Source organism: Melospiza georgiana, chromosome 18 (assembly GCF_028018845.1).
Source record: "Melospiza georgiana isolate bMelGeo1 chromosome 18, bMelGeo1.pri, whole genome shotgun sequence".
Taxonomy (NCBI): Eukaryota; Metazoa; Chordata; class Aves; order Passeriformes; family Passerellidae; genus Melospiza; species Melospiza georgiana.
In genome coordinates, this window is record NC_080447.1 from 3642158 (window position 1) to 3747094 (window position 104937).

Below are 104937 nucleotides of genomic sequence, written 5' to 3' on the forward strand. Positions count from 1 at the left end.
TAGCTTCTTCTAGGTATGTTTTTCAATTCATCACCCAAAGAAAATCCGAAACCAACAAAAACAAATCCTAAGAGTGGAAAAAAGGGGAACAGCAGCAATGGGTTATAGCTTGAATTTCTTACCAGGTCTGTGTGGGACATATTCTGGAGGGGAAATGCTCTTTCATAAGAAATATATAATATATTTAACTGTACACAATTTATAGGGGAGAGAAACTCTCCCTCAAGCAAGCCCCCAGTCAGTGAGTACGGAGTCATTTTTGTACACTGTTTCCTCCTAGAGAAACTACAGCTTGGGAAGAGACAGCCTCTGCTTTTAGAAACCACTGAGGAGCCCCAAAGTCCTGTTTGCCAAGGCTGTCATGTCCCACTGAGAACATCACAATTCCCTGTGCTGGAAGTGACAGAGCCATGGTTCCACCCTGTCCCAGCCCCTGCCTCAGATGACACCAATCCCCTCCAGTTTCAGTTCTGCTTTCAAGGGATGCAGGAAACCTTTTTTTAAACCCAGCTTCTGCTTTCAGGCACACAGGAGGATTTTAAATGCTTGGTTCTCTTAATCCTAAACCTCACTCACACTGTCACCATTGCTTATTGATTTGACTGAGTTCAACCTGGTGTAGCAGCAGTGGAAGGAAACTCCAGCCTGGATCAGCCCTGGGACTGTCCCCTGTGTCACCTTTGCTGTGTTTGTGCAAAGCCCTTGGGAATCAGAGGACAGGGACAGCAGCAGGGCCACTGTGGCCCTGACTGGGAAGGGCAGGGCCTGGTTTGGCTCAGGGCTGCTCTGAACTGCCCCAGCCCAGCTCTGGGGGGTTTCACTCACCCTGACAGCATCACCTCCAGTCACCAGCCTTGCTTTAATTCAAGGAGCACACCCTCCTTTCAAAAATGATATTTCTATACAACATGACAGTTCTGTTTCTTTTTTTTCTTTTCTTTTTTTTTTTTTTTTCAGTAAAAGTATTACTATAAAACAAACTTAACACATTTTGGTATTCCTCCAGCCCAGAGCACTTACCAGACACTGTGATTCAACCATCAGGACATCCTTTACAATTTGACAACCTGCAGACATTCTTCTTCTTTCCCTTTCAGGATGGGGCAAAGCCAAACTAAATCCAGCAAGAGCAGCTATGGGACTTTTTTTTTGTTTTTTAATACAGGGGATTTATTAAAAAAATACTCTCATCAACATTCTAGCATTACTAACAAAACAGAGGAGATGACAAAGGCAGTCAAGCTCTCTTCAAACTTTAAATCTAGACTTGGATACCTGTGGCTCTAAACCAGGAGATGAGGAATTTGTTGGGTCTGACCTGTCCCTTGTATTGCAGGTACATGAACTTTTTTTTTTGCCTATCAATTTTAGGCTGCATTGCTCTTTGAACATGAAAAAAACCCAGCAGAAATGCAGATTCTGTGGGAGCAGATGATATGGTCACACTTTCTAACAGAAAGCTCCATGGGCCAGTGCTTGGATAATCAAAGTTCAACTGCAACAAGCAAGCAGACAGGTACAAAAAGGAGCTCAGCCTCAGACCACAGCGGAAGCAAAAGTTACCTCTGCCAACTTAAAACCAAAGCCAATAGGATTCCATTTCTATTAAAATATTGAAGTCTTAAAGTTTCAGTAATCTAAATACACTTTTTAAAAGTCATGACGTTGCTGTTTGACATTAAACTGACATGATACCAGCGCAGTGTCACACTTCACTGCAGCCATTATTTACAAGGTCTCTCTTTTTGTGTTTGTTTTTTTTTTTTTTTTTTTTTGCTGAAACACCCATTCCCATCTCTCTCTCTCTCTGCAGTTTGCTCCTCATCACATCTGCAGTTTTCCCGAGCTGTGCACAGACACCTCCTCCCTGGAGGATCCTGCCCCAGCTCTGGATGATTCCCAGCCCACCACAGAGGCCTCACCTCTCCCTGATGGAGCAACACTTGGAATTCTGGCAGCAGGACCAGGTGGTTTGCAGACAAAACAGGCAGCTCCAAGCCAGATCAGTTCATCAGAGGTGGCTCAACGTGGACATCTACAATTCCTGCATTTCTAAGGCAAGGACCATACAAAAGTTATGAACACTGTATGGTGATGAAAATATCCTTGGAGATAGATGCTTTACACTGGATTGCTATTGCTGCTTCTAAAGACCATCTCCAGTTGGTTCTAGAGATCAAAAGGGAAGAAAGTGACTTTTCTCCTGTTGCAATATGCTTATGAACATGTATAAAAAGTGGTCAAACCCCAGGAAGGGTCCCTGCTTCTTTTATGTACAATAATTTAAATCAGCTCAATACATCTGTAATACCTAAAAAAATTCTTTCATGATTTTAAGTCCTTCATGCATTATGAGGAAGTTCTGGATTTAAGTGATGGTAGAGTGGATGTTGCTTCTGTCTGGGACTCTGGTGTCACTCCCCTGTGGAGTCTGTCAGGGATGCACTGCTCAAATCTTTAGTTTTTTAATGGTATCAAGTCTCTTTTTCAGCAGCTCTCCAATTTCCTGAACTGAGTGATGGTAACTGCTCTGGACCTTCCCTTGCACAGTCTTTGTAAACTTTTTTTCTTCCTGCAAAGTGCAAAAGAGAAATCACTCACTCCACAGCAACTGTTTCAATCCCCCTTTAAAACTTTCTCCAACATCTCAAAGAGCAGAAGGAAATTCCTGAGGACCAGTGTTTGCACAGGGAATCTCTTACCTGTAAAAGCAGAGTGTCCTTGAGGGACAGCTCTTCAAGTTTTAGTGCAGTCAGAATGATTTCAAGCCCTTTGATATGATCTATTACATTGGAAGTTAATGTCTGGAGTTCAGTTACATAATCCAGGAAATGGGTAAATACAGGTGGCTACAAAAACAAATACAGGTCTTGAATTTATAAACACACAATAATGTCCACTTTATATAACTCACTTTGTAATATGTAATTCCTTCTTCCCACCAGTGCTAAGCTATAATTTAGCTCCCCAGATAAACACTCCCAGCTGACAAGTTTACTGTGGTACATTCCAGGCAGGAAGGTCAATGACACTCTAAAGTGTATTTCTCATTAAAAACTGTCACATGATGTCACAGACATGACATGGCACTGATTTTAAACAGCAAGAATTAGCCCCAAGTAACCATTACCCACATCAACCTCCACAAGTTTATGAACACCAGTTCATGTCATCTACCCTGATTTTTCTTTCAGAATAAATAAACTGTGATTAGGGGTGGGGGGAGAGAGAAAGAAACATTGTTTGTACCATTGCTACACTGCTCTCTTTTTTTTTCTTCTTCTTTTTTTGCAGGTTGGATTTAAAAGGTCGGAGGACACTGTCACAGTAACTTGATACCCACAGGGCAATGGAGATCGTCTGGAAGAAAGGTAAAAATGTGTTCTAAGTTGCTTTTAGAGGAGGATTTCAACTCATTTTAGTGTTCCTGGTAAAAGCCAGCATGATTAAATATGCAACAAAATCCCTCATGAGTTCTCTTGATTGTCTGAGATCAAACCTGCACTGTGTTTCAGTCCCAACATTTCTACCCTGCAGCACTCCCAAATTTCTAGTTTCCAAAGGGGGAAAAAAAATTACCTCAACAAAGAAGACTAAGTTTTCTAACAGGTTTGGATGAGTTTTCAAGGTGCCATCTCTGACTTCAATCAAATCACCTTTACATTTATTGAACAAGTCTGAAAAGAAAAAAGACAAAAGGCTTAGTGAAAGATGGAGGAGATAATTTTAAATGTGCATTATCTGAGTGTCCAGAGCTGTCAGAGCACTGACCACTGAGTCCTCTCCATCTCCTCTGAGTCCTGGCTCATCACCAACATTTCCTCAGCCCTGCTGAGCCCCCCTGACCCAAGCACCAGGAGAAGCAGCTGCCCAGGCTGGGAGATCAATGCACTGAAGGGCACAGCACGATCTGAGCATGCAGCAGCCTCAGCACACAAGCCAAGGGCAATCCCAGCCCTGTTCTCAAGCTTCCACAGGGTCTGCAGATGCATCACCACAGCCCAGCCCTGCAGACACTCCAGAGCCATCCTCAGACAGCCAGGCAGCTCTGCCTCAGGGTCTGCTCTTGAGTTACCATTTACCTGTCAGGCGTTCTACTAAAGACTTGAAACTATTCCCTATTCTTTCCTGGATTTCTGCTGAATCTTCTGAAAAAAAAAAAAAAAAAGAAATTAAAAATGATAAGCTACAACTTCTCTTATTTTCTGCTTCTAGACGTTCAAGAGGCATTTAATGCAATTTAGTGTCAGTACTCAAAAGTAAATGTAAGTGCATTCAAAGAGGAGCCAGTATTACAGCACCATATACTGTAGAAAAATGAAGACTTTACATAGGCCAGTGCCTTCTTTTACATAAAACATGAAAAGAAGGCACTGGCTCTCAGATAATTGAGTTTCAGACAGAAAATTAACACACAAGTAACAGTTTTGAGTCCATATCCTCCAACGCCCAGCAGTTTTCAGACTCAACAGAGCCATGTGGCTCCCTCCCACCACACACCACAGCAATGTGGTCAAACCCCTGCCCCAAACACTTACCTAAGCCATTGGTATCTAGTTCATAAATATCACTAACAAGATAAAACAAGCTAGTCTGGCACTGACAGCTGCCATTGCTGAAGAAGCCAGCCATTCGGGTAGGAGGAGGGCCAAGGACAGGATACTAGGCAAGAAGCAAAGAAAAAGATAAAGGTGTTGCAGCTTCTCCTCATCCCACCAGGGCCTGGCACATCTCCCAGTCAGTCACACACACAAACCCAGGGGCAGTTCAATGCACTCTGCAGCCTGCACGATGCATTCACGGCCAACCTTTGGGGAGAGCTTTCGCCTCGCTGGTACCTGGATTTTTTGTTCTAGAAACTTCTTCCCTGAATCCACCGCCGCTTCCAGCTGCTGCAGCAGGGCTCGGATGGTGTCGATCTTGGATGAGACACCGTTCTCTGCAGTCTTTTCAGAGTTCTTTGGTTGGATGGTGTGACCAAGGGTTGGGAGCCCGCTCACCAGCCTCAACGTTAACGAGCGGATTCGCAACCACAGCGTCTCCTCCTCCAGGGAGAGCTTCCGGTGCTCCTCAGAAATGTCCCTAGGGAAAGGCACCAAAGCTTTCAGGCAAATGCTCCAGGCACAAAAGCCTACCCAAAAAGCTCCCCAGATCTGTATGATGAAGAACAAATGGTCAGAAATGCAGAAAAATTAATATCTAACAGAGCAGCACTGTCAGATGTGGTGGATGGTGCTTAAGTCAGCCAGCCCAAGGAACACTGAAATATTGGAATTGCCCTGGAAAGAATTTCTTTGCTATGTGTGAGATGAGGATATTTCTACTCACCTGTCTTTTGGATCCCAGCTAAACAAGACTGTCAGGTCTCTGTTGTCACGCAGATCTTTCCATGGAATGTCATCCTCCTCTGGGCTCAGACTCATGGACTTTATACTTTCTTCTAAACTGGTTGATCTGTAGGTAAGAACAAGCAGCACTAAAATTATTTCTCATAAATAAATCAAACATCTGATCACTGCAAAGGAAAGGAGCTCACTAACAGCTCATGTTCTGTGCACTGCTCAGCTCTTCCCTCTGTCAGGAATGTGACACACAGGGCACTGACAAGGATGTGAAGGGACAGCAAATCAGAATCACAGAATCCCCAAAGTTTGAAAAGTCCTTTAAGATCACTAAGTCCAATCACCAATCTGGTCCCTACTAAGTCACAGCCTCAGTGCCTTCCCACATGTTTTCTGAACACTGCCAGGCATGTCTCCACTGCTTTCCTGGGCAGCCCATCCCAATACCTGCCAACCCTTCCCACAAAGGAATTTTTTTAAACCTCCTTGGTCCAACCCAAGGCAATTAAAATCCGAATGAAGCTTTAGGAGCAGAGCTGCAGCTCTGAGATTTCTGCAGGTACAACTCCCCAAGGCCCTCCTGGCCCTTTCCCAGTTTTGCCATGGCAGGAGCTGTACTCACATGTTTGCTTCAAGTAAGAGGTCCAGCAGCATCCGCTCGGTGCGAACCTGCGCGAAGTGAAGGGAGGAGTTCAGGCGGTTCCTGAAGGCGATGAACTCCGGGATCTTCTCGAACGCCCCGTACTTGTAGGCTTGGATGATGTACTCTGAGGTCTGCAACACAGCACACACCAGCTCTCCTCAGTCACTTCCCAAATCAGCAACAACCAACGAGGTCACTGCCAAGGAACTGCAGTTCTGTGGGTTTATCAGCTCAGAGGTGCAGGACCTGGAAAATCCTCAATCCCTGGGAGGAGTTTGAGCTTCTGCTTCTCCAAGTCACCGAGGGAGTTTTGTTACTTTAAATTGGGAATGCTCAGATGCTCCATGGCTAGTGAGGTTTAACAACCAAACCAACACAAGACATCACATTGTTGTCACCACAATGAGAAATACTTCACAGGGAAGAGGTGCTTTTTTCCCTTCCTTTTCCTTTCAGATGCATGATTCAAATAATTAAATCATCATTTCATTGTGAGAAATAATTCCAGGCAAAAGAAATACAGCCCAGATTTTCTGAAACTGAGCATCACATATCACCACAACATAGATAAAAAAAAAAAAATTACTCACACATCTTTTGTTTCTCTTTTTTATTAGAGTTTTAAATACAGTATCATACAGTATGTACATGGCACAACACAAACACCAAAGGAAACTCTCAGGGTCCATGGGATATTTTGCTTTCCTCTCTGATGAAATGCAGCAATACAAGGCAGGCAACTAACATTTAACTTCAGTCCAAGCAATCTCCAAAAAAAGAGATTTTTATGATGAAGGAACTCCAGACAAGCAGTGTTTTAATGAAAATGTAAACTGTAGACAGAGAGTGAACTGTTTCTGCTCCCAGCCATGAGTGATAGCTGAGTTTTTACATCAGAATTACTCCATAACTGAGAAATCCTGGCAAATAACTATTTTCTTCTGAACAAGCTCATGAACTGCACTGAAGATGAAAGGCACCAAAAAAGGCTTCTGCTTAACTGAATTCTATATGGTCCCAACAGGCTCAACTCGACTGGAAGGCTCTGGGAGATCAGAAGGCAACACTCACAGATCTAAAACTCCTTTTTTTTTCCCCTCTAAACCAAGAAATTCAACAACATACTCTCTGATCAACAGCCTTGCAGAGGTGACTGTCAGGGACTATGGGCTCTAATTCAACTGCATCCACGTGGGTTTTAAATCCCCCAGGACAGGTTGGTGAGGTTTGCCTGCAGTATCTGGAGAGATTAAAGATGGATGGACACAAGAAAATTAGAGAGATTACTGGTGATTCTGCATAGCTGAAGGAGGACTGTCTTGAGGAGGATAAAGTTGCCTTTTTAGTTTTGGCCAAATATAGCAATGTTGCCTTCTCTCTCTCTCTTTCTCCTCCCTGTGCTTGGCATCCTCTCCCAGAGCAGGAATAGTGGCAGGATTGCACACAGCCTACAGGGCTGTTACTCATGGGATCACTCTGACACAGGATTCACGTCAGGCTGGGAAGTTCAGCAAGTCAGGAGAATGGATTTATCCAAAGCAAGGAGTCTGATTCAGGAGCTCTATTTTTATGCCAGACTTCATTTACATCCCACACTTCCTGCTCCAGGCAGAGTCCCACACACAGCTCTGTGCTGTGACATCCCAGCTAATCTCAGCATCAACCTAGGCAGGAGCAGGCAGCAGCAGAAATCTGTAAAAAGTGAACTTTTAAAGGACAGACACCTTTTAACACTGCAGATGTGATGGTGGGGCTTGAGTGGGAGCTGCTCCAAGCACCCTGAGCACAAAGGGGCAGCCCCAGCAGAAGCACAGCAGAACACGAAATGGGAGCAGATCCTGACCTTGTGACATGATTTATGGCAAGGAATTCTTCTTCATCCTCACTCTTGTCACACCATCATCCTCATGGAACAGCAGTCTGAACTGAGCCTTCACCTCCTGCAATTCCTGGTTCCTTGAACAGCTTTTGAGGCATTTCCCATCTAAAGGATCTTTAGGAGACAAGTGTCCAGAGCAGGAGAGATTTGGAGACCTGGAGCAACATCCTCTCATTGTCCTTTGGCTGCAACACCATCTCCAGGGTATGATGTGAGTGGTTCCAGAGTCCCATGCTCATCTTGCCACAGGAGGCATTCTGTCCTCCTGCTGCACCACTGCTGGCCTCTTGAAATCCCAACATTTGAAATCCCAGCATTTGAAGGTGCAGCAGCAAGGCAACACCTTTTTGGGATTTCTGGAACATGAGTTGTGTTTTCCTGCCAACAGCCACTGGAGACATCCAACTCTTCTCTGCCACATCCACTCCATCACTCAGTTCCAGAGAATAACCTGCTCCCAAGGGAACCACACCTCAATTACTTCATTGTCTTCCATGGAAAGATGATTTCTTGATGCATTACAACACTGTTCCCAAGCAGAGGAATCACATCCAGAAGTTTTTTCAGTTCACTTTTCCACCTGGCGCCCAGCAGTCGTGGCTTTCATTCAGACAGTTGGTTCCAGGGATGTTTTTCATTAACATCCACCAAATGACTTTTAAACAAGACTGAAACTTACACCTCAGTAAAAAAACGATGTCTGGATCCAGGGCTTCACTCCCAGGAATCCAAAACTTATTAGCAAGTAGGAAAAAAACGAGCAAGTGAGGGATGCAGAGCAGAGTGAACAATCCATGTGCATCCCTCAGGAAAATCTCTGTGTCAGACACAGCTCACAGGAACTGAGCACAGGGAAATGGGAATCCTGTACACAGGAACCACTGGGCTGCCAACAGAGCAACCTGCTGCTTCTGAGTGATTTCTGTGTGAGATCCTTTACTGCTCAGTACAGACAATTCTGTATTTTTATCTATTGCTGGGATAGTGGGAAAGCAAAGTGTGTGACTGCAGAGCCTCTGGAGCCAACTTAGCCAGATTTAAAACTGGATTGCACCTTTGTTTCTTAGGAAGTAAAAATAATTTTCACCTACCTCTCAACAGTGCCCACCCAGAGTGTGAAATACAAACACACAGGATTTCTTCCCACTCCTCAGAATGGGAAGGTCCCCTTAAAATGAAGAGCACCCCTCCCCATCCACTGAAAACACACAGCTCCAGTGATTGGAACATAAAGGATTCATCATGTGCCATCCCCATCCTGACCCATCATCACTGGCTGCTGTCTCACTTTCCAAAATGCCAAATTTATGACACCAGCACTTATTTCCACTTCACTTATTGCATAAAATGACAAGCATTAATTTAAAAGCAATCATACCTGCTTTATGAGCATTAAAACTGGCTTTAACAGAAAGGAAGCTGAAGCAAAACCTCACGTAGCAGCAACTCACAAATCCTTGTAGTAGGAAATGCAGGTTGGGACAACCTTTACCACAAAGCTGCACCTACTACTGCTCTTTGTTGTGCTTTAAACCACTGCAATTGCACAAGCCTTGCACAGGGCTTCTCTAAAGCCCTAAAGCTTCTCAAAGACACTTTGCTGTGTGACAAGGTCATGGAGGAGATTTCTTTCAACTTACATCTTTCTGGTTGGAGTGGAAAAACCTGAGTGCAAAGTTGCAGGATTGGGAAGCAGCAGCGTAGTGGCCCAGGGAGCCGGAGTAGCGTGTCAGGAGATAACTGCAACAAACAGCACGAGGCAAACGTCAGCCACTGCCCTGGCAAGCAGCTGCACAGGAGACAGCTGGACATTTAATAGCATTAACAGCACTCATGGGCAAGTTCAGGCTTTTAGTGGAATGAATTCTCAATTTTTTAAAAGCAGTATGTGAGGGCTTGGAGTTCTTTTTTCACGTTAAGGGTGTAAGAGTTGCTCTCAGTGAGAGACCCTCAATGACACCAGGGTGTGTTTGCTTTCCAAGCTGGAACACCAAGCTCTGACTGGCAGCCCGCCAACCATTTCACCAATTTCCTTCTAAAAAAATCCAACACAGCTCAAAATCACATGGGGGAAGACACCCTAGAGAAAGGGGGAGTATGCAGTGGACGTGCCTCACAAAAACCCCAAAACAGCACCCAAAACTGTGACAATGCACCCAGAATGTGACAATGTGCTGAAATCTGGGTGGCAGAGGGTGCTGCAGCTGCCAGGATGGGTTGATCAGGAGGGAGTGATTATTCTCAGTATGTACCACCCACCCGATGGTGTCGTGCTGGATGTGCTTGGCGTCCAGGCTGGAGTAGAGCTCCGAGACGGGCTCGAAGGCGCCGAGCCTGCAGTAGATCCGGATGAGCAGCAGCTTAAACTGAGCATTGGAGGGACTGTGAGACAGCCCCTCCTCCAGGAGAGTCAGGCACTGCCACACAGCTGCCTCTTCACCTGGTGACAGACACAGCACGGGCAGGTGTGAGCAGGGACAGTTGGCACAACTCCCTCTGCCCGCGTTACGCCAGGCTCAGGGCGCTGCCAGGGATTGCAGTGTGCCCAAAGAACACCTGCTCCAGCATCCAGCTGCTCCCTGAGGGAATGCTGGGGGAATAATCCCTCCCAGGGAATATCCAGCTCACATCTGCACAGAGCACACACTGCAGGCAAAGTGACCTTTCCTGATGAATCCTGGGCTGTTTGGGAATTCCAGCTTGCACATTGGAAAAGAGCCAGGAATTAAAGAGCCAACGTCCACATTTCTGCCAGAAACCTGACCATGGATTTAGTCAGGTTAAAGATTAAATCTTCCTTGGGAAAGACAAGGGTGTAACAGATAGAAGGGCAGGAATATACACGTGGACACCCAGCACTGGACACTGTGGGATTAAGAGACTAACAGAAGGAGCAAGGGTGGAGTACAGGCAAATTTAATTCAGGGAACAGGTCCCAGCAAGTCTAGAAACAAGGGATCCAAAAGACAAAGTACGTCAGGAAGAGAAAAATGCTCTCAAAACACTTCTGGTATCAGAAAGGAGTTGTCAGCACAACTCGTGCCAAGGGAGAGAAAAAAGGAATTAATCAGAAAAATTAAATCTGTATATAGACATCAGTGAGATTCAGGGCAAACACCAGCTGATCAGAGGGACTACTGAAATACCTCATATTGCAAAAAAAAAAAACCCAACCCAGAAAGCTCCAGGCCTAACAATCCTTGCCAGGCACCCACTGGCCACAGGGACTCCCTGTGCCAGGCTCCCACAGAGATACTGGAGCAAGGCACAATTTTGGATTTTGGGAACAGGAGCAAGGCACAATTTTGGGAACATACCTTCCAGCCACAGATCAAGCAGCAGGTGAACTGCAAGCAGGCAGTAATAATCTGAAAACTGCAATTCAGTTTTCAAACAAGATTTCCCTAAAAAGAGAAAAAAACCCAGTTACTCTTGAATTACTAAAACTAATTACTAATTGCAGCCAGCTGATCTCACAGTCAGGGTTACTGAGTGGCACCAGGACCAGAGAGCACATTTTAATTTATAAAATCAGAATTGTCTTAAAATCCAAACAACTTCACACATCACTGAGTGGCCTTTGGGGCACCTCAAACATTGACATCTGCTGGAAGCAGAACTGACTCCCACAGCTGCAAGATTTATAAATTAATAACTCCTGCCCACAAATGTGTCCTATGCGCTTCAGTGAGAAAACCTGGCTTTGCTTAAAAGCACAGGCAATCCTGCAAAGTACACACAGACCATCTGAACTACCCAGAAAAGCTTCATTTATCTTTAAGATATGTGGTGGAAAAGAAAAAGAATGAAAGGAACCAAAATTCAGGGAAGGTGAATGGTAGAATCAGAAAGGAGAACGCCAAGTTTTATCAGCGTTACAGATTCTCCTCACCAAACTCCAACCCGTGGCGGTATCTCAGCATCAGCTCCCGCACCACTGCCAGCTTCTGCTTCTTCTCCATGGCGTGGTAGATGCCCAGCAGCCTGGAGAGCTGCACCACACACAGGTGCTGCTGCAGGGCCTTGATGTCCCCTGGCAGAGCCACCTCGTTCTCGGCCGCCGCCGCCAGCGGGATCACGTCCAGCAGCTGCCGGATGAACTGCAAGAGAAACCCCCGTGGGTCAACAATCCTTTCATCAGGATCTTTTCAGGAACAACATTATCATTATTTGCTGCTGTAAAATGCAACAGGTGCATCTGTGATTGGTCTCATGTGGTTGTTTTTAATTAATGGCCAATGACAGTCCAGCTGTCTCAGACTCTGGTCAGTCACAAGACTTTATTATCATCCCATTCCTTTCTATTCCTTGCTAGCCTTCTGATGAAATCCTTTCTTCTATTCTTTTAGTATAGTTTTAATATATAATTTTCTTTTAATATAATATATATCATAAAATAATAAATCAGCCTTCTAAAACACAGAATCAACATTCTCATCTCTTCCCTTGTCCTGGGACCCCTGCAAACACCACCACAGAGGTGGCAAAGGCTGCAGGGCTGCACCACAAGGTGGGGAAGCAACATTTCCTCCCTCCAATCAAACCAAAAAAAGTCAAGTTGGGAACATCCATGTTGATGCCACACTGAATCTGTGGTTCAAGAAAAGCCTTCAAGATTTTCTTTTGAGTTGCTTGAGGTTTTATTAAGTTTCATCAAACAGATGGAGGGAAGAAAAATCAGAGGAAGGTTTCCAATTCATTGATACACCAGGGAGTTCAAGCACCTGTTAACACTCGTGGTAACAAGAGATGCAATTAAAATAATTAGTTACTGACAGGCTTCACAGCACACTTCCAGGCAAGGATGGTTTTGCACTGTTACATTTTCCCTCAGTTCTGAAGTAATGTGCAACTCTCAGTGAGGTGATCAACTCTGATTAACGACTCCTTTTTGCAATTAAGCTGTAAGAAAAGCAGCTTCTCATAGTTTGGTTTTAATGGGAGACAAAAGACTCCTCACAATACACAGGGCTGGGCAGCAGCTTCTTGCTCTAAAACCCAATATTGTCTGCAGACTGAAACCTGAGTTAAAGCCAATGAATTGCTTTGACTACACTTGGTACTGACACAGAAGAACTGCATCAAATGCAAGCCTGAGGCAAAAAGCTCAGGAGCAGCAGCAAGCACAGCACACACCAATTCCAGTTTTCCCAAAGAATTTGATGAATGCTGTGTTGACAGATCTTTTCAGTCTGAAACTCTGCCAAGCTGAGCAAGGTCAACCCCACCATTGCCTCTACTGTCCAATTTACACCTCTAGCAAGTCAAGGCTGGTGTCCTGACCATTATTTCTGGACTATCTCACATGTCAGTGGCCCAGCAAGATCGTGATCTCAGCTACTGAAGTGGAACTTTCCTGTCAAACCTCAGCTCCTCATGTCCTTGACCAAGCTAAAGTGCTGCAGATGCTGCTTCAGGGACAACCAGAACACCACCCAATACATCAGTTTGACACAATATATATTCCAGAATATATTGAGTAAAATCAGCAGCAGTTTTAAGGCTAGACAGAGAATTTTGAAGTCAGAGTCATGGTATTACAAGCACTGTGACAAAACTGAAATCTGAACTGTTATTAAATATAATTTTTCCACTTCTGGTTTTGAATTTGCTCCCTGGAAAGTTGGGATGAAACCTGTTCAGTACTTCAGGGTTCCCTTTCAATGGAATCACCATTTCCAGGACTAGGAGTTCAATATCCCGCTGGCCACATCTCTTGCCCAGTGGGCTAAAAACACAACTTTAAACATAAAACAGCAACATCCACCCCTGGCAGAGCCACTGCTCCCATTAGGGAAGTCTAAAATTAGGAGTCAAAAAATACCTCAATAAACCAAGAGAACTTTGTCACCTCCACTTTGTTTACCAACATTTCACCCCCAGGCTCTGGCTGATCCCGGATTCTCTGCCCTCCCCAGTGCTGATCCCTGGACACAAAGGCTCAGACAAACACTGGGGTGAGTGACAGAATTCCCAGCTGCTGAAGTCACTCCAGGCTGCTCATGACTCTGCACAAATGGGCTTTTCAGAGGAACTCTTTTCCAGAGAGCTGTTTCAGAAAGAGAGTCTGGAAAAAACTGCCAGAGATGCCTCCATGACCCTGGACTGGGGTCATTGTGTCCCTTTGGCACTGCCAGAGCCAAGCAAAGCATCTGTGACATCCCTGCATGGGATCAGGGGGCAGCTTCTTCCCATTAAACAGAAACCTGGAGCTCAAAGCACCCTGACACCTTGAAAAATGGGAATAAAAAAGCCAAAGGAATACCAGATCTGAGACTCTGCAGGATCAAACTTAGCTTTAAACCTCCAGTAAAAATCCTCTGAATGAAACTTCTCAAGTGTTCAGATGTTCATGATATTTTCTACAGCACAAAGAGTTCTCTGAATTTCAAGCAGAGAGTAAAAATTTGATGTTTCCAATCTTTTAATATGATCCACAGGTATTTTAAGATAAAGGGATCAGAGTGCAAACAACCACTGCAGTTCCTGCCACCACTTCTTGGTTATTTCCTTACCTTTGTGTACTGGCTGGCTGGGAGGAGATCCACAAACACTTTGAGATCAGTAAAACAGCAGGGCTTGTCCCCAAATTTTTTGAAGTACTGGAACATTAGTTCTTCTGGATCACCTAGGGAAAAAGGCCAGGTCACCTTTTCAACAGCCTCCAGTAGAAGTGAAATCTGTAAAATCACTATGAGAAATCTTTGTTCATTCTTTCTTCTTTTCCCTCCCTTCAAGATTACAGTGATTTAGAAAGCAGAGAGCTGCTCTAGTGCAGATTCTAACAGAGCCTCAATGTCTCTGGTAACCAAGGAACACATTAAAAAAAGCCCAAGAGCTTCATTCAAGCTCCTTTAGCAGATAAGAGCTCAGCATCCCAGGCAGGCACACGCAGCCTCCACTCATCTCACCGTGGCTTCTTTTGGGATGGAAAAACAAAAGGAATCAGGAAATAGCACAGATGTTGCTCTAATCACACTGCCTTTCATTGATTCCCTAAATGCCATTTTGTGATGCAGGTTTTTAAAAAGCAAAACCTGGCTTTGTTGCCATAAAAACTTAAATCAAAACCCACCCAGAGATTCCAGCACTACCAGCAAGACTTTCCACTAGGAATACAGTGTGAGTGACTGGATGCTCCTAAATCCCTGAGGTCTTTTTGAAAACCTCCCTGCTGGCTTTTCCAAGTCATCTGAAAATCCATTCCACTCTTCAAAGTTCACCTTCCAATGCTTTTCAAATTCTTTACATACGCAACAACAGGTTATCTTTTCCTGATGAAACCTGCATTTAACTCAGTGATTTAGGAGCAAGTTTGTGCCCTGTGCAGAGATGAATTCCAGCCCCAGGAGGGCTCTTACCCAGCTTGTACTCATCATTGCAGCCGCGGTGCCGCAGGCGCCTGATCAGCTCCAGCTTGGCCAAGTACGGTCCCCGCAGCGGCCGCGAGCTCTTGGACTCCTCTGAGATCCTCTCCTCGATGAAATTCACAGCCTGCTCGATGGAGCAGTGCACCTCCCCCTCCAGAGAGCTGCAAACACACAGACAAAAGGGTTCTTGGAGAGGTCCCACTGATAACACACGCTCAGCACGCTCCCTGACGGGGAAATGATGGATTCTGCAACTCGGTCACTGTCACTGACATCTTTTATGGAAAATCCTTTCCTTAGGATTTTTTCTCCTGAGAAGCTGGGAGGCCTCAGGAACAAAATGTAAATAATCATTATCTGCTGCTGTGGAATGCAACAGGTGCATCTGTGATTGGTCTCATGTGGTTGCTTCTAATTAATGGCCAATCACAGTCAGCTGGCTCAGACTCTGTCTGAGCCACAAACCTTTGTTATTCATTCTTTCTTTTTCTATTCTTAGCCAGCCTTCTGATAAATCCTTTCTTCTATTCTTTTAATATAGTTTTAATATAATATATATCATAAAATAATATATCAAGCCTTCTGAAACATGGAGTCAGATCCTCATCTCCTCCCTCTTCCTGGGAACCCTGTGAACATGGTCACAGAAAACATGAGCTGGAAGAGCTCTGTAATGTACAAACTAATTCCATGAACCATTCTTAGCCTCCAGATAAAAGCAGGGAGAACACATCATTTGGGCTCTGACATCAAGAAGTCACTCCAATATTGAATAAATGAACCCAAGCAATTTGCTGTAGCACAAAGGGAGGTCCCACTGATAACACACACTCAGCATGCTCCCAGATGGGGAAATGATGGATTCTGCAACTCAGTCATACAGAAAACAGGAGCTTGGAAGAGTTCTGTGATGCACAAACTACTCCCATAAACCATTCCCAGCCTCCAGATAAAAGCAGGGAAAAGACACAATACAAAGCAGGAAAAATCCACCATTTGGGCTCTGACATCAAGAAGTCACTCTAATATTGAATAAATGAACCCAAGCAATTTGCTGTAGCAAAAAGGGAAAACAAATCCACAGCAAAATTCTCAACTTACTGCTCTTCCTCTGCTGGAGGCGTCCAGGATTCATCAATGAGTTGAAACACTGAATCAAAGTAAGTTATATAAAACTGCCAATCATCTGAGCTGAAACAAAAATCAGGCACAGGACAAAATTTAGGGAATTGCCTAAAGAATTAACAGCTAAAGCTACATTTCTTGCCAAAGCTGGGTTAAGGAATAACACATAATCATAATAGAGAAAAAACCCAATTGTAATCATAAAATTGTTTCCCCTAGAAAAGGTCTCACATCTTAGGAACACCATCATCCTGAATTTCTGGAAAAATATTAAGCAAAACCATTTCAATTCAGAAGTGAGGCAAGCTATGAACTCTCCTCTTAAAATTCACATTCCAGTCAGAGCTCAGCAACATCCCCACAAAACGTGAAGGCAGAAGTTTCTGTTCTGCATTTAACTTATATCTAAGATGAGAGCACAGCTAAATTCAAAAGCAAACCCCACATCTCTCCTGACAGTTCTGAGACAGATTTGATCACACTGGAATGTTCTGTCTGCTGATGCATCTGCTCCAAGCATTAAACACATTTCCCACGATGAAGTCTGGCCAAATGGGAGAAATTCACACCAAGAAAATTTAATGTAAATCATGGACAGGATGAGAACTGCAAAGTCAGAGCTAGGCAATCAAGAATTTAGACATAAGGAGGTAAGTCACCTTTTATTGCATTAATGTGCTGCTACATTCTGCTTATAAAAAGCAGCAACTCCAGTCCTGACTCTGACTCTCCCTGACTTCAGAGTGCAATCTTTGGAAAAGCTTCCCAATATTCTCCTATTTTACCCACAAAAGCCACGAAAACAAGGCCATTCCCAAACAAGTGAGGCTTTTTGTTCCACGTGTTTTGCAGGACTGCAGGAATCCTCTCTCACTTTTTGAGCAGCAGCCTCCTGGCCAGCGCGTTGCACTCGGGCCACCGCTGCAGCTTCTTGTACATGGCCATGCACTTGTTCTCCCGGCTCTGCAGCTCACTCGTCAGCTTCTCTGCACCAAAAAACAGGGAAAACTCAGCTCAGCCCTGCCCAAACCCCCTCATTCCAGCCCAGCACCAAACCTCCAGGTCTAACACAGCAGCAGCCCTCAGAAAGATTTCCCATGGAAACCTCCACAATTGCATTTTAATTTTCAGGTAAACTCCTCTAAAATGCAGATATTGAAGACTTTTCAGTTTTGAAGATGGCAGCTACAACCAAGAACACAATCCAAATTTACCACTGCAAAGCTCAGCCTGTGCAGTGTTTAAAACCATAAACAAATTTGGCAAAACCAGGTTGCACCAACACCTCCAGAGTTTACACTGAGGATAAAACTGGTGCTAAGTCAGGCTTCCTAAAATTATTTTGTTTTTGCAAGTCTGAAGCAAAGGGGAACTGCTGTATTCTCCACACAACTCTGATTTATTAAAGAATAAATTACCTCCAAGTTTTCCCCTCACAACATCTAAAGCTTCCTTGTACTTCTCCAAACGTTCCAGGATCATGTAGTACAGTTCCACCTTAAAAGAAAGATTAAACTGCAATGACATTTGCCAGGAAGAACATACCCAGGTGTGCCAAAAGAGAAAATAGGGGATACCAGGCCTGCAAAGCTATCTTTAGTATCCCAAAGGGTGCAAGACTCAGATTTAGGTCTTTTTTTCCATTCTTAGTCCTCAGGTTTTTCCTGGGGCCTCCCAGAGAGCAAAGCATTTCATCAGTCAAATCAAACACCAAAAATTGCCTCAGCCACAAGGTTCTGAGGCCCTCCTAACGCCCAGCTTTTGGTTTTCCTTCTATCCCCTACATTCATATTTAATTCCAAAACACTGCTGATTATTTTAATTTTTTTAAGGTAATCAAGTTCCCTTAAACAATGCATTCCTTGTCTCAACAAAGCTCAAACCAAGCCTTACTTCAGCCTCAGCTTCAATCTTGTCCTCTTTCACCATTTTTTCCACCATTCTCTCAGCAAGTGGCAGAAACATTGTCTTGGAGAGGTTTTCATCCTGTGCTGAGATAGACTGAGGAAGAGAGGGATTATCGTAACAGCTCAGCAGCTTTCTGTGATGTCCCACCCACTGCTCTTTTCACTTTAAAAGAGGAAAAAAACCCAACCCAGGTGTTCCAATCCTCCCCAGCCACCTGTTTGGAGCTGCCATCTGTGACCTGAGAGTGCCACTGCTCTGGGAAAAGGCAGCAATAAAACTGCTGCAAAGAAAAAGCTCATTTTTGATCAGATCCACCAGAGCCCTGCACGTCTGAGCACACAAACCTCGTGGTAAAAACATGGAGCCAGAACATTTTTGTGTTTTACACAGCACAGGATTTTAGAGGATGTGATTAAAACCCTCCAAGCTTTTTTTTTGTTTGATTTTATGTCTGAATTTTAGTGCCCAAATGTGCTGCCTCAACCAGCAGCAGCACAGCTGATCTGTGCCTGTTCCTGCAGAGCTGCTGCTAATTCCAGAGCTCTCATTTATTCCCTCCAAGAGCTTTTATAACCTCATAAAGAGGAACAATTCTGACTGAGAAACTGCAGATAGCTGAGGATTTATTCATTATCTCTGCCAAAAGGACAGGTGGGTATCAGAAAGGACAGGTGGATATCAGTACAGATGAGAGAATAATTCAATTGTATAAAGGTGGTAAGGCAAGAGTTAAATTGGACTATAAAAACACCTCAGAGTTTATTTTGGAGCACAACAATAATGCTACCTAAGGAGGGCTCAGTCTTTCTCTCAGCATCACAAAGAAACAGCTCAAACACACATTTTACCCAAAATCATCATGTTTTCCCTCAGAACGTTTCTGCACCAGCACTGCAGTCATGAAAAAAAAAACCCCAAAACCCAGCCAAACCCAATACTGCACACACCTGCATGATCAGGCTCATCACAGACCAAAAATAATATGGATTTTTGGGAACAATCTTATAAAGTGCCATTCCAGCCTGAAAAACAGAAAGCATAAATTCCATCATCCCTGAAATGGATTCATTGCTCAGATCTCGTGACGGGCAGCAGTGAGGGGAGGGGATTTGCACATGGAGGATTTTTCCCCACTCCTGAGGAAAAACAGAGGGTGGAAATGTTTCCAAGGACTCTGTGGAGGTCTGACAGGAACAGCAGCCAGCACTGACTGCCCACACAGCTGCCAGCTTGAACTGGGAACTCCAGGAGGAAGCAGATTTGTTCTTTGGGAATGAGGGGATTTCTGCAGTGCTGCAGGACACAGCAAACCCAGGAACTGCCCTTCAACTCTCACTTCTCACCACTGACACTCCCAAATTTGGAGTCACTTCCACGTGCAAAGCAGGGGGAGCAAAACTTGAGCAGATAATTTGGTTGAATCAAAGCAGAGCCAAAGAATTAATGATTTTCCCTAACAGCTATTCCCACATTTCCCTCACAACCTGTATGTAACAAAGGACAAGACTTTTACCCCTAGAAAATCTGTAATTTCAAGAAACTACACACAATATTCTCTCTCTACAATTGCCTGACTGCAGTTGGCATTTTCCAGGGTTTTCAGCTAGAATACCTCAGAGCACAGGACACTGGGGTTGATTTTCATTCCAAATCAGTCACCATCCACACACTCTTCATTCACATCCCTAAATCCAAAAGCACAGGCCAACATCCCACTCTGACAATGTGACACTGATAATGATGATTTGATTCAATTGACACTGAAAGTAATTTAATGAGCTCCACATTTTTATGTCACTCCAGACATACAAAAGGTCACATAAATGTTAATTATTGTTATCTGTGGCATTTTCTCCACTCATGATTGTGATCTATCACATCTAAAGTTTGGTTTGTGTCATGAGGTTTCTCATTTCAGGTACACCATAACTCCTTTTTAGCTATTTAGGCCAAACCTGCCACAGCAGGAACAAGAGGGAATTTAGCACTTATTTCTTGGCTCTCTGTGCTTTTTTTTTACACAGAAGAGTGAGCACACAGGCCTTGAAAATCATCTTCCATTTACAGACATTCTGTAAATTTGGAAGGGATGAAAACAAAACCAGCAGTGTGACTCTGTGCTGCCAACTGACAGGGGATATTTCAGGTACTTTTTAGTTTTTCTTCACTGAATGCCATCAATACAAGTTGTGTTTTAGATACTCAGAAAGAGCATGGGGAGGATTTATCTTCCTAAAGTTAACAGAGAACTGAGGCCAGAGTTAAATGTGAAAACAAGGATCAGAAGCTCATCATAGATGTGCCTATTCCAGAATTCCTTTATTTTGTACTGCAACTACAAAACCACAGATCAGTAAAAGACACAGCTTTAAGTTCACAAATCTTTTGTCTCAGACAATCCACCTCCAAAAACTGACGTTCAAGCCTCTCTGTAAAAGCCAACCAAGAGTTTAACTTCTGCATTAACCCAGCTCAGCTTTTGTGGAAGATTACTCATAACACATAAATGAGAGTAAAAGACAGAGAAAAACACACTTTAAACCAGCCAGAACACAAATTTTTGGTCATACCTGTTGCATTTTCTTGTACTCTCCAACCCTGGCATAGGCCATGAAGAGGTGGGAGTGATACTCTTCACTGTTGGGCACCTTCTTCACAGCTGCCTCATAAAGTTTTGTCACCAGCTCAGCTAAACCAAAAGCAGATCTGGAGTTAAGACCAACTTAGGAATATTTTAAAGCACAGCTCCCTAAAGAGCACCAGGGATGCCCTAAACAGCAATTAATTACATTTAACAGCCCCAAAATGTTGCTCTGTCCCCCAGGCATTGCAAACATCAGGAAAGTGCTTATAAAACTCTAAATAAGCCTCAAAATAGACTCAAATCAAAATAGAGTTCAACAGCAGCAACTGAACTGCTCATGAGAATTTTAGATCTACTTTTAAAGTAGGTTGTTCTTTATTTTTGAGCATCAATCTGAATGAAAGTTTCTCCTGCTGGCAGAACAACTGCTCTATGTGAATCATGTATCAAAACAAACTCTTCCAGAGCCTAAAAGCAAATTAATTATTCTTATCACAGGTTTACTCATATTAATCATATCCTGCTGTTTCCCAATTGCCTATATCAGAACTCTAAACAATTGTTTCACACTAAACTTTCTAATAACAGGTGTATCATGATAAAACACTTCTGATAGCACAACATGCAAAACTTTCTTACACTTTCATCCTTCCATATTCTTTTTTCTTACACAAACAATTGTAGCTCAGAGTAGGAACAGAAAAACAAATGTCATTTGTCTTTCACACAGTTTATACATCCCTGACACAAATATAGAAAACATCTAATCACAATTTTCTTGCAGGACCAAAAGTGGAAGTGCCTCACACCCACCAGTTCCTGAGCTACAGAGAGCTGAAAGTTACAAAGCTCAGTTTAATGGAAATTGTTAATAATCACAGAGAGGCTCTTGTCATTCACAGGGGTTTATACTGAAGTCAAAAATACACAAAAATGTTGGTATTGCTCAACAAATGATGCTTTAACTCCACAAACACACACAAAGAAATCAACTGGGGGAGCATAACCAACTCTCTTCTGCAGACTGATGCAAACACCTTTTCCTGAAGCTGTTTCACCCCTGGATCATTTCTCCAGCAGCTCAACAATAAATTTGGTGGTACCACCCACCAAACTCCACAATAAACACTGGTACCACCACAGCACACTCCCCAAGAAGCTGCCAGAAACAACAGCAAACTCTTCAAGCTGCAGAAAGGCAGGACAGGGGGGCTGGCATCTTCCAGAAAAGTACAGGAAACTTTCTTCCATCCCTCCAACACTGATGATTCAGGATTTTGAAAGTACAAATCACTGCGAGGAACCTGGCAAAGCTGATGTGGCCAAACTGGGAGGTCAGGATTTTAGGATTTCCCTCCTGTTTTTCACCACTTTCCTGAGGCCTTTCATCACAGCCTGTGGGATTTGCAATCTCTGTCACTCTACTGGTAAGAAATTCCAGTAGTTTTACTGACAAAAGTGAACTCCCAGGCTGCTGGATCATTATCAACATGGTTCATTTAGGACCTGCCACACAATTGTGTTCATAATAAGTTCAAATGAAGATTTTTTTGCTTTATGAACATCACTCCAGCCTTACAGGCATTACAACAGGCATCACTTCACTTCTGAGCCTCTTAACAGTCTCTCACATACACAAATCCTGGATTTTACACATTTCCCACCAAACTGGGGCACAAACCCTCAGGAAGATGAACACAAAGAGATTTCTGGGAGAGGAGCAAACTCACGTCTGTGCATTTCCCGGTACAGAATGGTCAGTGCTTGCAAGGAATTGTCATCTGTGGGTTCAAGTGCTGCCACCTCTTGTGCCAGGGCATAGGCTTCATCCTGCTTGCCAGTCCTCTGCAAGCCAATGGCCTTCAGCACCTGTGGGCACAACACAGGCAGCTCTCACAGACACAGCTTGCATTTGGAAACCCTCTCAGTCCTGCTGGGAACAGCCCAACCACCTCATTCCCTCTGCAGAACACCAGGATTGATTCAGTTTTTAATCCATGTGGCTGCAGAGGAAAACCCTCAAATGCAACAGCATCAAAGAGGGGATCTGACTTCTTAATAAATGTTGAGGTTGCCCTGAGGCATCACCACATGGTTTTCTCTACCTGGAGGCTGCAAAGTGGCAATTTTCCTTAGTCTTCTTTCTAAACTGGCCAGAGAGAAGTGACATAAATGAGATTCAGGTCAATGCCACTCTCTGCAGCTTGGGAAGCTTTCAAAATGTAGAAGTGGAGTGAAGTGCAGAGGGGAACCCCCAGGGAAATGAGAGAAGCAGAAAGAGAGTCACACGTTCAGGAAAGGGAGGAACAGAGGCCTTTCCCTCAGTAGGGAATGTGGTGAACAAGCAAAGGAGCAAATGGTGCAAAACCCTGGAATCCTGGAGTGCTTTGGGTTGGAAGGGACCTTAAAATCACCCAGCTCCACACCCTGCCATGGGCAGGGACATTTCTATGGACCAAGATGCTCCAAACTGGCCTGGAACAACTCCAGAAGCATCCACAGCTCCTCTGGGACACCTGCTCACCTTGGAACGTTCTCGTCAGCCATTTCCTCCCAAGGAGATGTTCTGATCCCAACCCCAGGGCTCCAAGAGGCATTTTTAAAGCCCAGGTCACCTGGAGTGGTGCTGACAACCAGCCCAGGTGGAACCAACACTCCAGTCCCTACCAGGCCATTTTCAGGCAAACAAGACACAGGTGGGCTGGAACAGAGACATTCCAGAGGGCTCGGGAATCACTGTGGGAAAAGGGACAGTGGAACACCCTGAGACTCAGGCAGAATGAGCTCAGTGCCCCCCAGCCCCACTCACCTTGGCACAGTGAAGGTCCTTGTGCTTTTTGAGCAGTTTATCTGCTTGCTGGATTGCCATTTTATTATTGCCATTATCGAGATAATCTGCAGAGGAAGAGCACACACAGAATCACACCACAACACCAAGGCCACTCAGGAAAGCCACCTCCAATTTCACCATGGAGCATCTGCTGAGAACAAACCACATTTTCCCTGTGCAGCTCCTCCTAAGCCAAACATTCAGGAAAGTGTCATTTCAGGGATGAAGGATTCATCTCGTTGTACTGGTTTTAGTCACTCAAACAAACAAGCTTTTGTAATTACTCCACACAGATCATTACAGCAACAAAAGAGAGCCACAATAGAGAGGATTCTGCAGAAACAGCTCTTTGCTGGCACTGCAGCTCCAGTGCTTTAGCAGGGAAAGTAGAAATTAATTTGGTGTGTTTTTGGGAGACTTTCAATGACTTTTAACAGGCAGGAGGTTGGAAACCAAACACATACACTTCAGCAAAGTGGGAAATACTTGTCCACAGCATCCATACCTCAGGCTGAGCAAACCTGTCCCCCTGGAGTGCCACCAACCTTCCCCCAGACTGGTTTTGAAGGCACAACTGTGGAGCATCAATATTTCCTAGGGGGATATCCCACTATCCCCATACCATTTTCTCCTTTTTTAGCTCAGAATTACAATTTTCAGATTATTACACAATGACAAACAAGCAGTTTTAGATCAGGACACGACCCCTACGTGCTCCCCTTCCCTCAAAAATCCCTCCTCCCTCAGCAAACCCAGCTGTGCTGCCCCTCATGTGCCAGGGGCTGCTCACACTGCTCTGGCATCTCTCCTGCAGGTAACTGAAATCACACCACACACCTTTTCCTCATCAAACCTCTCACTCTCATTATAAATGAACTCTCTTACTGAGGGGTGATCCTTGGCAATCCTCAGCACAAACTGTGCATCTATTGTGATTTACAGATTTCTGTCAAACAGCTCCCACATTTGCTCCCCTGGCCAGGTAAATGCTGTGTATTTAAAGCAGAGTTAATTGGGCTCCTGAGCCCAGCCACAGCAAACCTCTCACGAGGCAGCCCTTCCACACTCACCAAAATAAACACTGTGGCATGAAATCCAGTTTGGAGCCATAAATTTCAACTTAGGAAAACCTCTGTGCCACCTCTTCACATGAAAACTTTGGGGATTTCTCAGTGAAGAGGTTTCAACAGCACATCAGAGGCTTCTTGCTTTAAGGCTCTGTCACCCAGTTTAGTGACACACAAATTATCCCCCAGGCTGAGCTGCCTGACTGGGATTAACAGCTGTGCCAAGAACATCTCAGCTCTGGGTGTTCCAAAGTAAACCAAATAACCCTCAAACCTCCCTAAAACACAGCAGAATGAAGAGACTGCATTTTCCTAACCAGCCAGGTTGTTGGAAGTCAAAGCAGCTTCCAAAGGAAATGAAGCAAAATGAAAATAAACTTCAGCCTGTGCTAGCTCATAGGTGGGGACGTTCAAAGGCTGGAAATGAAACACCTGAACCTTCAGGTGAAGGGAGAACAGGTCAAGATCAAAGATAACCACAGCTGTCGAGGAATCACAGCACAAACCCAGGCACACCTTGGAACCCAGAGCAGACCTTGGACCTCACCCCAGCTGCTGAGGTGGGGAAGTTGTGTGTGCTCACCACACGCTTTATTTATTTCGGGCCCTGCAGCACCACAGCCTGAGATCAAACCTTGCACTGCAGAGAATCCTTTCCAAACGAGCAGAAAGGAATTCCAAAGGTCTCTCCAAAATGAACAAAGCGAGATGCTCAGCATCGTGTGCTTCCACATCGGCTGAATTTACCCAGATTTTTTCTGTTAGCACCGTTTCTCACACAGGTTGTGACAAAAATAACTGCACATCAATGAAACTGCCAATCACAGCACGGATAGAAAACTAAGGAAAAAACCCTTAAAATCGTTACATAAAGACAAACTGCACAGAACTTGAACACTTCTGATCGAATAAAACCATCTCCCTCCCTTTTCCTGGAACCCACCACGGGCTCAGCCTGTACTGCACCATCCTCTGCCCAGCAAAGCACATCCCAAGCACGCCCAGCCCAAACCAGGGCAGCTCTCCGCGTCTCCAGGGAGAGGTTTTCATCCCTGCTAAAAAAGTTAACAACGTTTTCCCAATCTCCATCAAATCTTCAGTTTTACGGACGAAACGCCACCGTAGCCCGGGGAAGTGTTTTCCTTTTATTTCTCCATATTTGCATAGAGCCGAGCTTTGCCTACAACCTCCGAAGCAACCCCAAGAGCGCAGAACACCCTCTGAAATACCCGGGGACACAACAACACCGGACAACTCCCAACGACACCGTCCCCTTCCACCGCTCTCTGCCTCCCAATCAATCCCCCAGCAGCGTCACCGCTCCGTGCCACAACATCCAACACAACTCCGGGGCATCCGCGCCTGCTCCTCCGGGGATTGATCCACTCCCGGCTCCTCCGCGGCAGCGCAGAAAGCTCCGGCCGGGGTCAGCTCGGCGGCGGCTCCGCTCCCCCCGGGCCGAGGGGCAGCCCCGGGGCGCCGCGGGACCCCGGCCCGGCCGGGCGGGCGCCGCAGCCGCGCAGCCCCCGCGGGGCCGGGAGCGCGGGAGGGCCGGGGGGGGGGGGCCCGGCGGGGCGGCGGCGGCGGCGGGGCCGCGGCGGGGGCGCGGCGGGTCCGTACCGTAGATGGGCCGCAGGCGGCGGTCGTTGGGGTCCTGCACATGGCCCCGCGCCGCCATGATGAGAGCGCAGAACGCAGCGCGCAGCCGCGGCCGGGGGCGGGCAACGGCGGACGGGCCGGCGGGGCGGGGCCGCCGCGGGCAGCGGGACTCGGCGGGCACCGGCACCCGCCGGGCACCGGTACCGGCGCTGCACACCGGCACCGCCACGGGCGGGGGCGTCAGAGATCGGCACCGACCTCACCTGACCTGACCTGACCCGACTCAGGGCGGGCCACCGGTGATCGGCGCCGGAGATTGGCACCCGACACCGGCACCCTCAACCGACCCTCAGCAGGCCGGCGGACCTGGGACCGGCAGCCCTGAGCGATCCCCGCAGGGCCGCGCTTTCGCTTTCGCCGGTCCCTCGCAGCAGAGGCGGCAGCGGCCGGGCCCGGTGCCCGGGGCTGTGAGGGGAGCGGGCACCGCACGGAGCCATGGCCATCGCCGCCGTGCCCGCGGCCGAGTCCCGGCTCTGCGGCAACTGGTAAGGCCGGGCCGGGGGTCCGTGAGGGCCAGCCCCGGTGAGGGCCAGCCCCGGGGCCGGGGGTCGATGAGGGCCGGGGGTCCGTGAGTGCCAGCCGGGGGTCCGTGAGTGCCAGCCCCAGTGAGGGCCGGAGTCCGTGAGGGCCAGCCCGGGGCCGGGGTCCGTGTGGGCCGGCCCTCACCGAGCCCGCCGGTACGCCGGGGTACAGCTCCTCACCGAGCCCGCCGGTACATCGGGGTTCAGCTCCCCGGAACGCGGTGAAATAGCGGGGACGGCCGTACGGCCTTTCCTGAGCGTTTGGGCGTCGCATTTCCCTTCTGATTTAGCAGGGAACGAAATAGAAACCGAAACGTTGGGGTGGAAATCCAGGCTGGCTTTTCAGCGAGACCCGCACAAAAGACACGATTCCGAATTCTTCTTCAGCAGTTCCCTGGCTCAGGAGCAGAAATACGAGGATAGATCAGTGGGCAGGGTTGTTGTGGAAGTTTTTCTTTGATTACACCTCTCTGCAGAGCCCAGTGGCTGATAAGGAGTCACCTCACAAATCGTGTCTCGAATTCAAGCAGCTAAAGAAATTAACTTTTTTTGTAGTTGTTTTTCCCCAAGAGACATCAGAATCCAGACAATTTCTTGCAACATCAGCCTGGCTTGTTTGTTCTGTGCAGTTCAGTTGCTGCTGTTGGACTTTGTTGCTTTGCCAGGCTTTTGGCTGCCTGGGATCTGGTAGGGCAGAGAACAGCTGTGGGTTTAGCAAACAAAAGGTTATAAAATTAATGTAGGTGTTTTCAAGGTGGATTTCTTGGAAAGGGGACGATCCATGTAGAAATGATGCTGCAGGAGGAAGGACTGAGCTCCAGGTGCCTCAGATCCTTTTGGTCCTTTTCTTTTTGGTTTCAAGACAGAAAACGAGCATCTTAGAAATGAGGTGAATTGGGAAATTTTGGGGTAAAATGAGGTGAATTGGGGAATTTTGAGCAGAGTTGTTACTGCTGGGGCTCTGAGCAGCCTGCTCTGTGGAGGGTGTCCCTTCCAACCCAAACCATTCCATGGATCCATTATCCTGGAACAGAATCTGTCAGGTATAAAAAAAGTTTGACTGCTTTCCAAAGCACTGTTTGACTTCTCAGAGCCAAGTTATTTTCAGGAAGAAACTTTTATCTTCTCAGACTAATTTATTAACTTGATCCCTGGCGATAACTTGTTTGTGTTATGCCAGATTTGCCTTTCACATAAGGAAATAAATCCACCTGGATTTTATCTGAATGCAGTGTCACTTTTACATGTTAAATACACTAATATCCAGGCCTGGCTGGGCCTTTGTATGCTCACTTCAAACCATGAATTCACTGAAATCTTTCTTAGCATTGTCTTTTTGTTGTGAACAACTGCTTGGATTTGTTGTCGGTGAGTTTCTGCTCAGTAACCTCAGCGACTTTCTCGCAGCAAAAAGGACATTCCTGCAGTCAATTTCATCATCCACGAAATCCACTGTAGAAGAAACATTGAAATGTGCCCCTTCTGCAGCGACTCCATCCCGAAGTCTGAGATGAAGAACCACATTGAGTCTGAGCATGTGCAGGTGAGAGACATCTCTGCTCTGGAGCTGCTCATTCCTCTGGGAATCCTCCTCATGGGCTCTCTCTGCTCTAGGTCACCTGCAAGTGCAGGATGAAGATGGAGAGCAGCCTCCTGAAGGATCATGAGGTTGGTGGAGTTTATGTTATTGAACCCTTGGGGGATGCTCTGGTGCTTCACTGATTGTTCCAGAGCTTTTCTGTCAGCCTGGGGCTTGTGCATCCTTTATGGAGTGATGCTCCTAAACTCACACCCTCTGGGAGAAGGGATTGGAAACTGCCCTGAAGTCCTGGAGCCACTCAGGGCTTCATATCAAATGGGTATCTGTGATAATTGGTGATTTTTTGTCCTTGCCAGTTGAAAAATAGCTATTTAAAGTATGATTGACTTGACTTTTTTCATTCCTTTCCTGTTTCATGTTTCTGCTGGAGTCATTATGTGACTTTTAATAACTCAATCTGTCCAAACAGACTTTAAAAATAGCCTGTAAAATAAACTAAAATAGGCCAGAGTGGGATTTTCTGAGTTCTGAATCCAGTTGGCTGCTGTCACAGACAATCTTGTTATAAATGTCATCTCTTCCTTTCCTGTGGGCTCCTTTAGAGGCAGCTCTGGAGCTGCCACCTCAGCCTGCTGATTGCTGAGGGAAAAAGGATTTTCTGTGGAAATCTGTCCAGTTCTAAACCCTGGGAGTAGCTAATCCTGCCTCTCTGTGTGTGTGGTGCTTTTGGATTATAAAGCAAATGATGATAATTTATTAGTGCAGCATCTGCAAATATCACATATTTTATCTATTTTTAACCCCTTCTGAAGGGGGTTCACTGTGGGTAAAAAACATGTCCAAGCAGTTCTTGTTGAGCAGTAAATGCAGTGTAAGTCTGTTCCCTAAAAACCAATGTGGATTTTAGCTGTGCTGTGGAATACAACTGGATTTTGGGTTGTATCTAAAGCTCCAAAGAGCCTGGACAATCTGCCCACCTTGGAGGAACAGAGCTGTCCAACACCTTCTGTGACTCTCCAGGCTCCTTTAGCACATCAAACCACAGCAAAACAGGAATAAAATTTGAGGGGAGGGGAAAAGGAAAATCCAGAAAGCTCCACGTGACCCTGGCAGATTTAGAATCATGTCCTGAGCATCTGGAGAGCTCCAGCTGCTGAGTTTGTGCCTCCAACCCGTTCCCACGTTGTAGCTCACTCCAGGTTGTTCCTGATGTGGCTGAGGACACAGCAGAGCTCCAGAGCTGAGGGAACTCCGTGTCCCCGTGGGAAGAGTAACCCCCTGTGTTTTCCAGGCGTCCTCGTGTCCCCTGCGGCCCGTGCTGTGCCAGTTCTGTGACATCCAGCTGGCCTTCAACAAGCTCCAGGAGCACGAGCTCTACTGCGGGGCCAGGACCGAGCCCTGCGGCCGCTGCGGCCGCCACGTCCTGCTCAGGGAGCTGCCGGAGCACCCGCGGCTCTGCGGGGCTCGGGGCACGCCGGAGAGGGCGGCGCGGGGCTCCCGGGGCTGCGGGACACCGGACACACCGGACACACCGGACACACCGGACACACCGGACACGGACGGCGCCACCGCGCCCCGGAGTGAGGGTGGAGCCACGGGGAAGCGGCGGGGAGCAGGTACCGGAGACCAGGGATGGGCTGGGGAGGAGCCAGAGCTGGGAAGAGAGATCTAGAGGGGCTGTGGGACAGAACCCCTGAAAGGATACAACTGCAGGGACAGAACCCCTAAAGACAGGATCTTAAGGGGCAGAACCCCCAAAAACAGAATCTTAAGGGACCAGAACCCCTAAAGATAAAATCTTAAGGGGCAGAACCCCTAAGGACAGAATCTTAAGGGATAGAACCCCTAAAGACAGAATCTTAACCCCTAAAGACAGAATCTTAAAAGACACAGAAGCTTAGGGACAGAACCCCTAAAGACCAAATCTTAAGGCACCAGAACCCCTAAAGACAGAATCTTAAGACACAGAACCCCTAAAAATAGAATCTTAAGGGGCAGAACCCCTAAAGAAAAACCCCTAAAGACAGAATCTTAGGACACAGAACCCCTAAAGACAGAACCCCTGAAGACAGAATCTTAAAAGACACAGAACCTTAGGGACAGAACCCTTAAACACAGAATCTTAAGGGACAGAATCCTGAGGGGCAGAACCCCTAAGGACAGAATCTTAAGGGACCAGAACCCCTAAAGAGAAAATCTTAAGGTGCAGAACCCCTAAGGACAAGAATCTTAAGGGCATTTGTGGGAGCAGCCCAAAGAAATCAAAAGTAAGGAAAAAGTGGACAAAGGAAGAAGAACTGGCTGTCATTTGGTAGCTGGTCCAGGTGTGAGGTTCTGTGATTCCTTTCTGTGGAATTACAGGATAGTGAATGCTCCAGAGGCACCAGGGGGAATGTTTACCCATGGAATGAGGTGTAAGCCAGGAGTGCTGAGGTGCCTGGGATAAAAGCCCAGTTTCTTCTTTTGTTTTTGTCTCAAAGTACCTGGCTTAAAAATGAAACTGGAGTTGTTTGCTCCCTGTAATTTGGGCTATGATTTTTCTCCATCCTCCTGGATTTGTTAGAGGTGTCCTTGGCTTGGAGATGCTGAACTCCTGGAGGATCCCTGGGGCTGGGTCTGATGTCCAGAGGGAGCTGCTGGTGGCAGGTTTGATGTTCTCCCCAGTTTACAATGTTTCTCTTTTGAAGGGGATGAGCTGGAGAGACCTGAACTCCTCCATCCCCAGCTTGCTGAAGACTGGAATGCTGACCTGGACTATGTGCTGGCCCTCAGCCTGCAGAGTGAGAATAATGCTCAGCATAACACTGCAGCTGACATGGCCAGGGATTTCTGGGAGTGTGACTACACCAAAGAGCCTGGACAATCTGCCCTCCTTGGGGCAACAGACCTGTCCAGCATCTTCTCCTGTGACTCTCCAGGCTCCTTTAGCACATCAAACCACAGCAAAATAGGTATAAACACTGTTGTGGTGGGGTTTATCCTTAAATCTGAGGGGAGGGGAAAAGGAAAATTTGGATTGGGAATGTTAAAGATTATCTAAGTATTTTAAAAGGTGAAAATCAGTCACTTTGAGACTCCTAAAGCAAAGCAGTAAGGGAAGAAATAAAAGCTGATTAAATGAGTGGGTCTCTGACCTTGGTGTGTGGTGGGAGCCCAGGTGGGAAACAAGGTTCTTGTGGAAGTAAAAATGGTGGGAAGGAGGATCTGGGGGAACCTGGAGTGCAGCTTGTTCTGAGGGAGAAATGGCATCACAGGTTTCAGGATGCAGCAGGAGGTTTTTACCAGGCTCACAGAGGATGAAATCCTTTCTTCTCTTACAGACAAGGACATGACCATGTTGCCCTGTGAGTTCTGTGAGGAGCTGTGTCCTGCTGAAGATCTGATCCTTCACCAGGTTTGAGATTTCCTTGTGTCCTGGGGTTTGCAGTGATGACTTTTCTGTGGCTGTCACTGAGAGGGTGTGGAAGGGTGTGGCTGACACTGGGAGAACTCTGGGTCTTTGCCAAGGAAAGTGGTTTTCAGTGCCCACCTGGCTCATCAGGAGAGGTGATTTTTCCATGTTGTTTGTGTAACAGACAGGGTGTAACCCAGCAAGTGCCTTTGCCTCGTTCAGCAAGAGAAGTTCTTCTCCAAGTCCATGGGAATACAGGGGGGACTCCAACAGCCACAGGACTGTCCCTTCAGCCCAGCCCCAAGCTGTGCAGGCAGAAGGAGACATCATGATTCCATGTGAATTCTGTGGCATCCAGCTGGAAGAGGAGATTCTCTTTCATCACCAGGTACTGCACAGGACAGGCTCTGCTGGGCACATCCCATTGTTTGAGGATGGGCCCAGTCCCAGGGGCTCTTGTGGCACATTCCAGGAATTCAGGGAGCTGCCCCTGGCTCAGAACTCCCCACACAAAGCTCTGGGATCTATGTGAAGGGTTGTGCTGCACTGAGGCTCCTCCTGAAAAGTACTGGATTAATTTGAAAGCTCTTGAAATGAAACTAAACAAAAGAGCCTGAAGTTGCACAATCAGAATGTTTGAATCACACAGAAAATGAAGTTGAAGCCTGGATGAGTCAGCTGAGGGGAGAGAGGAGCACAGGGGTGAAACTGGGTGGGAGGGGAAGGAGGGAACAGACTCTGGGAGTGGCTTGTCCAAGGAAGAGTCCTCTGGAATCTGCTGCTGCTCCAGACAAGATGGGAGAATGCTGAGCTCACCCATTCTCTGTGCCATGGTTCATAGTCCCAACAAGCTGCTGAAGCTGGGCTTGGGTTGGTTGTTCTGGGCCTCTCCTCTCCTGGGGGACAGCAGAATCTGGGAATGAGATCTGCTCAAACTTCAGAGCTTATCACAGAATCCCAGAATGGTTTGGGTTGGAAGGGATGTTGAAGCCCATCCCATCCCAGCCACGGGCAGGGACCTCCAGTAACCCAGGGTGCTCCAAGCCCAGTCCAGCCTGACAGGGGGATGGAACTGGATGAGCTTTAAGATCTCTAAACCATTCTGGGATTCCACAACTCCCTACTCACCTTAACATCCCCAAGTGCTGCTGCTCTGCAGTTTTCCCAGGGATTTTCATCTGAGCAGCCCTGTGTGTTGTGTGCAGCACCACTGTGACCTGCGCCCTGCCAGCCCCACGGGTGACACTGCAGCCCAGGAGGTGCCAGCCCAGCCCCACGGGGACAGACGGGACTCACCAGAGCCGGCTCGGCGACGCGTCCGGCACCAAGGTGTGGGCAGAGCACAGCCTGAGCTGCCCTGAGCTCCCTGGGGAGGGAGATTCTCTTACCCTGTTCTCTCTCAGAAATCTTCATCCTCTGCTCTTGGGCTGGGCTCAGGGAGGGAGGGTTAAATCACTGGAATTGTGTCCTTGGGGTGGACACTGGGGTTGTTCCTGGTGCTGAAGTCGCTGTTCCTGTCCATGCAGGAGATGTTTCTCCTTGGCACGCAGAGGGCTCTGGGCAGCTGGGGCTGTGCCCTGCTGCAGGCACCAGGCTGAGGACGGAGGTGGCCAAGGCTGGGAAGGTGGCACTGTCCCCTCCTGGGAGAGCCGGTGACGCTGCGGCCGCGCGGGGCAGGCCCGGCAAGGGCAGTGGCACTGAGGGGACACAGAAGGACAGAGGTGACTCTGCAGCTGGGACAGCACCCCGGGCAAGAGCTGCTCAGCCCTTCCAGGCAGGAACCTTCACTGCCAGCTCCTCCAGAGCCTCTCCAGCCCAGCCAAGGTAATGCCATTCCCTCTGCTCCATTCCCCTTCTTGTGCTGCAAATGTAGAGCCCCTTGGCTTGCCTGTGCCTGAAAGGGTTTTCCAAAGCTTTCAGATTCACTCAGTTGAATTTGGCTGGTGCTTATCCGAGTTTCAAACAACAAATCAACAAATTTAGGTTTTTATCTCAAAATAGAACAGACCCAGTGGTCACTGGGATAAAATGTAGGTTAAAGCCTTGTTACCTGTGAGTGCTCTGTTCTCACCTGGGCTCTGAACAGGAGCTGGTTCTGCTCTGAAACATCTGGGCCAGGGTCAGAGGAGACTCAAGGGCCTCTCCCTCTCCCAGCTGTGCTGTGTTTATCCAGCACGGGTGGCTTTGCCTCCTCTGAGCCTGTCCCTGTCCCCCAGCTCTGGTGCCACAGGAGCAGCAGGAAGGAGCCTGGGGCTGTGGGACGGGCGCAGCGGCCTCCGGCGCAGGAGCTCCAAGGTGAGGCTGCAGGGCAGCTCCTGGTGGCTTTGCCAGCACAAGGAGCTGCTTTTCACAGCCCTCCCCTTACAAAGTCATATTTGAAAACAACATTTTTCTTCTCCCCCTCCCATAAGGCAAAAGGCCAGAGCCCAGCAGCCGGGCACCCGGAGGAGTGAGCCAGAGCCTGTGGAGAACATGGAGCACCCAGCCCTGCCCCTGGGCTCTGCCAGACTCCTGCAGGCAAATTCTGACACTCAGCTTCAATTTTTAGGCAGTGACCATTTTCTAAATCTCTATTTTTAATCTGTGAGAGCAAACTTAAGGTTTTTATGTCTCTGATCGCCTCGAGCACCACCCCCAAGGCATCAAATTGAGTCTTACCTTGGGCCCCACCTGAGTCCTGTGTCCGTGTGGGCTCCTTGTGCCACCCTGAGCTCTGTGTGAGTCCTGCCATGGAATCCTCAGGGACAGCTGGTGACACCAACAGGGAGCAGTCTGTGCTCCAGACCTGTCCCACGCAGAGCAGGTTTGAGGGTTGGGGCTCCAAGGCTTCTCAGTGCTGCATTTTCAAGTTTAAAGCTTTTTAAGTTTCTTGGAATAAAATTTCTCTGATGCTGTCCCCAACTGTTGTGCAGTGCCATCTGTCCCCTAGGGTGACACAGGAGCACAGCCCCTGCTGAGGATCCATTCCTGCCATTATTCCCTGGGTTCTGGTACTGTTGGAATCCCTGGGACTTTGGGAAGTGGAGCAGATCCTGTATAACACCTGTGAGCATCAGCCTAATTAAGGAGGTACAGCAGATGGCACTGGAAGGGCTAATTGGCCACCCCTGGCTAATTAGGGTCCTTACCCAGGCCTTGCCTCAGGTGCCAGCTCCATCCAACGAAGGCTGAAGGGAACTTCCTCCTAAAATAAAGACATTTTACAGATGCTCCCACCAAATGTGCTTATTTACACAAGAAAAGAATAAAGTATTTAAAAACGGGGACACCAAACCTCTCCTCTTCCCATTCCTGGGGAGAAGGGCCGTGGGAAGATCAGGGAATGGGAGCTGGTCCCTGAGGTTTGGGATGGATAATAGGGTGCTGTGGGTCAGGAATCATTAAATATGGCAAATAATTAATGACTGAGGTGGCAGAGCCTGTGCTGTGCCTCAGGCACAAGGAATATCCCAAAGGAATAACCCCAGCAGTGGCCCTGCTTCCATTTGGTACAAAATCCTGACATTCCTCCTGTTCCAAGCACACCCAGAGAGGTGGGATTCCAACAGAGAACAGCAGCTCCCTTTCTGCCCTTCCTGCTCTGCCTCAGGCAGCTCCAGCATGGATCCCATTCCCTGCACCCCAAAGAAGGACACAAACACCTCCAGGGATGTTAAGAATCTCCTTTATGCAGGTGTACACTCGATGGCCAAGAGCACTTACAGGTTAATGCCGTGTATGGAACCGAGATGGACACACACCAAGCTAGAACTAATACCCAGCTCCAGAGTTTTTCCATTGTTTAGTATAATTTTACATTCTGAATGAATATATATTAAAAAAAATAATAATAATCATCACAAACCAATCTTTGCTTCGACAAACAAGCCTAGTACAGACAATGTCAAGTTCATTTAAAGCACGAGGAATTAAGGATGATTAGAAAAGCTTTAATTAAAAGGCCATTTGAGCCACAGCTGAGGTGCTGCAGCACTTCCTTCCCAGGAGCATGGAATTAAAAAAAAAAAAAAAAAAAAAGCCAAAAAACTCCCACAATTCCTCTTGTGGGGCTCATCCTGTTCTCCAGAACAAACCAAAGTCGATGGAAGTTGGTTATTGGTGCGACATTTGTCCTGTAGAAGAAGCTTCATTTACACCCCCAGGTGCAAACGGCAGCGACGAGAAGTTCGTTATTTGTAATCATAAATAATTAACTGTAATAAATACGGATCAAGTAACGTTCCAGCACACGCCCGGGGCCGGGTGCAGTGTGCTCCACTCGGATGTGCTTCCCCAAGGAGCACACACACAGCAGCAGCAGCTTCTCACTCACAGCTGGAACTGGAGCCTTGGGAACCGCTGGCACACGGAGCCCTCCGGGACGGCCCCTCAGCATTTCGGGCTTGGACCCCAGGAAAGCCCAGGGAGAGCCCAGCCTGGGCCACAGCTGTGCCATGGAATCCAGCCAGTGCTCCCCACCTTTCCTGTCTGGGAACAAACCGGCTCCGAGCCGCCCCTTCAGCTTCCTTTCCCCTTGGTCTTTGTAAACTCCAGGTGTTCCCGCTTGCTCCGAGTGGTTTCTGAGCTACATCAACGCTTCTACCAGGAAATGGACGAGATTCAAGAGTAAATATTCTTCCTACATGGATCTGTTCCTTGGACAGGGCAATATGCATTGGGAGGGTAACAGCTTCCTAACCACGGGCTTGGGAGACTCCGGATGCCGACGACTACCTACGAGTGCTGCACACACATTCCCATTCCCACTCGCTCACGGAAGAACAAGGACACCCATCCCCAACTCACAGCGCCTCTCCCACACCCCACGCACTCAGCATTCCCACTATTCACAATAATGTACAATAAATACATTTGGGATTCCCAGGAGCTGTTCTGGAGCCAGGGGACACCGAGCTGGAGGTTCGGTCACCTCAGCCGGAGCCTCCCGGGCGGCTCCGCGCCGGCACTCGGCTCACGGACAGCACCGACGGATTCCGGGATCGTCTCTTCCTCAGAACTCAGGATCCGAGGGATCAGCAGAGCTGGAGTGTCCCAGAAATCCTGCTGAGGGATGAGACACCTGTGGAGGGGCTGCTCTGAACCATCCAGAACATTCCACAGAACACCAGTGAAACGTGGAGTTGTTCCTGCTCCGCAGCTGCCTCCCAGCTTTCCACACAGAACAGGAGCTTCGTCCTCCTGCCGGGTGTCAGAGGTTTTTAGGGTAATTTGCTCTTGGATCAAAGATATTTGAGTACAAAAACGAGTTCCAGGTGTTTGAGCACCTCCTGGTTGTTCTGAGAGCTCGTTGGGAAATGGGATAAAGTCCCGGATTTTGGGATGGACTGTGGTATCTTACACCCTTTGGAGAGAAGCTGTTTTGTTCTGCTCGTATTTTAATTACAATAAATTATTTTGTTGCTAAGCAAAGCAGACATTCAAGAACATCTAGGGCAGGAACCCAACGGAATCACAACCCTTTCACTGTTCTATTAGAAATTTTCCCAAAAGTGTTGAGCTGAACCCCCCAGTTCCCTGTGGCAGCCCCCATGTGCTTGGTCAGAGTTTAGAAAAATTTCAAGGAAAGTGGTGGAAAGGTGGAAAAGCAGTTTGGCAGCAAAGTTCTGCTTCGAACCTCAAGCAAGTGCCACAAATCCTGCCTGTGCTCTGCTCCTGCCCATGCAGTGATTCCCTCCCCACACCCAAACCTGGCATTTTTGTACTCAAAAACCTCTCAGGGAGAGCGATCCATGAGCCTTCCCCTCTGAGGGCTCCCGGCCTCAGAATGCCCTCCCTGCCAGTGGTGTTTGCACGGGGCAGACCATTGTGGATTACAAAATTAGAAATGTACAGGTGGAAAGGTTTTTTCCCCCAAAATTAAATTATACACAAACCGGTCTTTACTAAACTATCCTACAAATATTCCACAAACAAGGCAGCAAAAGAACCAGTCCACCACAAAGTCTACGAATACAAAATGGAAGTCTTCCGGGAATTACTGTAATGGGAACGAAGGTTCAGGAAATAAATTAACCCCCAGCTCATGCCAGGGGAGGCGCTGGATGGGAACTGAAGGGGTTCCTTCCACTGGGCAGAGTCACGGAGTCACCTCCAGGCGTTCCCGGCTCGCGCTCAGCCGCTGAGCGGATCCTCGCGGTAGTGGATGGCGTAGCGCAGCTTCTCCAGCATGATGTCCAGCGAGGAGTACTGGGGCAGCTTGATCATGAACATGCACGTCTCCACGCGGATGTACCGCGAATCCGGGGAGCCTGCGCGACAGCACCGCCACGGTTACACCCAAACCAACACTGGCACAGACAGCTTGTATGGAAAATCCTTCCCTTAGGAGTTTTCCTCCTGAAAAGCTGAGAGGCCTCAGGAACAAAATGTAAACATTGATTATCTGGAATGCAACAGGTGCATCTGTCATTGGGCCATGTTGTTGTTTCTAATTAATTTCTCTCTGTCCGAGCCACAAGCCTTTGTTATCATTCCTCTTTGTTTTTCTATTCTTAGCCAGCCTTCTGATAAAATCCTTTCTTCTATTCTTTTAGTACAATTTTAATATAATATATATCATAAAATAATCAATCAAGCCTTCTAAAACATGGAGTCAGATCCTCATCTCTTCCCTCATCCTAAGACCTCTGTGAACAAAATCCTATCCCTGCCTCTTGTGGGGCTTTTGAATTGTAAATGTTTCTGTGATTCTCCCATCAGGCCTCATGCCAGTATTTTCCCAATAGTTTAATTTCAGACAAATAGCAAAGTGTCTCTACATCTCTACAGGTAGAATCCCAGAACAGTCTGGGTTGGAAGGGATCTTAAAGCTCTAGTTCCACTCTCCCACCATGGGCAGGGAACTCCCCACGGGATGTAGTTCAAGTTTTAGGTGAAATTTTAGCTTTACATCATTTAAACCCCAATTCTCTCCTGATTTACCCCCATAACCACCTGCCCCTCCTTTGTCACTGTTCATTGAAGGGGGCACAGAGCTGGGAGCAGCAGCAGCTCCCTTCCCTTCCCTCCCCTCCCTCGGTTCCGTACCTGCAGCGCCGTCAGGGGGGGCGATTTTCATGGGGTAGGGGGGGACGTGGGCGGTGTCGGGGCCGCCGTCCTTGCAGGGGCAGGTGAAGGGGATCCTCTCCTGGTTACAGGCAAACTTGATGAACTTGCACAGCTCCTCCTGCGTGAACATCTCCAGGGCGCTCCAGAAGAACTCGATGTGCTGGTCGGTCTCCATCAGTCCCACCTGGTACATGGTGTGTGCCTGAGGGGACAGGGACACATGTCCACTGCTGCTCACCCCTCTCCCTGCAGGAATTTTCCCCAGTTCAGACTCTTCTCTCTGCACAAACCCCACCCTATTATTTCCTGAATCAAGTGAAATCTAATAAACTTCCCTGAGGGCAAAGCAGCTCCCCAAGGATGTCCTGGCTGAGGAACCAGAACCAGAAGATTCTCCCCTCCCACCTTCCCATAGGAGGATCCCCCTCTCTGTGTCCCACAGGAGTGTGGCCAAAGCACCTTGAGGAATTCCAAGTTGATGTAGGGAAGGCCACAGGTCCTCAGCTCCATCTCCAGGGGGGTGAGCGTGGTCAGGAGCTGCAGGGGGATGATGGAGCCCAGCCCTGCCCTCACTGCTGTCATGCACTCCGGGCTCTGCAGCTCCCGCATGCGCAGGCTCCGGATGGCGGCCGCGTACACGTCCTTGTTCTCCCACCTGCAGGGGCAGAGACCTGGCTGAGGGAGAACTCCTGGGAGAGCCCTTGAGCCCCACCTGTGTTACACAGGGAAGGGTTTTATGGAGAGATCCTGATCTGGAACAATCCAGAATTGGCAATACACACTTGCCATTCTGATGCTTCCCAGTTAATTCTGCTGTCCTCCACTTCCTCGTCCCCTCTCACCTGCCCAGCCCTCACAGCTGGGACCAGCCCAGTCCTCTCTCCCTTACAGAGCCAAACAGCACCACTGATCCCAAGTTCTGCCACCTTCTCACAAAGCAAAGCTTTCCCAGATCATTGCAACTTGTTACAAAAGCACCTCTGGAGAGGCTGCGCTTGGAGAACGATTCCAGAGATGTTCTGTGCCACATCCTGCCTGGAAGGCTGCTCCTTACCCCACAGGGATGTGCCTGCCCCTGGGGCACAGCTCCACCTCCTCCCCAGTGAGGCTCAGGTAGGTGAATTTGCAGCAGGGTTTGTTGGGGCAGTCGGGGCTCTCCATGGCCAGGTGCTGGGAGGCGATTTCGGCACACAGCGCTTCCAGCTCTGTCTCGTCACTGATCTGTCACACAGCAAGGACAAGGACCTGGTCACCAGCATGGCACTGCCTCCTCACAGGTGTCCCCACAATGGGGACTCCAACAGCAAAATCCTGCTTTAGGGGTTCTAGCCTGGTTTAGCAATTCCAGTAAATATTTCAGAAGCTGGAATTCCACCAGCTGGGAGTGTGGGGAACTTCTCCAAGGCAACAGGATGTAAAATCCTGCATCCAAGAGGAATCCACTCATCTCCCAACCCTGCTGCCACAAAAACCACCTGGCAGCCACCAGCGAGGGCAGGCACATTTGTGCCATGGGGGAATCCTGAGGAAAAGCAGGGAAGACGAAGAAGGAACCTACATTTTCAAACTTTTTGACGTAGTTGTAGGTGAGGATATCAGCTTCCTGCAGATCCACATCAGGATCCAGGGGCTCTCCCACCAGGGTCTTCCAGAAGGAGGGCAGGAGGTCCAGGGGCAGAGGAACATCGGCGCGGATGGCGATGCCCAGGAGCTGCCCGAAGAAATGGAACAGCTGCTCCTCGGCGTAGGTGATGGGGCTGGGGGTCAGGATGTACTTCCCCTGTGGAGGAAACAGCACTGAGCAGCTGCCCACAGCCTGAGGGGCTGGCTGTGCCAGGGCATCCTTCCTGCTCCAGGCAGGAAATGTGCAGTTGGGTACCAAAGGATCTGCTCCAGCACAGCAGGAGTCCCTGTGTTTTACACACTGCTATCACCTTATCTTACCACTTCCCGACCCAATCAACCCCATTTTGGTTGGTTCCCATTTTGCCAAGCTGTTGATCAACACTTACAGCATTTTCTGGACTTGTTACATCAGTTTGATATCCAAGCCTTTCAGCTGTGGGATGTTTCTGAGCTTGGATTTGCAGAGCCAGGTTTGCTACACAGTTGGTCTTAAGCTGAGGGAATCAAACTGTTTCCTACCCTAAGAACATTCCCAGGAAGGAATTACTGAGAATTCTTTGGACTATCAGCTTTATCTTGTTTCTAGCAAATAAGACACTAAATAGCATGGATGGAGCATCCTATTCTCCTGGCAACCTGACAGACTTTTCTGGTGACATTCCTGGAGTAAGGCCACAGAATAAAAATTCTGTTCCATTTTGCTGCACACAAGAGGTGCACCATGGGATCACCAACTCCCAGCTCTCCCAGGATATGGGATCTGCTTGGTTTCATGGATCTGAGGCCTCTCTCTGCACCTCTGACCCAATGTCCCACTCCTGTTCTAACCCAGCATTCAAAAAGAGAAAATCCCCTCATTTTTGGCACTGGGATCTCACACCTTGTTCTTATTGACAGCAGAGCTGGGGCACAGCAGGAGCAGGGAGAGGGAGGAGCTCTGGAGCTCTTTGCACACTTGCCAAAGGAAGTGACGGAAAGATCCACCTGGAAAAGAGAAAGGGAAAACAGTGAAAACATTCCTTTGTTCCTGCTGAATCCCTAAATGCTGCTTTGCTTTCCAGCACTCTAAGAACAGCAGGAATATTTGTTCTACCAGCTGGCCTGCAAATGGGATTTGGTGCTGGATTAGGAGATGGATGAGGCTGTCCTACAACAATGGAGGGGATGCTCCAGGGATCAGCACAGCTGCTGAGCCACAGCCACAACATTTATCTCCTGATAAACACTGTCAGTACCACCACAGCCCTTCAGCAGACAAGAATTCCCCTTGGGAGAAGATTCCATGGAGCCTTGGCTCAGCTGATGGCTGTACACTCCCTTCCTTCACACCTCAGACAGGTGACAGAGCTGGGGATGTCAGAAATGTGTTCTGGGCTCTCTGGCTCCACATTCCCCCATGGATCTCCACCAAGGACCAGCAGAGCCTACGTGGATTTGGAGAGCAGGGATCCCTTTGTTCTTTGGGATCTGCCTCAATAAACACCCCAAGGAACAGCTCTGCAAAGCTGAAATCCCTCATCCCATGGTTAAACCCAGTCTCCTCCTGGTGCAAACACTCCAGGGGGATCCCATTCTTTTCCACCCACAAGGGAATGCTGCTCCTTAAAGTCCACATGAGGCAGGTTGTGCTGAAGAGCTGGGCTGTCCCTGGGGGATGCCACTTGGGCTGTCCCTGTCCCCACTCCCTGGTGCCATGACCCCCTTGCTCCCTGTCCCTGGTGCCAGAATCACAGAATCACACGGTTGGAAGAGAGCTTTAAGATCACTGAGTCAAACCTGTTCCCTGACACCTCGTGCCACATCCAGGCTTTTGTTAAACACATCCAGGGATGGTGACTCCATCACCTCCCTGGGCAGACCAGGGAGTACCATGGAGTTCTGTCCCAACTCACTTGGTACCTTGTCCCTTTGTCCCTACTCCCTGATGCCATGGCACCCCTGTCCCCACTCCTTGGTGTCATGGATCCCCACGTCCCCCCCTTCCCTGGTGCCCTATCCCCATGTGCCCACGCCCTGGTGCCATGGAGCTGTGCCCTCACTCCTTGGTGTCATGTACCCCCTATTCCCTCTCCCTGGTGCCATGGACTCCCTGTCCCTACTCCCTCATGCCATGGCACCCCCGTTCCCACTTCTTGGTGCCATGGAGCCCCTGTCCCCACTCCCTGGTGCCATGGCACCCCTGTCCCCATTCCCTGATGTGCCATGACTCCCCTATTCCCTCTCCCTGGTGCCCTGTCCCCTTGTCCCCACTCCCTGGTGCCCTGTACTCCCAGGTGCCCCATCCCCTGTCCCTGCACTCCCTGCTGCCGTGCACCTCCTTGCCAGTGAAGCGGATCCCCTGACCTTGTCCCCTGCACTCCCTGTCCCCTATCCCTGCACTCCCTGGTGCCCTGTCCCTGTCCCCTCTGTCCCCGTGCCTGCACTCACTGGTGCCGTGCACCTCCTCGCCGGTGAAGCGGATGTTGAAGGCGTAGGTGGGGTCTCCCCCGCTGGCCAGTTTGACGCAGAGCTGGGACGAGGGGACGCAGCCCAGCTGCCGCGCGGCCTGGCAGAAGTAGGAGTTCTCTGAGGAACGGATCTCCCCTGTGCAACACAAAGGGAAAGTGAACCCCCAGCCTCACAGAGCAGCTGAGCTGGGGGAAAGCAGCTCTGAGCTGCTGGGAAGGATCGGTGCTTGCTGTACCTCCAACGATCTCCAGGGGGTCCAGGGTGATTTCTGGGGCTGCGTGGTCAGCGGTTCTTTGGACGGTGGCGTTGAGCACTCTGTTCATGACAGTGACTTTTGTGTCATAAAAGATTAAACCTGAAGAAACAAACACATTTCAGCAGAGTTAATCTACCCCTGAAATTCTCCAGTGGAAAATGACAGAATAAAAATTTCTCCTTCTGAGACATGGCTAATCTAAAATATTTTAAAACAATATTTCACAGTATCATTTCCATGATTCCACTCATCCAGTTCCACCAGGGACACCTTCCACAGTCCAGGTTTCTCCAAGTCCCATCTATTTGCTCCTCATATTTTTTGGAATAAGTGCACTGGGATGAAATACTGATGAACACAATTCCAATGTTCTATAATTAGATCTCTGCAACTCCACCACAATCTCTGTAAATAGGAACATTTTGCCAAATAGTTTTCAGCAGTCTGAGATGTTTTGACAGTAAAGCTACAGGCAAGAAATGATAAAAAATAGGGCTGTGACACTGCCCCAAAAATATATTTAATACCTCATATCTCTGTGAAGAGAAATCTCTGAACATTCCTTACTCCCCCACACTGGTTCAAAAGTGTTTTTTTTCCAGCTGGGCCAATACAAGAAACTCCTTTCACACACTGACACCCCTGGTTGATTCTTCATAAAACAAATCTGGGCAATGTAATGTCCCAGATCTGGGGGTTTTTTGATGTCTAATGAAAGCTGTAAAAATACTCTGATACACTTGTAGCATTAGCAAGATCAAGAAAATGCTCAAACAGGGAAGTCCTGAGACTTTCACCTGACCTGCTTGTTAACTAACAAAGCTTTGATTTCTGGATACTCCCAAGGGGATAAAGACCCACAGACACAGAAGATGGAACAACTTCCTCTGCGGTTGTGGTGTCATGAGGATAATCTCCCTGTGCTTTAAAAGCAAACCAAGAGAGAAGTGCCTTGCAGCAGTGCCCTGTGGTCAGTGCCCATGGTCAGTGCCCTGTCCTGTGGTCAGTGCCCAGCTGACCTTTTGCCTCCTGCAGCAGGGCAGCGATGCTGTTCCCGTACATCTCGCTCTGGCGCAGCTCCACCAGGGGCAGGAAGAAAGTCTCCAGGGTGGTGTTGAGGGACTGCAGCAGGGCAAAGCGCAGCCTCAGGCTCTCCACGGGGACATCTGCACAGGGAAACTCCCAGTCAGGACAGGAACAGATCCCTGTTCCACCTCCTGCAAACCCCAGCAGGTTTGGGCCATGAGCCACACAAAGCAGCCCCTCTGATTCCTGTGCTGAGGATGCAGGAAGAGCATCCCTGATGCTCCTTCTGGGATCTCCAGTCTCTGGGTGTGAGTCCAGAATCTGCCATTATCACTGAATTTTCTTCCTAAAGTACTTAGAACAGGATTTAAAATCTGGAAATCCAGCCTTCTTTCCCCTGCAAGCTGGACCCACCAGGTACTTCCTGCTCCAGCCTGAGCTGGAAATTCTGCTTGGAGAGCAGGGAGCAGCTGCAGTGCACCCCTGACACCCAAGGAGAGAGAAGATCCAGACCCAGCACTCCCCTCATCCCACCAAGCCCCCACCACTGGCACAGACATCTTTTATGAAAAATCCTTTCCTTAGGATTTTTCCTCCTGAGAAGCTGAGAGGCCTCAGGAGCAAAATGTAAACAATGATTATCTGCTGCTGTGGAATGCAACAGGTGCATCTTTGATTGGCCTCATGTGGTTGTTTCTAATTAATGGCCAATCACAGTCAGCTGTGGACTTTCTGTCCGAGCCACAAGCTTTTGTTATCATTCTTTCTTTTTCTATTCTTAGCTAACCCTTCTGATGAAGTACTTTCTTCTATTCTTTTAGTACAGTTTTAATATAATATATATCATAAAATAATAAATCAAGCCTTCTGAAACATGGAGTCAGATCCTTGTCTCTTCCCTCACCCTCAGACCCCTGTGAACACGCTCACACCCAACCTCCAAAGGAACACCAGGAGCGCTCCCAACCCTTTTCCTGAAGAAACCCTCTGTGCCAACCACCCACATACTCAGGAGACAGGAGATCCTGGGGTCTGCAGCATCAGCTGGGTCCAGGTACACCTCGTGGGGGTGCAGGCGGGCGGGGGTGATGGCCAGGTGGCGGCACAGGCGGTTGATGTACTGCACCAGCGCCACGTCCATCTCCAGGCTCCACTTGCGCGACGCCTTCTGCGCGTGCCGCGCGTCGATGCAGGCACACCTGCGGGGGACAGGGCACGGCTGCTCGCTCACGGGGTGCTGGACAGACACACCTGGAGTAAAACTGCACCTGTGCCATCCCTCTGGCTGTCCTGAGCAGCCAAGAGCCCTGCCAGGGGTCTCAGAGACCCTGGCACAGAGCACAAGATGCTCCTGTGGTTTTGATTATGACCTGTGGAGCAAGTTACCAAGCTTAGATGAAGATCTGCAAGCCCTGACAAATTAAGTAGAATGACAGTGAATTTATCACAGGGTGAAAAAGTAGATTTTGGGGTTTGTAGAATGGGGATTCAGAGGGCAAGATGGAGGGATCTGGGCATGTCCAGCCTTTCTCCTTCTTCTTGGCCTCCATCTTCTGCTGTGATGTTGGCACTTACAGATTGGTTTAGAGTAGAAGCTCACTGTCTAACATAGGTGATAGGTATTGGAAAGCAATTGTAAATATTGTATAAGTAGCTTTTAGTATAAAGATATAACAGCATTCTGGGGGCAGGCAGAGTGCCTGGGCTGTTGTGCTGAGCGAACCTCGGCTGGACAGGAGAAATTTTTTTATAGATAAGTTATCATAAACAACCTTGAGAATGAGAAATGAAGAGCCCTGACTCCTCCTTCAAGCATCAGGCTGGGAAAAGAGACTTTCCAACTTTTCTTGGGGTCACTCTGACAAGCTAGAGACCTCAACACACCTGGAGTAGAAGCTGGTGCCCTGCTCTTCACTCCCCTTTCCCTGAGCAGAGCTGTTCCATGCCAAGAATCCCAGTGTGAGGCCAAAAGCTGATTCATCAGCCACTTCTCATCACTGGTATTAAATAATTAGGCACAAAGGCATTGCCTATTAAGCTCTCTTAGTGCACTATCTCCTCTGGAGATGATAAGGGGCAATTAGCCTATGGCCTGACAGGCAGATAAGGAGAATTCATTTAAGGGACTTTCTTCCTCTACAATATTAAGAAGAAATTTAACAGTTCCCTCTTCTAAAGCATTTCTGACCCAGTAACAACCCTGCCAGTTAAAGAATGACCCAGTGCACTGGCTGGGGAAGGAAACCAGGGACAGACATGGAGCTACAGCTCCCTTCAGGTAATTTATTATACAGCTTGGAAGCTCTAAAGGACACTGTGGCATCTGATTTTGTCAGCCATGCTGTGCACAAGAAATTAGGACCTGCATTTGGACAGTAAGTGACCTTTAAAATGCATTTTGAGGAAATAACTGATTTCCTTACAGGCCTTGCAGCCATGGGTGGGAGTGTTAAAGCTTTTTGGATTAGGAAGACTTGATCCCAAGTGTTTTAAAGAGTACAGTGAGTATCACCTCCTCAGAGAGGTTTGCAGGCTGTACCTCTCAAAGTGCAGGTCGTAGCCACAGGACAGGATGGCTCTCCACACGCTCCGGATGTCCTGCTTGGAGCGGTCCACCACGAACCGGTGAAATCCATCCAGGGTCAGGTACTTCTCCTCAGGAACTGCCACCAAACGTGGACCAGCAAAGAGTTCATGACTTGCCATGAAGTTCTCACCCCACCAGGAGCAGGAGGTGGCTGCTGCCAGCTTCCTCCTGCTGTCCCATCCCGCCATGGACCCTTTCTGGGGAGTTCCATCTATCACACAATGGTCAGGCCCACCTCAGTCACTCCCTTCTCACTGCCCTAAAGGGCTCAAATTCCCCTCTGCTCCTCTGGAACACCTCCCTCTAACCCTGCTTGGCTGGATGCTGAAATTCCCCTTTTCTCAGCTAACCTGGTACTTCCTGCCAGGAGGAAGGGAGTCCAAACTCCTGTCTTCCCACTCTTCCACCAGACTAAAGTTCTGAGCACAACCCCTGTCCCCCCTGGCTGTGCTGTCTCCTCCAGAAGCTCTGAGCTATCTCAATCATCTTTTTTACCCAATTTCCCCACTTGTAACTGAAGAATTTCCCAATATAAATTGTGAAGCACAATTAAAACCCACCTAGCTCAAATCCATAACATCCCAAACCCTCACTATACCAAAGCCTTGGAACTACATCCCACAGGAATTTTTCTGCCTGGTTTACTGACATGTCCTACACTCTGCTGCAAGAACTGTTTGCTCTCACACTGATGGGCCCAGAGTCACAGAGGTACAAATAAAAGCAGCATTTTAAATCACTATTTAAAAAAATGTAGTTAGATATGTTAGAAATAAAGATAAACCAAATCAATCATGAAGTCATAAAAACATGTCAATAAAAATATTTTTATAGGATAAAACTATAAAAATTCTCTGCAGCTCCCACCTTCCTGTTTCTTAGTGGGAGACTTCTCAGGGTCCTTCTCCTCAGGTTTGCTCTTCTCAGGAGATTTGGGCTTTACAGTGGGTTTCTTCTCACTTAAGGCTGTTCGGCTGAGGGACAAAGTCAGTGTTAGGATCAAAAGTTTTCTTTCATTTGTTCACAGAACCCCAAAATTGTTTGGAAGGATCCTAAAGCCCATCCAGTCCCACTCCTGCCACGGATTACTCCAAACCTGATCTGTGTTTTGGAACAAGTGCACTGGGCCATAACACTGATGAACACAATTTCAATGTTCTATAAATAGATCCCAACAACTCCACCCCAATCTCTGGAAAAAGAAACACTTTGCCAAATAACTTCCAGAAACCTGAGATGCTCTGACATTAACACCAAGTGTTTCCCTGTTCCCATACACAGGAGCACAGAGGGATGGGGGATAAAAACCTGGATTTTTACAGTGAAATCCAATATTCCACAGGGCTGAGGACACCCACCTGACACTGTTGAGCATGGACTTCTCCTTGGTGGGGGGTTTGGTCACCGGGCGCTTGGTGCTCACCACCTTCACTGGGTGCTGCTCCTTGCCTGCCTTGTTGTACTTGCTCTTGTCAAATTTGGGCTTGGGAACTCCATATTTCCTTAAAATCTTCCAAGACAAAAAGTGAATCATCACCCAGTGCTTTCAAGTGACACCAGAAGAGGCTGAGAAGAGCTGGCAAAGCCCTACCTGGGTGAGCTGGTCCTCCAGCACCTTCTTGGGAGGGCGGACGTTGGTGAAGAAGACGTGGAGGAGATTCCCAGGGGTTTGGGAATTGATCTGCTCCTTGCTGAGGTAAATGTCAGCCACCTTGATGGGCTTGGCTGGAGTCAGGCTCAGCATTTGTTCTGAATGGACACAGCTCTTAAAGATCTCTGTGAGAACTTCCCGAGCACCTGGGACCAGTTTTTCACCTAATTAAAAGAAAATCAACAATTTGGTACAACATACCATGAGAACTGGTTAGAATTTGAAATGTGAAAATAAATTTTGCATTCAGGTAAAATATTCTGCTTTGACATGGAAAATCCCTTTTGCAAGGGAAAAAAAAAAATCACTTTTTCAGTGAAAAACCTGCTCCTTCTGTACCCCATTAAATACAGAACTGGCCACATCCTGTAATTATTACTTGAGGGAGTAGTGTGGATGAAAAAAGCAGCTTATTTATCATGCCAGGATAAAAATTATGTTGTTCAGGCAGACACCAACACCCATCAACTGAACTAGCAGTCAAAAGTTATTTCAGTGGCTATTTTCTCAAAAAAAAAATATCCCTAAAGAATTTAATCAGTAGTTTTTTGTGTTGATGAGGAGTGTTTATTTATTTATGATTTATTTGATTAGCTGGGTGGACAACTGAGCAATGTTCAGCTTGCAAATAGCCCCTGGAGGGATAAATCAGTGGAATTTCTCCCTGGCTTGTTGTCACTCCTGATTTATATTGAACCAAGGAGAGTCTGAGCCCTGTTCATCCCCCAAAATGCTGAACACAGGAGGGATTTGGCAATATCAAAGCACCTACCTTTTATTGACTTATCATTGAAATAATCTTCTAGTGCTGGGCTCCCCTGGGTGTCAAACAAACTCTGATTTACAGTGGAAACAGTTAAAATCTCTTCAGTTGACATCTCCATGAGCTCATCCTCCCCATCCAGGCTGGACAAGCCAATGAGGTCACTGCTGTTGAAGAGGCTGGCTCGGATTTTCTCTATTTTAGCTCTTGACCTTATCTGTACAAATAATGAAATTAGTTCACAGCAATCCTGAGAAAACAAATTCACTGCCATTCATAGGAATTTGGGGTTTAAGCTTTTTTCCCTCTCCCCATTCTGATAATCATTATTGCTTCTCTTCTCTGCTGCATCAATAATTTGATGCCCAAATTCAGGTTCAGCTTAGAAAAGGCTTTCTGAGAGCACTGAAATCCTCATGCTGGGATAACCAGGCACAGCTCTGATCCAGCTACTCCATTTCTCAACCCTTGGGAACAGCAGGGAAGGAGCTGAAGGTGCCAGACAGGTAAGCTGGCACTGTCTGTAACTCTGCTGTCCCTGCCTCAATTCTCCACTCTGAAAATCTCAATTAGCACAGGCTTTGAAGCCTCAGCTACACAGACTGGAGAGGGGAACAGCAACTTCCTTTGATTCCCAGAATAACCACTACCAGAGCAGCTCCAGACTTGGAATAGTTTCCATGTGAACACTCTGGCAGCTTTCTCTCCACACTTAATGCTTTATTTCAATGATGTCTTCATGTCAATTAACAGCTCAAGAATAGGAACTTGCAGAGTTTTCATCTGAATAAGCTGATTTTCTCCTAAAAGAGGAACTGATACAATCCCAGACTATACAAAAACATCTCTCTCCATTCCCAGGCTATCAGGAATGGCTGTGCTTTTGGAAGTCCTGATAAATCTCCAGCAGGCCATCTATGGAAACAGCAGAGAGGAAGGTTCTTGTGCAGAGCTGAACACCTGGAGTGACCCAGCACTAATGGCAACCACCCACAATGCTTTAAAAATTAATCTGGAACCAGATAGCAATAAAATTTATCATCTCTCCTAAAGTAGTTTCATAGAGAAATCCATAGGTGGTTCAAAATAGGTGAAAAGGAACTGATTGAACATTAAATAACTGCATTGTGGGTTAAACCAAAAGGGCCCCAATCTCTAAATTCATCTCAGCAATGGCCAGAACAAATCTTAGAGAAAGGATTATGAAAGGGAAAATTATTTGATCTTTCTCCTAACACGTTCCCCAACCACTGCAAAGCAGTTTAAAGATTTCCCCAGATGGAAGCTGCACTGGCTGCTGTGCTCCACAGCCACCAATCCTCCAGGAATTTAATCCGTTAAGATTCATTTATGGCCTTGGCATCAGCAGCACTCTGTGAAAATGAGCTCTACATGCTGGAACACACAGCAGTTCTTCTTTACTTCATTCTGTTCTCCACTTGCTGCTGGATCACTCCACTACTGGGTGCCCTCTGTCCTTTGAGAGACAGAGATTGTTCCCAAGATTGTGAATGTGGGGAAGGGAATTCTGTGCTCCTTGGCTTGGACAGGATGGCTAACTCCCAGTCTCCCATGCTCTTAGACATACATTTACCATGGAAAAAGCCAGTTCCTAGAGTGAGATCCCATTCCCCATAACCCCTGGCCCCAGAAGCCCCTCTCAGTTACCTCCACCACAGCGAAGCCCTTGATGGGCCGTGCCAGCAGCGGCTGATTGTCCAGAGATGTCACCGTGTACATGGAGCCCACGTCCGACACTGACGCCGTCTCCACGTTGTCCAGGGGCTCCCCGAGGCTGCCCAGGCTGCCCAGGCTCCCGGTGCTGCAGTGGGAAAGATCCAAACTCTCCTGGCTGGACACCACGTGGGGCTGCTCCAGCAATCCAGGTGGGATGGGCAGCTCCAGCCCTGCCTGGAACTGGTCCCCAGAGATGTCGCTGACGGTGCGGGACAAGCCCTGGGAGCTGCACAGGGAGGCCTGGCTGGTGGAGGCCGAGGCGCTGACGCTCATGGCGGGGGTGACGCTGCTGGAGCTGCTGATGTCCAAACTGTCGGCGCTGCTGGAGACCGTCGGCTTCTCCAGCTCCGTCCTGCACTCTCCTCCTTCTGCTTTGTCCTTGGTTTTTTTGGGATCCTCTTCCTGCAGAGGGATGTAGATCTCATCCTTGAAGACCCCGCCGTGGGCGTTGCAGGCTTTCCTGATGGCGTTCCTGACGGTGCCCTCCTCCAGGTGCGTGGGGATGCCCGAGATGACCAGCAGGCGGCTGTGGGCTGTGGGGCCCACCAGGGCCTGGCAGGCGTCTGCCACAGCATCGTTGGTCACACCCAGCCCCTGGGGGTCCTTCTTTGTCAGGTGCCTGAGGATGATCAGCAGGGTCAGAGCTCTGTGGAACCACAGCATGTCCTCAGGCTTGCTGCCCCCGATGCTGAGGAGCGCTGCATCTGTCTCAGCTGCCCTGGATGAAGCTCTTTTCCCTGAAGATGAGGTTTTTTCCCGCTTCATTTTGACCTTTTTCCTCTTGGACAGCAAGCTTGGGCTCTGTGGTGTTTGCCCTGGTGAAGATGAGGATGAGGAGGAGGAATCACTGAGATTTGGGGCGCTGGTGGATGAGATCACATTGGCTGTCACGCTCATGTTGATGGGCAAGGTGACTTCTGCCACAGCCAGGCACACTTCCATCAGGGCATGGAAGTACGTGGAGAATCTCCCCTGGTCGGCCACTCCAACCCCAGAGCCACCACAGGCATTGCCAGACACCCAGTTCTGGGTTTCCTCATCGTAGAGCTTGTGCAGCTCTGACTGCAGGGCCATGAGCATGGCCAGGCAGGGGTTGAGCTGCAGGGCAATGGATGAGGACAACCCTGCTGGATTCTTCTTCTGCTCCAGGTTGTGGATTTTGCGAAGCAGCTCGGCCAGGAGGTGAAAGATCAATTCCTTCACACATGCTGCCATGTCAGTTGTCCAGAGGAAGTTCCCTGAGGGAAGAAGGCAAGGCATGGCAGTCAGCAGTGTTCCACTCTTAGCAGAAAGTAACATTTTAAAAAGTGAATTTCAACGTCATGGCAGCAATAAGAAAGACAGAAAGGCTATTCCGAGAACTGCAAATCAGCAGAAAGTTTCTGGAGTCTGAAGAAAATTTTATTACAGTGGAAGAGCTCAGAAAATTTCAACTGTAGTTTTTGTTTCCTAAGCCCTCCAAGTGAGCCAGCACATTATCAGTGCTCATTACTAAGGAAATACTCAATTCTCACCTAAAAATTCCACTACTTGCAAGAGAACTGAGGCAGGAATGGTATCCAGTTCATCTTCAGATTTTCCATCCCCATCTTCTAATTTCCAGGTTAAGAGCTGTTCTGTGAATGCCATTGCCAGGGGGAATTCCAGGGGGAGGGAATGCAAGACCAGTACAGCTCCAGGAGGAGGAGACACTCCTAAGCAAAAAGGTCCAAGAAAATCCTTATCATGATTCTGAGCATTGATAAAGTAAAAGTAATAACATTTAGGATTTTTTCAAGGCTAAACTTCTGTTAAGTGAGAATTTTCTCTGCAGCACCTTGTAAAAAACAAATATGAATTGAGTTTCTCTATATTGATAAATTAATATAATCTGTAATTAGAAATGTACAGAGAACATTTTATTCACATAAAGAAACAGAATAATTTTGAGCCTGAACATATCTAAATATACAAAAAGAACTTCCCCCCAAATCCTTTCTTTCTGTCTGATGGGTACTGAAAACAACAGCAGCAGAAGAACTTAAGGATCTCCAAGGGGAAGTTTTAAGAACTCACTGCACCCAGTCACCTTCACTGCTCTAAATCCCACTGTCTCTCCCTCTGGGCAAGAGTAAAAAGATTAATGATTCTTCTTGCTGGAGTGACCTAAGTATTGCTACACTGTATTACTCTGTGGATATGAGGGTCCTACAAACACCTAAAAAAGCAAAAAAATTTATTCTCCATCTGAAACAGCTCCTCAACATCAACAACACTGCAGAAATTAGTATTTTGAATAAAATATTTCAGATACACTGCTGGGTGAATTTCTGGAATATAAAAATCAGAATCACATGGTTGCCAATGGTTATAAAACCAGTTTTTTTTTTTGTTAAGAATGAATTATTTGTACAAAAATCCCGTCCTATCTGCTGCTAGGACTGGTGACCACGCGGGAAGGTGTAACGAAACTGCTGTGAGCCCTGAGAGCACAGAGAAGGCTCTTCAGGGTGCAGGGGCTGTGCTCACCCAGTTTGATGTGCACCCTGTCCGTGGGGGTGATGACAGCTGGGTACTGGTTGGTGGTGGGGGGCGGCGTGAGGCCGGTGTTGGTGGGGGAGGCGTCGCGGGGGTAGCACACGGCCTCGATCAGGTTCAGCTGCCCGTTCCTCTTCACCTTGTGCCCCAGCCCATAGACCAGCACCCGAGCCCAGGGGGCCTTGTACAGGGAGGAGCTGGGGAAACAGCAGCACAGCTTGGTTAGGCTCAAAGCAGCTGGAAAATATCCCAGCCCCCACTCAGAGTTTAAAAAAAAAAAGAGAAAACTGAAACAAAATAAATAACTGCACCCCCCAGGTTGCCAGGCTCAGGCCCAGCCTTGCCCCTCTCCATGACTCACTCTTTTCTGAACCCAGACTGACTTTCCTTGCAGGACACAATCACAAAGGCAGCCCCAGGAAAATTCACATCCATGTTGACCTTGGATTCAGAAATTGGGAATTCTTCAGCAGGAAATTGTTCTGGTGCTGCCTGTAACGGGACAGTTCATCATGAGAGATCCCAAACAGCAGCAAACCTCCTCCCTCTTCTTTATTTATAGAGTGCTCTATACCCAATGAATTTAATTAATTGCAAATTATGACACAGTGGGAGGCCACTTCATTTTAATTCAATCCAGAGCACTACTACTGCTTCTGTTTTCAGTGTGCCCACTACAAGCTGAATAATAGAACCCACCCAGAGAAAGAATTCCCTGTGAGGGACAGCATCATGGAAATTCCAACCACACAGAGAACAAGGGCTTCTGAGAAGGGAATTCATGAAATGTGAGTATTTTACCTGCAGGAAGGAGCAGATCTGTTTGGTGAGGTCCAACAGACTCTCCTCTCCCTGGTGCAGTGTGCGAGTGATGGCCACAGTGAGCCACTCCCTGATGGCCTGGGAGTTGCCCTGGTAGAAGAGGTCTGTGGCAGCACAGGTCTGGGAATGGATGCAGTGCTGCAGGGACTGGGCCAGCAGAATGGAGCTTGAGCTGATGGTTCCATCTGGAATAACAAGGAAAACAGCACAAATTTGAAGATCACTCCAAAAGTTTGCATAGCCTGGGAAACAAAAGCTGTAGAACACCTGGAAGATTCTAAATCTCTGTTTTCAACTGGAAAACTCCTTGCCTAAAGTCAGCAGGAGAAAGGGCCCACCCAGACCCAGCCCTGTGGCTGGGATGGCCCCTCCATGCCAGCTGTGCCCCTCACCAGCCTCAGCCCAGCCCCTGGTGAGGATAAACATGGAGCTGTGGGATCACCCCAGCTCATTCTTAATACCATCATTATTAACCAGCTAATAAAGAAATACCAAATCCATTAATTTCTATGTCCCCATAAAAATACTGTACCAAAGAAGAGCTGGGACAAAACCAAGTGTTTACCAGGGAGAGGTGGTGCAAGCAGCTGGTTGGAGAGCAGCTGCAGGTGCTCCAGGGTGATGTCCCTGATGGCAGGAATGTGGAACAGCCGGGTGAACATGTGGGGAGATTTGGGAGCAAAAATATTGAGCAGAGCCATGCGACAATAGAGCTTGGCCAGGGCAGCTTCACTCCTCAACAGCTCCCTAGGGAACACAAACATTAATTCTATTAATTCCTTAACATTAAATCCAACCATGAAAATCAGATTTCAGAAGTTTGTACTGCTTAGAACAAAGCTGTAGCAGGTAACTGTACTACAGGAAATGCTCTTCAGCTAATTCAGCTAATTCAAATTGAGGTAATAATTGTAACTACATCTCTTTTTTCACCTGTGAATTTGGATGTTGGTGTTATCCAGGGTGACCAATCCATTGGTGGCAGTCCTCCTGTACCCTGCAGGTGGCCTTTCCAACATGTCAATGGGATACCAGTACCTCACCAGGACCCCCTCACTCCTCAGGTAGGTCTCCACTTGGACCAGTTCATTCACCTGCAACACCAAACCCAGCACTGTCAGTAACACAAGAATTAAACCACACTTTTCCTTCCAAGAGAGCCCCAGTCCAGCATCCTGAGCAGGTTTTGCTCCCAGCTGTGTGATGCTGATCAGTAAAAGTCCTCTCAGAGTGTCTTTACTCACCGAGTCCACATCCAGGACAACCCCATGAAGACCAAATGTCTTCAGCATGCCCCGAATGGCAAATTTGGGCAGAGCTGTTCCCACAGCACTGCTGGTGACGTTGTTGCTGTCAGGAGAGCGAGTCACCACGGTGAGACCTGGCAGAAAGGGACACCACTTTGAAGGTGTTTCCTCAGGTGACAATTAGACCCCAAACACCCCTGAGCTTTTCCTTACCCCTCAGGATCTGCTGTGCTGCCCTTACCTTTCCGCACTTTATCAATTGTGAATTTGTTTGCTTCATCTTTGATATCCTCAATGGTGGGAAGGTAGAGATCCCTTGGGATGCCTCCATTTTCCTCATACAGGAATTCCACAGTTTGCCTTGCTATATCAACCATACCTGAAAGACAGGAGGGAGTGCAAGTTATTTCCCTCAGCCACCTGAAATAAGTTCTTATTCTCATTAATAGCCCAAGCAGGTGAGTTTTCCAAGTACTTAAACACACTCTCAGTCAGGCTGAAGGATGGAAATTGGGAATCTTCCTGAGGAAGCTTTTCCTGAGCTTCTCATGGGGTCTCAGAATTCCTAACTTGCTCTGATTGTGACCTTCCCACAAACACATTGTCCTGCCAGAACTGAATTATATGAAACTCCCACATCTCCCCTTATTATTACTAAAATCAAAAAAGTTTTGCCTTGATAGTCACAGACAGCAAATGCACAGATACAGTTTCTTTCCAACCTGTTATTCCAGAATGTTTTTGTATCCACATCACAATGAATTCTGTCATTATTTATGAAAACATTTTCTCTATTTAAATAGTCCAGCACAGTAAAAGTGTTAAAGAAAAAGCATAAGCATAAACCAAATTCTAAGCACAGGAGGGAAACAGCAAGTGATTTTTTTTAAGTTTTCCAGCCCTGAATACAGTAAAATATGAAAGAAACACAGCTGCTCTCTCAGACTTGCTGCACATCACAGAAAATATGTATGGAAATAAATACAGACCTAACTGTAAAGCTCCTTTAATCTGATCCAGCCCAGACTTCCTCTCAGCCTCATTACGGAATCTTCTTCTAATTGTAGGGAAAACCTTGGTTTCCCAGGCTTTGACCAAGAGGGCATAGTGATCCTCCTGCAAAGACAAAAGTGTTTTAAAACACCAAGAAGTGTTAAGTTACTTATATTTTTGTTAGGGAAGCAGAAAGAACTCTTGCATGGCTAAATTTCAAAATCTAAATGACAAGATCTGGTTTTAGGCTGTAAGTTAGAGGAGGCAGTTTGCTCCATTCCTCACCCTGGGAATATCATCATCATCATCATCATCACTTTCATCATCTGCAATAGGAGGAGGGTGAGGATCAGGGCCTGAGGTGATGAAGTTCTCATAGCTCAGCTCCATTTTATAGTGGCAGGATGTGTCACTGTCATACTCTGCAAGATACAGACAGAAATAATGAGATGCTAATGCATGCAAAGACATCCCATGAAATTGGAGATACACAGCACTCCATGCTCTCCAATCAGGGGGTGGGAATGCAATTCCTTTTGACACAGCATAACCAATTGGCTGATCCAATCCACCATGACATCCTATTGTACCCCAAGCCCTAATGAGATCATTTCTCATTGAAGCTGCGTTAATTACGAATAATTTGCGTATTCACATAGAGGCAGACCAAAGAAGATGCTTTAATTGCCTTGTCTAAAATCAGATAAACACAGCTTTGACTTGTGGCACTGCCCCACCTAAACAAGCACTACCTAAGGCCTAAAGGCTGCAGCCAGGCTGGGTTTAAATCCCATTTCCTCGCTTGGCATTTCTGCAGGGAGGGCTTTAAAGGAGCGAATGTCACTTTACGTTGCTGAGCCGTGGCCACAGCGGCGATCCTGCAGGGGGGCCCGTGGGTGCCAGGGTCCGAGGCAATGCTGGTGCCAGCGTCATTGTCACTGTCAGAGGCCATGGCAAAGGGCAAGGCCTCGAAGTTGGCACTGATCTCCTCGGCCAGGTCCAGGCACAGGTCGGCGGCGTTGCGGTGGGCCTGGCCCTCGGCGTAGGCGAACGGCCGCGAGCCGAAGTTCGCCCGCACCTTGGTGTTCTGCAAAAGGAGGCAGGGAAACTCTCAGATCCTGCTCTGAGCCAGCACTCTGCCCCAGGCAGGAGCTGATCGCACCTCCCTGCCACCAGGATCCCCAGCTGGCACTCTGGGAAAGCTTCAAGCTGCTAAAGGCACTTTGAGCCTGGGTGCTTTGGAGCAAGGCCACTGCTGGCCAGGAATGCTGAGAGAGGAGCTGCTGGCATGGTACAAGGCATCTGCCAGGCCAGCTGCACACTGCTGGGCTAATGGGCAAAATAATGACACAACACATGCACCTGGGAGGCCTAATGAATATCTCAACCTAGCCAAGAAAGGGAAAAACTATCAATTTGCTTTTCTACAGAGCAGGTTCAATATCTTCTATCATGTTTTTAGTATTTCTGAATATTCTGAAAGTATATTAAGGACATATTTCTGTTACACACTTGCCTTTTTCTGAATGTGGACAACTGGCCACATTCCACCAGACACATCCTCCAGGTAGGGCACAAGTCTCTGCCCACAATATGTGAAATAAACTCTGCCCTTTGCTGGCTGTCCTGGAGGAGGGGGAGTTCCTTCTGTTCTTTCCCATCCAATTCCTGCTACATCACCTGGAGAAAAACACAGTCATAAAAAGGATTTCATCAGTTTTCTCATCCAGCATTTCCCTGACATTTAGAGGGTTTTCTGATGGAGCAGATAAGGATTTTAGCCATGCTCCCACATACCAGGGCAAAGAGTCACATCCAGTCTGACACTCTTCCACTGCAGCAGGCTGGAGCCATTGTAATGCACTGCTCTCCCATTGCTGAGGGACAACAAGGACACAGTGAGACAGAGGAGGATCACCACCCACCAAAGCTGTGATATCAAAAGGCAACTCAACCCTCCTGATTTTGCAAAGATATTTCAGCATTCAATTTAAAAATATGTATTGCCCTCCCCAGCCTGCTGACAAATGTACTGAACATGGTTTTTCATGTGCATCTCCAACCTACTTGTGGAAGAGGCAGGTGCCCACTGGGTTTGTCCAAGCCCCATCCCGTTTTTCTGCCTCTGTGGCAAATCCAAAGGAAACTATTGGCCCAGTGTCATCATCTGTGTCTCCATAGGAAACCACTTCAATTTCCCAGTAGAATGATGGTGCCTAGAAATAAAAATAATAGCATATTTTAAAAAGTTATTTACAAAACAGAGTTTAAAGAAGCAATTTTCTTGCTTTTCCTTTTCATGTCCTGTTGGATATTCAATGACAAAGGGCTGGAGAGTTGGGAGGTCTCACCTGTACTGGCACTGGGGAGGTGGCATAGATAAAGGTGCCCCGAGGCAGGCCCCCACCTGCACTGGGATCAGCCAGGAAGGTCACAGCAGTGAGGTGTGAGGAGAACATGCAGGCTCTCACTGGGGGGAACACCCTGGATGGGCTCCACGTGATTTCTTTGGGCTGCAGACACAACAGAGCAGTTTATTCTCCAACCACAATTCAAGTCACCCACTAAAATACAACCACACAGTCTGAGGGGCACATTTAATATAACCCCCAACAAATCACATCCCAATAGAGAAATTCCCATTAAATATTTCAAGAATGCAGCAGCAGGGGGTTCTGGCAGGGCAGAGGGCTCTGTGCTCACCTGTCTCCTGTCTGCCTGCAGGGGAGGAGGAGGAGGCCGAGCACAGTCGCGGTACAACATCCGTAACCTCTCACACTGCATCTCCACAACCACCAGCCTCTCCCCTGCAACAACAACCCACAGCAGGCATCAGCCTCCAGCTGCTTCCTCCAGGCCAACAGAGCAATCTTAATTCAGAAATAAATATGGTGTTTGCACTTTGAGGGGGTTTGATCAGCCTCACTTACCTAAACAATGGAATTAAGGGTAAAATGTAACATATGCAAGTATCTTCTCATGTTTGATTTACATTTGGTTTGCAAAGACACTGTTATGTTAATTAAGATATAAAGTTCACTTTAGTGAGCAAGTTTATGACCTAGCAAAAGCAGGAAAACAAAAAAAATTATATCTACTATCACAAAAATCAGTCCTTGCTCTTTGACACCTAAATCTCTTGGATCACACCCTTCACTTCAGCCACTTTTTCTCTGGCATGTTCCTAAAAATTTGCCCCTGAACTAGGATTTCTGCTGGGCCCAGTGCCTATCCTTAAACAAGGAGAGCTCAAGGATCAGGAATATAACAAAGCATTGCAAAAATCAGCAAAAAGGTCATAAAAAGAAAACATAAAAATGATAATGCCAAGGAATGCAGAGTAGGATACGCTGGAAGCAAGGCAAGTGGAGAGTGCAGAAGAAAACCAGGACTTGCTGCTTTGATACACAGAATAATCCTGTTCTGGCCTAAATTAATGCCTAGTGTTTAGTGATTTAGGCTGATTATTAGCTGCTCTTCCATCAGCAGCTCTGCAGCTGTGACAAGACACTCTGTCCTGTGCCAGTTCCTGAACTCTGGGTAGCTGGAGGAGAAAACACTGAAATGATTTAAAAGCTGCTCTGCTTCTGACCTGAATATGCCAAGAAGGTGTTGGCTACATACCAGGGCTGCACTCCTGGGCCACCAAATTCAGAACTTCCACAGCAGCTGGGCACTGTTGAATGAATTCTTCACAGAATGAGCTGTCTTCCAACAGCTGAGCCATCACCAGGCATGCTCTGAACAGAAAAACAATACATTTCAAGTGTTACAAAGTGTGTTGAATTAAAAGCTGGCATTACAGCAGTGAATTCAAGGGTGGTTTAAGGGTGGTCTTAACCCTGGTTTAAGCTGGACCCTCCCCAAAGGCAGCTTTTCCCTGCTTCCTAAATGGATTTATTGAGGCATTTGCTCAGTGTGTTGTAGGGACTCCCATGAACAACACCCAGACACTAAAAGGGAGCAAAGAGGAATTTGTGCAGCCCCAGAGGAAGGGCACAAGAACTCATGCAATTCCCTGGGATGTTTCCCCAGGACCCACCTGGTTCTTATTTCAGCAAGGAGCCGGACCACTGCCATTACTGGGGTTGAGCCATCTCCTGTTGCAGGAAGTGAGGTGTGAATAGAGAGACTTCCCTCCTGAGGGAGCAACATGGACTGGACTGCCTGTACTACCTTCTCAGTAATGGACAGTTTATGAAGAGGCAATGCCTGATGGTGGGGGGGCACGGTAAAAAGTTAAATTCAAGTAGTTAGTTTCTAAGAAATGAGGGTGTTTTATTACCTGGAGTTAATTCTTATATTTTACTATCACAACATCAGCAGCAAACACCAATAAAAGAAAAATAAACAAACCCCAAACCAAGCCAGAAATTAACCAAAAAACCTCCCACCCAGTATGCAACAGAATATCTTTAAGCATAAAAGATGAATATTCATGTTACTTGAATGAGAACTTAAACATATTGTTAATATATGCTTTAAAAAATAAGGCAAACATTACAAATCATTTATAAGCAAAGATGAAACACTTTTTTTTACGTGCTGCAGATTAATAGTCAGTATGCTGTGACAGAAATAAAGCAAGAATCGAGATTATACTGCATATTGGAGGTTTAAAACTCCCATACCTCAGATCTTGGAACACAGAGCCTAGACAATGGAATAGTTAAAGTGTCTGATGCCTGGGAGGTCTTTCTAGTGTCTATAGTGGTGGGTGGGAATTTGACCGTGGCTATACCTTCTTGCTCATTAATAGATGCCACAACTCCAATGCTTCCTGCTATTCCTTTGCCTAAAACCTACAAGCAAAGAAGAGCTGCATGAGATTGAAGGTGTTACAGCCAGGAATCAGTGTCTGACACCACACACCAACTGCACACACAAGCACAGGGGAAACAAAGCTCCACAAGCTGCTGTTCCACAAGCACATCCCAGCGCAGGGAGAACCTCAGGAGAGCAGCAATTCTCATCTAGGATATCAAATATGAGCAGTGCTGAATTACCTGTACTTCAGAACCTATTTTAATTGTCTCCTTAAAGCCACCCAGAGCACACAGGGCAGCCACTGCCTGCCGAGCAATCCTTTGAAGTTTTGCCAGCTTCCTTCCACTGCTACTCCCGTTCTCCAAAATGCTCTCTGCATATTTGCCAAGCTGTGGAATGTACATCAGAGCCCGAGACAGAACCTGAAGACAGAAGCAAAAATACCAGGGAACGACTTCAAAGCACAATTCCAACAAAAATGTCCAATGCCCCAAGCCTCCAGCCCACACAGTCTCAGCAGAATTAGTTTTGTTCTTGAAGAGAATTATGTAACTTGGAATATTCCAAGTTCTCTGAAGTGTGAGCACCATCAAAGCCTTGACCATTCCCTGGTAACTTTTAGGATAAAACACAATCTTGGCAAAAGTTTTTGCTGAGGATTTCACCTAAGGAATAGATTAGGTGCTGCAGGATTCAGAGGAACATAAAATCAATGTGTTTTGTTCCAGCCAAAACTTGGTACCCTCAGAGGCCACAGCCAAGGCAGAATAACCTGACAGAGGCAGGGGAACTCCCCAACAAACAGCATTAATTCCTGAAAAGAATGACAACACATTATCTAATGATGGGTAAATTTTGAGTGTTTGTCCCACCCTGAGACAGCTGAGATAGGGCTGGGTCTGTCCAGCTCCACACCCTGTGTTTAAATGAGAAAGGAGCAGCTCAGGCCTTGCTAATCATCAGATTCTCTAACTACTCAACCCCCAGTGAGGAATGTGCCACTCATGGCTGTGTTTGCTCACTTTTTCAGCAGTTGTTGTCCAGATCTGGGCTGCATTGGACTCTGGGGCCATGAGCAGGCTGTGCAGCAGGGCAATCACCTCTGCTGCCATGCTGTTTGCAACGTGCCCGCTGATGAACGGCCTCACCGGGTCCGTCCTGCCATGAGACAAAGGCAATTGGAACATCCAGTTCAAAACCACTGAATGAAAAGAAGTTTCAGGTGTCAACAAAATATACCCAAAAAAAAAGAAATAGGGAAGTTTATGAACAGCTAAATTATCTTTGAGAGCACTACAAATATTGGTGGAGAGAAAAGCAGAATGCAGGCTAAGGGATTTACCTGGCGAGCTCTGAATTCCTCTCCCTGCAAATGGAAGTTTGTGCAGTCTTCTTTTTGTCCCCACTGGACAAGCCACTGGTGCTCTCTGGATTGACAGTCTCTATGGGTGGCCCCACACTCACTATCAGCCCAGATTGTGCCCACTTGGTTGCCTTTCTAAGAGCTGCAGCAGCTTCTTCTGTAATGACTTCACAGCAGCCACTCTGCAAAGGAAATTGCCATGGAAAGCAAATGTCAGATCTGTTTGGTCACTCTGCTCATGTTGTTTGGTCACTCTGCTCATGTGCAAGTGCTGGGAACACAGCAAAACCCCCTCCTGGGTGTGTGTTAGTCATAGACAGGCTCTGTCTCTTGCTTTTTATCATCTACAGAGAGATCAGGGCTAAATTCACTGCCTTTAACATTCAATTCTTAAATTACCAGTTCAATTTCTTTGATCAAAAAGCCACCAATGAGTATTTCTGGTGCAAAAACTCAAGAACACCTCTGGAAATAGACATGAAATTTTAATTCAAGTGTGTGGCTTAAAATTTGCATTATCAATGTGCATTTAGCACTTGAGAAAAGAGAATATCAAAGGGGCTCAAACCTGACCTACAATGGCTGCAGGAAGCATCAGCTGAAATTCTTTTTCATCATTTGATCTGTATTTACAGAAGTAAATGATGAATAAAACAACATTTTTAACATCAGTAAAACCCAAGAATTCCGCCTGGCCACCAATTTTGAGGATGTTGAGCAATTCTTTGGTTATTTCTCCTCTTACTTTTGTCATGTCCCGATCCATCTTCACCACCTTCTCCATGTTGGCTCCGGTTCCCAGCCGGAATGGGCGACCTTCTGAGCTACTGCAGGAGGGGAAACAAAACACAGGAGCTTTGTTCTGACTGCTGGAGATCAAAGCTGAGCTACTCACTCCAATTCCATATATTATGGCTGGTTTGAAAGGATTTGAAACCACCTGTGCAGCTGAATGCTCAACAGCAAGAGAAATATGAGGCAGTTAAGGACATTCCCCATTTACAGAGGGAATTTAATGCTATTGAATGCAGTTATTCAAAGCAATTTAACCCTTCCCCCCTCAGGAAGAAGCCTCATGAAATGGTTTTTATTGATCACAAATGCCCAGGGCTCTGAGTTAACCTTTCCCTTGTACCTTTTAGTGGAATTTTTAGAGTATGGATTCAGCACCAACTCAGGGAGAGGGGGAAGATGGAACAAATAACACAAAATGCAAGAGATGCAAGAGGTGACAGCATTGGCATTCAGTGATCCCAACATCCAGGTGGGTGCTGAGAATACTAAAGAATCTTTAATAGCAAATTATTGTCCAGCTTATGCATTATTAAAGCAGTGCTTTTAAAGCCATTTTGCCTTGACAGTTCTATTTGTTAGTCCTACCCAGCTTGTCACAGCATAAACAAGATAAATGAAATTCCATCAGAAACACTGAGTCTAAGTAGCTAATTTTTCATGAGATTGTTTTCAGACAGATGAAGATGTTGCCATGTTCCTTTGCATTATCTTATTGCTTTGCCAGTAAACACAACACACTGGGCAGACACTTTGCTTTCCCATTTACTCTCATATCTAGGATGTTTTTTTCTGCAGCTGCAGCACTGGAAAAAAAGGAGAAGATAAAGGGAATTGGCAAAATTGTTTCTAATTCCAACCCAGTGAGCTGAGATTACCTTAGTAAAGGCTGAAGGACTTCATGGGAGGACTGATCTTCTCTTTTATGGATAAAAATAGAGAGTTTACCATCCACTGCCTCGCTTTCTTCTCCAGGATCTTTATCACCTTTTATAGAATTTTTAGGGCTGGCTTTTGCCAAGGTAGTATCTGGCTCAGAGGCAGTTGGAGAAAGGACTGTCTGGCAGCCTTGAAACAGAAAGGAAAAAAGAAAACAAAGAAACACAACCATGAATTTTCTTACCCTTGGAACTAATGCTGACACATCTGGGTTGTGGCTGAAACATCACTGAGACCCACTTTGGTCTGAGGCCAGGGAAATGAGGAGACAGATGGAAAGGCACAGGAATATCCTGCTCTCAGAAATATCCCCCAGTGTTTGGAGCTCTCTGTCAATACAAAAGCTCCTGGCACAGGGTGCCCAGAGAAGCTGTGGCTGCCTCTGGATCCCTGCAAGTTCCCAGGGCCAGGCTGGATGGGGTTTGGAGCAATCCGGTGGAAGGAGTGGAAGGGGGTGGATGGATGGGCTTTAAGGCCCTTTTCATCCCAAGATTCCATGGAACAGGATTCCCTTGGGCACAACCCCAAACAGCTGCTGGTACCTGGCACAACATAATCTGCCAGCTTTGCCAGCAGCAGGGAGGCAATCTTGGAGGCTGGGTCACTGGGATCATCCTGCTCGCTGTTCAGAGAGGGCACTGAGTAACTCCAGGGAGGCAACTCCACATTTCCACAGTCCTCAACACTCATGAGAGGCAGAGCAGCACGACACAACTGCAGGATTATAAGCACCAGCTTTGGAGAAGGACGCTGATCCAAGAGAAGGGACAGAAGCTTGGACACACAGGCTGGCTGGCTCAGGATGGCTTTACCTATGTGACTCCTGAAAGGGAAAAGAATCTTGAAATCAAAACCAAGTTCATTTATTATTTACAAGATAGATTAAAAGCAATTTCAGTGTCTGACAAAACATCTTTAGCAATTCTTTCATAACTTGACAGCACTGATTAAACACTAAGGGTCAGTTTTAGAATGGTTAAAAAAAAATCCACAAAAGATCCCACAGAAAGAAAACACTCCAGAGGAAAGGCCTGGTACCTTGAGAGGTCATTCAGAAGGCTGAGGACATCCTGCAGTGCATCATTCCCTGCAGCCTGGTTGCCACAGCACTCAGTGGCTCTGGCCAGGTGGTTGGTGAGGAGGCTGGAGACCTGCCTGGCCAGCCCCGAGTGAACAGCATCTGTGGAACCCCCTTTGGAAGGGATGGAAGAATGCACAGCTGTAATCAACAAAAATCAATGTACACACCACAAAAATAACCCCTGATACATCCACCATTAGCCAACAGCCACGTGTAGGTTTAAGCGTCTTATGGGTGAATTCTACCACAGGAAAAATGCCAAATGATCATTTAATCTCCAGGTTCTCTGACTATGTTTAGAGAGAATCAAGTGGCAAAACTTGAAATTATTTTCATGGGGAGGAAAAATAGGCAGTATTAAAAAACATGAAGAAGAAAATCTACTGAATTTTGTATTCACTTAAGAATCCACAGAATCCATTCACCCAAGTCATGGTGAATGCCCTCAGGCAGTTGTAACACACACAGCAAAGATATTCCCAGTGTTCCTACCTTCTTCCTTTTCCCACTCCACACAGCGGTTGGCCAGCACCTGGAAGGCAGCCCAGGCCATGGTGGCCACCTTCTGTTTCTTGGTCTGTTTTTCATTTGAGCTGGACTCTGTCTGGCTGCTCAAGCTGCAGAGCCTGTCCATGAGCTGCACCAGCCCACTGCGCACCAGACACTTCTCCTCACTCCTGCAGGGGAAATTCAGGCTGGAATCAACTTCTCCATCACAATGGCAATGCAGAACTTGCTGTTAGCTCAGTAATTAATTAATTCACTTGAGAAAGATGGTTCTGCCTCTCCCTTGTCCCCCCTAGATGGAATTGTGAGGGAATTTAACTGGATGTTCTCAGATGCTCCTCATGATGAGTAAAGGGGATGTATTTACACTATTTAACACTTCTCCTTAAAGCAGAGCCTACTAAGGCCAGGTGTGGATGTTCCCCATCCCCTCCCCAAGCCCTTGCCCACCTTGTGTAGGGGATGGTGCACAGGAGGCCAATGCTGTTGGCACAGGCGATGGGGTACCGGGCACACAGGGACACCACTGATGTCATTGTCTCTCCAAAAGCCTCCTGGACCTGCTCCACCATCCCACCACACGTCAGCTCTTCAATCCTGTTGAGGGTTAAATATTGGCAATTGAAGGCTTCAATTCACAGACTTCCAAGTGTAGCTTTAAGAAAATAATGATCAGTGCATGTTAAGAATTACTCAAGAGACACTTGGAAGGCAAACTGCAAGTCACTCATTTTTCATAGGAAACATGAACAAGGGAGTGTGGTAGTTACAGCTCAGATATGATTACATCTCACTACAGATACAGAATACAAAACATTTACTACATTTCGATGACAGTATCAGCTGAATCTACCACTAATACCTAATTAACATCAATTTAGAATTAAATCAAGAGAGAGGGACACCCTCCATAAACACCTGGGTTCAAAAACATTACTTAGAAGTTTCTCCCTTTTCACCCCACAAGAGTCAAAGTATTTGTTGCAACCTTAGCTCTGCCAACTTGCGCCCTCACAGCTACTCACTTCTGGCTTTCCCTTGTGTAAAGCAATTTATTCCCTACCACAGAATTCTGGAGAAATGCACCCACCTTGGCCCTCCCTGGAGCACCATTGTCACCGGGCCCACCAGGTGGGTGACGCCCCCGACGCGCACGGCGGCCGTCAGCAGCTCCCTCATGTGCACCAGCGCCTGTTTCCTGGTGTTGCCACGTCTCCAGCGGGTCTGGGCAGCCAGCAGGAAGCTGCTGCTGGACACCTGCGAGGTTTGGGAGGGGATTTTTGTTACACACAAACAAGGCACCTCCTGTTTCTGAGCAAGCTGGAATTTGAAATGAAATAACAACATACAGCTTGGTCAGGGTTTGTCCCGATGAAGGCAAAGAGCTGTCCCAGCAGGACACTGTAGGTGGGTTTGTCCCTGCTGTCCTCGATGGCCAGGGACTGCAGCAGGGTGAAGGAGCTGCTCCTGTGGCTGGTGACGTGCCGGCGCCTGCGAGGGAACCGCCATGTTACACCTGGCAGCAGGGAGCTGACCCAATCATCACAAATACTGTGATAAACTTGATCAAGCTGATCAGTGGGACACACAGAGGTGGGAAGGGGAAGGGGAAGGGCCCTGCTGTACCTCTGGCTGGCCCGGGCAAACTCGATGTCCTCGTTGCCGATCATCTCCAGGTCGGACGGGGCGGACATGCTGCGCAGGAACACGGGCTGGCGCACGGCGTGGGAGATCACCTTGGCCTCAGAGGCTGACTTACAGGCTGAAGTGTTATAAAATAGTAATAAAAAAGATCATTCCTAGTTCAGGAAAATATTTACAAACTGGCTTTCAAATCACTGGTGGATATCCCAGGGGAAGCTGAAAGACAGGATGGGGAAAATCCATTCTAAGCAAGAATGTGGAACTCAGATCTGAGAATTTTCCTGTTTTCAACCCTGTTGAGAGTTAAAGATTTGGAATTGAAGGCTTCAATTCACAAACTTCCAAATGCAGCTTTAGAAAATAATAATCAGCACATGTTTAGAATTACTCAAGGGAAATTTAGAAGGAGAACTGCAAGTCACTCAAGTTTTCATATGAAATATGTAAACAAGAGAGTGTGGAAGGTAAAGCTCAGACATGATTCAATCTCACTACAAACAAAACACAAATCCAGCTCAGAGGATTTTCCAGTTTTCAGGTGTTGTTTCAAATCAGATTTCTTTTTATTTGGTTATGTATTTTTTCTCAGTAAATCAGGAGACTTAAGTTTAAATTCCACCTATTATTACTCATCTTTTTATTTACCATCATCATGGCAATCAGAAAACAAAGACTTGACTTTCTTTATTTTAACTGAATTCATTTAATTTAGGGGAAAATAGTTTAATTTAAAGCAAAAGAGGTAAAAATAAGAGGTAGAAAATGTTGGTAATGAGAGACATACCTGGAGTCTCTGCAGGGGTCCCAGATATGCTCCTTGTGATCCCAGACTGTGCTGCAATGGTCACATGCAACAACAGCTCTGCTCTGTTCATCAAGCTCTTCACCAAGGTTTTTGTCTTTGCTAAGGGATGAGAGGTCTTCTGGATCAGTGAATTCACCTCTTGGAAAAACTTCTCCCTAGGATTACAAAAGGGAAGTAAAAGAAGCCAAGTCAATGTTTGAATGCTTTCAGAAAGGAAGTGTTACTGAGGGAAAGTTCAGCTAAACAGAACTTATGGCCTCAGTCTGTTCTGTGCCAGCAAAGGAGAAAGCAGAAAAAAAATGGAAGAAATAAACAAGTGATTCCTTAGCAAACATAAGGAGTTGCAGGTTAACATTAACATATTTAGCACATAAGTTTCTAATAATGTCATCAGATTCTTTTTTAACTGCCTGGAATCTCCCTGAAGCTGCCTAAATCTTCACTAATACTGACCTTAATGCCAGGACCACGTTCTCGAGATCACTCCCATCAAAAGAAACTTCCTTCATTGAGCACAGAAGCTCCAGCTCCTTCATCTTGCTCTAAACAAAGGCAAGGAGAAGGATGAGCAGGTTTTGAGGAAGCAGAGTGAGGCACAAGCACCCAGAGCAGCCCCAGGGCTCACCTCATTGAAGTGATAATCATAAAAAAAGGGGACATTGTTCTCCAGCTTCCCGTGCATGGCATCATCCACCTCGTTCTGCCACTTCTGCTCCAGCTCAGCCACACTCTAATAAAGAGACAAAAATCACACTTGCTGTATTTAAGGTGTAGAAAGGATTTTAAAAGAAGAAATCTAAGTACATTTTGTATTTCTGTGGTGCTAAAATACATCTTTACTTCTAAAACAAGCTTTCTGTTGTTTTAAATAATTTTCTTTTTACCTGCAGTTGTCTCTCCATGGCATTCAGCTTCTTAAAGGTCTCTCCCATAATTTTACAAAGTAAATCATATTCTTCAGCATGTTCCTCCTGATATTGGAAATTTATCAGGGACTGGAGAGCATCAACCAAATTGAGATGTTTAATCACACATGAAACCACCATCTCCTCCATGACTTCTGGCTGGATCACTTCCCTAGGGTTCCAGGGAAAGCCAAACTCATTAATCAGGAGTAAGAGACCAACTTGGGCAATTCACATTGATAAATCATCAGATGCTGCATTCACAAACAAGGTTAAAAACCCAGAGGGAAACAAAGGTTCCTTACTTTATACTGGGTCTAAATTGAGGCCGAGCACGTCCAGAAATTTCCCTGAGCTTGATCATGATTCCTGGGGGCAGCCTAATCCTGGGCAGGTCAAAGTAGTGTCCAACAGGAGGCACGAGCACGTCAGAGGGATATGTGAACTCCCTGTCCTCCTCGATGGTGAGAGGCAATGGAGAAGGGCTTGGAGTAAGGGCTGGAGATATCACCCCGTTGGCTTCCACCTGCCACTGGCACCTGCAAAAACGAGTAAAAAAACATTATAAGGATTTTTATTTCCCTCTCTATTTCACCCCTCACTGAGAAAAACACTTCAGTTGACACATTACAAAGATTAAATATTAATATTTGAAGTGTGGCTTGTACCAAGCATAACCCAACCCTCCTTTTACTCTCCCCCACTACGTTTTGGAGAATATTCCCTCCGTTTTAGGCAACACAAACTACAGGAAAAATGATCCAAACACCACCTAAAGCACAAGACTTGAACACAAGAAGTCACTTCCCCTCAGAAAAAAAAACAGATTAAAATTGATTTTTTTTTTACCTTTGTAAAAGTTTAGATCTTAAGAGCTCTTGACAGGTTTCTTCATCTTTGGTAATTTCTGGCCCATTGTACAAAATCCTCAGCATGGAACAGGCCAGCACAGAGAGGCCCAGGGCCAGGTCAACCAGGAATGGCAAACCTCCTGACACATCCTCTGAGGATTCCTGCAGCAGGAACAGGGAGAAGTTCAAGCAACCCACCAGGAAGTCCTTTCCAATAGATTCAAGATAGGAGATTTTTATATATAACCTTCTAAGTGTAAGATATAGCTCAAGAGATCAATCTTACATACAAAATGCTTAAAAATTAATAGCAACTTATAAGAACAACCCAAGACAAGAAGTAAGGGATTTAAACATTATTTTCCTGAACCAAGAAGGAACAGGTGAAGTTATTTTTAGTTCAGTCACCCCAACTTGTAGTGGGATTCAAGATTCCCTGTGTTTGATCCTGGAAACCCTCCCCTCTCTTCTTCATGGGCTGGAATCATTATTTCCTCAGGACTTCTCTGATTTTCAGGTTGTTACAAAGAAATCCTGGAGTGGCTTCGGGAGATAGGTAAGTCACATTTGATAACAACTATCTCCAGGAATCCCTAAGTGTGGCCATGATATTTTCTGAAAAATCCTTTCCTTAGGATTTTTTCTCCTGAGAAGCTGAGAGGCCTCAGCAACAAAATGTAAACAATGATTATCTGCTGCTGTGGAATGCAACAGGTGGATCTGTGATTGGTTTCATGTGGTTGCTTCTAATTAATGGCCAATCACAGTCAGTTGGCTTGGACTGTCTGAGAGTCACGAGATTTTATTATAATTCCTTTCTTTGCTTTTCGACGAAATCCTTTCTTCTATTCTTTAAGTATAATTGTAATATAATATACATCATAAAATAATAAATCAAACCTTCTGAAACATGGAGTCAACATTCTCTTCTCTTCCCTCATCCTAAGACCCCTGCAAACACCACCACACCTGAGTGCCAGCCCATCCACAGGGATCCCTGCACCCCAAACTCATCTTCCTTTATTGCCAACACCAGATTTGTCTCACTGCCCAAACCAGTCACTGCTGGTTTCCATCCCAAAGTGCCAAGCTGGAAGCACATTTCCCTGGATCTGGAATGTGCTGGGGCAGGCAGGAGGCAGTGGAAGCTGAAGCTCTGCCCTGGGATCCCCCCTGGATACCTGTGCTCGGACAGTGCAGGCGAAGCCCCACATGGCTTTGTCCGGGGTGTTGTGCTCGCGCCCGCTCCGCATCTCGAAGGAGAATGTGACTGTGTCTCCTTCCACCTTCAGGGGCAGAAAAGAAAACAGATTTCATGATTGAGGCAAACAAACAGGTTTTCCACACAAGTTGTGATGACTTTCAACAACAGTTATCTGGGGGTTGTTTTTATCTCAAACAAAATATTCCGATTTAATTTTGTTGTTCCTTTTTGTAAAGGTGTCTTTTAGTGGAAAACTTAATTTTGCTGCTGGCTAACTACAGTAAAACAACAAGAACCATGATAGCTGCAAAATCAAAAGCAGAAATTATCAGGGCATTATTTAGCCTTGATTTTCACTGTTTGTCTGCAAGAAACCAGGCAATAATTAACAATTCTCTTCCTGAAGGAAGACAGACAAGCTCTTCAATTAGAGAAATGACAACAAATTAATCAAGGAGCTTGCTAAAAGAACAGCATCAAAACCTGTGTGTGAAAAATAAACCAAATTTCTTAATTGTGAACAATGGAGTTCCTGTCTGAAATTGCTTTCCAGTTTATTACCTCTTGATTTCTTTCTACAAAGTGTTTTTGTTATGTAAATAAACCCAGTTTTACCGTGGGACAATGTAGCAGCACAAATATATATTAAACAAAAAATAAAATCACACTGCAGAGAGTGTGAGGGGACACACTGCCAAAGCATTGAAATGCTGAGGTTTCAAGAAGTTTGAGAGATTCTTCTTAGTTTTATTACCAAAAGAACCAATGAAATTTTAAAATCCAACAGAAATGATTGGATTTTATTTGTTATATTTGCTACTTGATATATTTGGGGGTTATTATCCAAAAAATTGATTTTAAGAGAATTTGCCTAGAACTTCTCCTAGGAGGGTGGGAGAAGAGCAATGCCATTAGAGACTGCAGACTCAAATATCTCCATCAGGAATTCCAGGAAGACACAAAACAAACTCCAAGGGAAGCATCACACGGAACACAGAGCCGAGTTTTAAGTTCTCCCCCAAGGACACAACAGTTCACTGAGCAGGGATCTCATCATGGATAACTGTACACTTAAAAGCTTGGAATGCAGAGCCATGAGGGTAAAATGGGCTGGGCATGGTTTCCAAAGGGGATTTTCTATGGGCAAAAGGGGGATGGGAATACTGTACCTTCACTAAGTCCTTGGGCCACCCCGTTCCTAAGACACTACGGCTGCCATATCCCAGTGTATTGCCTCCATACTCAGCAACCTTCCTACTGTTTGTGCTAGGACCAGCATAGATCACCAACTTCAAAACATAAAATACACTGTTAGACTGTAAGAGAAAAACAAGAAAACCTAATAATAATAATAATACTTAGCACTTCCACCGCGCCTTCGACTCTCGAAGCGCTCCATGCACGTGAACCGATCCTCACAGGCTCGGTGAGGGCAGCAGGGTTAAGTATTATTATCCCCATTTTACAGATGGGGAAACTGAGGCACACAGGGGCTGCAGGGGCTTGGTCCCTGCTCACACAGCAGAGCAGGAGCAATCCTGACTGCCAGCCCTGAGGCAGAGAACAAACTCCTTCCCTAGCAGTGAGGGGCTGATCCTGATCCCAGCAAAGGCAAAGTTTTGTCATGACTTTGGTGGGATCAGGGTTTTTTGGGGGAGTTCAATATTAATGTCACCCATTACTAATTAAAGATACTCCCATTAGTTATTTATGAGCATCAGGACTTGCTCTATGCCAAAGAATAAACAGCAGCACTCAGCAAGCAGCACAAGCAGCTAATACAAAGTGGATAAGTGCTATTGGTTGTTTTCTTAAAATTAAAATATTTGTTCCTATTAACCCAGGTAAACAAGATCTTTATTATCAGGGAAAAAGGAACCTCTCCAGCTCTGTCCACTTTAAACCAACTTTGCTGATCAAAGGAGGCAGCTGGATTAAAATTTAGGAAATAAGGAAAACTGAACATGAATAAAAATGAGAAAAGTCAAACTTGGACAGTCTAGCCAGCCTGAAATAATTTTTTTAAAAAACCAGAACTGATAGAATTTCTGAGGGGAAAAACCAACCCAAACCACCCCTCAACCCCCCAATCCCTGGAGCCTCCCACACTTGTCCCATGGCAAAATTCCCACTTCTTTGGAGGGAATTCCCTCACTGCAGAGGTGCTGAGCTGGCCCTTGCTTACCTTGTCATAGTCATACTGGGAGGAGCATCTGTTGTCAAATCTAAGATACAAACAGCGGGCTCCTGGGATGTGCACAGTCTCCTTGAATTTATAGTTATCCCTGACAGGATGCACTGTCTCCACAGTCTTGCCAGCAGCCCAGGGAGCAGGGATCTTCAAACCAGTCAGGAATCCTGGCTCTTCCTTCTCTTCCAGCATCCTGAAATTAGAGTGAGAAATTGGGCCTAAAATACAGCACAGAGATTTCTGTCATTCAATAAATTACTTCAAAATCACCTCTCAGTATTGACACAGAGACAAGGAACTGACTCCTGGCTTTAGGCAGGACTGTATTGAGGGAATTCATGTATTTCATCTATTACCATCATTATTCATACATTACATATATTCTTATTCACAAAAAAATCCCATTATCATGAATTCTTTAGTATTGCAAATTCTCCAATGCTGCAAATAAGCATTTTTATTTGATTTTAGCTGTTTGTTTCTGTTCCTAAGCAGGAGCTGGGAAACTTTGAGCTGAGACACAGCATTTAAATGCAGGAGTTAAAAATGTTATTTCTCTGTAAATTAAACCATTTAATAGCTTTGCAATGGTTTTAATTCTGTATCTCATGCTGCCAGAGCAATTTACATTTTCTCCTGATGGTCCTCCCTAGCCTAATTTATTGTGAGAGAAACATTTATATTTAATTTCTAATGCTTGAAATGAGGAAAAAAACCAGAACAGACCACACTCTGTGTAAACAACCTGAAGTTATTAATAGTTTAATTCTATATACAGAACAAAATTTGGAACTAACTGCCTTTTGCAAAAGCTTATATAAAACTGAGACAGCCTCAGAAATCATTCCAGCACACCTTTAAAAATTAATTCAAATTAAAAACTGCTGCTTTATCCCACAGCAATGGTCAAATAGACATCATAGCTCAGTTTATCCCATGAAAAGACCCAAATGTAAAGAAAATCACCTCTCATCAGGTAACTGCTTCCCTTTCTGCTCTGGAGCACAACTGGGGGAACTGTTCAGTTCTGAGAAAACTGGAGACTGGGTTTTAAGCAGCAGTGCAGTCTGTGGCCCAAAATACACAGTGTTAGGGACATGCAAACTGTAAAGCATTTTAAGAGCTCATTATTGAAATAATTAACAATTACTGTTGTTATTGACAATAAATCATGACTGAGTAGCTCCTGGAGCAGTCAAATTGAACATTCAGCATCAGCAGCTTTGGCAGCTGTTGAGGAGCTCTGAACTCTGCTGTGGATGAGTGTCTGGAGGAAGCTGAGCACATTTTGGGCCCTGCAGGCCCCAGTTTGGCCCTGGGCAGCCCAGGGTGGCACAGAGGCCGTACCTGGCTGGTGTAAAGGACCAGCTGCACCAGCTGAGGCATCAGGGCATCAGCCATGGTCAGGGTCTGCAGGTTTGGGTGCATCAGGGATGTCAGCAGCACAGGCAGCAGGTGGCCAAGCATGGTGGCCTTGGTGATCTGCTCCAGGCCTTTTAACCTGGAAGGAGAGCCAAAGTTACAGAGGAACAACTCTTTTCACAGAGCAGCACTTCTGCTTTTAGTCACTTCTGTTTCATCTTGTAACAGCAACTCGAAAATTCAGCAGAGAATGTTTGCATTATATTAACAAAATCCCCAAAACAATCTTGAAACCACTACAATTTCTCCCAAGTGCCAGTGACCTTGAATTGTTGACAATTTTTACTGAACAATCTGAGAGCAGAGACAGTAAATCAACAGTTTAATAATTACTCAGAGAAGGATAAGCTCCCCTGGGCACAGGATGAAAGTCCCCATCAAACACAAATGCACCAGTGTGGATATCAGCTCCCAGCACATGGAGCTCAAAGGACTTGAAAAGGATCTGCAGCTACAAAAATATATTTGAACACGAACTCATATGAAAATATCACCCAGGAATTGTGTGCTGTCAATAAACACAACTAATCTTGCAGGCACAGAGAAGCAGAAAGTGAAACCTGGAACACAGCTGGGACAGGGAGCTGTTTGTTTGAGGAGAGAAAAGTTCACAGCTTTTGTTTCCACCCCATTCCCAAGGTGGATTTTTAAGAGGAGGGGAGACAGGGAAGAGCAGGTGATGGAATTTGTGGGATATAAAACAACACCCAGGGATTGTCATGGATAAATATCTAATCCAGCTACTAGGGATGTAATAATCAGAAAATTTAAGATAAACAGATTGTTCTAGCTTACAGGAGGATTCCCAGCTAATTACAGTTTATTTCCAGCTATCCTACTCATAAATAACATTATAACTGACTAAAATCTTCTCAATTTGAGGTTCCTACAGAAATATCAACCTACTGATGATCAGCACTGACACAGAGAATGATTCCAAATTTTCCACCAGCTGAGTGCAGCAAGAAACAGTTTCTGTGCATTCAAAGCTCAAATCTGAAGTGATAAAGAATAATTAATGCTAACTGTGCTTGCACAATAAATCACAAAGAGCAGCAGCTCCCTGTTTCCAAATTAGGATCCTCCCACTTGTCTTACCTTTGCTCCCTGTCAGAAATGTCACTGTTAATTAGTGCTGTAGTGACTTGTTGCAGCATTTCCAAGACTTCATCACATCCTGTGAGAATTTGTGTGGCAAGAGACAAAATGCTGGTCTTGAGTTCCTAAGTGACAAAAAAGAGTTACAGGATACTTAAATTCTTAGATAATCCCCCCAAAAAAGGACAACAGAACAAAAAGATGGATTTCCAAATGAAAAGAATGATAATGTGACCTGGCAGGCCTGCAGCAGGAGATTCATCCAAGACTTAAATTTGATTAATGTTAAGCCCCAAAGTGCTGGGAGAAACTAGGTGCATGTTTTACAGGATGCACATCCAGTTTCTAGAGGGAAGGAAGCCCCAAGTCCAGCACAGGAGAGAGCTGAGAGCCAGCCAAGGTACAGGACTGGTGACACAATGTCCTAGCAGGGATGAGGAGCACTGCAGAGAGAGAAACTGAACAATGAACACGGCGTGAATAGTGAGACAAGAAAAATACTCCAAATATTCAGCATTTACTCAATGAGCCTGAACAAATCACTCCCAACTGCAGCAGCTCACAAACACACACAGCCTCAAAGAGCAGCAGGGAAAACTGGCTTAGCAAAATACCAGAAATTCAGAAATCAATTCCATTAGGGTATTATTCTTATTCTTATTATTCAACCTGCACTCCAGGGCAAACCTGGGAGTTGGATGAAGCAGTGTGAAATGCAGCATTTTAATCAACTTTTACCAACCAAAGCCTGTCCTCTAACAGTTTCCTTGCCACAAACTTTGGTGACTCTATTTCAGATAAATGATGGGAGGGGCTGTACATAAGCTTTGTTTAAACTGCAAAAATCACTAGCCAGGTAAGGCAAATAAACTCCTTTTCTATTTATTTAATAGTATTTTTTTTCCAAGGGCCACCTTAGTGATTTGGAGAGGAAAAAGTGTCTGGAAAGGAAATTCCCAGTCCAGGAAAGGAAATTCCATGCCAGGAGTCCTTCCAGCACATACTAATTAAAATCTACTTAAAATCTCATTATACATATATTTAGGAAGGGAAGTGTCTGCTCTCATTGATAATAGAGAATACAAGCTGGAATCCTGAACACAGAATAACTGCAGATTTTACTCTGGACTCTTTTTCCCCCTGATCTCCAGCTATTTAACTCTACCAAAAGGAAAAGAACCACCAGCAAACAGCAAATGCACCGCAGGAACAAGGTGTCACAGGCACACTGACAGGAGAGAGCCATACTAGAATAAAACTTGGTGTTTACCTGTACCTTCAATGTCTCTCCCTGCAAGGAGCTGTCACTGTCATCATTGTCATCAGGTTTAATCAAAATAGTGTTACTGAGGAGGTGGTTCTGCACAGCCATCAGGTACCGCAAGCACGAGGACGCAGCCTTGAACACAAATAAGTAAAACTTTGCATTATCCAAACCCTTCATCAACCCTGAGTCAGGAAAGCCTCAGACTTGGAAGTTGGAGAGAGGAAAAAATAGTTGAGGAAGAAGAAAAGAAAGAACAAAGAATTGTATATATTTAAGGAAAGAAACTGGTTGCAAAATGTTGAATTTTGTGAAATAACTCACAAAAATGTAATTTTGTTCAGGTTTGGAACATTACAGCAATAATCAGGAACTCCAAGAATTGATTAATTCTGAAAAGATTGTGCCACCAGGGAGATAAATGTAATTCCCACTGCTGAAGGTGATGGTTCCATGCCACTCCTCCTTCCCACAGGCCAGGACATCCTGTCCCCTCCCAGGGTTTTATGGAAGTTCAACCTGCCTGTCCCAGGGAGCTGATCCTGCTGGAAACACCTGCCCATAGTTCTACCATCAAATGTCAGCTTTAACTCATTCCTGTCTGTCACTGGTGGCTCTTTCAGCCTGAATGAACCACAATACACAACTGTATGTTTGATTCTTTAACTGTGTTGAATACTGAGATCCACAAACTTTGCTTAAACTGAACAGCAACCAGAAAATAAATCCATGTATAAACCCATTCCAGCATTACTGAATAACTTCCTTTGCTGTGAGAAATTATTCTTGAATAATTTGAATATTGAGATCCACAAACTTTGCTTAAACTGAACAGCAACCAGAAAAATCCACGTATAAACCCATTCCAGCATTACTGAATAACTTCCTTTGCTGTGAGAAATTATTCTTCTCTTCCCTGCACAGCACGAACAAAAGACAATTCTTCTCCTGAGTTTGTTAAAGTTTCACCTCCTTGTACTCAGTGAAGAGGATGGATTCAAGGAGGAAAAGAAGCCAAAGGCAGAGATACTTTTATCAAAACACATTTTACTTACAGGCACGGTTGAAAGAAGCCTTTGAAAGTCATCTTTAGATACAGTTTGGCACTTGGTGATTAAGACACAAGATTCTCGGACAACAATCTTGAGGATGTAGTGCAAGAGCTCATCATTGAGTCTTCAGGAGAGGCAAGAAAGGTGGAAAATGTAAAACATTAATTATTGTGCATTTTGTACAGCTCAGCTCACTCTGCAAGTTGGATCTCAAATATGAGAAACCCAAAAAGGATCAAACTTCAAATTCAGGCACAAAAAACCCCAAGGCTGGAATGTTTAACAAGTACAACAGATTTCGAGGGGTTTGTGCACTGTGCTGATGTAAATCTCTGATTTCTTATGGTTCATATAAAAGACTCCTCCCAACTTGAACAGGTACTTGAGACTGGCAGTTTTACTGCTGGAAAGTCACCTATGATATACAGAGAAATGCTATAAAATCATATTTATGAAATCATCATTCAAATTTACCAACAACATGGCAAAGAACAAGAAATTCCAAACCCAGGCTGGGTACAGAAGCATCCAAAGTTTGTCCTAAAACATCAAATCTCTCCCTCACCCTAATGAAACTTTCCCCCACAGACACAAACAACATTCAGGAGCACACCAAGCAATTCCAGAAGTTCCTGCAAGTTCACCTGAAGCAAATAACAGAAAAATACCCTATAAACAGAGGCTTTTTACCTATAGTGATCATCATCTTCACTTCCAAATCTGTTGTTCTGCAGCTGCTCAGCCAAATTGGTCAGGATAACATCCCGGAGCTGGGAGAGGCCGCTGTTCCTCTCTCCTGGAAGGGAAATAAACTTTTGCAAAGCTGCATTTTACAGAAGAGATTTTGTTTCCCCAATAACTCACTTAACACAGGCTAGAGCACAGGAATGGCTGCAGTCCCAGGGGGAGCAGAGCTGCTGGCCCAGACTGGGAGCACTTTCCCTGCCCGTGGCACTGGGAAAATTGGGAATTCCCAGCACTGAGCTCCAACATTTTCCTGTGAAGTAACAAATGACTGAGCATCAGCTGCTTCAAGGCCAGATTCCCATTTCCTGGTGAACTCAAGGACATTATTCCCCCTCCACTCAGGTCTAACATCACCTCTGATTACTGGGTACTTGCAAATATTCCTTTTCCTCACCTGAGCTACCCTAGGCCATGCAGCCTTTTGGAGCATCCCATAATTTCCTACAAAAGCATGGATTTAAAGCAGAGTAGTGCTCAATACCCCACACTGCTCTCCCTGTAAGCTTGAGATGTACTTTGATTTTTTTGTTCTCAGAAAAACCCCACTCTCACCTGGCAATGAGACATTCTCACCTTCAGTTAAGACCAATTTCAATAAATTATTGATTTCTGCTTCTCCAGGATACAGGATATTTAAACCAGAGCTAAGGAAAAAATAAAACCATGCATTACTTGATGGATTTAGAAGTGAACAAAACCATTTCAGTGGACTTGTGACAAATGGCACCACACACTCAGTATCTGATAGAACATTTACAATGTCTGTGAGAAGGTTTAGAAGAGCATCCTCCACATTTTAACATCAATATTAGAACATAAGCAGCTGTTTTCTCCAGGAATCTCTTGTAATCAATTATATTTTATTGTTTAGCTTCTCCAAGAGGTATTTGCTTCCTTCTGGAAAACTCCCCATTCACCACTTGCACACAGGGCAGCACAATCAGTTCATAAGAAATAGAGATGTCAGGAAAAATTATGATGGCCCAGGGAAAACCCCCAAAAACTCTGGTGATGGGGTAAGAACTGAGGCTTCTCTGTGCTAAGAACAGAGGAAAATACAAACACAATAATCAAGGAATCACTGCTGCTACAGTTTTGCACTTTTTGGAGACTGGCTCTGTAGAAGTCTTAGTTTAAGCTCCACAGAGGATTCTGGAAGGAGCATTTCAGGAACACCCCAGCTCTGCAGAAACATTCCAGGTGGAGACTTTTTCCCTCCAACTTGTGATGAACTCTGTCCTTTCTGTGTGAATTCCCCCATTGAGATCACAATCACTTCAAAGGAGCACTTCATGCCTGTGTGAAGTGCTGGAATCATTATGCAACTTTGCCATTTCCTTTCCCTTTTCTTTTTCAGTAACAGAAAAGAAAACCGAGATGTTTTTCAGCTTCACACTGTGAGCAGAGATTAGTGCAGCTTCCTTCTCTCTGGCTCATGCTGATCCACTCTGATAGAAACCTCAGGAAAAGTTATCACACATTGCCAGCTCCCTTTGAACCCCCCAAGGAGGACACAGGAGGGAGGAAACATCACCCAGTGCCCACCCTGGAGCTGCTTCACAAGGCACAGGAACACACAGGTATTACACTTTGCCCTGTCAGAGAGCACAGGTAACCCTCCTGAGTCAAACCATTCTTCACTCAAGGGTTGCACAGAGCCACAGAAATTTGGGATGTTGTGATTCACACCAAGAAAATTCAGGTTGATCTTCAAAAGATTTTGTTCTCAGCCTCTGGAGCACTTCCCACTGGAAAATGCAGGTTCTGTTTGTCCTTGGCACACTGGAGCCAGCATTCCTTGGCCCTGAGGTTTCCATTATCTCCTTTTCAGGAGATACAAGCACACTTCTCTTTTTCCCCTGGGCCTTCAGCCTCAGAGCATTGCTCAAGTATCATTAACCCCTCCAGGATCATTAACCCCTCCAGGATCATTAATTCTGCTTCTCCTGATGTTCCTTTTGCTCAGGAGAACTCCAGTGTTACACTGAGGTAAGAGCTGCCAACACCAGCAGTGCCTTTCCCTGAACACCACGGCAGCCAAATAAGGAACTCATTCAAAGAAATTCTGCTTGAATTTAACAATTACTTTATAATAAATATTTAAAAAATCTTTAAGAATGCAAGTAAAAAAAGAAAAAATTAAAAGAAAGTAATTACTACTTGTTATTTCATCAAGACCAACACATTGTATCTCTTCTCCCACAGACACAAACTGAAATAATTTTACCATATTATGTCTTAAAATCCATCACACTACATTTCCTCATATTAATGGAAAATTAAACGAAATACAATGTCAATGTTCATCTGTCACTATATTTCAAAGAAACTAAATTCTAAGTTAAGTTGATATTCACCTAATAGCCAGACAAACTTCCTTCTGGATTTCAGAGCAGATCTGATCCCTTGGGGCCATCAGTAACTGCCACAGCAACAGCCCAGACCTTCTGACAATGTCTCTGTTCCTTTCAGTTTGGGGGCTGAAGAAAAATTTAAAAACCACCTAAGAAAAATTAAAGACAAAAATATTAATATTAAAAATATACACATTACTTACATTAACTTACTTTCTGCAGTCAGTTTTTCAACTATTTTTCAAACTGTATTTCAAACTATTTGTGTGGGTCTAGAAGTCTGAGTCAGAATCTGATTTTGAATCAAAAATGGAGGGAGGAAATACAAAGAAAGAAGGATATAACCTCTCTGTGCTTTATTTTATTCTATAGAGATTGTATTTAAATTAGGGCTCTTAAAGGAATACATAAAATATTGCAAAGCCACTGCTAAATCAACTTCCATTACATGGATTCCAATGGACAAAAAAAAAAAAAATTAAATAAAAATGAAACCCATGGTTGTCTGTACTCCAAACCAAGTTTTTCATTTTTCCATGTGAGTTTTTAGGCCCATTTCAGGTTCTGTACCTGGAAGACAACGAGGATGCAGCGGATGATGCAGGTGTCCCCATTGACCATGGCCTTCTCCATAATGTCACAGATGCTGCTCAGGTGATGGGCTTCAATGGGATGCTGCTTGCCCAAGAAATTGCTGATGGGGAGGTTGTTGCTGGCTGCCAGGAGGTTGAGCTGGTGGATGCACATGGCACCAACATGGTGCAGTAACTGGTTAATCACCTCATTTGTGGTTGTGGCATCCCCTGCAAGGACAGGAGAGTTCAAATGTCTGTAGACACAGACTGGATTATCAGCCTCTGCTTCTAAAATGCAAAAAATCAACTTCAGGGCATAAAAAGATTACCCAAACCACCTTTTTATTGTGCTGAAGGCAGCAAGAATCTGGAATCTTCCCCATATCTCACGTTGTACTTTTCCCTCTCTTAAAGAAAAGCTAAACCATGACCAATATTTACAACTCTTCAGGAATTAACTCAGCTGTTAACAGCAAGGCAGTTTCTGTCTGTTTATTCTCTGCCACTCCCCTGTTTCATTTTCCCTTTGAACAAAGCGCTGACTCCTGGGTTCCCCTCACCTTTGGGCTCTGTGATGACGTGGCTCACTCCCAGCCTCTGGCACACACAGTGGAATGCCTGGTTTCCAGGATTGCACCACTGATCAATATAATCATTGGAGCACGTCCAGATCATGTTATTCATTGTATCATAACAAGCACCTGAGAGAAGGAAAATATTTCACACATCAATTTAGCAGAAAACCAGACTGAAGCATCTTTATAGACATCATAAACTCAAACTACTTGCTTTAAAAGTTTATTTTACCCCACCCCATTGCAGAGTTGATGGCTGCCATTTCAATCCCAGATGGATCATTTAGGATGTGAAGGACTGACAGATTCCTTACCAAGCCCTGGCACCAGAGCCCCCCGTCCGAGCGAGCTGCCCGCAGCATCGATGAGATCTGCCCTGCTGGTGAACTGCCCATCCGAGATGTTGAACACCAGGCTGGAGGCAAGAACTGCACACAAACACAGCTCCAATCAATCAATTCCTGAGAAATTTATTGCATCCCAGACAGCCAAGGACTCCCAGTCTGCCACCAACGACCCTGACTTACTTTTCAAGGAGGACAAAGCGCTGGTGCCCCCGAAGAGCGAGCGCGTGGCCGAGCTGCCCGAGCCCCCCGGGGGTGGCACCAGCATCACCAGGTAGGTGCCACAGGTGTAGATTGGGGTCTTCCTCAGCATCTTCAGGGGCAGCCCACAGCTCGTGTTGGCAGCTGCAACGTGCACCAGAGAAAGGTCACAAACTGCACTTCTGCAGGACAAGGCAGAGCTCTGCTCGGGGCTTCAAAGGAATCTGTATTTAGAAGGTTTGTTGAGAAGGTTCTACAGAATTCCAGAATGGTTTGGATCAAGATCATCCCATTCCAATCTTCACCCCTTCCATAAGACCAGGTTGCTCAGAGCTCCATGAACCTGGCCTTGAGCATTTCCAGGGATTGAGGCATCCATGATTTCTCTGTGGCCTCCCAACCTCACACATCCAATCCCCACAAGGCTACAAAGATTTCCATGGGTTATTCAACATTCAATCCCCACAAGGCTACAAAGAGTTTCATGGGCTTTCCAACTAACAGAAACAACTTCAAAATAAAATAAATAAAAAATTAGGGTATAACCAAAACTATTAAGAATTGTGTGGTGATAATTACATTGAAAGCATTTGGAGCCAAATGGTCTCCTCACATCCACAGATCACTTGAGATTCACTATGCATTTACTATTTTAAGTTCTCCTGCTCCTCATGAAACGTAGACAGCCCAAATGATCTCCTTCCTGCAACAGCTGATCAACACTTTTTGAGTGCTGACTCAAGAATTAGCCAAGAATAGCCACTTACTCTCCTTTTTCTGTAGCACTTGAGTTGTTAAATGGCAAAACACAACCTTTAAAATAGCTCTCTGAGCTAACTCCTTGCCAAATTCCCTGGAAGCAGAGCCATTTCATGTATAATTTATTTTTATGGAAATACTTTCAATTGTTTCAAATTGAAAAAAGAAAACTCATGTACTTGTGAAGGAAGAAGAGAAATAATTCAAGATAAACTGAATAAAATCTTCAGAGAAATCTAACAAAGCTCCAGATCATCCTGAAAGCCACCAGTGCAACTCAGTCAAGATTCCCTCATTAACTTTGGCTGTTTTCATAAAAGAAGACCCAAACATTGTGCAGATAACCTAAAAAAGAGCAAAATCACCTAAGATTTGTAATATTCCAGTGACTGGTGAAGCAATAATTCCATTTTCTAACCTGCAGGCCATTTTTACACACCAGTTAGAAGCCAAACTGAGCTGCAAGCAGAGAAATGCAATTACCAGATTTCCCAAACTAATGCAATAATGGAATTGGAAAATTCTTCCAATTTTCCATCCCTAAACTTCCTATTTTCCATCCCTAAAGTTTCCTCACAATCCTAATTCAGCAAAGGAACTCATAATTCCAGCATTAAGCAAATACTTATTTTGTGAGGATCTTCCAACTACGGATTTAGGGGAAAAAAGACAAAAATCACTTTTATTTTTTTTAAACCTGTGCTAAGAGGTCAGTAAGAAGCAGGATGGATGCTGTGTGAGTTAAGAAATGAAAAGTGAAGTGTTTCTGACCTGCCTGGTCCTCCTTGAGGGTGTTGGAGATGGTGGAGCCTGTGAGAGCAGCCAGGGTGGCCGAGGGGGAGGCGCGGTACCGGGACAGGCGGCTCAGCAGCATCTCATTGATGCTCTTGGCAGATTCCCCCTCTTTCCTCATCAGGATAATTCTTTCCTGCAGAGGATTTGCTATACAAATGCCATTTTCTACCTGGTAAAATGGGGGAAAAAATACTTTAGATGTTGGAATCCATAGGTCAGAGATCACCTGAATAATATCAGGCAGGAATATGAAGCGACTTGCAAAAACAAAGTTCTGAAAGCAAGATAGGAATATTTTTTTGTTTGTGATTTCATGGTTCAATAGAATAATTTAATAGAAGATATCTAACATCTTAGAAGATATCCTATTAAATATCTCAATTTATGCTTCTTCTTAAAGACAGAACTGCTTGTTGTAAACTTGAGTTTATTTAGGAAACTCTGCTTAAAAATATATAATCCTCTTGTATTTTCTTAGTGGTGTTTCACTTGCAAATCATTTGGCTCAATCATTTTTCAGGCAGAAAGTGAGAGCAATGATTTCTTCAGACTATGATGTTCAGGGGATGTTTTACTGCAGAATGCATCTCTTAATGAAGATGTGATTTAGAGCATTTGGGATTTTCCATGAGTTGTACTACTACAGCCTCCCAATTCCAGCTCCACCATCCCACTCCATCCTCCTCTGCTGAGCAGAAATGCAGACATAAAAACCACATTTTATGCTATAAGAGAATTCATATTGCTAAATATAATCATCCTCTGGAGATGGAATTGGACAGTTCACCTTCTGTTCTGTTCAGTTATTTCATATAAATCCACTCAGATCATACCCATAAATATGCAAACCTAATATGTCAATTAAAAAATGCTGATATTTAATTAAACTGGTTATGCTACCAACACCAGGCATAGAAAACACACGATTTGCTTACTATAATTTCAAAAATATCCATAAAGACAGAGTGGCCTTTGGGGGTTTTTTCATTGAGGCTTGCAGGAGACCAAATCCAGTAGAAAAAGGTTCCATCTGAAGAAAGATGCACGGTGGTCATAGTGCTGCCAACTGGGAAGTGATTTACTGGCATTGGGATTATCTGACATACCTATGAGACACAAAGCATCTTAACAGGTCAGATTGTGCAGTTTGGCCTTACAAGTATGAACAGTATGAAAAATAAATAGAGATCAAATGCAGTTAGTGAAGAAGAGGCTTAATATTGGACTTAGTAGTAGCATTACATTGATTTATTACCAACAGCTATTCTGTGATATTTGCCAAATATCCAAACCAGCTCACAGATCTCAAATTTAACCTATCTAAAAATAAAAGGATCATCTCCTCTCTAATGATGGAGAACAAACCCACAGTACCACAAGGAAAATACACATCCTATTGAGTCACCTACTTTCTGCAACTTCTCTTAAACATTGCTTGAAACTTGTGAAGAAAAAGGGAATTAAACACACTCAGTGTCAGGAAACACACTGGACATAAATGTGTGTATCCATCCTTAAAACCACAGGAGGAAAAACCCAAAGTAAACAAACTACCCCAGTTTTACAAAGTTGTTTATCTACAAATCACAACCAGATCTGAAACAGCATCTGAATTTTGGGACAGAGGGAGAACAAAGAGCTGTTCAAGAAGAACACATTATTGATTTAAATCAATTAAAAGTGCATTTTGCTGTTGTTTGACTGCTTTAAGAAGTGACCACACTGGAATCATGGAATATCCTGGGTGGGAAGGGACTCATAGGGTTCATTATCAAACCCTGGCCCTGCACAAGACACCCCCAACAACCCTACCCTGGGCATCCCTGGGAGCATTGACCAAATCCTCCTGGAGTTCTGGCAGCCTTGAGCATTCCCAGGGGAGCCTGGGCAGTGCCCAGCACCTTCTGGAGGAAGAACCTTCCCCTGATAGCCAACCTAAGCCTGTTCTGACACAGCTCCAGCTGCTCCCTGGGTCCTGTCCCTGTTCACAGAGATTGGAGCTGCCCCTCCTGAGGAAGCTGTGGGTTGGTCACCCCTCAGTCTCCTCCAGGCTGAACAAGCTCTACCAGTACCCCATAATACAGAACAGTGTAATTATAGATAAATACATGTATCATAGATAAATTATAGATAAATACATATATTTATACATAAGACACATTGAAACAGTAACATCTCCACCATAACTTCCACATTCACCACAGAGTCGCTTCAAGGCAGGGTTAGAAAAACGCAGTTTCACAAAACAAGAAACTTCAAGGATAAAAGCAATTAAAGCTAAAATGAGCATGATTCATTCAGCCTGCTTGTTCCTGTCCCCTTTACCTGCAGGGTATGTTGATCCACGAGCTGGAACAGGTAGTGAGGTTTGCTATCAAAGGACACGGGCCGATGGAGCAGTTTGCCGTTGCCAAAAGCCACCCAGCCCGTCTCCAGCTCCTCGTTCCGGCAGTACACAAACCCCCTGCAAAAAACCCACCAGGATGTTCAAACTCCATCAACCCTGCCCTGCTCCTCTGGGTTTGATTTCAAATAACAACCACAATGCAACCACAGCGCTGAACTTTGACTGAACTTATTCAAGTCAGCAGTTTTTGTTGTGAAAGGCTTTAAGCGTAAAAAGCCTCGTGGTTTTCAAGCAATGAAGAAGCAAGGAGGTGCAGTGAGTCACAGCTGCACTAATTACTTAATGAATGACATAATTAGCAAACAAACACTCACAAATTCAGCTATAAATAAGAAGTCACAGAACTGGTCTGTAGTATATTCCTCTCAGCAGAGAATCAAGCAACATACTAGACATTAAAAAATAAAACTGAATTTAAAATTCTGCTGCTGTGGAGATTGAACTAACAGCCTCTACAGGTCCCTTCCACCTCAATTTGTTCATTAATTTTAGACAAAACACACTTGTGACAGTGTTCAGAGGATGAGGGAAGAGACAAGGATCTGACTCCATGTTTCAGAAGGCTGATTTATTATTTTATGATATATATTATATTAAAACTACTAAAAGAATAGAAGAACGGATTTCATCAGAAGGCTGGCTAAGAATAGAAGAAAAGGAATGAAATAACAAAGGCTTGTGTCTCATACAGAGTCCAAGCCAGCTGACTGTGACTGGCCATTAATTAGAAAACCACATGAGACCAATCACAGATCCACCTGTTGCATTCCACAGCAGCAGATAATCAATGTTTACATTTTGTTCCTGAGGCCTCTCAGATTCTCAGGAGGAAAAATCTTAGGGAAAGGATTTTTCAGAAAATATCACGGCTACACACACTCAATAAGAATTTCAGATGAGAAACTCAACACATTAAAACAGCATTTAATGAAAATTCACAATATCATGGAATCACAGGTTGGTTTGGGCTGGGAGGGACCTTAGAGATCATCTCCTTCCAAGCTCCATATCCCCCCAACATCCAGGAGAGGTGTCCCAAATCAGGAACCTTTGTGTTTCAGCAGCTGTGCAGAAGAGGCAGCACTGCAGTGTCCCTTACCTGAGGGTTCCATGCAGGCCTGAGCCCAGTTTGCTGATTCCCCTGCCCACAGAGTTGGTGGTGTACAGGTAGAGCCCATCGGCTGCGAGGCACCGGCCCAGGTCTGCATCTGCAGCAGGAGCAAGGACAGCAGAGAGCAGCTCTGTAACTCTGGAACATTCCAGCTGGGAATTCTCCCTGGGGGCTGCACCCCAGGGAAACCAGCACATGCTCATGGCAGGTCACTACCAACCCTTTTTTAATACTAAATTTATTATTTGGTGCTCTAAGAGCTGCTGGAACACAGGCACAGCCCAGCAGACCCAGTGGTTTTTTCACATCTTTAAGCCTCAGAGGTGCCCAGATGGTCTCACTCAGTGTGAGAGGGAAGAAGAATCTAATACTGAGCCTTGATCTCTTTTCTGCCAAACTCTGATTCTCCTAAAGCTGCTCAGATCCTTCCACTTCTGAACACTTCAATTAAGACAAAATGTATTTGAATCACAGAGCAGTAATTATTAATAATCAAGATGGGACACAAGTCCAGTCAATCTATTGAATTTCTCAGGATCTGGACACTCAGCTCAGGAAGGAAAAGTCCACTCACTCTCCTGCCTAAACACCTAAAAAGGGATCTCTCTAATAAATCTGCAGATAAAATAACAACTCAGATTTTTAAACTCCTATGGATTGCATTAAATGTCATCAAAGCTCGAACTAATATTTCAAAAACCATGTGAACTCTTATTTATTACAAAAATAGTAAGCAAACAAAGCAGTAAAAACTGAGAATGAATTCAGGAAAAGAAATACAAAAGAAAGCATAAAAAAAGACTTCAAACTCAACTAGGTAGAAACAAAAGCAGAGTAGGCAAGAGGGGAAAAACAAAACAATGAACTTGTACTTCTAAAAATAAACGTGCTGTGCCACTGATAGCTGGCTGGTGAACACAGGGATACTGCACAGGGCAGTGATTATGCTCTAACGAGGGGATAATATCCAAACTCTGTCTGACCCCTCTGAAACATTCCCACTGGAGTCAGGAAGGGTCACTGGATCAACTGCCTTGGACTGCTTCCCACAGCCTGACAGTTCAAACCAGCAGCTGCTCTCCAGCAACATTTTTTGAGCCCCAACTCTAAAGTTTTACTTTATTCATCTTTAAACAATTATTAGCACTTAAAGTATCCTGTTCTCTGCTGGTGGTGACAGGGATGCAATAATTCACCTTTGTTCTCACTGCTGGCACCAGTGTTGGCATCAGGGGCAGGTAACATGTCCTCAAAGCCCCAGGACACGATGTGCTTCCCTCCAAGCAGGCAGGAGGGGGATCCAGGGCCTCCCTCCAAGAGCAACAACCTTTAAGCAGAAAATAAAATAAAATTTTATAAGGAACAGCGGTAGGAAAAATGAGTTAAATTAAAAGTTAAGCCCATGATGTATTTAAAGTAATTATTCTGTCAGAGTTCATAAGTCATTTAAAGGAATCATCAATATTTAATGAAAAAATAAAAACAAAACACCCAAAACCCAATCAATACTTTTAGGTTTGATTTTCTAATGTCTTCTGCACATGACTAAATCTTCCCTAAAGCTTTCGATAACTCTAAAGCCTTTTAATCACTTTTAAAGCCATTCCTCCCTACATGCACTTAACACATTTTCAGAGCTGCTGGAAAAGTTTACAAGGAGAAAAGTTCTACAAACCTGTAGAGAACATCAGCCACAGGCAGGGACCCCAGCTCAGTCTGTTTCTGTAATAGATGCACTGTATGAACAAAGGTTTTCAGCGACCCTCTAAAAGGACAAGAAAAACATGAATTAAAGATGTCTGCTGAAGGCAGACTGAACACACACAACAGCAGCCATGGAGAACACCCACAGCCACAATATGGCATCAGCTTCTCTTCTAACTGGCATCTCTTTCCTGCAGGATGTTCATTCTTTGGGGAGGAAGGGGAAGGAGGAAGAGAGGGGGACAGGCAGAGTGCTGGGGAAGCTCTGGCCTGAATTCCACCTTGTTATGGAAGGGGCTGAAGCCCCAGCAGGGAGGGAGAGCAGCTGGGTTATCAACAACACGTTCAGAAAGGCAATCCAGGCACCTGATAAAACACCTCAACCTTGCTCCTGGCAGCTCCTTCAGGACTTTTTGTAGCTGATTAATCACACTCAGATCTCCAGTGTAACCCAAGGACCTTCCTGGCTGAGACCAACTCTGAGCAAGGGCTGCTGCACTCCCAGCTGGAGATGCCTTTCCAAACTCAAACAGGACTCATCCATTTCTTACCAAGATTCTGATTTCCTTTCACCAAACCATGGAATATCCTGAGCTGGAAGGGACCACAGGGATCACCATCCAGCTCCTGGCCCTGCACAGACACCCCAACAATCCCAGGCTGTCCCTGAGAGCTTTGTCCAAGCACTGCTGGAGCTCTGGCAGCCTCAGGGCTGTGCCCATCCCTGGCGAGCCTGGGCAGTGCCAGCACCTTCCCCTCATCACAAACCCCCCTGGCACAGCTCCAGCTGCTCCCTGGTCCTGTCCCTGCACTGCCCCTCCCGAGGAACTTGTGCATTGGGATGAGCTCTCCCCTCACAACCCCAAATTTGGAAGATCCAGACCTCTTTAAAAATCTGTATTTTACAATTTCTGTTTTAAAGGTCAGGGCCATTTTCTGGCAGATGTGGTGTTTATTTCCAGGCATCACAGCCCACCTAAGCAGGAGAATTTGGCTGTGTCTCAGGTCAGTTATGAGCTGCTTTCTCCACAACAGGAGTGATCAGCTGAGGAGGTCCTTGCCCTGCACTCTGCTGAATCCAACCTTTTGCTGTCACTTGTGGTCACTCAGCTCCCAAACTTCCCTCCTCCACACCCAATCCCTGCTTTCCCCAGTGACATCTCAGCTCTTGGCTTTCACTGACAAACTTCAGCCTGGAGAAAATTGACATCAAACACATTAAAGCACCTCAATTAATTATTTAAAGCAATATTTACCCTGTGGTTTTATTTTTAGCACTAAGAAGCACCCAAGATTGCAACTAGGAATGTCAATAATGGTCTCATTTTCAAGGTTTTTTCTTCAACACATGACTTAGATATTTAAAGGAAAAGTGTGAGGCTTTCAGAGGTGAACAAAGCACAATGGGATATTTCAATTCTCTAAGCAATGCAAGGCAGACTTGCAAAGAAAATAAAAGATCAACCTGAAGTTCAAAAGCTCTACTTGAAATTTAGTTCAGCTGCAACAGAACATCCCATATTTCCTGCAAATTGACATCTTGGGAAAAAAAAAAAGAAATGAGATTGTGTTTATCAAATCCAATTTCTCTGAGCTATGTTCAAGTACATTGCCTTTCAGATAAGGCAGTTGTCAGGACAGAATAATTTGCCACAAACCATAAATTTCTCATTGACTTCATTAAAACAAGTGCACTAGAAATTAAGTAGGTTTCATCTGAATAAACCTTTTCCTAAAGCAAATCATGCCATATCCTGGGAACTCCAACATCTTAAATCAGAGTTAAACTTCACAGACAAGGCTGTGACCTGGAGAAACATTGAAAACAGTATTTCCAAAAGGCTCCTTGTGACTTTAAAGCCACATTCATGGGGTTTTGCAGAGGTTTTGTATTTCCTCTCCCCAAGTCCCATTCTCTCAAAATAGTAGGTTTTGATTAACAGCAAATAGATCCAATTTGTCCTCAATCACTTGATGCCAAACCCATGCAGGACAAGGGGTATTTTAATCCACAATGGTTGAACTCTTCACTGGCAACAAAATTTAAAAAATACCTCCAGATATTTGAGAGACACCACTGAAATCAAATCTGAAAGGAATTGCCCTGAAACCTGGCAGTTCCACCTTCTCCAGCCAAAGAAAGGTGCAGGACAAAGGGAAAGGAGATAACTTTTGTCCCTGATAAACACACTTGGAGCCATTCCTAGAGCAGCTCCCTGCAGGAGAAGCAGCAATGTGCACACGAGGCATTGCTAACCCAGATCCCTCTGCCTTTGCATATGCTAAACACGTGCAAAAAGCAATGCTTAGCAGTTTCACCCTTTCCAACCCAATATTTAAATATCAGAAAGGCTGGTGCAAGCTAAAAATATCACCAGTGCAGTCAGATCATTTTTGATTCGTTTCAATGGAAAGAGAGAATGAACCAACCACAGCATTGCCCAGGGGTGCTGGAGTCACCTCCTGGAAGAGTTCAAAAATCATGGATTGCAATTTGGGGGTATGGTTAATGGTGAATCATGGCTCTGCCAAAGTTCCTTCATTCTCTATTTTGCCAGTAAACTTTTGTGTGCTGGTGACCCCTTAGAGAACATCTGGTTGGGATTTCACCTTACACCAAACCTCAAGAACCTCAGTGCAAGCCTTGAATTTAAGAACTCCAGGGTGTTACATCCAACCTTACCAATCCTGTTGTATTGCACTAAACAGTTTATTTAGTTGTTGTTTTGCACTGGGTGATTTGAAAGTTGTACTGAGTATGTTATGTCAGTGGATTGCCATTTTCCTTCTGCCATCACAAGGGACCCCTCACACTGCTGACTGCCCAAGTCTCCCCAAGTGAACACCAATTGATGGGACTTGCCTGAGCCATTGGTGAACACTGTGATGGCGTTTCTGATGGGAGTGTGACTTTTGAAAGATGTTGGGGCCAAACGTAAGGAATCTCTAAATAACTTGTGTTCAGGATAATGGATTGAAAGCTGGCCAGGACAGCTATCGGGAGAAATTTGCAAATTTTCATTTGTCTGTCATAGGAATTCCAATTTTTCCAAATCAAAAGGTAGATACATGCACCTCGGGTCACACCCTGCAAGGGCCCGCAGGTGGCAGCGACCTTTGATAATTAGTTTTGAAATTAATTCTTGTGGAGTCACAATAGTTTTTGGTGACTGGGGAGTGTAACATCAAATAAAGTAACCCAGTGCCACCCCAGGCCTGTGCTGCTGCTGTGGCCTTTTTGTTCTGCCTTGTGCCTCCACTGGTAGCTGCAAAAAGAGCTCCAAAGGAGGGGGACTGTCACCATCTAGCCAGGACGTGTGACAAGGGTCCACAGTGTAGTAGATAGGGTCAGGCACTCGGAAAATCTCACGATGTCACAGAAAGCAGCAAGATTCCTCTCCCCCTAATGCCTAGTGATAAAGAATCACCCAAGAATGTAGTCCCCCCAAACATTAGTAACTTTCAACTCCTTATTAACCAATTACAGTAAAGTAAGACCCCCTAACGTAGAAAAAAACCTTCCCAAATATAAAACCCGACGAGATGAAACAATAAAGGCCTTTGAACCGTCCACCATGTTAGTACTAGCATGTGTTCTTAACCCGAGTGACCCTAAAAAATTTGAGTCGCCGTGCCGTTTCCTCAGAACCAAGTCACCTTGCCTTGCATCAAAAAGCAACACCATAGCCAGCCAGAGTGGGCTCAAACAGCCCAAAAGGCGCAGATCTTACACGATCCCACAATTCTCTGTCATTCCAGCTCCCTTACCTTGCACAAGCCAAGGCAACCAGGGCAGCAGCAGCATTTTCCTTCTGCTTGTAGGGGATGTGCTGGCCGGAGGGCGCCGCGTCCTCGAGCCAGGAGCAGAGCAGGGCCTCGATGCCGTTGAGGCAGTCGGCCGGTTCCTTGGTCAGGCTCAGGGGCTGGCAGTCCCGCAGGCAGTTCAGCAGCACCTCAGCGGTGATGTTACACAGGGAAGGGTCCGTCCTGCTCTGCGACTGGATCAGCGGGAACACCAGCAGCAGCCCCATGCGGGAGGTGAAGGGAGCCTGCTCGGGCTGCTGTAACAGCCCCTGGCGCTTGAGCAGGGCCAGCGCCTCCTCGTCGCCGGAGCCGTCGCGGTCGTGCTGCTCCTCCAGGGCCAGCTGGCGCTGGGCGTTCCAGAGCCCGCGCAGCGCGTTCAGCCGGTACTCCAGCAGCCGCGCGTACGCGTTGCTCTGGTTGCCGCACACCGAGCGCAGGCGCTCCGCCAGCTCCGTCGGGTTCTTGGTCTCGAAGGTCAGGATCTGCAAAGGGGAAAGTTGGGTGTTTATAGAGGGTTTAAAGGGGGAAAAAAATAAAATTTCATATGGCTGTGGTGTGAGTTTTAGATGAGCTGTTCTCTGTGGCAGATGTAGGGATATTGTTTTTAATTTTTGGGTGAGCGGTGCTGTGTCCATCTTGGGATGAGGAGTGATGGCCATAAACTAAAGCACAAGGAATAAACTAAAACACATGGAATAAACTAAAACACATGGAATAAACTAAAACACATGGAATAAACTAAAACACAAGGAATAAACTAAAACACAAGGAATAAACTAAAACACATGGAATAAACTAAAGCACAAGGAATAAACTAAAAAACTAAAGCCCATGGAATCCCATGAACCTCTATCCATGGAGGATGGCAAGGACTTGGACAGCTGGCCAGGGACAGTGCGGAATCTCTCTCTCAGGACATTTCCCTGTGTCACCTGCTCCAGGTGACCCTGCCTTGGCAGGGGTTTGGACTGGGGAATCTCCAGAGATCCCTTCCCAAGATCCCTTCCCAAGATCCCTTCCCACCCCACTGCTGTGGGATTCTGTGAGCCTCCTACTGCTGACTCAGCATCCTCACCAAACCCAGGCCTGAGGATTTTTAAGCTTTCAATAAACAACACAGATTGTAAAGAAAAACACACACACAAAAGAGCAGCTTGGAAAACAAACATTCCACTCTCCTCTGGAGCTTTCTGTAATCGAGGCAATTTTGCTAAAAACTTGAAAAGAACTCCAAGGTTAGAGGGTCCCAGGGGTTTAGAGCCCTTCTATGAAAACTGAGAGGTCACAAATATTGTGTAACAAGAACATGCTTGTTCTAGTTTTGGAACTCTTCAAATAAACAAACAAACCAATGAACCAACCAGTCTATTCCAATCCACCCAGAGTTCTGTTACACTCTCTCCCTCCCCTGCTTTTTTCTCTCTTAAATTTTATCATCTTGCACTTAGCTACACCTTTCTCAAAATACTTCAAGTTGCTGCTGTAGTTAAAAACCCTAAAAGTCTCCTCCTCATCATTTCAGACAGAAGAAAGAGGCTTTTTTGGCACTTCTAAATAAAACTGGAAACCAAGCTGGAACAACAGAAAACAAATAAAGCATGACACAAAAATATATTTATGGTTTAATACCCATCCTAGGACTGGAAAATTCAGAATTTAAAGTAATTTACAGACAACTTTTCTCCTTCTAGCAAACAACAGTGGAGATCAGCAAAGTCACTGAAGCTGTGGCAAGCTCAAGGAAAGCCATGAGCCAAGCATTTTGTGATACTCTGGATCCAGTGTCCAAAGGGATTTGGTATCCAAAGGGCTTCTGGCCATGCTCCAAAGTGCCTCATTTCATCCCCCCTCAAACACAATTTCTGGCCCATCTTTATGCTGTAAAACTGTCCTTCTCTCATTTAATAAATAAATATAAACGTGGGAAGGGGAATGTGAGAGACAAAGCTGTCACAGGGAACGGCATCCAGGGCTGTTTGTTTTGTGGGGTTTTTAATTGCAGGCAGCAGTCATAGAGATCATGAAATAAATGTTCCTGGCTAATTGCAGCCTCCTGAACAGCTTGTTAAAATGCTGCAGGACAAATCACATCTGCCAGTGCTGCACAGCCCTGACTAAAGGCAAAGAAACAGCTTTGCAGGAGGACTTTGACCACTGGAGCCAGGAAAAGTTCACCTGAAAGGAATTCCCATCATAATTACACTTGAATGGATGTTGTATTGAGCTCCTTATACCTAATAAGCCTCCTTTAATTAACTTCTCCAAGAGATTATGAATATTAATTCCTAAACCACATATTACACATTTAAAATAACCACCTCCTGTTGTGTGTTCTGCTGCCTCAAAAATAAGTTTGTTTGCTGTTCTAGATGGAATCACTTTCTGCAACAGTTGGCTTTTGATTTTCTTGAGCTAAACTGGGTGGATTTTCCACTAAGTGACAGCAAGCTGCAGAAATGGAGGAAAAAGGGAATTAATTTTTGCATTTTCAGAGTTAAATACTGAAGAAAAGAGGTCTGTTTGTTAATAACAGAGATACCACAAAAGACAAGCTGGGATGTACTTGGTGTTGCATGTCTTGCTCCTCAAATCCCACAGTTTAACAGGAAAATGAATTTTTTTGCCTTTGATATGGCCCTACAGCTCTGAGTCTGTCTTGTGGCAATCAGGACGAGTCAGTGTCATCAGTTTTGCTGATGAAAAGACTTTTCCTGCTGAAGTTTTAGTTTCTCCCTGATCCCACAGTTCCCAATTTGCTTTAAAAGCATGCATGGTCTATCTGGGATTTTGCCTCAGTCTTTGCTAAGGGAAATGAGCACTAATTTGGGTAAATGATACAGGAAGTACATCAGCTTCAACAGATTCACAGGATCATTCCAAAGTGGGACTTCCAGACTTTTGATAATGCAGTTTTCATCATCTGATTTCCATACAAGGTTTATGGAACCAATGGAGAAAAACCTTTAATTATTCAGCATCATCTGAGGGTCTGAGCAGGAATCTGCACTTCCAGAAAACACGAGGATGTTGAAGAAAGGTGTGAGGTCATTGCAGCACAGGACACTTCAGCAAATTAAACTAAAGGCTGTTTTCCTCAAAAGCCTTTTTACTAGAGGTCAGCACTCCAGAAAGGAGCTGGAAAACCAAATGTCCCCAGTGAGGCTGGAACAAACCTCCCAGGGTTCAGACTCATCCCAGGGAACTGCTCTGGGAGCCAAACCCAGCCCTTCCCAGCCCAGCAGTGCCAGATCCATCAGTGCTTCCCTCTGGATCCATTAAAGACTCCACACAGGAATCCCAGCCCTTGCCAGGATATCTCCAGGCAAAGCTTGTCATCTTCCAAATATCTGAAGTCAAAACAAGTTAAAATAAAATACAAGAAACCCTCATCATGTTCTTTCACAAATTCTGATATAAACAACACAACTAGCAGTGTTATAAAAGGTAAAATTCCCTTTCCTGCTGCCTCAGGATTTCCACCTGAGCCCCAGCTCTGATTTGGGATTTGGGGTGCCTCGAGACTTCCTTGTGCAGCACCTGGGGAGGTGTCAGGGGCACCAAACCCACTGAAGCAGCCCCTGATCCATCACCCCCAACTCCAACCACTCCTGACTGACAAGGCTTGAGCAGAGTCAGAGAGGATGAAGAGGATGGAACAAACATCACTTTGCCATAGCACAAGTTATCCTGTAAGAAGCTACTTGCAAATCACTAAAAACATCATTAAATAGTTTAATTGTCACTATTTTAATTTTACAGTGTCTTATCCTTACACACCATTTCCTTGTTTGATCTTTAAATCAATTTTAATCAATATTTTAATTAGAAAATGGTAGAGCCAAAGTTCAATCACTCTAATTGGCTTCTTCAACATTGAGGAGCACAAAAGGAAACTGATTTTAGATGAACTATGGGGAGGTGCCATCCTCCCACTGTACCCAATATTTATCTTTTTACATCACCTCACCCAGGTAATTCTTCCCATCAAACAGAATTTTTGCCAAATCTGCTCCAGGAAGGAGTGGCTGATATTCTCTATTTTCAGGGCAACATGTTTCTCTGCTGACAGTAAACCCCAGACCAAGCCAATTAACACACACTAATATACATGGAGAGTTTTAGCCTGAGCTTTTATGACCCCATAAAGTAAATTTAAATGTGAGCTGTCACTACAAGGCAGCTTTCTCCTCTGGCTACAATTCCTGCCCCTTGTCCTCTCCCTGGTGCCTGGGGGGGGTTTGTATTTTGTATTTTAATTCTGCTACCCAGGAACTGAGGAGCAGGGAAGTTGTGCACAAAGAGAGGTTTTTATCCTGAACTTGCATATTGGAAAGGGAAGCCTCTAAATCTCCCCAACAACATTTAATTCTTTTTCTCCAGAGTTCAATGGGCTGAAGTTCACATGTGAAGATGAGGATGGTGGAACATTTATCAGGATCAATTATACCCCTATACCCCCCTGAGTATTAAATATGGATTATTCCCATCTCACAGGAGGTACAAATCTCAAAATTGGAAAATATCTTTAAAAGCAGCATGAAAAGATTTAATTCTATTACTCTGCCCACCCCATAACAGGTACAAGGTCATTCCTCTTGTACAGAATTAACAGAGGCAGCACCACTTGTTTTCTGGGCTCTTTTGTCTCTGGAAACACCAATAAAACAATGTAAAAAGAGTGAATTACAAAAAGTATGGATTATTCTGTAAGAGGAAGAGCCCAAGTGACAGTTTTAAAGGTACCCTGAAGATTGAAACACACATCCCAGCTGAGCCTGCTCCATAAACAACCCTGTGACCTTGTGTCCCACTGTGCTGAGCCCTCCTGCTCCTGGCATGGGCTGGGACATCAGCACGGAGCTGCCTTGGTGTAAAACCCACCTGAAATTCCTCTAAAACATTTCCCAGCCCCTCTCTAAAACATTTCCTAGCCCCTCTCTAAAGCAAAACCCACCTGAAATTCCTCTAAAACATTTCCTAGCCCCTCTCCAAGGTTTTTCCTTGCTACACCACATGCTAAATACACAAATATGTGTGAACATTTTCTCCCTGATGCTTTATCAGCTTTAGTGCTGCAGTTAAAAACTACAAGTCTCAAGGTTGTTCCAATTTTTTCTGCTCCAAGAAATTTTAACCTTATCCTCTTGTCCAAAGCCTCTGTGTGGAGCAGTGAAGGTTTTTAACCACTCAGCTAAAAGCAGAAACTATTTTCTTTTGTGAAAGCACTGGAAATCTCATTGCTCACAAATAAGCACTAAGACATTGCTATCTTTTACAATTTTATCCCAAATCATTTTTGTAACCATACAAATTTATGAAATATCTGAGATGAATTACAGAAAACAAACAAGCTGTAAATAAATAAAATGCTATAAAGTGTTGTTTCTTTGTTCATTAAAATATTTCTCTGGCTCTTACTCAAGCAGTAGATGAAAACAACTGCAAAAGGTAAAGAAAATCTTTGTAATTCAAACATCTGAGAGCGCAGATCACTGAATTAATAAGCTGCAATTGGTAACAAGATCTATATTTGGGAAACAGATTTGCAAAATCATCCTTGAGAAGTTTCCTCATGTTTCTCTCCAAGGTTACCTAAAACACAACTTCCAAACCCCAAAGTCAGAGGCCCAGGGGTCCATATGAGAGAAGTTTAATAAATTCCAGGTCCTGGCAGAGGATGAGGCTGCTCCAGGGCTGCCACACGCTGGATCAGCACTTTCCAGTCAGAGGTCACCACCCCAGGAAGGAGTCAATTGTTGATGGTGGCATCGGGGACCTGCAGCATGACAGAGGTGACGCTTGGAGGTGGCACAGAGGTCACAAGCAGAAAGGTTTGGGAAGCACTGACCCAGATAATTGCAGGCAACTGCTCCCTCCCGCAGCAATCAGGCAAAAGTGACAAAATGTTTTCTCCGGGCTGGGAGGAAAATGGGTGAAAACTTCCAAGTTTAGCAGAAACCTTCCAGTCTAAAGCATTTCATGGCAAACACAAATCAGTCACAGGAGTGGCACATGCTGAGAAAAGAGCACTGGACTCCACTCTTCACCCTCTCTGTGGAGACCCAGCCCAGGCCACGCTGGGGGGAAGAGGAATGGCCACCACTTTTTCCTTACTTGTTTCATTTTTATTATTTTTTTTAACCTTCCACTCGATTAAAGGTAATTTTTTTTCAGCGCAGAGCCACACCTGCCCAGTGGCACCTCTGTCCTGCAGAACTGAGCTCAGCAAGAGTCCAAGCACCAGATGGGGACAGACAGACAGACAGACACGATCCCAACAGCTGCTGAGGGAGGGGCTGCACTCCCAGCTCCATGGGGATCCAGAGCAAGGCTCCCTGGGAGGCTCCATGGGGATCCAGAGCAGAGCAAGGCTCCCTGCCCAGGGATGGGGGGATTCTGGATGATCTTTAGGGTCCCTGCACCCCAAACCATCCTGGGGTTCTGGGGTGAGCTGCCAGATCAAATCTCCCTGCTTTGAGGGACCTCTCCTCCTCCTGACCACGCTCCTGGTGTTGCTCCAGGGAAGGTGCTTGGCTGGAAGATTCTGGAAGTGCTGCAGGTCCCTTTGGGCCACATGAAGAAACTTAAAGGGAACATTAAACCCTTCCTGTGCCAATGTCCCCCCTGGATGGGCACTGACCAAGCACAAGGTCATGGTAACACCTCCAGCTCTGTCTCAGGGCTGTCTCCAGGAAGGACAAGACTTTGCTCTTTCAGAGATTTCTCTGTGTGAAAGGTTTAAAAATAAAGGTCCAAAGGCTTCTGTAATCACTGACTAACCCAGGTCCCTCCTGACTAGAGGGTTTTAGTGGGAAGCCTGCACCAGGAGCAGCTGGTTCATGTGTAACATTACAAAATTCTATCAAATTTTTAAAAACCCAAATATTTTGTAAATATGCTGAAACAATCTAAGAAGTTGGCGCACATCATCACAGAAAAAAAAATAAAAACAAAGCAAAAATCTCCACACCCTTTAAAACTCAATATAATCTTCTCTTTCAACTTGTTCTAGGAATAAGGCTCGTGTAACACACCATTAAAGTATATATGTATAAATACAAGTGTATACAAATACACAAAAAGATAAAATCAAAGCTGCATGGGACTCAAAATAACAAAATCATAAGTTTCCATAAGCCTTTCCTGGCATAACAGCAGCACTGTAACATTTTTTCCTCTGCTTTTCTTTTTATAAATAGACAGAACCTTTGAACAGAAGGACAAAGGAAACACATCCAAACACACTGACATTAGTCACCAATACACTCTTTAAATGGATATTTAGGCAAAACAGACCAGAATGATAATTCTCCACCCAAAAAAAAAATCCATTAAAGTATTAAACATTATACATTTTTAATTAAGCACTTCAGCTCCTAATTCAGCCAGGCTTCTGACCACCACTGATGAAGCACAAGAAGTGAATTAAAGAAGTTTCCTAATCAAAGCAGCAGCTGCAGCATCTCCTACCCTTGGCCAATAGCACATCCCAAGAGATTTCTGTTTGGACCATTTTCAAAGATATTTATTACACTGCAAGTAGGAGTAGAAAGAGTGTAAATGAGCTCTTGTGTAGCAGTCGATTGCATGGCCACGCTTCAATCAGATGTGTGCACCTATTTCCACAAAATGGCTCCTCAAAGCCATTCCACATCACCAAAGGATCCCTTATTTCAATGAAAACAGCATTTCAAAAAGGCAGGGAAAAGTTATGAGCAAAATTGTTTACATCTGCACCATGTGAAATTTCATTTTGTGAAAATCCTTCCCCCTCAATACCAAAGTCTAAACCAATTTGCAGGTATCTGAAAATGAAACTGATCACTTGTGATCATCAATTCCATCAGTGGATGGAAATAAAAGGTTTTAATAAGCTGTGACTTAAGAATAAAGGTGAATAAAAGTCAAAATCAGTTCTTATCAAAAATAAGCACCACAGCAAAAAGTCATATTTAATTATTTATTTCCAAGTTTTGCACTGCAAACACAAACAGGAAAAGAATCTCTGGAGCAGAAAAAACGAGGTGAATCAGTGGCACTGGATTGCTGCAACACTTGTTATAATAAATGCCAAAGCACAAGGCACAGTAGCACCAATTCCATTCCTATCTCTCCCAAACAACTGGAGTTTCAGAACATTCCTAACACTAACAAAAAAATTCTCCAGAGCTGAAGTGTTTGTCAAGTGAAGCTGTGTGTCAAGTTTCAGGCTGGAACACACTTCTGGCCTGGCTGGCAAGATCTTAAAATAAGGTCTTGTTTGTTTTTTAAAGGATATCCTCCTTTCTTGTGATATAACATGAAAAATGCTGTGGGAGCACTTTATTTTTCTAGCACAGTTTTTAAACTCAATTCTTCTTCTAGAACCATGCCATGGAATCAAAATATTTTCTTGCATCCAAGCTGCACTGAATGCCAGAGCAGTTCTGATCACAAGGGAGAATCATTCCATGTTTATACACACAGAGATAAGTCAGCCACCTTAAAAAAATCTCCCTTTTCCCGTTCATGTGATATTTGCCAACATCCATTTCAGGGGAGCAGCTGATTTCTCCATGCCATTCCCCAGTGTCCCAACACACAGGACAGAAAACGCACATTCTGCAGAAAATACCTTTCCTTAGATAAGGCTGGGGGAAGTTTCCCCAAAGCCCAGTGAACAATAATGTTGTCAGCACTGCTCAGACAGCCCAGACAGCAGCCCTAAAGCCTCCCTAAAAATGGTTTTTCGGCCTAAAATGCCTGGGACTAAACAGAGGCCGGAATAAAGCTCCGGCTGGAGCGTCCCCTGTGCGCTGCCACCGCTCAGCTCCGGTGACAAAGCCCCTGTGTCATTGCGAGCCACACGGCCGGGGAGGAGGGTGGGGTGAAACAGGAGAAGGGAGGCACACAGGGGGGAAAAAAAAAAAATGCAGTCTACCAAATAGATGCAACCTATAATCCGTGACATTCAGTCCTTCAGCGGCTCCTCCTAAGATAAAACAGCTGCACCGCCTGCCTGCAGCCAGCAAACACCAGGGGCAGTTCTGGGAAGGTAAAAAGCTGGGATGAAAATCGGGGCTGCCCTCCTGGATCCTTAATAACAATCACTGTCAACAGCTGAATAAAACACCCGGGCACCCCTGAGCGTGTCGTTGTAAGGCTGATCAATTACAAACCGTCTAAAAGTAACAGCAAGAAAACGCAAAACCTTCAATAAAAATAAACGGGCCAAAGGCCACGCTGAAATCCGTGAGTGCGGCTCTGATTTCCAAGATTCAAAACAAGGAGGACGCACCAATACTTCACCCTCCATTTACATCAGCACCTCACCATCCTCCTGCCCAGCTCCACTTTCATTATTATCCGAAATAAATCAGATTGACTCCAGACAAGCAGAACGCCTCGACACCGGCTGGCTCCGGACTCCAGATCCCTCACCCGGCATCCGCACGCAGCATCCTCCATGCCGGCCCCCCATCCTCCCTCCCCGAGTCATCCTCCCTGCTCCCCCATCTCCCATCCCCCGTCCTCCTCGCCTCAGGCCTCCGCTGCCACCGTGCCCCTCTGCCGAGGGCATCCTCCCCTCAGCCCCGGCCCTGCCCCGTCCCTCCCCTCAGCTCGGGGGGCCGCCTCACCTCCAGCTCGGTGTCGCCGGGCTCGGCCACCCCAATGATCTCGCTGGGCAGCTCGGCCAGGTCGGTGACCCGGATCAGCCCGTCGTGCAGGAAGATGGTCTCCTCCTTCACCGACAGCCACTGCGCCGAGTCGGTGGCCGCGGCCGCCGAAGCGGCCGCCGGGGACCCCATGGCGCGGAGGGCGGGGGGGCTCCGCAGGGCTGAGGCGAGGCGGGTCCCGCTACCCGCCCATGGCGGGGGCAGGGCGGGGGCAGGCGCGTCCCCAGCGGCCTGAGCGCCGGACAGCCGGGGCGCGGCGGGCAGCAGCGAGGAGCGGCGCGTTGCCACCGCGGCGGCGGCGCTCCGGGGAGCTCCGGGAACCGCCGTGCCCGCCCGCAGCCCCGCGTCCCGCGCCCGCCTCACACACACCGCTGACAGCGCGACGCCATGTTGGGGGCTGAGGCGCGTCCGGCATGCACCGCGCGAGGAACAATACAGCCGGCCCCCTCCCAGCCCGCGGGGCCCCGCCCCGAGCGCCGGGCCCCGCCCCCAGCGCCGGAGCTCCGCCCCCCGGCCGCTCCCGCCGCTCCGCCCGCACCGGCGGCGATGCCGGCAGCGCCTCGCCCGCTCCGGAGCGTGTGCTCCGCTCGGTGCTCCGCCCGCACCGGGCACGGCGGATCGTCCGCACCGCGAGGAGGGTAGCAACAGCACCGGGAAGAGCGGGTCAGCGGCACCGGGCGCAGCGCCGCACCCGCACCGGGAGCGCTCCCCTCAGAGCTTCACCCCGCTCATATCGCACCTCAGCCGCGCCAGGGAGAGCGGATCGGAGCGCATAAACCGCACCGGGTGTTCTCCCCTCAGCGCCTCACCCGGGGAGCGGATCACCCGCGCTGGGTGTTCTCCCCTCAGCGCCTCATCCGCACCGGGTGCGCTCCCCTCAGCCCCTCGCTCATCCCTCAGGGGTTGCTCCCCTCAGCCCCTCGCTCATCCCTCAGGGGTTGCTCCCCTCAGGGCCTCACCTCACTCCCCTGGCACTGCCCGGGCTCTCACCCTCATGCAATGGCCGCTCCCTCAGCCCTTCTCCCTTCAGCTCCCTCCACCGAGAGCTGCTCCCTCAGTGCTGCTCTCCTCAGTTTCCCTCTCAACCTCTTGGATTCACTTACTGGGCCCCTCTGAAACTCCCCATTTCCCTCCAGGGCTGGTCCCCCTTGGTTCTCCCTCATGGTTGTTTTTCCTCTCCCATACCCCTGCTCACCCCTATTTTGTCTGTCCTCTCACAGAATTATTTCCCTTTCTCCTTTCCCCTTGCCCCGCTCTGTCACCATCTCACAGGAATCCTGTCACCTCTCAAGGAGCTTTTCCCAAAGAACTCATGAGCAAGCAGGTACGTCCCTTCAAATCTGTACCTCTGGATTTATGGATTCCAGAGGGTGTAAAGCAGAAGGGTTGCAACACCTCAGTGTGTGTGGAAAAAAGGGGATCCAGAGGAAAATTGATCCTT

General features: G+C 46.0%; 3 protein-coding genes across 3 annotated transcripts; 1 reads left to right on the top strand and 2 right to left on the bottom strand.

Annotated features, from left to right (window-relative positions):
- Positions 1–373: 373 nt before the first annotated feature.
- On the bottom strand, positions 374–26435 carry NAA25 (N-alpha-acetyltransferase 25, NatB auxiliary subunit). Its single transcript, XM_058037035.1, has 24 exons — positions 26369–26435; positions 23661–23746; positions 22582–22720; positions 20838–20956; positions 19215–19289; positions 18253–18360; positions 17778–17856; positions 17234–17345; positions 16336–16425; positions 15226–15395; positions 14380–14492; positions 11757–11964; positions 11182–11268; positions 10124–10304; positions 9505–9604; positions 5965–6116; positions 5329–5454; positions 4839–5082; positions 4539–4662; positions 4083–4148; positions 3580–3677; positions 3250–3360; positions 2703–2849; positions 374–2572 (listed from the first exon to the last, which is right to left on the bottom strand). Exons 1-24 carry the CDS (start codon positions 26424–26426, stop codon positions 2450–2452), a joined length of 2916 nt encoding a protein of 971 aa, XP_057893018.1. The 5' UTR covers positions 26427–26435; the 3' UTR covers positions 374–2449.
- Positions 26436–26517: 82 nt separating this feature from the next.
- On the top strand, positions 26518–35064 carry TRAFD1 (TRAF-type zinc finger domain containing 1). The gene is made up of 11 exons (XM_058037264.1): positions 26518–26892; positions 28336–28471; positions 28543–28596; positions 29760–30084; positions 31156–31419; positions 31789–31862; positions 32044–32247; positions 33065–33188; positions 33386–33683; positions 34076–34154; positions 34271–35064. The coding sequence occupies exons 1-11, from the start codon at positions 26843–26845 to the stop codon at positions 34310–34312; spliced, it is 1650 nt and encodes a 549-aa protein (XP_057893247.1). The 5' UTR covers positions 26518–26842; the 3' UTR covers positions 34313–35064.
- Positions 35065–35509: 445 nt separating this feature from the next.
- HECTD4 (HECT domain E3 ubiquitin protein ligase 4) lies at positions 35510–103638 on the bottom strand. The gene is made up of 76 exons (XM_058036673.1): positions 103458–103638; positions 93805–94322; positions 90008–90097; positions 89529–89659; positions 88321–88429; positions 87140–87278; positions 85750–85920; positions 84791–84983; positions 83243–83404; positions 83030–83143; positions 82701–82841; positions 82136–82368; positions 81569–81714; positions 79785–79855; positions 79155–79260; positions 78468–78588; positions 77419–77547; positions 76149–76273; positions 74976–75129; positions 74595–74695; positions 73623–73821; positions 72607–72726; positions 71415–71519; positions 70232–70395; positions 69688–69921; positions 69362–69554; positions 69103–69207; positions 68931–69019; positions 68457–68632; positions 67655–67790; positions 67378–67519; positions 67119–67285; positions 66479–66625; positions 66014–66198; positions 65479–65632; positions 64983–65263; positions 64380–64569; positions 63455–63536; positions 62689–62891; positions 62369–62504; positions 61586–61768; positions 61211–61381; positions 60622–60791; positions 60204–60319; positions 59283–59386; positions 58931–59092; positions 58647–58795; positions 58377–58456; positions 58096–58259; positions 57429–57666; positions 56865–57001; positions 56576–56702; positions 55828–55965; positions 55584–55720; positions 55273–55433; positions 54905–55086; positions 54319–54524; positions 53879–54009; positions 53509–53714; positions 52515–52694; positions 50932–52238; positions 49273–49480; positions 48441–48664; positions 48208–48359; positions 47717–47823; positions 46802–46925; positions 45271–45461; positions 44256–44402; positions 43216–43335; positions 42960–43115; positions 41413–41516; positions 40465–40686; positions 39961–40127; positions 39366–39561; positions 38886–39108; positions 35510–38107 (listed from the first exon to the last, which is right to left on the bottom strand). Exons 1-76 carry the CDS (start codon positions 103626–103628, stop codon positions 37971–37973), a joined length of 13260 nt encoding a protein of 4419 aa, XP_057892656.1. The 5' UTR covers positions 103629–103638; the 3' UTR covers positions 35510–37970.
- Positions 103639–104937: the final 1299 nt, after the last annotated feature.

What these genes read in the sequence shown, in the direction of transcription:
- TRAFD1 (XM_058037264.1), top strand. Translation starts at nt 26,843, where the DNA reads ATGGCCATCGCCGCCGTGCCCGCGGCCGAGTCCCGGCTCTGCGGCAAC. An exon ending in ATCAAACCACAGCAAAATAG is followed by an intron (nt 31,420 to 31,788) that starts GTATAAACACTG and finishes CTTCTCTTACAG; the next exon opens with ACAAGGACATGACCATGTTG. An exon ending in AGATTCTCTTTCATCACCAG is followed by an intron (nt 32,248 to 33,064) that starts GTACTGCACAGG and finishes TGTTGTGTGCAG; the next exon opens with CACCACTGTGACCTGCGCCC.
- HECTD4 (XM_058036673.1), bottom strand. Translation starts at nt 103,628, where the DNA reads ATGGGGTCCCCGGCGGCCGCTTCGGCGGCCGCGGCCACCGACTCGGCG. An exon ending in GAAGTTTGTCTGGCTATTAG is followed by an intron (nt 79,856 to 81,568) that starts GTGAATATCAAC and finishes TTTTTTCCTTAG; the next exon opens with CTCTGGTTTAAATATCCTGT. An exon ending in ATGATGATGATATTCCCAGG is followed by an intron (nt 56,703 to 56,864) that starts GTGAGGAATGGA and finishes TTGTCTTTGCAG; the next exon opens with GAGGATCACTATGCCCTCTT.
- NAA25 (XM_058037035.1), bottom strand. Translation starts at nt 26,426, where the DNA reads ATGGCGGCGCGGGGCCATGTGCAGGACCCCAACGACCGCCGCCTGCGG. An exon ending in CAATGATGAGTACAAGCTGG is followed by an intron (nt 14,493 to 15,225) that starts GTAAGAGCCCTC and finishes CTTTTTCCCTAG; the next exon opens with GTGATCCAGAAGAACTAATG. An exon ending in TTCTAGAACAAAAAATCCAG is followed by an intron (nt 4,663 to 4,838) that starts GTACCAGCGAGG and finishes CTTCTTGCCTAG; the next exon opens with TATCCTGTCCTTGGCCCTCC.